Source organism: Pseudophryne corroboree, chromosome 3 (assembly GCF_028390025.1).
Source record: "Pseudophryne corroboree isolate aPseCor3 chromosome 3, aPseCor3.hap2, whole genome shotgun sequence".
Lineage (NCBI taxonomy): Eukaryota > Metazoa > Chordata > Amphibia > Anura > Myobatrachidae > Pseudophryne > Pseudophryne corroboree.
This window is the reverse complement of record NC_086446.1, coordinates 7,428,997-7,570,321: the sequence shown is the minus strand read 5'-3', so window position 1 is coordinate 7,570,321 and position 141,325 is coordinate 7,428,997. Positions and strand designations below refer to the sequence as shown.

General features: G+C 46.1%; 1 protein-coding gene across 1 annotated transcript; it reads left to right on the top strand.

Annotated features, from left to right (window-relative positions):
• The first annotated feature begins 51,911 nt into the window (after positions 1-51,911).
• On the top strand, positions 51,912-140,584 carry LOC135056935 (oocyte zinc finger protein XlCOF6-like). Its single transcript, XM_063962716.1, has 3 exons — positions 51,912-52,161; positions 58,008-59,540; positions 139,829-140,584. Exons 1-3 carry the CDS (start codon positions 51,912-51,914, stop codon positions 140,458-140,460), a joined length of 2,415 nt encoding a protein of 804 aa, XP_063818786.1. The 3' UTR covers positions 140,461-140,584.
• Positions 140,585-141,325: the final 741 nt, after the last annotated feature.

Genomic DNA, 141,325 nt, shown 5'->3' with positions numbered 1-141,325 from the left:
AGCCTACACAGCTCCTCCAGAACTGCCCCTGTATACACTGGTACCAGGTATAGAGAGGGGGGAGGGGGAGACGCTATCATTGTGCACAATAATCCCCTGAGGTTACACATATATATCAAACGCTGACAACCTCACTGGGGCCGGTCAGTGTTGGGTGCGCTGGAGTCTCTCTTCTCTGTCTCCTCTCACATTCAATAGGGCAGGCTTGTCATATATAATAGGCTGTATTGTGTGTGTATATTATACCTGTTTTTCTAATCACTATGGTAAAATAGAAGTCTTGTAATGCCAGGTTCTCTCCTAGTACATACAGCTCATTATCATGTGAGCAGTGTAGTCAGTCATCTCATGCTGATACTAATGTGGGGGAGAATGCAGAGCCCCCCTGGTTGGGGTCTATAAAAACTATGATGTCTGATATGTCATCTCAGCTCACTGCAACTGCAAACAAGACACAAGAATTGCAACAAGCAGTTACTGCTAAGCGTCCCTCCTGCCTGCTTCACAGAAACCTGCTCTACCAGCACTCCTATCAGATGATACTGATGATATACATGATGATGGGGACCCCATAAGTGGGGATCCCACCCCGATTCAGGGTATTGAACCCCTCGTATTGGATATTGGGGAGGTGTCCAAGCTCCCCCTGGGGGATGCAAATACTCAGCAGTCATTTTTCCTCCCTCAAGAGAAACCAAAAGTCACATTGCCTGATTCCACAGAATTGGATAATTTATTTAAACTAGCCTGGAAGAATCCAGATAAAAAATATCAAGTGACAAAAAGGTTTTTGAATACCTTCCCCTATGCCGCTGAGGGCAGAATGTTTTGGGAATAATCTCCAGCAGTAGACTTCTCAGTCTCTCGCCTTTCTAAATAGGCGGTGCTCCCTGCTCCGGGCTACCTTACGGTAAAGGACCCAGCAGATAGGAAAATAGAGACCACTCTACAATCTATTTACATTGCTGCAGGCGTAGCACAAAGGACGGTCATTGCAGGTTTCTGTATAACACATGCAATCCGTTCCTGGGCTAGTCAAATAAAGGAAGGTCTTTTGGGTGATAGGACCTTAGTCAATACTGTTGCTTTCCTGACTCGCATTCAGGACACGGCAAGAGTCCACTGTGACTCCCTAAAAGAGATTGGCACTATTAATGCTAGAACCATGGCTATGGCTGTGTGCGCACAGAGCCATATGGTTACGTCATTGGATTGCTGATACATGTTAGAACTGAGGGCTGAGGCTAACCTGGGGAAGCCTCAGATGTAGGGGCTGACGTGTAGGTGAACCAGGGAGGTAGTATTGGGTTCCTAGACATACCGAGCTCTAGTACCATTTGCCCGAAGGCGTGACCACGACAACGAAGTTGTAAAAAGGTAAAGTCCGTTTTATTGAACACACAGCTTAAGGCCCCTAAAATATGCAAAACGTCACAAAAGATGTGCAGTGGTAAATTACAGTACAGTTCCTAGAAGTGCAGGGGTAATTAGTGCTGTGGCTTGCAGAACAGAATATTAGAGTCCTTGCCAGAACTGGAGATGGTAAGTCCGTATGCCAAAGCTAACCGCTGAGGAGAGGTATTAACTGGTACTGCCCAGCAGATGGTATACAGAGGCTGGAGCAACACAGTTGCAAAGAAGTAGATGGTACTTGGTAATTGCAGAGTGCCGGATGGAACCGGTATGAATGAAAGCTGTGCAGAACTCACTACTGTAGATTTAGAGTCCGTTGGTGAGCATCGATGGACGCTGTGGTTCAGTGGTAGAATGGTCACTGATGCAGGCGATATAGGAATACCGCTGATAACGTTGAAATAAACTGAAGACACTGTGGAGCACCGCTAGCAGAATACCAATGACTCAGGAGCACTGTGGAAAGCTGGTAGGCCATGGTAAGTATGCTGTGGAGTGTGGAGAGCGGTGCTGTAGAAGGGAGAAGTTGAAAACGATACCAGGACACCGCTGGAATCTGGAAGCGAAGCAGGACCATTACTGGAAGCAGGAAGCTGGTGTCTGATCCTGAGACCCAGCAATTTTTGGTTTTCTAGGTTCTGGAACACTGCAGAAGTCAGGCTGCACCGCAGGATGGAAACAGGTGCGGGTCTCTTAGTGGAGGTGAATCACAGTAGCTGGAATACCTGGAGAAACAAGCAGTAGAATCCACAAGCAGGAGAGACATGTGTATAGGTTAGACAACCAAAGCACTGACGATTATCCAGCCCAGGAGCAGGATATTTATACCAGATGGGAAGCAGGCATTGGCTGGATAATTAGGCAGAGTCCAGAGTGCAGCGGATAGGTTGTGAAAGGACATGTGATGAGGAAAAACATGGCTGCGCCCATGTTTGCATTTGGAGGGAAAGTCTGTATATTGCATGTGGTAAACAGCAGTAATGGCGGCGGAGGGCAGGAGACGCCATTCTTTAAAACAGTGTAACTAAACTGTAAGGTTGTCATGACAGCGCTGCGGGATCACAGGGAAGAGACTTGAGGTGAATGTATACAGCGTGCTGCACGCAGACAGCGCAGATGGAATCCTGTTTTGGAACGCTGGGCCAGTCTCGGGAGACACTTGGAAGGTAAATAATGATGTCCAATAACCCAGATCGTGACAATACGGACTCAAAATGTAATGTGGAATCTGTTCCCTTCACAGGTGAATGGCTCTCTGGAGGTGACCTAGACACCTGGATTTCTAAAGCCACGTTTCTTCCTTCAGGTGCCCCTCCTGCTAGACGTACCTATCCAGGACCGTCTGCTCAGTCCTTTCGGTCCCGCAGATTTCGATCCAGAGCCAGAGGAGCCTCCAACGCAGCGAGAGGCTACAGAGGAATACCTAGAAAACCAGCAGTTGCTGGGTCTCAGGACCAGAACGCCAGTTCTGCTTCCGCAAAATCTTCAGCATGACTGTACCCGCCCACCCCAGGGAGATCTCGTGGTGGGAGCTCGGCTACATCACTTCAGTCACATCTGGGATGGTTCTTGCCAAGATGCTTGGGTAAGGGACTTTATCTCTCAGGGCTACAAGCTGGAGTTCGACGGTACTCCTCCCCAATGATTTTTCAAATCAGGCTTACCAGTTTTGGTAAGTAGGCATGGTACGCTACTACTGGCCATAGAGAAGTTGGTACAGTCCCAGGTCATTGTCCCAGTACCACTACTGCAATAAGGACAGGGTTACAACTCCAGTCTGTTTGTAGTACCGAAACCAGACGGGTCTGTGAGACCCATTCTGAATCTGAAATCCTTGAATCCTTACCTGAAGGTTTTCAAATTCAAGATGGAATCTTTGAGGGCGGTAATCGCAGGCCTGGAACCACAGGAATTCCTACTGTCCCTTGATATCAAGGACGCTTACCTACATATCCCAATTTGGACTCCTCATCAGGCCTATCTGTGATTTGCCCTGCTGAATGATCACTACCGATTTCTGGCATTAACCTTCGGCCTGTCTACAGCTCCGAGAGTGTTCCCGAAGGTGATGGTGGAAATGATGTTTCAGCTTAGGGTCCAGGGAGTCAATGTGATTCCATACCTGGACGATCTCCTGATAAAAGCAAGCTCCACATAGATCGCACTATCCAACTTCTGTCTAACCACGGGTGGATCCTCAATCTACAGAAGTCCCACCTGGAACCGTCTCAGCGGCTCCTGTTTCTGGGCATGCTACTGGATACTGTAGCACAGTAAGTGTTCCACCCCAAGGACAAAGCGAGAACACTCCAGGAAATGGTTTGCATGGTACTCAGACCTGCTCGAGTCTCTGTCCGTCTTTGCAAAAAATGATTGGGAAAGATGGTGGCCTCCTGCGAGGCGATACAGTATGGAAGGTTCCACGCCAGACCCTTCCAATTGGACATCCTGTACAAATGGTCCGGTTCCCATCATCAGATGCACCGGATGATTCAGCTGTCACCCCGAGCCAGGATTTCACTCCTGTGGCTACAGTCTTCCAAACTCCTGAAAGGCCGAAACTTCGGGATTCAGGATTGGATCCTCCTCACGACAGATGCGAGTCTACGAGGATGGGGAGCTATCACCCAAGGGGCGCAGTTCCAGGGCAGGAGGCCCTTCTTCCAATCAACATTCTGGAACTTCGGGCTATCCACAATGCTCTACTTCAGGGGTCTCCTCTACTAAGGGATCGGGCAATCCTGGTGCAGTTGGACAACGCCACGGCAGTGGCATACATCAATCGACAAGGAGGGACAAAAAGCAGGGCCAGAATGCGAGAAGTGTCAAGAATACTCCTCTGGGCAGAAAAACATGCAAGAGCGCTGTCCGCAATCTTCATTCCGGGAGTGGACAACTGGGAGGCAGACTTCCTAAGTCACCACGACCTCCACCCAGGGGAGTGGGGACTACACACACAGGTGTTCCAACTGATCATCGACAGGTGGGGTTGCCCACAGATCAACTTGATGGCCTAACGTCTCAACAAGAAGCTTTGCTGCTATTGCTCACGAACCAGGGACCCTCAGGCGAGCGCAGTGTATGCGCTGACTTCGCCTTGGTCATACTGGCTGGTCTACCTGTTTCCTCTGATTCCTCTGATCCCAATGGTGCTCAAGCGGATCAGACATCAAACAGTGGAAGCAATCTTGATTAGCCCCGAAGAGCATGGCTGCGGCTCTACTGGACATGTCCATACAGGACCCTTGGCCTCTACAACTAAGAAGGGATCTTCTTCAACAAGGACCGTTCGTCTACCCGAACTTATGGCAGCTTCGTTTGACGGCATGGAAGTTAAACGGAACATCCTAGGTCACAAAGGGATTTACAAAAAGGTCATTGCCACTATGGTACAAGCCAGAAAACCTGTGACGTCAAAACACTATCATCATATCTGGCGGAGATATGTCTCTTGGTGCGAGGAACGCACATATCCCTCTGCGGAATTCCACTTAGGAAGGTTCCTCTGTTTCCTGCAGGCTGGAGTGGATAAGGGCTTACTTCTGGGATCCATTAAGGTCCAGATTTCAGCTCTTTCCACCTTCTTCCAGAAGAAGTTGGCTCTCTTGCCGGAAGTTCAGACCTTCTTGCAAGGGGTGCTTCATATACAACCTCCCTTTGTGCCCCTTACGGCACCTTGGGATCTGGATGTTATGTTACGCTTTCTACAGTTTTCCTGGTTTGAACCTCTGACGATGGTAGAGGATAAATACCTCTCGTGGAAAACTGTGATGTTACTGGCCCTGGCTTCTGCTAGGCATGTCTCAGAATTGGGGGCCTTGTTGTGCAAAAGTCAGTACTTGCTCTTTTACAAGAACAGAGCAGAGCTCAGGACTCAACAGCAGTTCCTGCCGAAGGTGGTCTCCGCGTTTCACTTGAATCAACCTATTGTGATTCCATCCAGTTCTGACACAGCTTCTAGTCCGGAGGCATTGGATGCTGTACGAGCCTTGCAGATCTATGTCAAGAGGACGGCTCGGGTCAGGAAGACGGTTTCCTTGTTCGTGCTGTATGATGCATGAAAAAAGGGGTTGCCCTGCTTCAAAGCAGTCCATTGCTCATTGGATTAAGCTTACTATCCAACAGGCTTATGCATCAGCAGCCTTACCGGTTCCACAGTCTCTGAAAGCCCACTATATTAGATTGGTGAGCTCTTCCTGGGCGGCTGCCCATGGAGTCTTGGCCCTACAACTATGTCGAGCTTCTACCTGGTCGGGGACTAAAACCTTTGTGAAGTTCTACAAATTTGATATCCTGACGAAAGAGGATACCCAGTTTGGGCAGACTGTGCTGCAGTTGTTTCCACCCGTTCCTGCAGCTTTAGAACATCTTCATCGTACTAATTCTGTCCCCAATATCCCTTATGAATGCTAGAGAAAATAGGATCAGAATAAGCTTTATTGGCCAGGTGTACTCACGTACACTAGGAATTCTTTGTGGTACAATGCATCGCCAAGCAGCAACATGGAGGAAAAACGTAGCATACATTACAAACATTACACATATGAGTTCATACTGCACATATGCAACTGTACAGTAGACATATTATACATTTAAGACTAAAAACTAAGGCTGCTTGGCAGAGCAGCACCGAGGCAGCCATCCGCGGCGCCAAGTAGAACTCACACAATGCACATAATACAGAAGATTTAAGTATTACATCAAAAGATAAACCACACAGACAAAGACACAGAAAGAATAATGCATGATTGGTGTAGGCATTTTGAGTAATAACCTCCAGGGGTTGTGTATTCCACCCTCACAAGGCACCAGGTGCGGCAGCCATCTTAGGCGCACTGCGTAGGATTACCCAGGGTGGAATAGTCCACCCCTAGAAGAGAACACAAAATGGGGAGATTGCAGCGTCCTTAAGTTCAGAGTAGGGTTCCAATAAAAACATCAGGAGTATTGGAACGCACAGCTGTGCATGGTTGAAGTTACAGATATACTATGGGAAATTGACCCAACTACAGCTGAGGCAAATGTCCCACTAATCAAAGGTGTTACATTACACAGTGTTTGACTAAACAAACACCAGCCCAGTCAACCTTAATTAAATATGCAGCACTGACCAAGCTTTGAAACACAGGTATTTTAAATTACAAACAAAAGCATAAATCACAAAACTGTCTAACAAATGATTTGAACATACATTTGGAATATAGATGATTTTAATATACCTACCGGTAAATCCTTTTCTCGTAGTCCATAAGGGATATTGGGCGCCCGCCTCTGTGCGGAGACTTTCTGCAGGTTCTCTGTTATGTGTTCCTGTTCAGCTGTTGCGGTTAATGTTGCCAGACCTTGCTGGCTAAGTTATGTATTGGTGTGCTGGTGTTTAACTCTCACCACACCTGTTGTTGTTATGTTCCTTCTCTCAAGTATGTCATTCTCCTTCGGGCACTGTTACCTATAACTGAGCAGTAGGAGGAGGCATAGAGGGGAGGAGCCAGCACACCCAGTGGAAGAATTTTAAAGTGCACTTGCTCCTCTGGACCCGTCTATACCCCATCCTACTAATTCTGTCCTCAATATCCCTTATGGACTACGAGAAAAGGATTTACCGGTAGGTATATTTAAATCCTATTTTTTTCTTTCTGTCTATTGGAGGATTCAGAATTTCCATTAGGTATAGGGTGTGCGATTTAGACATGGAAGGTGTTGCGTCCACTCTAGCGCCCATTGACAGAGTCACAGGTGCAATAATATGCGAATACTACTTTCAGCCTTCCTCTTGTGCAGTAGTGTGTGCCGGATAGTGTAAGCCCTGAGATGTCCATTATCTGTGCCTTAATCACAGTAGCACAGCAGGTGGTTCTGAGTTACCCCATACCTTACTGGGGTTATATTATGGGTTGCAGCCCCCAATATTGGTTCCAGGTATTAAAATTAAATATTTCCTAAATTGCATGTGTACATATGTAATTTATGCGATTACATGTCCATGAAGGCAAACAATATGTTGGCCGCACGACACGTACTCTCCACATAAGGTATATGGAGCACAGAAGAAATGTTATAAGGAAAGCAAAACACCCATTGTCGAGTCATGTGGTAAACTGTCAGGGTACAGATTTTAAGAATATCAATATGTTGGCTGTGGAACAAATGAAAACTACTAAACGGGGAGGTGATAGATACAGTGTGCTGTGTAGACGGGAAGCATACTGGATCTTTAGGATGGATACCCTGACGCCTGGTGGATTAAATGATACTGTGGAGCTTAATGGTATATAATTATGCATATAGGGTAGCATTATGTTTTTGTAACCTAATGCGTAGCTATTAGGGATGATATATTATATAGTTAGGCTAATAGATGGTAGTGGTGTGTTCCTCGGATCTGATCTATATACATGGATGTGTGTATGGATAAAATGAACCTATATAACTTTTAGGATGGAGTGGCGGGAGAAAGTTAGGAACTGATCATTTAAAAATATTAGATATAGTATGGTGTGGTTAAGACTATATGTCTATTGACATTATACCATATATATATAGTCTATAGGTAAAAGGAGAGTGAACCAACTAAACAATTAATGATGGATTGTGACTTAGTGAATATGGATTTATCTGTGTCTCTATTTCTATTTTTATTTTATTTTTTATTTTTTTATTATTATTAGTATTTTTATTTTTATCTTCATATTATATATATTTTATATTTTTTATTTTTAATATTAATATTAGTTAAATTGTAGTGTAGCGCTCAGTCCTAGCTTTATGTTTGGTTGCCTGAATGAAAGTGATATTTTCTATAGACGTGCTTGGGTTACGTATATTCAATGGGTATTGGATATTTCCAATAGTGTATATTACCACTAAAAGCTTATGTTTCCATAAATAAAGTGTCCACATGCAAATCAATAAAGATAATGTCGATTTATTATTGTCAAAATTCCTCCAAAGGAGAGTTGAGAGTATTTCTTTGTCTTTATGTATACTGAGTGTGTGTTACAGCTTGCGGCGTCCCGCACAGCTGCTGACACTAATGATTGTTCAAGTCCGTGTTGAAAAAAATTATATAAAGGGAAGAAAATTATGAAAATATAAAAATTGGCAAAAAGCTAGAAAAAACAACAAAAACAAAAATAAACACAAGGGCCCAGTCGTGGGTTTCTTCACGGTTTGGGGTGTCTGGGGTTAATCAGGGAAAAGTCGGTCGCTCCGGACTGGTCTTTTCTCTCTAAACTCCGCTTCTCATAGCTTGTCCTGGTTCAGACACGCCTGGAAGCCGGAGGGTTCGAGAGGCTGACCTGTCTAGGGTGAAGGGGAAACTCCGTCAGTGCTCTACGGAGCGACTTCAGGAGTGACCCCTGCCGCATACGGAGACTCACCTTCTGTTTCCTTCAGTTCCCCCGTCGCACCTCGTCACCGACTTCTTCTCTTGGATTCTCTTCTGTTGCTAGGCAGCGTGGTTGGTTTCTGGGTTTCCCCGATCACGTGACCGGGACTCTGCTCTGTATTGTGCGCTTGTTGTGGTATAAGTCTGTTTCGGTTTTTAGATTGCAGTGTTAGCTCCAACGCGTTTCAGCCTCTAGGGCCTTCCTCTGGGAGAAGTGGATAACTGGAATAGTGTTTTCCAGGTTTATAAGGGCACATATTGTGACGTCATAGGTCACGTGATTAGAGTTCCTGCTTGTCATTGGTCTCCTTGTTTCTGACCAGTGTGTTAGTGTCACACTTGCCAGATGTGCTTTCTGTTGTTTTTCAATATCAATAAGGGTTGTATGGATATGGTATTTGTACAGAGAAAAATTGCATTTGTGCAGAGAAGGTTAAACATATGGGAAGTATTTTAGTCGCAGATAGTAACAGTTTGATAGTTGGTGTGTGTAATGTGAGGATCAGGTTCTGATCGTGGTGATTTGATTGTAAATACAGTTAAAGGTATAATTGATGTAGTCAATATATACCTCCTACAGCTATTAATATTGTTTTTATGTATGTGCATTCACTCTTACTATGGTCTAGAGTAGTAGTACGTGTGCAGCAGCTTATTGTTTTAATGTCCTATATCTTCTTGCTACATATAAAAGTATATTTGTTTATACATGTATATTTTTATTTGATACATAAATAATGGTCGTTGAAGCCAGAGAATATATATGTTGTAGTGGGAGGATGCAGCTTAAATAGCTGCATAAATTAGATGAGCTACACTGGTATGGAACGCATAGAATCCCGTAAACGAGAGTGCGGGAATGTAGTCAAAACGAGTCATGAACCGCAACAATTTATACGCATGCGCGAATCGAGCGGCGCAAGATATAAAAAAGCCCTGAGTATCTGTAGTATAACTATAGACACTGATGAAGCCGCTGACGAAACTTTAAGCGGAGAAACGCGTCTGTCATAACTACTGCAAGGAGTATTGGATATGCCAAGTAAGTGCCGGCCGGCCAGAGACAGCTACCTTATATGCAAAGGATTGGACATCTCACCTACTATCCATCACACGGTGGACTCCGGATAAGGCTATTTTTTGAAGCGATATCCGGGAGAGGTATTTAAGCACATGCAAAGCCGTAAATTAACACGTAGTTGACCAATCCTATGGCTCTGATGAGCGTGGACTTTGAATAATTATAAAGCTGGAAATAACATCCAATACCAGTTTATAGTATACGGGGAAACTCTGTGCAGAGACTGCTTTATAAATTGTGCAGTCAACTGCCACCTGGAAGGGAAAAAGGAGGCTTGTTAAATAGCTATACAGGCACTAAATTCCAAACATCCGCTACTATTGTAACGGGCTGCTAAAAAAGGTTACAATTGTGACAATAGGGTTGTATGAGATAGCTTAGATTAAGTGTTTAGCTGCATGCTTTTATATATAATTAGGATTGTGCAATATTCTCTGGCTGGCAAAACAAGATAGCAATATGGTATGAATGATATGAAGTATACATTTTAATTATATCTAATGAGAAATATTGTGTACCTGAATGTTTTATATGGGTTATTAAAAACATTATTTTAATGTGAATGTGCCAGCGCTGTCCTTGTATTTCTCTGACGTCCTAGTGGATGCTGGGAACTCCGTAAGGACCATGGGGAATAGACGGGCTCCGCAGGAGACTGGGCACACTAAAAGAAAGATTAGGTCCTATCTGGTGTGCACTGGCTCCTCCCTCTATGCCCCTCCTCCAGATCTCAGTTAGAATATGTGCCCGGCCAGAGCTGGATGCACCTAGTGTGCTCTCCTGAGCTTGCTAGAAAAGAAAGAATTTGTTAGGGTTTTTATTTTCAGTGAGATCTGCTGGCAACAGACTCACTGCTACGTGGGACTGAGGGGAGAAGAAGCGAACCTACCTGCTTGCAGCTAGCTTGTACTTAAGGCTACTGGACACCATTAGCTCCAGAGGGATCGAACACAGGGCCCGACCTCGATCGTCCGTTCCCGGAGCCGCGCTGCCGTCCCCCTTGCAGAGCCAGAAGACAGAAGACACGACGAAAACGGCGGCTGAAGACTCCTGTCTTCATTAAGGTAGCGCACAGCACTGCAGCTGTGCGCCATTGCTCCCACAGCACACCACACACTCCGGTCACTGGTGGGTGCAGGGCGCTGGGGGGGGGGGGGGGCGCCCTGGGCAGAAATTAGATTACCTTTTGGCAATAAAAACACACATAATACAGTCTAGCACTGTATATGTGTAAAAAAAACCGCCATTAAAGTACATAAAAGGACAGAAGCCCGCCGCTGAGGGGGTCGAGCCTTCTTCCTCAGCATACCGGCGCCATTTTCTCTTCACAGCTCAGCTGGAAGGAAGCTCCCAGGCTCTCCCCTGCAGTATCCTGGTACACAAAGGGTGAAAAGAGAGGGGGGGGGGGGCACATAAATTTAGGCGCAGAATTTGTATATACAGCAGCTACTGGGTAAACACTGAGTTGTAGTGTAATACATGGGTTATATAGCGCTGGGGTGTGTGCTGGCATACTCTCTCTCTGTCTCTCCAAAGGGCCTGGTGGGGCAACTGTCTTCAAATAGAGCATCCCCTGTGTGTGTGGTGTTGGTACGCGTGTGTCGACATGTCTGAGGTAAAAGGCTCCTCTAAGGAGGTGATAGAGCGGATATGTGTGTGGGAGGGTGTTTCCGTCGACAACGCTGACACCTGTTTGGATATGTGTAAGTGCTGAGGTAAAATTATTGCACAAAAGGTTAGGGAACAGAAAGGAAATCTACCCTGGTCTGTCCCTATGTCACAGAGACCTTCAGAGTCTCTCTATGCTCACTATCCAAAATAACAAACACTGGTATCGACACGCAGTTTAACTCCACTGTCGACTACGATAATGCAAAGTTACAGCCAAGAGGGCTAAAAAAATATTCAATATATGATTATTGGAATAAAAGATGATTTGCATATCACTGATGACTCATCTGTCCCTGACACGAGAGTACACATGTTAAGGGTAAGAATGCTGAGGTAAATTTCCCTCCTCTCATGAGGAAAAAGAGCGAGAATCTCCAGACAAGAGACGGCAGCTTCCCACAAAAGAATTCTCAGGCTGTATCCTTTCCCCACTAGGGCCAGGATGTGTTGAGAATCTTCCCCTTGGGTGTCCTGTTTGCACTAGCTATTCTCAGGGATCCTGCAGATAGTGTGCACATTCTAGTATACTACCCAGACCGGCGATTGTGTCGGCATGGGTTTATAGCGCTGTGGCAGCGTGGACAGGTACCTTATCAGCAGAGATTGAGACCCTAGTATGCATATAAATATATTAAGATGCTGTCTTAAGTGATAGATATATAATTATAAAGCATGCCCAAAGGGACATGAGTATACTGGGTCCTAGAGTCAATGCTATGTCGATTTCTGCTTGACGTGTCCTGTAGAATATACAATGGACAGATGATGCCGACTTAAGAGGCATATGGAAGGCTGAGGATTGTGTGGAGAAAGGATCTCGGGCCTGGTCTCCACAGCTATAGTGGGTAATTCTGCTAGTTTGCCCTATATTCCTGCACAACCTAGGAAAGCACGACATTATTAAATGCAGCTTTTCAAAAAAAGAAACCAGAAAGTCTGAGGTGCGTCCTTTCTTGTCAGAGCCGGGGGCAGAGGAAAGAAGCTGTACAACACAGCTAGTCTCCAGGAACAGAAGTCCTCCCCGACCTCTACAAAAATCCACTGCATGTCGCTGGGGCTCCACAGGCGGAGCTAGGCCCGGTGGAGACACGCCATCGTAAGTTCAGCCACAAGTGGGTTCACTCCCTGTTAGATCCCTGGGCAATAGAAATTTTGTCGCAGGGATACAGGCTGGACTGTGAGAAGATGCCCCCTCACCAATGGCCCGGTGGGCTTCCCCCCAAGAGAGGGAGCCAGTGTTAACTGCAATTCGCAAATTGTATCTTCAACAGGTGGTGGTCAAGGGTCCCCTCCTTCAACAAGAGGGTGTTATTATTCGACCATGTTGTAATCCCGAAACCAGGCGGTTCGGTTAGACCCATATTGAATTAAAATTCCTGAACATATACCTGAAAAGGTTCAAGTTCAAGATGGAATCGCTAAGAGCGGTCATTGCAAGCCTGAAAAGGGGGAGACTTTATCGTGAATCAGGACATAAGGGATGCATACCTTCATGTCCCCATTTATCCACCTCATCAGGCGTACCTCAGAATTGCGGTACGGGATTGTCATTACCAATTTCACCAAGGTAATGGCGGATATGATGGTGCTCCTGCGGAAGCAAGGTGTCACTATTATCACGTACTTGGACGATCTCCTCATAAAAGCGAGATCAAGAGAGCAGTTGCTGGACAGTGTATCACTTTCTCTGGAAGTGAAACGGCAACACGACTGGATTCTATATATTCCGAAGTCGCAGTTGGTTCCTACAGCTCATCTGCCTCGCCTAGGCATGATCCTAGACACAGACCAGAAAAGGGTTTATCTCCCGATAAAGAGAGCTCATGACACTGGTCAGGAATCTATTGAAAACCAAAACAGGTGTCAGTGCATCACTGCACTCGAGTCCTGGGAAGATTGGTGGCATCATACGAGGCCATCCCCTTCGGCTGGTTCCATGCAAGGACAATGGAACTTACTGGACAAGTGGTCCGGATCACATCTTCAGATGCATCGGTTAATCACCCTATCCCCCAGGGCCAGGGTGTCTCTCCTGTGGTGGCTGCGGAGTGCTCACCTTCTCGAGGGCCGCAGATTCGGCATTCAGGACTGGGTCCTGGTGACCACGGATGCAAGCCTCCGAGGGTGGGGGGCAGTTACACAGGGAAGAAAATTCCAAGGTTTGTGGTCAAGTCAACAGACTTGCCTTCACATCAATATCCTGGAACTAAGGGCCATATACAACGCCCTAAGTCAAGCGGAGTTCCTGCTTCGCGACCAACCGGTTCTGATCCAGTCAGACCGCAGGGGCTCATGTAAACCGCCAAGGGAGCACAAGGAGCAGGGTGGCGAGGGTAGAAGCCACCAGAATTCTTTGCTGGGCGGAGAAGCAAGTAAGCGCACTTTCAGCAGTGTTCATTCCGGGAGTGGACAACTGGGAAGCAGACTTCCTCAGCAGGCACGACCTCCACCTGGGAAAGTGGTGACTTCATCAGGAAGTCTTCACGCAGTTTTGCAAATTGATGGAACTGCCTCAGGTGGACTAGATGGCGTCCCACCTCAATAATAAGATTAAAAAAAAAAAGGTTTTAAGCCGGGTCAAGGGACTCTCAGGCGATAGCTGTGGTCGCACTGGTGACACCGTGGGTGTTCCAGTCGGTCTATGTATTCCCTCCTCTTCCTCTCAGACCCAAGGGCTGAGAATTGTAATAAAAGGGGGAGTGTGAACAATATTCTTTGCTCCGGATTGGCCAAGAAGGACTCGGTACCCGGAACTGCAAGAAATGCTCTCAGAGGACCTATGGCCTCTGCCTCTCAGACAGGACATGTTGCAACAGTGGCCCTGTCTGTTCCAAGACTTACCGCAGCTGCGTTTGACGGCATGGCGGTTGAACGCCGGATCCTAGCGGAAAAGGGCATTCCGGATGCAGTTATTCCTACGCTGATAAAGGCTACGAAAGACGTGACGGCAAGACTTTTTCACTGTATATGGCGAAAATAGGTTGCTTGGTGTGTGTCCGGGAAGGCCCTACAGAGGAATTCCAGCGGCGTCGATTCCTGCACTTCCTACAGTCAGGAGTGACTATGGGCCTAAAATTAGGATCCATAAAGGTCAAGATTTCGGCCCTATCCCTTTTTCTCTCAAAAAGAACTGGCTTCACTGCCTGAAGTTCAGACGTTGTTACAGGGGTGCTGCATATTCAGCCTCCATTTGTGCCACCAGTGGCACCTTGGGATCTTAACGTTGTGTTGGATTCCTAAAATCCCACTGGTTTGAGCCACTTAAGACCGTGGAACTTAAATATCTCACGTGGAAAGTGGTCATGCTTTTGGCCTTAGGTTGGGCTAGGCGTGTGTCAGAATTGGCGGCTTTGTCATGTAAAAGCCCCTATCTGATCTTCCATATGGAAAGGGCAGAATGGAGGACTCGTCCCCAATTTCTCCCTAAGGTAGTATCATCGTTTCATTTGAACCAACCTATTGTGGTGCCTGCGGCTACTAGGGACTTAGAGGATTCCAAGTTGCTGGACGTAGTCCGAGCTTTGAAAATTTATGTTTCCAGAACGGAGCGGACTATTGCTCGCTGGATCTGTAGCAAGATTCAGCAGGCTCATTCTGTGTCTGGATTGCCGCATCCGAAATCAGTAGAAGCCCATTCCACAAGGAAGGTGGGCTCTTCTTGGGCGGCTGCCCGAGGGGTCTCGGCATTACAGCTTTGCCGAGCTGCTACTTGGTCGGGTTCAAACACGTTTGCAAAATTCTACAAGTTTGATACCCTGGCTAAGGAGGACCTTGAGTTTGCTCATTCGGTGCTGCAGAGTCATCCGCACTCTCCCGCCCGTTTGGGAGCTTTGGTATAATCCCCATGGTCCTTACGGAGTTCCCAGCATCCACTAGGACGTCAGAGAAAATAAGAATTTACTCACCGGTAATTCTATTTCTCGTAGTCCGTAGTGGATGCTGGGAGCCCGTCCCAAGTGCGGACTATCTGCAATACATGTATATAGTTATTGCTTAACTAAAGGGTCATTGTTATGAGCCATCTGTTGAATGAGGCTCAGTTGTTGTTCATACTGTTAACTGGGTATAGTATCACGAGTTGTACGGTGTGATTGGTGTGGCTGGTATGAGTCTTACCCGGGATTCCAAATCCTTTCATTGTAATGTCAGCTCTTCCGGGCACAGTTTCCTTAACTGAGGTCTGGAGGAGGGCATAGAGGGAGTAGCCAGTGCACACCAGATAGGACCTAATCTTTCTTTTAGTGTGCCCAGTCTCCTGCCGAGCCCGTCTATTCCCCATGGTCCTTACGGAGTTCCCAGCATCCACTACGGACTACGAGAAATAGAATTACCGGTGAGTAAATTCTTATTTTTTTGTATGTTGTTGTTCAGGCTGTGAACCCAGCCTTTTGGACATAGCAGCAGGCGTGTTCACTACAACAATAGTGCCGGATTCTGTACATATATCTTTTTTAGGTATTGAGCCTCTTAGCACCAAGTACTCACTGTCCCCTACCCCAGATATGGGTCCCTTGGTAGCCCCAGCCTGACCCTGGTCCCGATGCTGAGGAGCGAAGCAGATAGGCCACACAGACTCTGCCCCCTGGAGCCATTTTCCCCTCCCTGTATGTCACCAGCCTCATCCTGTGCCCAGCAGTGATAGGCCCTGGTTCCCCGGTCACAGATCACATGAGCAGAGCACCGTCCGGCAAGTGATACGCCCTGGTTCCCCGGTCACAGATCACATGAGCAGAGCACCGTCCGGCTAGTGATAGGCCCTGGTTCCCCAGTCACAGATCACATGAGCAGACACCGTCCGGCAAGTGATAGGCCCTGGTTCCCCGGTCACAGATCACATGAGCAGAGCACCGTCCGGCTCAGGTTAGGAAGGCGCCATTGGATGATGTGAGGGTTACGTAATAGTGGACATGCATGCGTTTGGAAGACCACGGCATCTAACGGTGAGTATCCGTCCCGGACCACCTCTCTGACAATCTTCCTGCGTTAGGCGCTGCGTCTTCTTTTTTTAGTTGTGAGCGTCGTTGCCCGGTGACTGTAGTTGCCTGGCAATGACACATGTGCGCAATGCGTACGCTGCGCATGCGCAGTTCTGACCCGTTCGCACCGCAGCGAAGAACTGGAATATTGTTATATTGTCCTTTGTTATACTTTTAGATTTTTTTTTAAAATGACTTATATAACCGTTTACTGGAAGTCATTTACAAAGATGCAAAATTGTGAGCCCATGGAGGGGGGGCAAACACATTTAGTTATGCAGGTACGTTATTGGGTAGGTAAAGATATTTCTTCAGGGGTGATAAACTGTGTTTCTCATGGGAGGAGCTAAGTGGGCCCATCCTGGTATTGCTCCTTCAGATGAAAATTAGATGTTATTTTCCTGTTGAGGTGTTTTAAGTGAGTTTTGGTTTAGCGGGTGTACAATATACCTTCCAGCTGCCCCAATTTAGAAAGAATTGCATCTGGGCTGGGTTTGTATGGATCAAGAGTTGGACTTATTTGTCCTGGTTCTGTATGTATCAGTGTTAGGAGGTATACCCATGTATAGACCAAGCCAGTGGCTACCAAATTTCTCGAATTACGATGACCTAGAATCTCAGCTTTTTTTAAGCCCCCCCCCCAGCCTAGATGTTTCTTATTAAGATAATCAACAAACATTATTAAATTAAGTAAAATATTTTTATCTGCCATCCTTCAGTTCAGTTATGAGGTGGTCGACGCCGTTGTACTTTTGTTTGTCCATGCATTTAATGATTGGCAGCTGCCTGCACTGGTTTTGCCTAACATTGACCATAAATAATTTGATTTGGGACTGCGCCACCAACTTCCGAGAGCCAGGAACTAGCACAGTGACTGTATGTATCAAACGTCCAGAGCCAGGAACTGAAACAGTAACTGAATGCACCAACTACCCTGAGCCAGGATATAGATATTGGTCCCAGTAGAAGCCTGTTGTGGGGATTCTTCCAATCTGGACACCCTAGGACAGGCTTTTCCAACCTCGGTCCTCAAGGCACACTAAGAGTGCAGATGTTAGTGATATCCAGGCTTCAGCACAGATAATTAAATCAAAATAACTAATGTACTGATAAGGTCCCCTGTGCTCAACAATGGATATCACTATAACTTACTGATAGTGTGCCTTGGGGAGCGAGGTTAGAAATGCCTCCCTAGGATCTACTTTCTTCTGCCAAAAATTTCAAGCAGGTAACACAACAGAGTCTATTTTCTTATGGTGGGCTCATCCTGGACACCTGGATGTCATCTGACTAGAAATGGCACTTCACACTGCTGGAAGGTACATACTGTAACATTATAGTTGGGGCTTGTCCATCTCTATACAGACATAGTTCTAGAAGTCTTAGAATCAATACTAACCCAGGTTCTAAGATCTGTAGTGTTTCCCACACGTTGTGTTCTTAACCTATTTCCTTCATTAAACAATGACTATTTCTAATAAAATTCTGTCAAAAATATCTGCCAGATAAATGATTAATAGCGGATATTGTTCACTTTGGTCACCTTCCTTTAAAGTTGTTCCGTATTTGCAGCACAATGGGAGGATTCATTTAGGTGCAAGCAGCTTCCAGGGGTGTGTGAGTTACCAATGCAACCAGACGTAAGTGCTGGCAATCACCCTCAAACTCGCTCCCCCCACAGCCTCTTCTAGTGCCAGACACATTTCTCTGACGTCCTAAGTGGATGCTGAGGACTCCGTCAGGACCATGGGGATTAGCGGCTCCGCAGGAGACAGGGCACAAAAATAAAAGCTTTAGGACTAGGTGGTGTGCACTGGCTCCTCCCCCTATGACCCTCCTCCAAGCCTCAGTTAGGTTTTTGTGCCCGGCCGAGAAGGGTGCAATCTAGGTAGCTCTCCTGAGCTGCTTGGAATAAAAGTATAGACTTAGGTTTTTTTATTTTCAATGAGTCCTGCTGGCAACAGGCTCACTGCATCGAGGGACTAAGGGGAGAAGAAGCGAACTCACCTGCGTGCAGAGTGGATTGGGCTTCTTGGCTACTGGACATTAGCTCCAGAGGGACGATCACAGGCCCAGCCATGGATGGGTCCCGGAGCCGCGCCGCCGGCCCCCTTACAGATGCTGAAGACAGAAAAGGTCCAGAAATCGGCGGCAGAAGACGTCCATGTCTTCATAAAGGTAGCGCACAGCACTGCAGCTGTGCGCCATTGCTCTCAGCACACTTCACACCGCGGTCACTGAGGGTGCAGGGCGCTGGGGGGGGCGCCCTGAGATGCAATGAAAACACTATATATGACTAAAAATACATCACATATAGCTCCTGGGCTATATGGATGTATTTAACTCCTGTCATTTTACCTCAGAAAAAGCGGGAGAGAGGCCGCCGAGAAGGGGGCGGAGCCTATCTCAGCACACAAGCGCCATTTTTCCACACAGCTCCGCTGGTAGGAAGGCTCCCAGACTCTCCCCTGCACTCCTGCACTACAGAAACAGGGTAAAAAAGAGAGGGGGGGCACTTATTTGGCTAGATATAGATATATTGCAGCTATAAGGGATAGACACTTATTTATAAGGTTGTCCCTATACATATATAGCGCTTTGGTGTGTGCTGGCAAACTCTCCCTCTGTCTCCCCAAAGGGCTAGTGGGGTCCTGTCCTCTATCAGAGCATTCCCTGTGTGTGTGCTGTGTGTCGGTACGCGTGTGTCGACATGTATGAGGAGGAAAATGGTGTGGAGGCGGAGCAATTGCCTGTATTAGTGATGTCACCCCCTAGGGAGTCGACACCTGACTGGATGGTCTTATTTAAGGAATTACGTGATAGTGTCAGCACTTTACAGAAAACTGTTGACGACATGAGACAGCCGGCAAATCAGTTAGTGCCTGTCCAGGCGTCTCAGACACCGTTGGGGGCTCTAAAGCGCCCATTACCTCAGTCGGTCGACACGGACACTGACTCCAGTGTCGACGGTGAAGAAACAAACGTATTTTCCAGTAGGGCCACACGTTACATGATCACAGCAATGAAAGAGGCTTTGCATATTTCTGATACTACAAGTACCACAAAAAAGGGTATTATGTGGGGTGTGAAAAAACTACCCGTAGTTTTTCCTGAATCAGAAGAATTAAATGAAGTGTGTGATGATTCGTGGGTTTCCCCCGATAAAAAACTGCTAATATCTAAGAAATGATTGGCATTATACCCTTTCCCGCCAGAAGTTAGGGCGCGTTGGGAAACACCCCTTAGGGTGGATAAGGCACTCACACGCTTATCAAAACAAGTGGCGTTACCGTCTCCTGATACGGCCGCCCTCAAGGAACCAGCTGATAGGAAGCTGGAAAATGTCCTAAAAAGTATATACACTCATACTGGTGTTATACTGCGACCAGCGATTGCCTCAGCCTGGATGTGCAGCGCTGGGGTGGCTTGGTCGGATTCCCTGACTGAAAATATTGATACCCTTGACAGGGACAGTATTTTATTGACTATAGAGCGTTTAAAAGATGCGTTTCTATATATGCGTGATGCACAGAGGGATATTTGCACCCTGGCATCAAGAGTAAGTGCGATGTCCATTTCTGCCAGAAGATGTTTATGGACACGACAGTGGTCAGGTGATGCGGATTCCAAACGGCACATGGAAGTATTGCCGTATAAAGGGGAGGAGTTATTTGGGGTCGGTCTTTCGGACCTGGTGGCCACAGCAACAGCTGGAAAATCCACCTTTTTACCCCAACTCACCTCTCAGCAGAAAAAGACACCGTCTTTTCAGCCTCAGTCCTTTCGTCCCCATAAGGGCAAGCGGGCAAAAGGCCAGTCATATCTGCCCCGGGGTAGAGGAAAGGGAAAAAGACTGCAGCAGACAGCCTCTTCCCAGGAACAGAAGCCCTCCACCGCTTCTGCCAAGTCCTCAGCATGACGCTGGGGCCTTACAAGCGGACTCAGATGCGGTGGGGGGGTCGTCTCAAGAGTTTCTGCGCGCAGTGGGCTCACTCGCAAGTAGACCCCTGGATCCTACAGGTAGTATCCCAGGGGTACAGATTGGAATTCGAGACGTCTCCCCCTCGCAGGTTCCTGAAGTCTGCTTTACCAACGTCTCCCTCCGACAGGGAGGCAGTATTGGAAGCTATTCACAAGCTGTATTCCCAGCAGGTGATAATCAAAGTACCCCTCCTACAACAGGGAAAGGGGTATTATTCCACACTATTTGTGGTACCGAAGCCAGACGGCTTGGTGAGACCTATTCTAAATCTGAAATCTTTGAACACTTACATACAAAGGTTCAAATTCAAGATGGAGTCACTCAGAGCAGTGATAGCGAACCTGGAAGAAGGGGACTATATGGTGTCCCTGGACATCAAGGATGCTTACCTTCATGTCCCAATTTGCCCTTCTCACCAAGGGTACCTCAGGTTCATAGTACAGGACTGTCATTATCAGTTTCAGACGCTGCCGTTTGGATTGTCCACGGCACCCCGGGTCTTTACCAAGGTAATGGCCGAAATGATGATTCTTCTTCGAAGAAAAGGCGTCTTAATTATCCCTTACTTGGACGATCTCCTGATAAGGGCAAAGTCCAGGGAACAGTTGGAGGTCGGAGTAGCACTATCTCGGGTACTGCTACAACAGCACGGCTGGATTCTAAATATTCCAAAATCGCAGCTGATCCCAACGACACGTCTGCTGTTCCTAGGGATGATTCTGGACACAGTCCAGAAAAAGGTGTTTCTCCCGGAGGAGAAAGCCAGGGAGTTATCCAAGCTAGTCAGGAACCTCCTAAAACCAGGAAAAGTGTCAGTGCATCATTGCACAAGGGTCCTGGGAAAAATGGTGGCTTCTTACGAAGCGATTCCATTCAGCAGATTTCACGCAAGAACTTTTCAGTGGGATCTGCTGGACAAATGGTCCGGATCGCATCTTCAGATGCATCAGCGGATAACCCTGTCTCCGAGGACAAGGGTGTCTCTTCTGTGGTGGCTGCAGAGTGCTCATCTACTAGAGGGCCGCAGATTCGGCATTCAGGAGCAGTCACACAGGGAAGAAATTTCCAGGGAACGTGGTCAAGTCTAGAGACTTCTCTCCACATAAATATACTGGAGCTAAGGGCAATTTACAATGCTCTATGCCTAGCAAGACCTCTGCTTCAAGGTCAGCCGGTGCTGATCCAGTCGGACAACATCACGGCAGTCGCCCACGTAAACAGACAGGGCGGCACAAGAAGCAGGAGGGCAATGGCAGAAGCTGCAAAGATTCTCCACTGGGCGGAGAATCATGTGATAGCACTGTCAGAAGTGTTCATTCCGGGAGTGGACAACTGGGAAGCAGACTTCCTCAGCAGGCACGATCTTCACCCGGGAGAGTGGGGACTTCACCCAGAAGTCTTCCACATGATTGTGAACCGTTGGGAAAGACCAAAGGTGGACATGATGGCGTCCCGCCTCAACAAAAAACTGGACAGGTATTGCGCCAGGTCAAGGGACCCTCAGGCAATAGCTGTGGATGCTCTGGTAACACCGTGGGTGTACCAGTCAGTGTATGTGTTCCCTCCTCTTCCTCTCATACCCAAGGTACTGAGAATTATAAGACGGAGAGGAGTAAGAACTATACTCGTGGCTCAGCCAGGACCCTGTCTGTTCCAAGACTTACCGCGGCTGCGTTTGACGGCATGGCGGTTGAACGCCGGATCCTAAGGGAAAAAGGCATTCCGGAAGAGGTCATACCTACCCTGGTCAATGCCAGGAAGGAGGTGACCGCACAACATTATCACCGCATTTGGTGAAAATATGTGGCGTGGTGTGAGGCCAGGAAGGCCCCCACGGAGGAATTTCAACTGGGTCGATTCCTGCATTTCCTGCAAACAGGAGTGTCTATGGGCCTCAAATTGGGGTCCATTAAGGTTCAAATTTCGGCCCTGTCGATTTTCTTCCAGAAAGAATTGGCTTCAGTTCCTGAAGTCCAGACATTCGTCAAGGAAGTACTGCATATACAACCCCCTTTTGTGCCTCCAGTGGCACCGTGGGATCTCAACGTAGTTCTGGGATTCCTCAAATCACATTGGTTTGAACCGCTCAAATCTGTGGATTTGAAATATCTCACATGGAAAGTGACCATGCTGTTGGCCCTGGCCTTGGCCAGGCGAGTGTCAGAATTGGCGGCTTTGTCTCACAAAAGCCCATATCTGATTTTCCATTCGGACAGGGCAGAACTGCGGACTCGTCCTCAGTTTCTCCCTAAGGTGGTTTCAGCGTTTCACCTGAACCAACCTATTGTGGTGCCTGCGGCTACTAGGGACTTGGAGGACTCCAAGTTGCTAGACGTTGTCAGGGCCCTGAAAATATATGTTTCCAGGATGGCTGGAGTCAGGAAAACTGACTCGCTGTTTATCCTGTATGCACCCAACAAGCTGGGTGCTCCTGCTTCTAAGCAGACGATTGCGCGTTGGATTTGTAGTACAATTCAGCTTGCACATTCTGTGGCAGGCCTGCCACAGCCAAAATCTGTAAAGGCCCATTCCACAAGGAAGGTGGGCTCACCTTGGGCGGCTGCCCGAGGGGTCTCGGCTTTACAACTTTGCCGAGCTGCTACTTGGTCAGGGGCAAACACGTTTGCAAAGTTCTACAAATTTGATACCCTGGCTGAGGAGGACCTGGAGTTCTCTCATTCGGTGCTGCAGAGTCATCCGCACTCTCTCGCCCGTTTGGGAGCTTTGGTATAATCCCCATGGTCCTGACGGAGTCCCCAGCATCCACTTAGGACGTCAGAGAAAATAAGAATTTACTTACCGATAATTCTATTTCTCGTAGTCCGTAGTGGATGCTGGGCGCCCATCCCAAGTGCGGATTGTCTGCAATACTTGTACATAGTTATTGTTACAAAAATCGGGTTTTTATTGTTGAGAGCCATCTTTGCAGAGGCTCCTCTGTTATCATGCTGTTAACTGGGTTCAGATCACAGGTTGTACAGTGTGATTGGTGTGGCTGGTATGAGTCTTACCCGGGATTCAAAATCCTTCCTTATTGTGTACGCTCGTCCGGGCACAGTATCCTAACTGAGGCTTGGAGGAGGGTCATAGGGGGAGGAGCCAGTGCACACCACCTAGTCCTAAAGCTTTTATTTTTGTGCCCTGTCTCCTGCGGAGCCGCTAATCCCCATGGTCCTGACGGAGTCCCCAGCATCCACTACGGACTACGAGAAATAGAATTATCGGTAAGTAAATTCTTATTTTTTGCTTGTAGCCCTATGGGGGCTGCACACAAAAATCTGCAAGTCTGGCAGTACCACAAGTGTGGCATGCCCCTGCACTTGCTCAAGCCTAATAGGATCAGCCTCACTGGGGGAATCCAAAGCCACATATAAAGCAAACACAACTCCGGAAGCCTGCTTTGAACGGTACGCTCTAGCGACTATATGGCTGTATTCTGAATCCTACGCTATCATGTAAATGCAGTGCCCCCACTGTCATTAATATCATGGGCTCTCACACCTACTATGTACCAAGTGCAGGAGACCTGTCTGGATTTGGCATCCACAATGTATATGCACAAATAGTGAGTAATTCTGGCTACACACCCACGACATGCCTACTAAACAGTTTTCTTATGTGTGCTTGCATTGTTGCCACCTAGAAATGCCCATTTAGTGGACACAGAGAAACATTAGATGTGTCTGTCCCAGAAGTAGGCCCTATGTGGTCTATCGGAAACATCCACTGGCTAAGAACACAGGATAGGTTATCTAGCAACTAACCTGACATACATCCCACTCAGGTTTTTCCAATGGTTTAGATTACTTATCATGGTGCATATGTATATCCCCTAGATCAGTGGTTCTCAAACTTTTGGAATCGCGGTGCCCTAGAGCATCAATTTGTTTTCACCGCACCTCCAGGTGCCAAATGCCCAAATGCTTCTTATTGAGAAATTTAGAAAGAAATGTTAAATGAAGTCAGTTGTGTTTATATGTCATCCATAAGTTCAATTATGTGGTGAGAGACAAGATTTGCTTCTGTTTCATATTTTATGATTTGCAGCCTCCAGAACTAATTTTGCCTACTACATTGACCATAAATACATTTTAATTGGTCCTGGACCACCAATCCGAGGCACCCCTACAAGTGTCCCAAGGCACCCCAGGGTGCCTAGGCACACAGTTTGGGAACCACTGGCCTAGATGTTTTATTGGTTGCACTTCATGCAGTAAGCACCCCAACGCACGTCTCACTGGTTTAGCTTTTTCAATGGCAACAAAAGTGATTTTATATTTTTCAGGGGTATATAAGACCTCGTCTTGCCAATAGAAGAAAAACACACATCCACTATTCATTGGTTTAGATTAGTTATCATGGTGCATATGTATATCCCCTAGATGTTTTAATAGTTCTACTTCATGCAGTAAACACCATGATGCACGTTTCACTGATTTAGCTTTTTCAAGGCAACAAAGTGATTGTGTTTTTTTCAGGGATATTCAGTACCTCGTCTTGCCACAGAATCACATCCACTAGTCGTTGGTTATACTGTATAAATAATTATTCATTAAAAAAATCTCTTGTGGGAAAAGGTGGATAACTGAATGAAGCAATGGTATCCTGTGTATTAGAGCTTCCCATGGAATTATCCCATTTGTGATTATGCATATATATAGTTCTTAGCTAAACTTTGCTTTCTTTATTCCTATAACCTAACGAGATAAACTCTAATTGCCTGTCTTGCTACCATGCAATCCCGATCCAAAGTAAGCACTGAGGGCTAGCCTGCCATAGTTCTGTGCAAATTACTGCTCAGCTAGCTATAACAACACTCAGAATTAAACAGTTCCAGATGCTGGTGAAGGTGCCAGGTAGTGACTACTCTTGTACAACCAGTGCACAGTTCGGGGGGAACAGCCAGACATGCAGGGTGGACTAGCCCTGTGCTGGGCATCCCCCCGCATGTCTGTGAAACTGATCGTAGATGTGATAAATTTAGCACCTCTGAATTAGGTCCCTAGAGCCAGTAGAAAAACACAGGGAATACTTACTGGAAGTGTGGCCCAGAGTGCAGTCACTGAGGCAGAGTTGACTTGATGAGCTGGCACTGGTCACTGCACAGAGCACACACAAAACGCCAGTCCCCAGGTGTAATCACAATTAGGTAATCAGGGCTGTAAGATCACAGACTAGCCAGGGTGGAGTATCCTAGACAGACCACATGGAAAAGAACCTGCATGAGTTGTGACAATACCACCTCTCCAAGGAGCGGATTCTAGATGCTCTAAAAAATGTCTGAGTGAATGGATAACAGACACATCAGGGTATCCTAATGCTGCCAAGGAAGCCCAACAGAGACCCTCAGATGCTCTCTATTTCCTCCTTGCAGCCTTCCCAGTAGTAACCGTAGACTGGAGCTGGAAGGAACCAATGCGTAGGCTGCTGGTTGCAATCTTTTTGCTGGCAATGGAGATCCCCGCAAGGGACAGTGTATGGTGGAAAGGTTCTAGAGACCTGACACTGGAGACCCGGAAGGACCCGGTGTGACAGTTCAGCACATGAATGTAGACTGCAACCTACCAGACACTCCAATCTGTTTCCTAGTTCAAAAACAATCTAGAAACCAGCGCTGGCTGTAAAAATTCAAATAGTATGGACGGTTTGTTATAAATGAATAATAAACAATTTATTAATCAATAAAATAAATAGCCAGTGCCATCAAATTTAAATACTAAATTCTCAGCGATCCACTATAATGGCTCATATAAATAAGTCCTCAATTGGCTAGGACCTCCTCCAAAGGATAGCAGTCAGCATATAAGCAATGGATATTACCAGATATCAATTAGGATTGTCCCTTGATGTACTCTCATCCTTGGGGATTATCCATTTGTGGCCAGAGGGGATTCCAAATGAAAAGTGCTTAGCTGTTGATCCAAATGGTGGAGCGAATGTCCAATAGATGCCAGAGATATAGTAGATGGCAGGAGTCCAAGTTATCTGGTATGGTATTGGTTCTCAATTGTAGGTTACCGGCTCTCAGTATCACGCTCTACGCGTTTCGCTGGTTACAGGACATCCAGCTTCATCAGGAACATCATGTTTTCATGTTGTTTTACACATAGTGTGTTTCTTTTGTTTAGGTTAGTGGAATTTAGCCAGAACCCGGTGGTCAGACAGGTTCCCAGCAGACACCAGGGCGGGACAACAAATTCTTCCAGAAAAGTATACATAAGCAATCCCCAGCCACATTGTAAAAGGCTGACCCACCTCTCTGACATCAAGGACATCACTCCCAGCCAGTGGTGGCTCTAGAGGTGGGGATGCAGCACAATCCAAAATTCACATAGGGGAGCCACACCAACTGCCACCAACTGTCATTCCAACTGACTCACTGGCAGTTGGTGCAGCTCCCCTTTTTGAACTTTGGACTACGCTGCAGCCCCAACTCTGGAGCCATCACTGCTTCCAACCAATGGGCATGCTACACACATCCAAGACAAATGGGGGAGGAGGAGGAGGGGAAAACTGATTCATTCTGTGTTTGAGATTAGAGGTGAGAGGTTCTAGAGAAATCTGGGGGAAACTTGTCTGGGAAGAACTTGAGCAGCCAAAGGAGTGGGTTAAGCTGCTGTACCCAAGAATTGGACCCAGTAAATATCAGGAGACAGCATGCAAGATGATCTTAAGCAGCTGTACACAGTGCCATGAGTACTATACCCCTGGGTAAGCGTGGACATATTTACAGTAATTATCACTGATGGTTAGGACTCTGCAGGGTCTGTTAAGGGGACTGGTAATTACCTTGCATGTTATTCAATGGGTTACAATATGTCATGATTATTTACATTACTGTATTACACTATTGTGTTTTCTGTGCAATAAAGTGTCTGTTTATATATTTATTTCCTCCCTACTCATGTGTTGCTGAACCTAAGGATCCGGGCATACTTAGCGAACAATGGTTCCAATAGCCGTATCCTCACATATGGCATGAGCAGTAAAAGCACCATAATCCTCAATGTTCCCAGACAATGTTGCTTGGATCTCTTCTGGAATCATATCTGGGTGCTGAGCAGTCACTGGGCACACAAACGGTTGAGGGTGCTGGATACAAAAGACTGGACAGAAGATGGACACAGAGATGGACCCATATGGATTGGAACCTTGGATGGACAGGAACCCCCGGATGGACCCAGCTGGATAGGAAACTTGAATGGACCTGGCTGGGCAGGAACCTCGAATGACAGCGCATGGGCAGGAACGTCGGCACAGAATTCTGGTGCTTCACGGATCTTGAACAACGGAGGCATACAGCTGCTGGAAGACAAAAAACATTAGAGCACTTTGACAGGCATCCGGTGAGGGGGCATTTGAGACAATAGATGAAACCTCTTTCCCAGAGCAAGGGCAGAGCTCAGGTCCTCATTCCCGAAGACAAGGGCAGGTGGGTCCACATGCCCAAAGGCAAGGGAAGACTAGTCCTTATGCCCAAAGGCAAGGGCAGACTTTGGGTGGATTGCCAGCAAAGCAGTGCTAAGAGGGAACTGGAAAACAGCAGCTGGTCACAGGGATGGTTTCCCCTTAGAAGCTGGCAGGCAGGAGACCCTGGCTGAGGCTGACAGACAAGTGTCCTTTCCTGGGGTAGCAAGGCTTAAAGCCCGTTTCTGGTGTAGGAAACTTGTACCCTCTCCTGGATTCTTGAAGCCACCTCCTTTGGCAGGACACTTGAAGCCTCCTCCTGGGGTAGGATAATTGGAAGCCATTCCTTGGGCAGGTTACTAAGAGCCCCCTCCTGTGGCAGGATACTTGAATTCCCTTTCTGGGGCAGGACTCTTGGAGCCAGCTCCTGGGGCAGGACACTTGGAGCCCCCTCTTAGGCTGAAGCACTGAAGACCCCCTCTTAAGCTGAGGCACCGGAGACCTCTCATGGAGCTATGGCACTCGTGACACCTTAACACCATTCATGAAAACATTCAACTTTCATTTAAAATCGAGGATAAGTCTATAAACCTTTTAGACTTTACAATATACAATAAGGATGGAAAAGTTCATACAAAATATTATTCTATACCTACTATTTTAGGATGCTTTTATTGGTGCCATGCATTGGAACCATGATAGTTGGATCAATTATATTTCTGGGGAGCAACATAAAAGATTAACAATAATTTTTAGGGAGAAAAATATATCCTAAGAATTGGATTTGAACAAAGAAGAAGAAGAAAGATAAATCTAAACTACTGTAAATAGTGGTGTTCATTACGAGCTTATTGCGAGATACACATGGACCCTTACTTTATGTATGATCTATTTTTGATCCTCTCCTTCTTGCCCTGAATTGGAAGAACAGAGGAACCATATACATCACATAGAAATTATGGACCAAGAGACTGATTAGCAATAATCTGTCATTACTGTTCACGGGTGGTCATTCCGAGTTGTTCGCTCGCTAGCAGTTTTAGCAGCCGTGCAAACACTATGCCGCCTCCCACTGGGAGTGTATTTTAGCTTAGCAGAAGTGCGAACGAAAGGATCGCAGAGCGGCAGCAACTTTTTTTGTGCAGTTTTAGAGCAGCTCAATACCTACTCAGCGCTTGTGATTACTTCAGACTGTTCAGGTCCTGGTTTGACGTCACAAACACACCCTGCGTTCTTCCAGTCACGCCTGCGTTTTTCCTGGTATGCCTGCGTTTTTCCTGGTATGCCTGCATGTTTTCGAACACTTCCTGAAAACGGTCAGTTGTCACCCAGAAACGCCCAATTCATGTCAATCACTGTGCGGCCAGCAGTGTGACTGAAAAGCTTCGCTAGACCTTACTACTTCGTTCGTTGTAATAATACTTTGCGTGTGCTCATTGCGCCGCATACGCATGCGCAGAAGTGGCGATTTTTGCCTCATCGCTGCACAGCAAACGACTGCAGCTAGCAATCAACTCGGAATGACCACCATGGTCCATATAACATTGTACATTATAAGGTTGAGTGTAATGTATGAATCTGGGACATAAAATTAGAATTGACATACAGACTGTTAACAGTATGAAAGAAAATGGACTCTTATTGGAATTTTGAAATATCACCCTGGCAAATATACATATGCAAAACCCCTCTTAAATACATTTTCAATATTGGCTTACATGTATCTAGAGGGTTAAACACAAAATAAGCTGTAAATATTATAATATATATGGAGATGGAAACACGTGTTTAGTGATAAGTAGACTTATATATAAGGAATTACAATTAGTCGAATAGATAACAATCACATACAAACAATTAGGGATCACTCTACACAAACCTATGATAACACCACAACACTTTAAACATTTACTCATATCACAAATTCCATTATTTATACTATATCAGTCACAATCATTCACTGTAAACAGAAAAGTGTACAGATGGCGCTTCAATTCAAAGGTGCTGCAGTCCACCAGCCGGGATGGTCACCAATTTCCCACAAAAGTTCCATTTCAGTTCTACAGTTTTGCTGAGGTGCGCTCCCTGGGTCACCACGGGTAATGTTCTTTATCCGTAAAAAAGAAGGGTTTACTTCTACAAACGACTTATTCAGCAGTGCTTCCTCATTCCAAATTTTAACTGATATCCCCAAAAAAGAAAGAGAAAACTGTATATATTGAAGTACCGTAGGGCTCCAATGGGTTCACAAAAATAAGTGGATCATATATCTGGTATGGTGTAGAGCACAACACTAGAATCCACCTTAATATAGCAGACCTACGTACCAGAAATAGTGGGGTGTCAATACTGCCCACCCAAATGCGCGTGTTCTCTCTGGCTTCTGCAGGTACCTCCAATCAGGTGACTGCTTGGAGGTACCTGCAGAAGCCAGAGGGAACACGCTGATTGTTGCTACATACCCCGGGGAGCAATATTGCAAGCGGTTTTGGGTGGGCCACTGTGACACCCTACAAACTCTGGTACGTGGGTCCACTAATCTGTGGTGGATTTCAGTTTTTATATTCATGTGAATTTGCACTTTGTTATGAAGACGCCCAGTGTTTTATGTTGCACTTAAAAAATAAATCAATTTTGCACTTTACAACAAGCAGTACTTCACTATATATTGCTATTTTCTCCTATTTCCGGACACACTGCATCCGAACGGAGAGGTGAAGGATTGGGAGAAAAAAATTACTATTGAAGCCTGCAGGAACAAAGGGAGTGATATTACAAGCGCATTGGAGTGGGCAGTATTGACACCCCACTATTTATGCTACGTACGTCTGCTATATTAAGGTGGATTCTAGTGTTGTGCTCTACACCATACCAGATATATGATCCACTTCTTTTTGTGAACCCATTGGAGCCCTACGGTACTTCACTATATACAGTTTTCTCTTTCTTTTTTGGGGATATCGTTTAAAATTTGGAATGAGGAAGCATTGCTGAATAAGTCATTTGTAGAAGTAAACCCTTCTTTTTTTCGGATAAAGAACATTACCCGTAGTGACCCAGGGAGTGCACCTCAGCAAAACTGTAGAATTATTCACTGTATTTATATTTATTACACGGACACATTGTTGTTTCACTATGTTTATTCTGTTTTTTTCACACACGATTTTGATTTCTTGATGTGTTTTTCATATAATGCTGTGGTTATTTTCAACAATAAATGTTAATATATACTAATAAAATATATATATGTTCTATAATTAAGGGATATAAATCCTTAGTTGCATTTGTATATTATGCCTGTCAGAAAGAAATGAGGTCATTAATTAGATCGAGTGTAAGAGAACCAATCACATCTTCCCTATTGGTTCGGCTAGATCATGTGACCAGAAAACGGAATCCATACCAGGAGACAGAAATGTAACATTTTATCTATCACTAGCAAATGGTGCTCAGGCTCCAGGATTGGCCCAGACAGACCACATGATCGGACACATTCCAAGTAAACTTTTATTAAAGGGAGCCTTGCCGTGATTGGATGAGAAAATCACGTGATCCGGAATCCGTCCCGGGATTGGCATGGCGATATTGTTAAATCTTGCTCACTGGAGACATTCTGGTTTGCCCTGAAAAAACTATCCGTGAAACGCGCGTCGGTGGTTCACACTGTACCAATGTGGTTAATAACTTGTGCATGCTAATTATGTGTGTTACTGTCTAAATGTGACTCTGATTGGAATGTACTCCAGATGTAGAGTGATACGTATAGGGGTCAGATTATATGTATCTGAGGCAGAATTAACTACTTAGCTACACAGGCAATCAAACAGCGTAATAGCAGCAGTATAATATTATACAGAGATACAGTGCTTGATGTATCTTTGTACACTACTATATACGTGTTTGTGATGCATTGAAAGTAACATATTAAATAATAAATTACTACTAGTGTATAAAGCAATTGCTCCCTTTCACTGAATAGGAGAACGTCAATGGTAATATTCAGTATTTAGCTGCATGCAGCCGTTTGTGAAGCACTGAAAGTAATATAGCAAATAATAAACTTCTTCTACAGTGTATAAAGCAATTGTTCCCTCTCATTGAAGAGGAGAACGTCACTGATAATATTTAACATTTAGCCACATGCAGCTGTCTGTGATGTATTGAAAGTAATAAAGTAAATAATAATCTACTGCTACAGTGTATAAAGCAACCGTCCCCTTTCACTGAATAGGAGAACGTTACTGATACCATCCAGCATTTAGCTAGATGCAGCCGTTTAGGATACATTGTGAGCAGTTTTGTATCAATTTGAGGAGGGTGGCAGAATACTGCAACTCATTAACATTTCAGTTAATTTGCTAACCCTCAGACTCTACACGGTGTACACACATTTGTCATATTTCAGCTACTACAACAGTGATGTACTGCATAACATTAACATATCAATAACAGTTTAATAAATTCTGCTGACAGCGCTGACAACGAGGATTGAGAGCGTTTGCCAGTAACAAAATCAATATAAATTTGCTAGATGCGTAAGGTGATACTTGAGGGTGAGTTTGTGAGATCATCCTATCTGCTGTAATACACTAGAGCAGTATATACTGCCAGCAGCAGACTCTTGGAATTATTTCACTATTTATGAACTTTTCATGACACAATATGTGGCTGTGTGTGAAAGGGGAACACTAGCCAGCAGCTGGAAAACCACCACAATATCAATGAAATTGTAATGCTCAATACACATTTGGAATTTTTCTAGCATTATTATACCCTAGATTACATGTGAGAGTTTGGTTTGAATTAAACTGACACAATAAGAGAATAACTGCAAGACAAACATCAATTAAGTCTTTATTGACAGTAATAAACACATTGACAGTACACACCGTGTCATTAGAGGTCATACCACCCAATAATCAATTACAAGAACGGTGCACGACACATTGAGTACAGTGTGTGTTTTTAACAATATATGTCACACTTTGTCTTGTCATTTGGTGTTGGTTTTAATATTTCACAGTTATAGGCCTTTTAATAATACTAGATTAAAAGTTATATTTTATGTAACCATTGATTGTTTTTGTGGGCCACCTTAGACCAATTCTTTCCCTTCTTTTGTGAACAAGACTTAATTAGCACCTCAGTCAGTTTGATTTAACCATGTGTGCTGAGCCATGGATATACCTAAAACCTGGACTGTTGGGGTGCCTTGAGGACCACGTTTGATAACCTCTGTCATTTGCTTTTTTAAATTAGAGCCTACTTGCCTGTTGCAAGATACATTTGTGCGTTTTCCAGACTTAGACCTTTGAGAAATCAGAGAGATCATTGCATTCAATGCGAATCGCGCATTTTAACCCCCCCCCCCCCCCCCTCTCCCAGCGGAGAACCATGAATCTCGGAATTTTGCAGAAATTGGGGTGGGGCTTGACTGCATCAGAGCCTGACCCAACTGAGTGCCCAGCAGAGTCTCCTCCCCAGGCCTCTGGAAGTAGGCAGGTATGCAACAAATAAACCTACCAGCCCAATCTGAGAAAGCAGCGACCATTCTAGTGATGCCTACAAAATGCGCACGACTCTAGTGACGGATACACAATGCAGGAATAATTATTTTAACTAATATACAATGCAGGGACCATCCTAGTGCTCCATATACAATCCATGGACCATCCAAGTAACCAATATACCAGTGGTTCTCAAATTCGGTCCTCAGGATCCCACACAGTGCATGTTTTGCAGGTAACCCAGCAGGTGCACAGGTCTATTAATTACTCACTGGCACATTGTAAAAGGTCCACAGGTGGAGCTAATTATTTAACTTGCGATTCTGTGAGGAGACCTGCAAAACATGCACCGTGTGGGGTCCTGAGGACTGAGTTTGAGAACCTGTGCAATATACAATACAGGGACCATACTAGTGACCCCCAAAGACAATCCAGGGTCCGTCCTAGTGAACCATATACAATCCAGGGACCATCCAAGGAACCAATATACAATACAGGGACCATAATAGTGACCCCCAAAGACAATCCAGGGTCCATCCTAGTGATCCATATACAATCCAGGGACCATCCTAGTAACCAATATACAATACAGGTAACATCCTAGTGACCCATATACAATCCAGTGACCATCCAAGTAACCAATATACAATACAGGGACCATTCTAGTGACCCATATACAATCCAGGGACCATCCAAGTAACCAATATACAATCCAGGGACCATCCAAGTGACCCATGTATAATACAGGGACCATCCGAGTAACCAATATACAATACAGAGACCATCCTAGTAACCCATATACAATACAGGGACCATCCTAGTGACCCATGTACAAAACAGGAACCATCCTTGTGACCTATGTAGAATACAGGTACCATCCTAATGACCCATATACAATACAGAGACCATCCTAGTGACTCATATACAAGGACCATCCTAGTAACCCATATACAATACAGGGACCATCCTAGTGACCCAAAGACAATCCAGGGTCCATCCTAGTGACCCATATACAATCCAGGGACCATCCTAGTAACCCATATACAATACAGAGACCATCCTAGTGACCAATGTACAATACAGGTACCATCCTAATGACCCAAATACAATACATGGACCATCCTAGTGACCCATAAAAAAAATACAGGGACCCATATACAATACATGGACCATCCTAATGACCCTTATACAATATTTTATCAGGGACCCATTTATATTTTTTAATATATAATTTATAATTTTATCAGGGACCCATTTACAATACAGGGACCCATATACAATACAGGCACCATTCTAGTTACCCATATTCAATACAGGGACCCTCCTAGTGACCCATATACAATACAGGGACCATCCTATTGACCCATATACAATACCAGGGACCATCCTAGTTATCCATATCCAATACAGGGACCATCCTAGTGACCTATACATACCCTCCGACTGTACCTTTTTAGCAGGTACAGTACCTTTTTTTTGGTCTTTCATTGAAAGTATAGGAAAAGGGGCGTGACAACTCCCCCATTTACCTGTGGCCACGCCCCTTTTTAAATTTGTACTGATTTTTGTGTGTAAAATGTTGGAGGGTATGCCTATTTACAATATCAGGGACCATCCTAGTGACCCATATACAATACAGAGACCATCCTAGTGACCCATATACAATACAGGGACCATCCTAGTGATCCATATACAATACCAGGAACCATCTTAGTAACCCATATACAATACAGCTACAATTCTAGTGACCCATGGGGGTCATTCCGAGATGATCACTCGCTAGCTAGTTTTAGCAGCCGTGCAAACGCTATGCCGCCGCCCACTGGGGAGTGTATTTTAGCTTAGCAGAAGTGCGAACGCATGTGCAGCCGAGCTCTGCAAAAACAGTTTGTGCAGTTTCAGAGTAGCTCTGAACCTACTCGGCGCTTGTGATCACTTCAGCCTATTCCTGTCCCAGCGAACGCCCAGCCACGCCTGCGTTTTTTCAGACATGCCTGCGTTTTTGCAAACACTCCCTGAAACTGGTCAATTGACACCCAGTAACGCCCCATTCCTGTCAATCTTCTTGTGGCCGTAGAAGGAAAACTTCGCTAGAACCTGAGCACAACCACAAAGAGCTTTGTACCCGTACGTTGCCCGTGCGCATTGCGGGGCATACGCATGCGCAGACATGCAGTTTTTTCACCTGACCGCTGTGCTGCGAAAATCGGCAGCGAGCGATCAACTCGGAATGACCCCCCATATACAATACCAGGGGCAATCCCAGTGACCCATATACAATGCAGGGACCATACCAGTGACCCATATACAGAGGTTTTTTTTTGTTTTTGCTATTAATCTTATAGTCCCTCCCTGTGGGATTTATGATTATAGCGCAGTATTTAGTCTATGATAGGCGTACTATACACAGTAGTTACCTGCGGCCACTGCGTATCTCCAGCTCCAGGAAAACTGTTCCATATTTCATTTAAAAGTGGAAATATTTGTATCACATCAGATGTCAGGACTACATGTATTATACCTATACACTGGCAACTTGTCATTTACTGTTGATTAAATATGTTAATTTAATTCTGCAGCGTCCCCAGCGCCAGTGTTACATTAATGTTGGTTATAGTTACTCTGATATAAAACTGGCCCACTACTAGGGATTAATGTGACCAAAATCCACCCTACTTCCGGTATCTGCGTTCCATCACCTAACAGCCTGTGCGTTCCAGACTACTTCCGGAATCTGCGTTCCATCACCTTACAGTCAGTACGTTCCACCCTATTTCCGGTAAATGTGTTTAATCGCCTTACAGCCTGTGCGTTCCAACCTACTTCCGGTATCTGCGGTCCATCACCTTACAACCTGTGCGTTCCACCCTACTTCCGGTATCTGCGTTCCATCACCTTACAGCCTCTGCGTTCCACCCTACTTCCGGTATCTGAGTTCAAGCGATTCCTACCCACCCTCCCGTCAGTGCGTTTCACCCACAGGAAAAACTTTAATATCCGGTGCTACAACTTCCGAGTGTAGAGAGTCCAGTCTTGCACCAAGAGGTACTGTACTGTACAGGAGGAGCAGCCTGTGGTGTCCTGTTATTATTATTATTATTATTATTATTATCCAGGAGGAACAGCCTGTGGTGTCCTGTTATTATTAATTATTATCCAGGGAGAGCAGCCTGTGGTGTCCTGTTATTATTATACAGGAGGAGCAGCCTCTGGTGTTCTGTAATTATTATACAGGAGGAGCAGCCTGTGGTGTCCTGTTGTTGTTATTATTATTACCCAGAGGGAGCAGCCTCTGGTGTCCTGTTATTATTATACAGGAGGAGCAGCCTCTGGTGTCCTGTTATTATTATACAGGAGGAGCAGCCTGTGGTGTCCTGTTATTGTTATTATTATTATTATTATTATTATTATACCGGGGGAGCAGCCTGTGGTGTTCAATTATTATTATTATTGTTAAACAGGAGGAGCAGCCTGTATTATCCTGATATTATTAAACAGGAGGAGCGTCCTGTGATGTCCAGTTGTTGTTGTTATTAATATTATTATACAGGAGGAGCAGCCTGTGGTGTCCTGTTATTATACAGGAGGAGCAGCTTGTGGTATCCCGTTATTATTATACAGGAAGAGCAGCCTGTGGTGTCCTGTTATTGTACAGGAGGAGCAGCCTGTGGTGTCCTGTTGTTATTATTATACAGGAGGAGCAGCATGTGGTGCCCTGTTATTATTATACAGGAGGAGCAGCCTATGGTGTCCTGTTGTTGTTGTTATTATTTATTGTACAGGGGGAGCAGCCTGTGGTGTGTTGTTGTTTACAATTATTATTATTATACAGGAGGAGCAGCTCGTGGTGTCCTGTTGTTGTTCTATAGGAAGAGCAGCCTGTGGTGTCCTGTTGTTGTTGTTATTATTGTTATTATTATTATTATTATTATTATACAGGGGGAGCTGGCTGTGGTGTCCTGTTGTTATTGTACAGGGGGAGTAGCCTGTGGTGTCCTGTTATTATTATACTGGAGGAGCAGCCTGTGGTGTACTGTTGTTGTTGTTGTTTATTATTATTATACAGGGGGAGCTGCCTGTGGTGTCCTGTTATTGTTGTTATTATTATTATACTGGAGGAGCAGCCTGTGGTGTCATGTTGTTATTATTATTATTATTATTATTATTGTTGCAGTGATATGTGATTTCATCATTTGTGCAGAGTCACATATTACCAGAGACTGATGGAATTCTGTATTGTTTGTCCCTTGTTTCCTCCATTCTGGTGCCCTGTCCCTGTATTATTACCCTCTTCTTTTTTCTTTTACTATTGGTGTAACATTATGCAGTTCAGCGTTATGTGACGGCCTCTAAGGAGCCTTATTACTTGTGTTCTCTGTGATTTGTCTTATATTTATTCCTAGACACTACATCTGTGAGGAACCTTTGTCTTTATTATACATATTCTGTATTCTCACTGATTAACTGAGGATGGATACGGACAGGAGTCAGAAGACTGAGATGATAATAAATATCACCCTGGAGATCATCTACCTGCTGACTGGAGAGGTGAGGGGATCTGGGAGCGTCACAATGACGTCACTTATATCTATAGTAATAATACAGGGACATGACTGGGGAGGTGAGGAGATCTGGGAGCGTCACAGTAACATCACATATCTATAGTAATAATATGTGGACATGACTGGGGAAATGAGGGGATCTGGGAGGGTCACAGTGACATCACTTATCTATAGTAATAATACAGGGACATGACTGGGGAGGTGAGGGAATCTGGGAGTGTCACAGTGACATCACTTCTATCAATAGTAATAATACAGGGACATGACTGGGTCGATCAGGGAATCTGGGAGCATCACAGTGACGTTACTTATATCTATAGTAATAATACAGGGACATGACTGGGGAAGAAAGGGGAAATGGGAGTATCACAGTGACGTTACTTATATCTATAGTAATAATACAGGGACATGACTGGGGAGGTGAGGGGATCTGAGAGCGTTACAGTGATGTCACATAGCTATAGTAATAATATAGGGTCAAGACTGGGGAGGTGAGGTGATCTGGGAGTGTCACAGTGAAATCACTTATATCTATAGTAATAATACAGGGACATGACTGGGAAGGTGAGGGGATATGGGAGCGTCACAGTGACATCACTTATATCTATAGAAATAATACAGGTGCATGACTGGGGAGGTGAGGGGATCTGGGAGCGTCACAGTGATGTCACATAGTTATAGTAATAATACAGGGACATGACTGGGGAGGTGAGGGGATCTGGGGGTGTCACAGTGACATCACATATCTATAGTAATAATACAGGGACATGACTGGGGAGGTGAGGGGATCTGGGAGAGTTACAGTGACATCACATATCTATAGTAATAATACAGGGACATGATGGGGAGGTGAGGGGATCTGGGAGCATCACAGTGACATCACTTATATCTGTAGTAATAATACAGGGACATGACTGGGGACATGAGGGGATTTGGGAGTGTCACAATGACATCACTTATTTCTCTAGTAAAAATACAGGAACATGACTGGGGAGGTGAGGGGATCTGGGAGCGTCACTGTGACATCACTTATATCTATAGTAATAATACAGGGACATGACTGGGGAGGTGAGGGGATCTGGGAGTGTCACAGTGACATCACTTATATCTATAGTAATAATACAGGGACATGACTGGGAAGGTGAGGGGATTTGGGAGTGTCATAGTGACATCACTTATATCTCTAGTAATAATACAGGGACATGACTGGGGAGGTGAGGGGATCAGGGAACGTCACTGTGACATCACTTTTATCTATAGTAATAATACAGGGACATGACTAGGGAGGTGAGGGGCTCTGGGAGCGTCACAGTGACATCACTTATATCTATAGTAATAATACAGGGACATGACTGGGGAGGTGATGGGGTCTGAGAGTGTCAAAGTGACATCACTTTTATCTATAGTAATAATACAGGGACATGACTGGGGAGGTGAGGTTATCTGGTTAGGTGAGGTGGTCTGGGAGTATCACAGTGACATTACTTATATCTATAGTAATAATACAGAGACATGACTGGGGAGGTGAGGGCATCTGGGAGCGTCACAGTGACATCACATATCTATAGTAATACAGTGACATGATTGGGGAGGTGAGAGGGTCTGGGAGTGTCACAGTGACACCACTTATATCTATAGTACACTTTTATCTTTAGTAATACAGTGACATGACTAGGGAGGTGAGAGGATCTGGGAGTGTCACAGTGACATCAGTTATATCTATAGTAATAATACAGGGACATGACTGGGGAGGTGAGGGGATCTTGGAGCGTCACAGTGATGTCACATATCTATAATAATAATAATAATAATAATACAGGGGCATGACAGAGTAGGTGTGGGGATCTGGGCGTGTTACAGTGACATCACATATCTATAGTAATAATACAGAGGCATGATGGGAAGGTGAGGGGATCTGCGAGCGTCACAGTGACATCACTTGTATCTATAGTAATAATACAGGGACGTGACTGGGGAGGTGAAGAGATATGGAAGTTTATACAATGATATTTGATATGTCCCCCTATACCCAGGGTTACACGGTAGTGAGGAAGACATCCGGTAAGTTCGAGACACCCAGCAGCTGTCCCCGTGTGTCAGGAAGACTGAGCAGAACCCAGAGCCCCATCACGGTGCCTCCACCTCACTCACTGATACATGAGAGACACAATAACCAGAAGATCCTAGAACTCACCAACAAGATCATTCAGCTGCTGACTGGAGAGGTGACTGCTGGGAATGGGACATTATACAGTAACACCGGGGAACGTGTCTGGGTGATGACTGGAGAGGTGACTGCTGGGAATGGGACATTATACAGTAACACCAGGGGATGTGTCTGGGTGATGACTGGAGAGGTGACTGCTGGGAATGGGGCATTATACAGTAACACCAGGGGATGTGCCTGGGTGATGACTGGAGAGGTGACTGCTGGGAATTGGGCATTATACAGTAACACCAGGTGATGTGTCTGGGTGATGATTGGAGAGGTGACTGCTGGGAATGGGACATTATACAGTAACACCAGGGGATGTGTCTGGGTGATGACTGGAGAGGTGACTGCTGGGAATGGGGCATTATACAGTAACACCAGGGGATGTGTCTGGGTGATGACTGGAGAGGTGACTGCTCGGAATGGGGCATTATACAGTAACACCAGGGGATGTGTCTGGGTGATGACTGTATCACTGTGTGTGTCAGGTTCCTATTAGGTGTCAGGATGTCACTGTCTATGTCTCCATGCAGGAGCGGGAGTATATAGAGGAACACAGGGGTCTGTACAAGGACATGATGATGGAGAATCACCGGCCCCTCACATCACTGGGTAAGAGGAGACTGTCATGTATTGTACAAGGGAGAGCAGGTATGGGGGCCCCTATATACACACATAATCTGATAATCACATATATACAATGTACTCAGTCACTTTGTGTCTCCTACAGATGGACCCGGTAACAGAGATACCCCAGAGAGATGTCCCCGTCCTCTGTATTCCCAGGATTGTACAGAGGAGAATCACAGGATCCCACAGGAGGATCAGGTAGGTGGGATTTAGGGTCTCGCCAATATACCAAAGTGACTGTAACTATGTGATCTGTAGAGGAGCTGTGTGTGTCTTATACACTGATATTATACTGTTTACTATCAAATAATGAAATAAGCCTTATTATAAAGTGTTCATTATTGTTGGTATTTAGGGTGAAGATAGGAGTAATGTGACTGATATGAAGGTAGAAGATATAGAGGGAGAAGATGAGACATATGTGACTGATATGAAAGCAGAAGATATAGAGGGAGAAGAAGAGATGTATGTGACTGATATGAAGGCAGAAGATATAGAGGGAGAAGAAGAGACGTATGTGACTGATATAAAGGCAGAAGATATAGAGGGAGAAAAAGAGACGTATGTGACTGATATGAAAGCAGAAGATATAGAGGGAGAAGAAGAGATGTATGTGACTGATATGAAGGCAGAAGATATAGAGGGAGAAGAAGAGACGTGTGTGACTGATATGAAGGCAGAAGATACAGAGGGAGAAGAAGAGACGTATGTGACTGATATGAAGACAGAAGATATAGAGGGAGAAGAAGAGACGAATGTGACTGATATAAAGGCAGAAGATATAGAGGGAGAAGAAGAGACGTATGTGACTGATATAAAGGCAGAAGATATAGAGGGAGAAGAAGAGACGTATGTGACTGATATGAAGTCAGAAGATATAGAGGGAGAAGAAGAGACGTATGTGACTGATATGAAGGCAGAAGATATAGAGGGAGAAGAAGAGACGTGTGTGACTGATATGAAGGCAGAAGATATAGAGGAAGAAGAAGAGACGTATGTGAAGGGTGATTTGCAGTGTAAGGAGGAGGAAATCCCTACAGATATCAACACAGGTGAGCAATAAACACTTTATTTTATTTATTTACAGTTCCTTATATAGCGCATCAAATTCTGTTGCTCTTTACAATTGGAAACAGTGATAAAATAAAACCAAACGAGTGAAAACAGTGAGATAACAAGAATAGGTAATAACAGAAATTCATAGAGGTAGGACGGCCCTGCTTTCAAGCTTACAATCTATAGGGAAGTAGGCATTGATAGACAAGGATAGGTGTTGACTATTGCAAAAAGGTCCACCAGATTGCAAAAGTCCTTGGTGGGCTGTATGATATGGTTACACAGCAATGTTGGCCTGGTGTCGGGAGGATGGGAAAGTGAAGAAAGTAAAAACATGTGAGGTTATGTGTGGACTCTACAGTGGGGATGTAATTGGAAAGTAAAGTATATGAAGCTATGTGGGCATTTCCAGAATTCGATAAACTCACCTTCAGGAATTGCTTAAAGTTTTGGAGACTAGAGGCGAGTCTTATTGTGCGTGGGAGGGCATTCCACTTTTTTATTACAGAATAGAGTCCCATATTCTCCTTCCTCAGTCACTACAGCAATATCTCATTCTACACCCTTTTCTGTCAGTACAAACTAATGAGAGATATGTATCTGACCATTGGAGGAGTCCAGAGCCATCAGCCCCTATTATACTCCTGCTCTCCCATTCACATCATGTCACTGTATGTTACCAGCCCAGAGATCTGACCAGTCTCCTCACGACACTCTCTGGTGTATCATATACATCAGGGGACATCAGCCCCTATTATACTCCTGCTCTCCCCCTCACATCATGTAATTTTGTGTTACCAGTCCAGAGATCTGACCAGTCTCCTACCCATACACTCTGGTGTATCTCATACATCAGTAGCCATCAGCCCCTATTATACTCCTGCTCTCCCCCTCACATCATGTCACTGTATGTTACCAGCCCAGAGATCTGACCAGTCTCCTCACGACACTCTCTGGTGTATCATATACATCAGGGGACATCAGCCCCTATTATACTCCTGCTCTCCCCCTCACATCATGTAATTTTGTGTTACCAGTCCAGAGATCTGACCAGTCTCCTACCCATACACTCTGGTGTATCTCATACATCAGGAGCCATCAGCCCCTATTATACTCCTGCTCCCCCTCACGTCATATCACTGTGTGTTACCAGCCCAGAGATCTGACCAGTCTCCTCCCCACACTCTCTGGTGTATCTCATACATCAGGAGTCATCAGCCCCTATTATACTCCTGCTCTCTCCCTCACATCATGTCACTGTGTGTTACCAGCCCAGAGATCTGACCAGTCTTCTTCCCACACTCTATGGTGTATGTTATACATCAGGAGCCATCAGCCCCTATTATACTCCTGCTCTCCCCCTCACATCATGTCACTGTGTGTTACCAGCCCAGAGATCTGACTTGTCTCCTCCCCACACTCTCTGGTGTATCTCATACATCAGGGGACATCAGCCCCTATTATACTCCTGCTTTCTCCCTCACATCATGTCACTGTGTGTTACCAGCCCAGAGATCTGACCAGTCTCTTCCCCCATACTCTCTGGTGTATCTCATACATCAGGAGCCATCAGCCTGTATTATAATCCTGCTCTCCCCTCACATCATGTCACTGTGTTACTAGCTCCGAGAACTGACCAGTCTCCTCCCCACACTCTCTAGTGTATCTCATACATCAGTAGCCATCAGTCCCTATTATAGTCCTGCTCTCCCCCTCACATCATGTCACTGTGTTACCAGCACAGAGATCTGACTTGTCTCCTCCCCACACTCTCTGGTGTATCTCATACATCAGGGGACCTCAGCCCCTATTATACTCCTGCTCTCCCCCTCACATCATGTCACTGTGTGTTACCAGCCCAGAGATCTGACCAGTCTCCTGCCTACACACTCTGGTGTATCTCATACATCAGGAGCCATCAGCCCCTATTATACTCCTGCTCTCCACCTCACATCATGTCACTGTGTGTTACCAGCCCAGAAATCTGACCAGTCTCCTCCCCACACACTCTGGTGTATCTCATGCATCAGGAGCCATCAGCCCCTATTATACTCCTGCTCTCCCCCTCACATCATGTCACTGTGTGTTACCAGCCAAGAGATCTGACCAGTCTCCTTCCCACACTCTGGTGTATCTCATACATCAGGAGCCATCAGCCCCTATTATACTCCTGCTCTCCCCCTCACATCATGTCACTGTGTGTTACCAGCCCAGAGATCTGAACAGTCTCCTCCCCACACTCTCTGGTGTATCATATACATCAGGGGACATCAGCCCCTATTATACTCCTGCTCTCCCCCTCACATCATGTAATTTTGTGTTACCAGTCCAGAGATCTGACCAGTCTCCTACCCATACACTCTGGTGTATCTCATACATCAGGAGCCATCAGCCCCTATTATACTCCTGCTCCCCCTCACGTCATATCACTGTGTGTTACCAGCCCAGAGATCTGACCAGTCTCCTCCCCACACTCTCTGGTGTATCTCATACATCAGGAGTCATCAGCCCCTATTATACTCCTGCTCTCTCCCTCACATCATGTCACTGTGTGTTACCAGCCCAGAGATCTGACCAGTCTTCTTCCCACACTCTATGGTGTATGTTATACATCAGGAGCCATCAGCCCCTATTACACTCCTGCTCTCCCCCTCACATCATGTCACTGTGTGTTACCAGCCCAGAGATCTGACTTGTCTCCTCCCCACACTCTCTGGTGTATCTCATACATCAGGGGACATCAGCCCCTATTATACTCCTGCTTTCTCCCTCACATCATGTCACTGTGTGTTACCAGCCCAGAGATCTGACCAGTCTCTTCCCCCATACTCTCTGGTGTATCTCATACATCAGGAGCCATCAGCCTGTATTATAATCCTGCTCTCCCCTCACATCATGTCACTGTGTTACTAGCTCCGAGAACTGACCAGTCTCCTCCCCACACTCTCTAGTGTATCTCATACATCAGTAGCCATCAGTCCCTATTATAGTCCTGCTCTCCCCCTCACATCATGTCACTGTGTGTTACCAGCACAGAGATCTGACTTGTCTCCTCCCCACACTCTCTGGTGTATCTCATACATCAGGGGACCTCAGCCCCTATTATACTCCTGCTCTCCCCCTCACATCATGTCACTGTGTGTTACCAGCCCAGAGATCTGACCAGTCTCCTGCCTACACACTCTGGTGTATCTCATACATCAGGAGCCATCAGCCCCTATTATACTCCTGCTCTCCACCTCACATCATGTCACTGTGTGTTACCAGCCCAGAGATCTGACCAGTCTCCTCCCCACACTCTCTGGTGTATCATATACATCAGGGGACATCAGCCCGTATTATACTCCTGCTCTCCCCCTCACATCACGTAATTTTGTGTTACCAGTCCAGAGATCTGACCAGTCTCCTACCCACACACTCTGGTGTATCTCATACATCAGGAACCATCAGCCCCTATTATACTCCTGCTCTCCCCCTTACATCATGCCACTGTGTGTTACCAGCCCAGAGATCTGACCAGTCTCCTTCCCACACACTCTGGTGTATCTCATACATCAGGAGCCATCAGCCCCTATTATACTCCTGCTCTCCCCCTCACATCATGTCACTGTGTGTTACCAGCCCAGAGATCTGACCAGTCTCTTCCCCCATATTCTCTGGTGTATCTCATACATCAGGAGCCATCAGCCTGTATTATACTCCTGCTCTCCCCTCACATCATGTCACTGTGTTTCTAGCTCAGAGAACTGACCAGTCTCCTCCCCACACTCTCTGGTGTATTTCATACATCAGTAGCCATCAGTCCCTATTATACTCCTGCTCTCCCCCTCACATCATGTCACTGTGTGTTACCAGCCCAGAGATCTGAACAGTCTCCTCCCCACACTCTCTGGTGTATCATATACATCAGGGGACATCAGCCCGTATTATACTCCTGCTCTCCCCCTCACATCACGTAATTTTGTGTTACCAGTCCAGAGATCTGACCAGTCTCCTACCCACACACTCTGGTGTATCTCATACATCAGGAACCATCAGCCCCTATTATACTCCTGCTCTCCCCCTTACATCATGCCACTGTGCGTTACCAGCCCAGAGATCTGACCAGTCTCCTTCCCACACACTCTGGTGTATCTCATACATCAGGAGCCATCAGCCCCTATTATACTCCTGCTCTCCCCCTCACATCATGTCACTGTGTGTTACCAGCCCAGAGATCTGACCAGTCTCTTCCCCCATATTCTCTGGTGTATCTCATACATCAGGAGCCATCAGCCTGTATTATACTCCTGCTCTCCCCTCACATCATGTCACTGTGTTACTAGCTCAGAGAACTGACCAGTCTCCTCCCCACACTCTCTGGTGTATTTCATACATCAGTAGCCATCAGTCCCTATTATACTCCTGCTCTCCTCCTCACATCATGTCACTGTGTGTTATCAGCCCAGAGATCTGACCAGTCTTCTTCCCACACTCTATGGTGTATGTTATACATCAGGAGCCATCAGCACCTATTATACTCCTGCTCTCCCCCTCACATCATGTAATTTTGTGTTACCAGCCCAGAGATCTGACCAGTCTCCTCCCCACACTCTCTGGTGTATCTCATACATCAGGAGCCATCAGCCCCTATTATACTCCTGCTCTCACCCTCACATCATGTCACTGTATGTTACTAGCCCAGAGATCTGACCAGTCTCCTCACGACACTCTCTGGTGTATCATATACATCAGGGGACATCAGCCCCTATTATACTCCTGCTCTCCCCCTCACATCATGTAATTTTGTGTTACCAGTCATGAGATTTGACCAGTCTCCTCCCCACACACTCTGGTGTATCTCATACATCAGGAGCCATCAGCCCCTATTATACTCCTGCTCCCCCTCATGTCATATCACTGTGTGTTACCAGCCCAGAGATCTGACCAGTCTCCTCCCCACACTCTCTGGTGTATCTCATACATCAGGAGCCATCAGCCCCTATTATACTCCTGCTCTCCCCCTCACATCATGTCACTGTGTGGTTACCAGCCCAGAGATCTGACCAGTCTCCTCCCCACACTCTCTGGTGTATCATATACATCAGGGGACATCAGCCCCTATTATACTCGTGCTCTCCCCCACACATCATGTAATTTTGTGTTACCAGTCCAGAGATCTGACCAGTCTCCTCCCCACACACTCTGGTGTATCTCATACATCAGGAGCCTTCAGCCCCTATTATACTCCTGCTCTCCCCTTCACATCATGTCACTGTGTGTTACCAGCCCAGAGATCTGACCAGTCTCCTCCCCACACTCTCTGGTGTATCTCATACATCAGTAGCCATCAGCCCCTATTATACTCCTGCTCCCCCTCACGTCATATCACTGTGTGTTACCAGCCCAGAGATCTGACCAGTCTCCTCCCCACACTCTCTGGTGTATCTCATACATCAGGAGCCATCAGCCCCTATTATACTCCTGCTCTCCCCCTCACATCATGTCACTGTGTGTTACCAGCCCAGAGATCTGACCAGTCTCCTCCCCACACTCTCTGGTGTATCTCATACATCAGGAGCCATCATACTCTATTATACTCCTGTTCTCCCCTCTCATCATGTCACTGTATGTTACCATCCCAGAGATCTGACCAGTCTCCTCACGACACTCTCTGGTGTATCATATACATCAGGAGCCATCAGCCCCTATTATACTCCTGTTCTCCCCTCACATCATGTCACTGTATGTTACCAGCCCAGAGATCTGACCAGTCTCCTCCCCACACTCTCTGGTGTATCATATACATCAGGGGATATCAGCCCCCTATTATACTCCTGCTCTTCCTCTCACATCATGTCACTGTGTGTTACCAGCCCAGAGATCTGACCAGTCTCCTCCCCACACTCTCTGGTGTATCTCATACATCAGGAGCCATCAGCCCCTATTATACTCCTGCTCTCCCCCTCACATCATGTCACTGTGTGTTACCAGCCCAGAGATCTGACCAGTCTCCTCCCCGCACTCTCTGGTGTATCTCATACATCAGGAGCCATCATCCACTATTATACTCCTGCTCTCCCCCTCACATCATGTCACTGTGTGTTGTCAGCCCAGAGATCTGACCAGTCTACACCCCACACTTTCTCATACATCAGAAGACATCTGTTACTATTCTTCTCCTTCTCCTGTTATAGCAGTGAGCAGCACAGTTTGTGTAATTGCAAGCATTACTGAATCACAGAGGTGAGGTTGTGGGTTCAAGTCCCTTACTGCATGGAGTTTGTATTTTCTCCCTGTTCTTTTATGGGTTTCCTCCCACAATCCAAAAATTATACCAGCTGAGCAACTAGTGTATATGTGTTTGCGTATGTGGTAAGGAATATAGGCCCTCATTCCGAGTTGATCGCTCGCAAGGCGATTTTAGCAGAGTTACACACGCTAAGCCGCCGCCTACTGGGAGTGTATCTTAGCATCTTAAAATTGCGACCGATGTATTCGCAATATTGCGATTACTAACTACTTAGCAGTTTCAGAGTAGCTTCAGACTTACTCTGCCTGTGCGATCAGTTCAGTGCTTGTCGTTCCTGTTTTGACGTCACAAACACACCCAGCGTTCGCCCAGACACTCCCCCGTTTCCCCGGCCACTCCTGCGTTTTTTCCGGAAACGGTAGCGTTTTTTCCCGCACGCCCATAAAACGGCCTGTTTCCGCCCAGTAACACCCATTTCCTGTCAATCACATTACGATCGCCGGAGCGAAGAAAAAGCCGTGAGTAAAAATACTATCTTGATTGTAAAATTACTTGGCGCAGTCGCAGTGCGAATATTGCGCATGCATACTAAGCGGAATTTCACTGCGATGCGATGAAAAATACCGAGCGATCAACTCGGAATGAGGGCCATAGACTGTTAGCCGCTGGGACTGAGGTAAGTGAGCGGATATTCTCTGTAAAGTGCTGAGGAATATGTATGTACTATATATGGATAACTGGTAGCGAATGATCATACATACCCCTGATCTGATCAGCTCCGGCTGCCAGGTTTGTATGCTGTCCCTCATGTGGGTGTGACTGACCTCCCCCTGACCTTAGCTGCTGCCCTGATCTTGTGCTTCTCACGCTGTGCACCAGAAATGCGTCATTCCCAGCACTGCTAACAGTACATTACGCGTATACTGCCCACTGTGTGCGAGCCTGGAGGCAGCAGTATTTCGTCACCTGATGTGAGGATACGGGGCTCACAGATCATTTCCAGTATTAGATGGAAAGGTGAAATGTTTATGTTTAAGGACAAGTTGCACCACAGCATGGCACTCAGTAACAGGAGCAGAGAGTCCAGTAATGGTCCGTGGCTCGGGACAGTCTGCCGTTGATCCAACGTACGTTTCAGCAGGGGTGATGTATAGAGGCAGTGACCAGGATAAGGGGCCGGTGACAGGTCTAAATAATCCCAAAGTTATTTGTCCCACACGGCCTCTTGGCAGAGCATCAACGCTTATCCACTATCAGAGACAATCACTGACTGCAAAGCTCTCCGGTAGCCATTCTTACCCCCTCTCACCCCTAATAGCGTAATCACTCAGGAGTGTCTGATGCTCCCCTTCCACCCATGACTTAAAATAATAGTCCCAGTAAAGAATAATACATTTTGACATGAATAACTTGATTGCATTTTCATAAACTGAATCTGATAGATATATTGTGTATTGTATATTTGCTTAGTTCTTATAATGTAGTAAGGGGAATGGGTCACCTCAATCTGCTCCCACCTGCTCTGCCCTGCTCCCTTCTGTCCAGTCCCTCCCCCAGCTGTGACTCCTGACTTCATCTTTGCTCTCCTCTCCGTCCCCTCAAAATACAAGACAAAAGTGTAGGAAACAGATACTTATCACCCACCCAAAAGCTCAGACAGATCACAGAGCAGATGTGTGGTTACGTTCTACAAAGATGGGCGACACAAAGATATTACAGAGACACTGGCAGGTACTTTGTGCAGATGAAGATTTAGACAAAGGTGTGGGAGATACAATCTCCAGCTGGAGAAGATCAAGAAATCACTTTTTCAATGGACAACTAGTATATGGACAATTGACAGTTGTGAGCTATTCGTTCATTATTTCTCCGGCTGGGTCCACAGGTTATCCACAGGATAACAATGGGCTATAATGGAGCGACAGCGGATTGGCACCAAAGATCACAAGCTTTCAGTCCTCCCAGGATGCAATGGGATCCCCGCCCACTGGCTCAGGCAAATCAGTTTTTTGTTTGGTGCGGCAGGAGCCGGACCATGGTCACAGGGCTGCTGTGTTCTGCCAGCCCTAAGCTTTATTATTATATTTTTAATAGTCTAACTATGTTTTTGAGTGATCTTTCCTAACAGCGTCTTAAACGCATATTGGAAAGAGTCGCTCCAACAACGCTTACCCACGGTACGAGTACTGTGTCGACGGGCGTCTGTGTCTGATATACTAGCAGGTCCACCAGACGTTACCAGGCTGTGGCCGGAGCACGGGGAGAAGGTAAGGCACCGGTTCCACTTAGAAGGGGAATACGGACACAGCCGCACTGGTTTGGGAGGAGACTACCAAACAGTAGCTGATGCACCGCCACCACGGATGCTCCAGAGCTAGGCTTTAGGGATCATAAAGTGCCAGGAATGGTATGAGGCTGGGATCCCTAGGGTTGATGTCAGCATGGGCAGTCAGACGCTCTCCTGTTCGCCCCTCCCCCCAGTTCATGACCAGTTTCCGTCGGTCTCCTGCCATGAACTGTTGCCTCACTTCCGTCTCAGACGCTACCACGAGGTGTCTCGGTCGCAGCATAGGCAGCTGCGTCTGTGTACACTAAACTCTACCGCGAGGAGACCCAGTCGCAGGACAGGCGTCTGCAGAGGCGGATTGGCCATAGGGTTTACAGGGAAGATTCCCGGCGGGCCGACGCACCTGTGGGGCCTGTTTTGTTTGAGGACATGTGGTCCTTTTTATAGACATAATGAATAAGATGCAAAATAATCACTTAGCCTGTGATTGCAGATGATCTAGTGTATGCTCTGTCTGCCTGCTTGGCTGACATATAAGATTGAGTGACTAGTGATTGGGATACGGTTGGTGTAATAAGCAAGAAAATATATCTTTCTAAAGAATGATATAGTTTCCTAAATTCTGAAGGTGTGTCATATAATGTGCTCATTATATTTAATTTTATTTCTTTTTAACTTCCCCCTTGATGCTGGACATGCCCACTATCTGGAAAGTCTTGGGGGGAGGGTGCTGCTGCCATGGCCCATGGCTAGACCTTATACCTCTGGTGCTGCCCATGCAGGGCCACTAGTACAAATTTTTCCAGGGCCGCTTTTTGTTCCCAATCCGCCCCTGGGCGTCTGTATGACCGGTGCGCTTGTATGCACAGTGCGTCTGTGTTCACTTAATGTTCCCGGAGCGACAGTGTACACTAGTATCGTCTGGATCCACTCGGCGTTTGCTAACATATTGATCGATCTTGGAAGTGAGGTGAGTCTCCCTGTATCCCACTCTACTGAGTACAGGTTATACAGCACTACAATTCTTTCTACTTTTGTCAGTATGAATAGTTAAATTTAAGTGCCTATTGCATATGAGTCTGTACATTACTGTGGTTTTCTTCGCATTGCGTCTGAATACGTTCGGATCTGTTGTGCTCAAATGACTAATATATAACATGTGACTGACTGCTAGTGTGATTGCTGACTTTATATATGTTTGTCAGTGGTTTCTTTTGAACCTCAATGCTGGTGCATGGGATGGGGTCAGATTGATATCACTTTAATAAAGTAAAGTGATTACAGTCACTTACTGTGTAGTACACTGTGAAAAGCTGACAATTTATCATGTCTAAGAGCGGCAAAAGTGACGAGGTTACACTGACAGTAACACCAACACTTATAACATGTTTGTCCTGCAAAACGGGATTATCCTCTCAGGATCTGGCACATGATGTGCAAATTGTTTTGATTTTCAGCAGATTGCAAGGTAGATCCCTGTTCAACTGCAGGTAGATCCACCTTGGGCGATGTTTGCACAGACCGTGTCCAGTATAGCTGAACTGGTAATTCCTACAGCTTCAATACCAGCAGTAGGATACACTATTAACCCATACATGCAGCTCCCTTATTACGGTATATCCACTACAGCTCAGGATACACAGCAAGCTGATAAACCGGGTGTAAATAAATCATCAAATTCACAGGCTACACAGGATGATACATCAGATGATGATAGCTCTATGTACTCTGCTTCATCATGTCAAGAACAGGTGGAAGGTATCAGCTCAGTGGATATAGCTGAATTAATTGGAGCAATGAAGGCTATTCTGTCCTTAGAGGATTCAGCAGAGCCAGTGTTAAAAACTAAGGCACCTATGTTTAAACGTCCCAAAACAGTTAGGGTCGAGTTTCCAGGATCAGATCAGCTGACGAAAATCATGGAAGAAGCTTGGGCTGCACCCAATAAAAATATAGAATTCCCAGAAAATGGGATTCCAATTACCCTTTTCCAACTGGGAACTGTTTAAAAAGGGAAGTGCCTCCTAAGGTAGATACGCATGTCATTCGATTAGTGCGAAAATTTATATTGCCTTTGCAGTCAACGTCATTGAATGATGTCACAGAAAGGAGAGTGGATGGGTTTTTTAAAACCATATTTTCACTGTCGGGGGTAGTCATAAGGCCAGCTATGGCTTCAGCTTGGATGGCAAAAGCAGTAGCTGAATGGGCTGAGGTACTGGAAGACGGGCTTTCAGCACCTACCCATATAGCTCACATGAAACAGGCTGCAGTATTCTTAGAAGAAGCGGCAATAGATATGGGTACTATTGCTTCTAAAGTATCAGCCTTAACAGAAGCTGCTCGCAGAGCAGTTTGGCTGCGCACGTGGAAAGCTGATTCAGAATTGAAAAAGGTTCTGGAATCTTTGCCTTTTGTGGGGAATATTCTGTTTGGTAAGGAATTGACAGATATTCTGGAATCAGAGGCAGAATCCAAGAAGGTCAGGTTTCCTGCCACATATAACCCAGACCTAAGGGTCCGGTTTTTTGGCCATTTCGCAAGGAAAAGCAAAAGGAAAAAGTGATCGTAAGCAGCCCCAATACAATAAGTTTGGTAAGGCAAAGAAGCATTAGGCCACCAGAGGGCCAGCTTCCAACCCAGAAGATAAGCCATCAGCCTGATGGTGCGGGCCTCCGCCTGGGGGACCCCAGGGTAGGGGGCCGACTTCTTCCTTTTGCACAGATATGGCAGCAGTCTACAACAGATGCCTGGGTGCAAGAAGTGGTATCTCTGGGTTATGTTTTCCCTTTCAAGAAGCAGCCTCCTCAAAAGTTCTTCTGCACCAGCCCGTCTCGGATAGAGGCGAAGGCCAGAGCCCTGCAAGAAGGAGTTCAGAAATTGCTTCAGTCAGGATTAATTATTCCAGTACCCCCTGCACAATGGGGACAGGGTTTTTACTCCATCCTGTTTTTGGTTCAGAAACCAAATGGGTCGTTTCGGACGATTCTCAATCTCAAAATGTTAAACAAATAAATTTTGGTTCCACATGGAGACATTACGCTCCATAGTTTTAGCCATGGAACCAGGGGATTACATGGTATCCCTAGATATACAGGATGCTTACCTGCATGTTCCTATAGCACTGTCTCATCAGTGTTACCTTAGGTTCGCCATCCTCCATCAACATTTTCAGTTCCAGGCCTTACCCTTTGGGTTAGCCACAGCTTCCAGAATATTTACCAAGATTATGGTGGTTATGGCAGCTTATCTCCGAAAGCAGGGGATAAGGATTTTTCCATACCTCGACGATATTTTCATCCTGACACTGTCCCAGGAATTGTGCTTGGGCCATCTCCAGCAGACAATAACTTGTCTACAGAGCCACGGATGGCTCATACATTGGGCAAAGTCATCTCTGATTCCATCACAACAGATGATTCACTTGGGGGCTTTATTGGATTCAAGTTTACAGAAAATATTTTTCCCTCGGAACAAAATATCCAAGGTGCAGTTAAGGACTCAGGAGTTGTTACACAGTCAAACATTATCAATTCAACATTCGACATGGTGGAGTAGGCATATTTCCCCTCAAGACCTCTGCAGCATCTGATTCTGTCCAAATGGAATGGAGTACATCAGACGATAAAGTAACATACCATAGTACTTTCAGAAAAAGTAAGACATCCAATCTAGACAAGGGGAGACCCTTTTGGATATCCGATTGGGAGATCCTGACAACAGATGCCAGTATTCAGGGCTGGGGAGCAGTGTCCGGAAAATTATGGTTCCAAGGACAGTGAACCACAGAAGAAAGTTGCCTGCTAATAAACCTGTTGGAGCATCGGGCCATATACATGTCACTGATTCAGGCAAAAGACACTGCAAGGAAAACCAGTCCAGATCCGCTCAGACAATGCGACGGCAGTAGCGTACCTCAACCATCGGGGAGGGACTCGCAGCAAAAAAGCAATGAAGGAGGTAAGTCACATACTAAAATGGGCAGAACTCCATCTTCCAGCATTGTCCGCAGTGTTCATTCCGGGAGTCCTAAACTGGGAAGCGGATTTTCTCAGTCGACACGCCATTCAAGCAAGCGAATATGCTCTACACCCGGAAGTCTTTCAGACTCTGGTAGACAAGTGGGGTTTGCCAGAGATAGATCTCATGACGTCCCATCTGAACAACAAAGTGCCAGCATACGGGTCAAGAACAAAGGATCCCGGAGCGATCTTTGTGGACGCTCTATCAATGAAATGGGATTTTCATCTGGCATATCTGTTTCCTCCGATCATATTGCTACCCAAGGTGGTGTGGAAAATAAAGCAAGAAAAGGGTGCCGTGATTCTAATAGCTCCGGCTTGGCCCAGAAGGCATTGGTACATAGATCTGCAAAGTATGTCAATGGATGCTCCAATTCTGCTCCCTCAACGTCCAGATCTACTGATGCAGGGTCCTTGTTATCACAGGCAGCTGGATCGACTGTCGTTGATGGCGTGGTTCTTGAAACCTCTATCCTGAAGTCAAGAGGATTCTCACAACAGGTAATTTAAACAATGCTCAGAGCAAGGAAACCCTCCTCAGCTCGCATTTATCACCAAATATGGCAGACCTATATTTATTGGTGCAGTAAAGGAAATATAGACCCAAAATCTTTCCAAGTTTCCAGGGTCTTAGATTTCCTTCAAGCAGGAATGGATAAGGGTTTGAAGGTGGCTTCCTTGAGAGTGCAAGTATTAGCATTGACTGTATGGTTCCAAAAGAAAATTGCCAATTTACAGGATGTGCGTACTGTTTTCCAGAGAATGCTGCGCATTCAACCGGCTTTTGTTCCTCCGGCAGTGCCTTGGGACTTAAGTCTAGTTCTCATAGCCCTTCAAGTTGCTCTGTTTGAACCACTTAATAACGTGGATCTGAAATTGTTGACTGCTAAAGTTCTCTTTCTACTGACTATGACATCAGCTAGAAGAGTGTCAGATTTAGGAGCGCTGTCATGCCGTTCTCCTTTTCTGATTTTTTTTATCCAGATAAATCAGTTCTCAGAACTAGGTCTGGGTATCTTCCTAAGGTGGTGTCTAAATTCCACCTTAATGAAGAAATTATAGTCCCGGTTTTCAGGTATCGGGACTGTCTGCGGGAGAAGCGTTGCTGGACGTAGTTCGGGCGTTAAGGGTCTACGTGGATCGTACCAGTGCCATCAGAAAGACAGATTCTCTCTCCATTCTTTACGGATTTCACAAGAGAGGATGGCCTGCTACTAAACAGACGCTAGCAAGATGGCTTCGAATGACGATTTCAGAAGCGTATTCTCAAGCTGATCTCCCTGTTCCGGCTAATGTCTTGCTCACTCTACTCGTAAGGTAGGTCCTTCATGGGCAGCACAACATGGTGCTTCAGCAGAACAGATATGTAAGGCAGCCACATGGTCTTCCATTAACACTTTCATTAGACATTATGCCTTGTATACTTTTGCCTCTCATGACGCTAAATTCGGGCGCAAGGTTCTCCTGTCCAATCAGGAGTGTACCCACCACTAAATTGCTTTGGGCTAAATTGCTTTGAGAAATCCCATTGTTATCCTGTGGATAATCTGTGGACCCAGCCGAAGAAATATACGTTATGGTTGATAACGGTATTTCTCCTATGTCCACAGGTTCCACAGGGATCCCACCCTGATGCAACTGATTTGGGGATCTTTATACTCGCTAAACTCTTCCCTCTTGCATGGAAGGGTGTGCATGTGTGTTCTTCTCGCCTGAATAGGGCTCTACATGATGCTCCTGCCTAAATGCTTTGGAATACAACTGATTTGCCTGAGACAGTGGGCGGGGATATATGGACGAGCCAGTTGCATCCTGGGAGGACTGGAAGCTTGTGATCGTTTGATGCCAATCCGCTGTAGCTCCATCATATCCCATTGTTATCCTGTGGAACCTGTGGATATAGGAGAAATACCGTTATCAACGATAAGTTCTTACCATAACGTATATTTCTTCATCAATTTAGCAGGCAAAGGGTCTAGAGGTGATTCCAAGTGTTGAATTTGCATTTTTAAGCTGTTGCTGTGAACCCACAACATGCAGTCAAATGAGCTCTCATACAAGCTGCAGAAACAAAATCAGACAGATCGCAGGGACCTTCAGAGTGGCCAAATCATCAAATTTATATTGACCTAACCGTATAGTATCCCATCTTCCACCTATTGTATCACACCATTCTCCCCAAAATCTCCCTTTTTTTCAAACACACCAAACACATTTTCACTCAGTAAATTGGGATGTATTCCTCCCTTTCTAGAAATAATTCAGCAATCCTATATCCTGAAACCCCCCAAAAACCCTAAAAAAACTTTTTTGACCTTTTGTGTGTCGACCATGCCCACGTCAACCTAATGACCATGTCGACCTTCCATATATGTTGACCTAGAAGTGTCAACTTTCGGTCAGTGTCGACCTACTTACTGTTGACCTTCAGTGGTCAAACTAGTGACTGTCGACCTAAAGACCGGATACCAGTTTAATTAGTTATTTTTAGATTTATATATTATATTTTAAGGCAGTAGTTCCCAAACTTGGTGCCGTGAGGCACTTCCAGAGGTGCTTCAGGTTGGTGGTCCAGCACTAGGGTGCCATGATTCAAGAAAGTTTGGGAACCACTGTTATAAGGCAATTCTTTCCTCTGCCACTGTAAATTGTGCGGCAGTATCAGCAAAGATGGTGTTGATGAGCTTCTGATTCAGTGTGGGGCTGAAGGGATCTGCCCACACAGAGAAGAAAAAGGGTGGACAGACAGTCCACGTGGAGACTGCTGTTAGAGCCCAGGGTGCCTGGAAGCCAGTGGGGGCTATGAGGCCACATTCTTATCCGCAAGAGGCAGGGAGAACCAGAATACTCTGAAACTGTATTTGAGTAGTTGTGGTTGCCAGGCCAAAGCCTGTGGAGATACCTGCAAGAAGCATGCAAGACTTTGAGACTTTGCACACAGACTAGCTGACCCACGCTCTAGCTGGACACAATTCGGCTGTCTAGTCACTGGCCAACTAGCTGGCATCTGTTGCCCCGCCTACAACAGTGTTTTGTCCTCTTCCCAACCACTACAAACCAATTACAGAAAACAAATCAATGACACACATGTGGCGCACCTGTGGGTTTGTGTGCTGTAATAGAAATCCAGAGGGAATGTGACCCTGACTGCAGCCTGTTCATTTGCCAGAAAAAGGGAGTACCAGCTTCCATTCCCAGTACATGTCACCACACCTTGCATTACATTTCTATCTTCTGCAGTGGAAGTACTATATCTAGGCAGATATCTTTGTGATCCATTGGCGTATAATTTCTAGTGAAGATGGCAGAATATTGCAATGTAAGAGACTCTGAATGAGGCTTGATAGTAGGTACATTCTGCAGTCACTTAGATGGGAGCAGGCTCTTTCAGGAAGACAATGCATCACCCTACAGGTCTGGAGCCACCATATTATGGCTGGAGGAGCATTCCATTTCTCAGACATCAGAAATTGGACCCCTCATTTGCCATATCTGAACCCAGTAGCACTCCACTGGGGAATATTATAAATTGTACCTTATTATGGAGAGACATTCAATTTTCTGTACACTTATTCCCAACAGATGAATGTAACAGAAGGAATATCTCGGTAGAAAATCTAATTTCATCTTCAGGTTGTAAAATAGAAGCTGATGACATCACACAAGATTCTCCTGGAGAAACCCCTACTGCCCTACTTGTACCTCCTGTACCTCACAATGTGCTTGTGTCATGTGGTCCCTCTAATCAAAGGGAATGTTCTGATAACACTGATATTGGGTCATCTTCTACAGCTCTGACAGTAGATAAAATATTTCCCTGTTCTATAGATGACAGATGTTTTACACAGACCGCACAGCTTATAACCAATCATCCAGCTAAGGGAGGTGAGAAACCATTTCCATGTTCTGAGTGTGGGAAATGTTTTACCGATAAATCAAATCTTGTTACACATCAGAGAAGTCACACAGGTGACAAGCCATTTCCATGTTCTGAGTGTGGGAAAAGTTTTACATACAAGTCACATCTTGTTGCACATCAGAGAAGTCAAACAGGCGAGAAGCCATTTCCATGTTCTGAGTGTGGGAAATGTTTTAAACACAAGTCAGTTCTTGTTAAACATCAGAGAAGTCACACAGGTGAGAAGCCGTTTCCATGTTCACAGTGTGGGAAATGTTTTGCTGATAAATCAAATCTTGTTAAACATCAGAGAAGTCACACAGGTGACAAGCCATTTCCATGTTCTGAGTGTGGGAAAAGTTTTACATACAAGTCACATCTTGTTGCACATCAGAGAAGTCAAACAGGCGAGAAGCCATTTCCATGTTCTGAGTGTGGGAAATGTTTTAAACACAAGTCAGTTCTTGTTAAACATCAGAGAAGTCAAACAGGCGAGAAGCCATTTCCATGTTCTGAGTGTGGGAAATGTTTTAAACACAAGTCAGTTCTTGTTAAACATCAGAGAAGTCACACAGGTGAGAAGCCATTTCCATGTTCACAGTGTGGGAAATGTTTTGCTGATAAATCAAATCTTGTTAAACATCAGAGAAGTCACACAGGTAACAAGCCATTTCCATGTTCTGAGTGTGGGAAATGTTTTACCTGGAAATCACGTCTATTTCTACATGAGAGAATACATACAGGTGAGAAGCCATTTCCATGTTCTGAGTGTGGGAAAAGTTTTACATACAAGTCACGTCTTGTTACACATCAGAGAAGTCACACAGGTGAGAGGCCATTTCCATGTTCTGAGTGTGGGAAATGTTTTACATGGAAATCACTTCTATTTCTACATGAGAGAATACATACAGGTGAGAAGCCATTTCCATGTTCTGAGTGTGGGAAAAGTTTTACATACAAGTCACGTCTTGTTACACATCAGAGAAGTCACACAGGTGAGAGGCCATTTCCATGTTCTGAGTGTGGGAAATGTTTTACACATAAATCAAATCTTGTTCTACATGAGAGAATACATACAGGTGAGAAGCCATTTCCATGCTCACAGTGTGGGAAATGTTTTACTGATAAATCAAATCTTGTTAAACATCAGAGAAGTCACACAGGTGAAAAGCCATTTCCATGTTCTGAGTGTGGGAAACGTTTTACACACAAGTCACGTCTTGTTAAACATCAGCAAAGACACACAGGTGAGAAGCCATTCTCATGTTCTGAGTGTGGAAAATGTTTTAGAGATAAATCATCTGTTGTTAGACATCAGAAACTTCACACACATGAGAATGTGTAACATGACAGTAATCGAATCTTGATAAAACTATACTTTATTAACACTAGTTAAAATTTGTATATATGCAGATGGAAAGTTATTTATCTTACAAATAAATCTAATTTCTCACATATTTTTTGTTAAAGGGCTGAGCTGGAATGGTTTGTGTTATTTCTCTAGCATCCGTATGGGCTATTGGGGACAGAATTAGTGTGATGGGGTATAGATGGGTCCAAAGGAGCAAGTGCACTTTAAAATTCTTCACTGGGTGTGCTGGCTCCTCCCCTCTATGCCCCCTCCTACAGCTCAGTTTAGATAAAGTTCCCTCAGGAGAGGATGCACACTCTAAAGCTCCAGAGTTTTTCTTCATTTTATTTCTAAGTTTTATTTATTTCGGTATGCTGTTTGGGCAACAGCATACCTGCGCCATGGGAGTTATGGGGGAGACGGTCACCGGCCTCTTGAGGTGCAGAGCTGCTTCCCCGCTGTTGGACCGCCGTCCTGAGGGGCTGTTTGTTCAGCGGGGCATGGATCCTTGGCTGTCGCAGCCGCAGCATGCCGCACACCCCTAACACTGCGTGAAGGTGATCATCAGTGGTGAGTACCAACCAGGGGCCCCGCTAGGGGGGTCCCCCGGTCTAATGTGTAGCTGAAGCGCGGGTGAGGCGTACGGGTCCCTCCTGGGGGGGACCCATTATAGTTCCTGCGTGAAACTGGCTAACTAGAGTGAACCAAGCATTTATGTGAGGTTGTACATGTTAAAGGAGACATGGCCAGTATAAATATACAGCAGTAGCTCCGGCGCCATGTCGGGGGGCGGAGCTACATGAGAGCAGGCTCAGCGGCATTTTGGCATCTTCCTCTGCATGAGCAGCAGCTGCAGCAGCCTACACAGCTCCTCCAGAACTGCCCCTGTATACACTGGTACCGGGTATAGGGAGGGGGGGGAGCCACTATTATTGTGCACAATAATCCCCTGGGGATTTTATCAGTAATCTCACTGTGTTTACACATCTATATCAAACGCTGACAACCTCACTGGGGCCGGTCAGCGTTGGGTGCGCTGGAGTCTCTCTTCTCTGTCTCCTCTCAATTTCAATAGGGCAGGCTTGTCATATATAATATCAGGCTGTATTGTGTGTGTATATTATATCTGTTTTTCTAATCACTATGGTAAAACAGAAGTCCTGTAATGCCAGGTTCTCTCCTAGTACATACAGCTCATTATCATGTGAGCAGTGTAGTCAGTCATCTCATGCTGATACTAATGTGGGGGAGAATACAGAGCCCCCCTGGTTGGGGTCTATAAAAACTATGATGTCTGATATGTCATCTCAGCTCACTGCAAATGCAAACAAGACACAAGAACTGCAACAAGCAGTTACTGCTAAGCTTACCTCCTGCCTGCTTCACAGAAACCTGCTCTACCAGCACTCCTATCAGATGATACTGATGATATACATGATGCTGGGGATGATGGGGACCCCATACGTGGGGATCCCACCCCGATTCAGGGTATTGAACCCCTCATATTGGATATTGGGGAGGTGTCCAAGCTCCCCCTGGGGGATGCAAATACTCAGCAGTCATTTTTCCTCCCTCAAGAGAAACCAAAAGTCACATTCCCTGATTCCACAGAATTGGATAATTTATTAAAACTAGCCTGGAAGAATCCAGATAAAAAATATCAAGTGACAAAAAGGTTTTTGAATATCTTCCCCTTTGCCGCTGAGGGCAGAATGTTTTGGGAATAATCTCCAGCAGTAGACGTCTAAGTCTCTCGCCTTTCTAAAAAGGCGGTGCTCCCTGCTCCGGGCTACCTTACGGTAAAGGACCCAGCAGATAGGAAAATAGAGACCACTCTAAAATCTATTTACATTGCTGCAGGCGTAGCACAAAGGATGGTCATTGCAGGTTGCTGGATAACACATGCAATCCATTCCCGGGCTAGTCAAATAAAGGAAGGTCTGTTGGGTGATAGGACCTTAGTCGATACTGTTGCTTTCCTGACTCGCATTCAGGACACGGCAAGAGTCCACTGTGACTCCCTAAAAGAGATTCACACTATTAATGCTAGAACCATGGCTATGGCTGTGTGCGCACAGAGCCATATGGTTACGTCATTGGATTGCTGATACGTGTTACAACTGAGGGCTGAGGCTAACCTGGGGAAGCCTCAGATGTAGGGGCTGACGTGTAGGTGAACCAGGGAGGTAGTATTGGGTTCCTAGACATACCGGAGCTCTAGTACCTTTTGCCCGAAGGCGTGACCACGACAACGAAGTTGTAAAAAGGTAAAGTCAGTTTTATTGAACACACAGCTTAAGGCCCCTCAGATATGCAAAACGTCACAAAAGATGTGCAGTGGTAAATTACAGTACAGTTCCTAGAAGCGCAGGGGTAATTAGTGCTGTGGCTTGCAGAACAGAATATTAGAGTCCTTGCCAGAACTGGAGATGGTAAGTCCGTATGCCAAAGCTAACCGCTGAGGAGAGGTATTAACTGGTACTGCCCAGCAGATGGTATACAGAGGCTGGAGCAACACAGTTGCAAAGAAGTAGATGGTACTTGGTAATTGCAGAGTGCCGGATGGAACCGGTATGAATGAAAGCTGTGCAGAACTCACCACTGTAGATTTAGAGCCCGTTGGTGAGCATCGATGGACGCTGTGGTTCAATGGTAGAATGGTCACTGATGCAGGCGATATAGGAATACCGCTGATGACGTTGAAATAAACTGAAGACACTGTGGAGCACCGCTAGCAGAATACCAACGACTCAGGAGCACTGTGGACAGCTGGTAGGCCATGGTAAGTATGCTGTGGAGTATAGAGAGCGGTGCTGTAGAAGGGAGAAGTTGAAAACGATACCAGGACACCGCTGGAATCTGGAAGCGAAGCAGGACCAATACTGGAAGCAGGAAGCTGGTGTCTGATCCTGAGACCCAGCAATTGTTGGTTTTCTAGGTTCTGGAACACTGCAGAAGTCAGGCTGCACCGCAGGATGGAAACAGGTGCGGGTCTCTTAGTGGAGGTGAATCACAGTAGCTGGAATACCTGGAGAAACAAGCAGTAGAATCCACAAGCAGGAGAGACATGTGTATAGGTTAGACAACCAAAGCACTGATGATTATCCAGCCCAGGAGCAGGATATTTATACCAGCTGGTAAGCAGGCATTGGCTGGATAATTAGGCAGAGTCCAGAGTGCAGCGGATAGGTTGTGAAAGGACATGTGATGAGGAAAAACATGGCTGCGCCCATGTTTGCATTTGGAGGGAAAGTCTGTATATTGCATGTGGTAAACAGCAGTAATGGCGGCGGAGGGCAGGAGACGCCATTCTTTAAAACAGTGTAACTAAACTGTAAGGTTGCCATGACAGCGCTGCGGGATCACAGGGAAGAGACTTGAGGTGAATGTATACAGCGCGCTGCACGCAGACAGCGCAGATGGAATCCTGTTTTGGAACGCTGGGCCAGTCTCGGGAGACACTTGGAAGGTAAATAATGATGTCCAATAACCCGGATCGTGACAATACGGACTCAAAATGTAATGTGGAATCTGTTCCCTTCACAGGTGAATGGCTCTCTGGAGGTGACCTAGACACCTGGATTTCTAAAGCCACGTTTCTTCCTTCAGGTGCCCCTCCTGCTAGACGTACCTATCCAGGACCGTCTGCTCAGTCCTTTCGGTCCCGCAGATTTCGATCCAGAGCCAGAGGAGCCTCCAACGCAGCGAGAGGCTACAGAGGAATACCTAGAAAACCAGCAGTTGCTGGGTCTCAGGACCAGACCGCCAGTTCTGCTTCCGCAAAATCTTCAGCATGACTGTACCCGCCCACCCCAGGGAGATCTCGTGGTGGGAGCTCGGCTACATCACTTCAGTCACATCTGGGATGGTTCTTGCCAAGATGCTTGGGTAAGGGACTTTATCTCTCAGGGCTACAAGCTGGAGTTCGACGGTACTCCTCCCCAATGATTTTTCAAATCAGGCTTACCAGTTTTGGTAAGTAGGCATGGTACGCTACTACTGGCCATAGAGAAGTTGGTACAGTCCCAGGTCATTGTCCCAGTACCACTACTGCAATAAGGACAGGGTTACTACTCCATTCTGTTTGTAGTACCGAAACCAGACGGGTCTGTGAGACCCATTCTGAATCTGAAATCCTTGAATCCTTACCTGAAGGTTTTCAAATTCAAGATGGAATCTTTGAGGGCGGTGATCGCAGGCCTGGAACCACAGGAATTCCTACTGTCCCTTGATATCAAGGACGCTTACCTACATATCCCAATTTGGACTCCTCATCAGGCCTATCTGTGATTTGCCCTGCTGAATGATCACTACCAATTTCTGGCATTAACCTTCGGCCTGTCTACAGCTCCGAGAGTGTTCCCGAAGGTGATGGTGGAAATGATGTTTCAGCTTAGGGTCCAGGGAGTCAATGTGATTCCATACCTGGACAATCTCCTGATAAAAGCAAGCTCCACATAGATCGCACTATCCAACTTCTGTCTCACCACGGGTGGATCCTCAATCTACAGAAGTCCCACCTGGAACCGTCTCAGCGGCTCCTGTTTCTGGGCATGCTACTGGATACTGTAGCACAGTAAGTGTTCCTCCCCAAGGACAAAGCGAGAACACTCCAGGAAATGGTTTGCATGGTACTCAGACCTGCTCGAGTCTCTGTCCGTCTTTGCAAAAAATTATTGGGAAAGATGGTGGCCTCCTACGAGGCGATACAGTATGGAAGGTTCCACGCCAGACCCTTCCAATTGGACATCCTGAACAAATGGTCCGGTTCCCATCTTCAGATGCACCGGATGATTCAGCTGTCACCCCGAGCCAGGATTTCACTCCTGTGGCTACAGTCTTCCAAACTCCTGGAAGGCCGAAACTTCGGGATTCAGGATTGGATCCTCCTCACGACAGATGCGAGTCTACGAGGATGGGGAGCTATCACCCAAGGGGCGCAGTTCCAGGGCAGGAGGCCCTTCTTCCAATCAACATTCTGGAACTTCGGGCTATCCACAATGCTCTACTTCAGGGGTCTCCTCTACTAAGGGATCGGGCAATCCAGGTGCAGTTGGACAACGCCACGGCAGTGGCATACATCAATCGACAAGGAAGGACAAAAAGCAGGGCCAGAATGCGAGAAGTGTCAAGAATACTCCTCTGGGCAGAAAAACATGCAAGAGCGCTGTCCGCAATCTTCATTCCGGGAGTGGACAACTGGGAGGCAGACTTCCTAAGTCACCACGACCTCCACCCAGGGGAGTGGGGACTACACACACAGGTGTTCCAACTGATCATCGACAGGTGGGGTTGCCCACAGATCAACTTGATGGCCTAACGTCTCAACAAGAAGCTTTGCTGCTATTGCTCACGAACCAGGGACCCTCAGGCGAGCGCAGTGTATGCGCTGACTTCGCCTTGGTCATACCGGCTGGTCTACCTGTTTCCTCTGATTCCTCTGATCCCAATGGTGCTCAAGCGGATCAGACATCAAAGAGTGGAAGCAATCTTGATTGGCCCCGAAGAGCATGGTTGCGGCTCTACTGGACATGTCCATACAGGACCCTTGGCCTCTACCGCTAAGAAGGGATCTTCTTCAACAAGGACCGTTCGTCTACCCGAACTTATGGCAGCTTCGTTTGACGGCATGGAAGTTAAACGGAACATCCTAGGTCACAAAGGGATTTACAAAAAGGTCATTGCCACTATGGTACAAGCCAGAAAACCTGTGACGTCAAAACACTATCATCATATCTGGCGGAGATATGTCTCTTGGTGCGAGGAACGCACATATCCCTCTGCGGAATTCCACTTAGGAAGGTTCCACTGTTTCCTGCAGGCTGGAGCGGATAAGGGCTTACTTCTGGGATCCATTAAGGTCCAGATTTCAGCTCTTTCCACCTTCTTCCAGAAGAAGTTGGCTCTCTTGCCGGAAGTTCAGACCTTCTTGCAAGGGGTGCTTTATATACAACCTCCCTTTGTGCCCCCTACGGCACCTTGGGATCTGGATGTTATGTTACTCTTTCTACAGTTTTCCTGGTTTGAACCTCTGACGATGGTAGAGGATAAATACCTCTCGTGGAAAACTGTGATGTTACTGGCCCTGGCTTCTGCTAGGCATGTCTCAGAATTGGGGGCCTTGTTGTGCAAAAGTCAGTACTTGCTCTTTTACAAGAACAGAACAGAGCTCAGGACTCAACAGCAGTTCCTGCCGAAGGTGGTCTCCGCGTTTCACTTGAATCAACCTATTGTGATTCCATCCAGTTCTGACACAGCTTCTAGTCCGGAGGCATTGGATGCTGTACAAGCCTTGCAGATCTATGTCAAGAGGACGGCTCGGGTCAGGAAGACGGTTTCCTTGTTTGTGCTGTATGATGCACGAAAAAAGGGGTTGCCCTGCTTCAAAGCAGTCCATTGCTCGTTGGATTAAGCTTACTATCCAACAGGCTTATGCATCAGCAGCCTTACCGGTTCCACAGTCTCTGAAAGCCCACTATATTAGATTGGTGAGCTCTTCCTGGGCGGCTGCCCGTGGAGTCTCGGCCCTACAACTATGCCGAGCTTCTACCTGGTCGGGGACTAAAACCTTTGTGAAGTTCTACAAATTTGATATCCTGACGAAAGAGGATCCCCAGTTTGGGCAGACGGTGCTGCAGTTGTTTCCACCCGTTCCCGCAGCTTTGGAACATCTTCATCGTACTAATTCTGTCCCCAATATCCCTTATGAATGCTAGAGAAAATAGGATCAGAATCAGCTTTATTGGCCAGGTGTACTCACGTACACTAGGAATTCTTTGTGGTACAATGCATCGCCAAGCAGCAACATGGAGGAAAAACGTAGCATACATTACAAACATTACACATATGAGTTCATACTGCACATATGCAACTGTACAGTAGACATATTATACATTTAAGACTAAAAACTAAGGCTGCTTGGCAGAGCAGCACCGAGGCAGCCATCCGCGGCGCCAAGTAGAACTCACACAATGCACATAATACAGAAGATTTAAGTATTACATCAAAAGATAAACCACACAGACAAAGACACAGAAAGAATAATGCATGATTGGTGTAGGCATTTTGAGTAATAACCTCCCAGGGGTTGTGTATTCCACCCTCACAAGGCACCAGGTGCGGCAGCCATCTTAGGCGTACTGCGTAGGATTACCCAGGGTGGAATAGTCCACCCCTAGAAGAGAACACAAAATGGGGAGATTGCAGAGTCCTTAAGTTCAGAGTAGGGTTCCAATAAAAACATCAGGTCCACGCATTTTTCATCCCATCCACAAGCACACCAGATAAGGCAGCCATGTTGGGCGCACTACAAGGTTACACAGTGGGAGATGAGCCATACAGGTGCCAAATGCATGTATGGGAGAACTGACACGTGTGTAAGGAGTATGCTATACCCTGCATGGAAAGATCCAAATAAAGCACACCCCGCCCACGGAGGAACCATCCGAGGCAGCCATGTGGGGCGCACTGCATAGGTTACTGCTGGCAGGGTGTGCAACCAATGGAGGTAGACATTGCGGGAATAGCACATAGTGGGGTGGAAGTACAGTGTAAGAAGATAGAGAAGAGAGAGACACATTTGCAGGAAAACTGTACTAACATTATTTTGGGAAAAAGATAAATGTCCTGGTCTCATGAGAGCAGTGCGGGTGGGTGTGAGAATGTGGGGTGCACACCAATGTCCAATGGAACTGACCCAGCAAAGTCTGGTCCTGACGCGCACGTCCCTCAGTTCCCTGCTCAGCTTGAGGGGTAGTCCCTGGGGCAGTCATGATGTTCTTGGACACAGAAGTAGTAGGCATTGGTCCTGGTGTTCTCATGGCAGAGGTGAGGAGAGGCCACATAATGTTCCAGATTTCTTTCTTGATGCTGTTCAATGTTTGTTCAAATGTTTTTTTAACTGTTCATTTTCAAAACGCTTAGAGAAGGAACGCTTGGAGTATTGGAACGTACAGCTGTGCATGGTTGAAGTTACAGATATACTATGGGAAATTGAACCAACTACAGCTGAGGCAAATGTCCCACTAATCAAAGGTGTTACATTACACAGTGTTTGACTAAACAAACACCAGCCCAGTCAGCCTTAATTAAATATGCGGCACTGACCAAGCTTTGAAACTCAGGTATTTTAAATTACAAACAAAAGCATAAATCACAAAACTGTCTAACAAATGATTTGAACATACATTTGGAATATAGATGATTTTAATATACCTACCGGTAAATCCTTTTCTCGTAGTCCATAAGGGATATTGGGCGCCCGCCTCTGTGCAGTGACTTTCTGCAGGTTCTCTGTTATGTGTTCCTGTTCAGCTGTTGCGGTTAATGTTGCCAGACCTTGCTGGCTAAGTTATGTATTGGTGTGCTGGTGTTTAACTCTCACCACACCTGTTGTTATGTTCCTTCTCTCAAGTATGTCATTCTCCTTCGGGCACTGTTACCTATAACTGAGCTGTAGGAGGAGGCATAGAGGGGAGGAGCCATCACATCCAGTGGAAGAATTTTAAAGTGCACTTGCTCCTCTGGACCCGTCTATACCCCATCCTACTAATTCTGTTCTCAATATCCCTTATGGACTACGAGAAAAGGATTTACTGGTAGGTATATTTAAATCCTATTTTTTTCTTTCTGTCTATTGGAGGATTCTGAATTTCTATTAGGTATAGGGTGTGCGATTTAGACATGGAAGGTGTTGCGTCCACTCTAGCGCCCATTGACAGAGTCACAGGTGCAATAATATGCGAATACTACTTTCAGCCTTCCTCTTGTGCAGTAGCATGTGCCGGATAGTGTAAGCCCTGAGATGTCCATTATCTGTGCCTTAATCACAGTAGCACAGCAGGTGGTTCTGAGTTACCCCATACCTTACTGGGGTTATATTATGGGTTGCAGCCCCCAATATTGGTTCCAGGTATTAAAATTAAATATTTCCTAAATTGCATGTGTACATATGTAATTTATGCGATTACATGTCCATGAAGGCAAACAATATGTTGGCCGCACGACACGTACTCTCCACATAAGGTATATGGAGCACAGAAGAAATGTTATAAGGAAAGCAAAACACCCATTGTCGAGTCATGTGGTAAACTGTCAGGGTACAGATTTTAAGAATATCAATATGTTGGCTGTGGAACAAATGAAAACTAGACGGGGAGGTGATAGATACAGTGTGCTGTGTAGACGGGAAGCATACTGGATCTTTAGGATGGATACTCTGACGTCTGGTGGATTAAATGATACTGTGGAGCTTAATGGTATATAATTATGCATATAGGGTAGCATTATGTTTTTGTAACCTAATGCGTAGCTATTAGGGATGATATATTATATAGCTAGGCTAATAGATGGTAGTGGTGTGTTCCTCGGATCTGATCTATATACATGGATGTGTGTATGGATAAAATGAACCTATATAACTTTTAGGATGGAGTGGCGGGAGAAAGTTAGGAACTGATCATTTAAAAATATTAGATATAGTATGGTGTGGTTAAGACTATATGTCTATTGACATTATACCATATATATATATATATATATATATATATATATAGGTAAAAGGAGAGTGAACCAACTAAACAATTAATGATGGATTGTGACTTAGTGAATATGGATTTATCTGTGTCTCTATTTTTATTTTATTTTTTTATTATTATTAGTATTATTATTTTTATTTTTAACCTCATATTATATATATTTTATATTTTTTATTTTTAATATTAATATTGTTTTTATGTATGTGCATTCACTCTTACTATGGTCTAGAGTAGTAGTACGTGTGCAGCAGCTTATTGTTTTAATGTCCTATATCTTCTTGCTACATATAAAAGTATACTTGTTTATACATGTATATTTTTATTTGATACATAAATAATGGTCGTTGAAGCCAGAGAATATATATGTTGTAGTGGGAGGATGCAGCTTAAATAGATGCATAAATTATATGAGCTACACTGGTATGGAACGCATAGAATCCCGTAAACGAGAGTGCGGGAATGTAGTCAAAACGAGTCATGAACCGCTACAATGTATACGCATGTGCGAATCGAGCGGCGCAAGATATAAAAAAGCCCTGAGTATCTGCAGTATAACTATAGACACTGATGAAGCCGCTGACAAAACTTTAAGCGGAGAAACGCGTCTGTCATAACTACTGCAAGGAGTATTGGATATACCAAGTAAGTGCCGGCCGGCCAGAGACAGCTACCTTATATGCAAAGGATTGGACATCTCACCTACTATCCATCACACGGTGGACTCCGGATAAGGCTATTTGTTGAAGCGGTAGCCGGGAGAGGTATTTAAGCACATGCAAAGCCGTAAATTATCACGTAGTTGACCAATCCTATGGCTCTGATGAGCGAAGACTTTGAATAATTATAAAGCTGGAAATAACATCCAATACCAGTTTATAGTATACGGGGAAACTCTGTGCAGAGACTGCTTTATAAATTGTGCAGTCAACTGAAAGGAAAGCAAAAAAGGAGGCTTGTTAAATAGCTATACAGGCACTAAATTCCAAACATCAGCTACTATTGTAACGGGTTGCTAAAAAAGGTTACAATTGTGACAATAGGGTTGTATGAGATTGCTTAGGTTAAGAAGTTTAGCTGCATGCTTTTCTTTATAATTAGGATTGTGCAATATTCTCTGGCTGGCAAAACAAGATAGCAATATGGTATGAATGATACGAAGTATATATTTTAATTATATCTAATGAGAAATATTGTGTACCTGAATGTTTTATATGGGTTATTAAAAACATTATTTTAATGTGAATGTGCCAGCGCTGTCCTTGTATTTCTCTGACGTCCTAGTGGATGCTGGGAACTCCGTAAGGACCATGGGGAATAGACGGGCTACGCAGGAGACTGGGCACACTAAAAGAAAGATTAGGTCCTATCTGGTGTGCACTGGCTTCTCCCTCTATGCCCCTCCTCCAGACCTCAGTTAGAATCTGTGCCCGACCAGAGCTGGATGCACCTAGTGGGCTCTCCTGAGCTTCCTTGGAAGAAAGTATTTGTTAGGTTTTTTATTTTCAGTGAGATCTGCTGGCAACAGACTCACTGCTACGAGGGACTGAGGGGAGAGAAGCAAACCTACCTGCTTGCAGCTAGCTTGTACTTCTAAGGCTACTGGACACCATTAGCTCCAGAGGGATCGAACACAGGGCCCGACCTCGATCGTCCGTTCCCGGAGCCGCGCTGCCGTCCCCCTTGCAGAGCCAGAAGACAGAAGACACGACGAAAACGGCGGCTGAAGACTCCGGTCTTCATTAAGGTAGCGCACAGCACTGCAGCTGTGTGCCATTGCTCCCACAGCACACCACACACTCTGGTCACTGGTGGGTGCAGGGCGCTGGGGGGGGGCGCCCTGGGCAGCAATTAGATTACCTTTTGGCAATAAAAACACACATAATACAGTCTAGCACTGTATATGTGTAAAAAAACCACCATTAAAGTACATAAAAGGACAGAAGCCCGCCGCTGAGGGGGTCGGGCCTTCTTCCTCAGCATACCGGTGCCATTTTCTCTTCACAGCTCAGCTTGAAGGAAGCTCCCCAGGCTCTCCCCTGCAGTATCCAGGTACACAAAGGGTGAAAAGAGAGGGGGGGCACATAAACTTAAGTGCAGAATTTGTATATACAGCAGCTACTGGGTAAACACTGAGTTGTAGTGTAATCCCTGGGTTATATAGCGCTGGGGTGTGTGCTGGCATACTCTCTCTCTGTCTCTCCAAAGGGCCTGGTGGGGGAACTGTCTTCAAATAGAGCATCCCCTGTGTGTGTGGTGTTGGTACGCGTGTTTCGACATGTCTGAGGTAAAAGGCTCCTCTAAGGAGGTGATAGAGCGGATATGTGTGTGGGAGGGTGTTTCCGTCGACAACGCCGACACCTGTTTGGATATGTGTAAGTGCTGAGGTAAAATTATTGCACAAAAGGTTAGGGAACAGAAAGGAAATCTACCCTGGTCTGTCCCTATGTCACAGAGACCTTCAGAGTCTCTCTATGCTCACTATCCAAAATAACAAACACTGGTATTGACACGGAGTTTAGCTCCACTGTCGACTACGATAATGCAAAGTTACAGCCAAGAGGGCTAAAAATATTCAATATATGATTATTGGAATAAAAGATGATTTGCATATCACTGATGACTCATCTGTCCCTGACACGAGAGTACACATGTTAAGGGGAGGAATGCTGAGGTAAATTTCCCTCCTCTCATGAGGAAAAAGAGCAGGAATCTCCAGACAAGAGAACGGCAGCTTCCCACAAAAGAATTCTCAGGCTGTATCCTTTCCCCACTAGGACCAGGATGTGTTGAGAATCTTCCCCTTGGGTGTCCTGTTTGCACTAGCTATTCTCAGGGATCCTGCAGATAGTGTGCACATTCTAGTATACTACCCAGACCGGCGATTGGGTCGGCATGGGTTTATAGCGCTGTGGCAGCGTGGACAGGTACCTTATCAGCAGAGATTGAGACCCTAGTATGCATATAAATATATTAAGATGCTGTCTTAAGTGATAGATATATAATTATAAAGCATGCCCAAAGGGACATGAGTATACTGGGTCCTAGAGTCAAAGCTATGTCGATTTCTGCTTGACATGTCCTGTAGAATATACAGTGGACAGATGATGCCGACTTAAGAGGCATATGGAAGACTGAGGATTGTGTGGAGAAAGGTTCTCGGGTCTGGTCTCCACAGCTATAGTGGGTAATTCTGCTAGTTTGCCCTATATTCCTGCACAACCTAGGAAAGCACGACATTATTAAATGCAGCTTTTCGAAAAAAGAAACAAGAAAGTCTGAGGTGCGTCCTTTCTTGTCAGAGCCGGGGGCAGAGGAAAGAAGCTGTACAACACAGCTAGTCTCCAGGAACAGAAGTCCTCCCCGGCCTCTACAAAAATCCACCGCATGTCGCTGGGGCTCCACAGGCGGAGCTAGGCCCGGTGGGGACACGCCTTCGTAAGTTCAGCCACAAGTGGGTTCACTCCCTGTTAGATCCCTGGCAATAGAAATTGTGTCGCAGGGATACAGGCTGGACTGTGAGAAGATGCCCCCTCACCGATGGCCCGGTGGGCTTCCCCCCAAGAGAGGGAGCCAGTGTTAACTGCAATTCGCAAATTGTATCTTCAACAGGTGGTGGTCAAGGGTCCCCTCCTTCAACAAGAGGGTGTTATTATTCGACCATGTTGTAATCCCGAAACCAGACGGTTCGGTTAGACCCATATTGAATTAAAATTCCTAAACATATACCTGAAAAGGTTCAAGTTCAAGATGGAATCGCTAAGAGCGGTCATTGCAAGCCTGAAAAGGGGGAGACTTTATCGTGAATCAGGACATAAGGGATGCATACCTTCATGTCCCCATTTATCCACCTCATCAGGCGTACCTCAGAATTGCGGTACGGGATTGTCATTACAAATTTCACCAAGGTAATGGCGGATATGATGGTGCTCCTGCGGAAGCAAGGTGTCACTATTAATACATACTTGGATGATCTCATAAAAGCGAGATCAAGAGAGCAGTTGCTGGACAGTGTATCACTTTCTCTGGAAGTGAAACGGCAACACGACTGGATTCTATATATTCCGAAGTCGCAGTTGGTTCCTACAGCTCATCTGCCTCACCTAGGCATGATCCTAGACACAGACCAGAAAAGGGTTTATCTCCCGATAAAGAGAGCTCAGGAGCTCATGACACTGGTCAGGAATCTATTGAAAACCAAAACAGGTGTCAGTGCATCACTGCACTCGAGTCTTGGGAAGATTGGTGGCATCATACGAGGCCATCCCCTTCGGCTGGTTCCATGCAAGGACAATGGAACTTACTGGACAAGTGCTCACCTTCTCGAGGGCCGCAGATTCGGCATTCAGGACTGGGTCCTGGTGACCACGGATGCAAGCCTCCGAGGGTGGGGGGCAGTTACACAGGGAAGAAAATTCCAAGGTTTGTGGTCAAGTCAACAGACTTGCCTTCACATCAATATCCTGGAACTAAGGGCCATATACAACGCCCTAAGTCAAGCGGAGTTCCTGCTTCGCGACCAACCGGTTCTGATCCAGTCAGACCGCAGGGGCTCATGTAAACTGCCAAGGGAGCACAAGGAGCAGGGTTGCGAGGGTAGAAGCCACCAGAATTCTTTGCTGGGCGGAGAATCAAGTAAGCGCACTTTCAGCAGTGTTCATACCGGGAGTGGACAACTGGGAAGCAGACTTCCTCAGCAGGCACGACCTCCACCCGGAAAAGTGGTGACTTCATCAGGAAGTCTTCACGCAGTTTTGCAAATTGATGGAACTGCCTCAGGTGGACTAGATGGCGTCCCACCTCAATAATAAGATTTAAAAAAAAAAGGTTTTAAGCCGGGTCAAGGGACTCTCAGGCGATAGCTGTGGTCGCACTGGTGACACCGTTGGTGTTCCAGTCGGTCTATGTATTCCCTCCTCTTCCTCTCAGACCCAAGGGCTGAGAATTGTAATAAAAGGGGGAGTGTGAACAATATTCTTTGCTCCGGATTGGCCAAGAAGGACTCGGTACCCGGAACTGCAAGAAATGCTCTCAGAGGACCTATGGCCTCTGCCTCTCAGACAGGACATGTTGCAACAGGGGCCCTGTCTGTTCCAAGACTTACCGCGGCTGCTTTTGACGGCATGGCGGTTGAACGCTGGATCCTAGCGGAAAAGGGCATTCCGGATGCAGTTATTCCTACGCTGATAAAGGCTACGAAAGACGTGACAGCAAGACTTTTTCACTGTATATGGCCAAAATAGGTTGCTTGGTGTGTGTCCGGGAAGGCCCTACAGAGGAATTCCAGCGGGGTCGATTCCTGCACTTCCTACAGTCAGGAGTGACTATGGGCCTAAAATTAGGATCCATAAAGGTCAAGATTTTGGCCCTATCCCTTTTTCTCTCAAAAAGAACTGGCTTCACTGCCTGAAGTTCAGACGTTGTTACGGGGGTGCTGCATATTCAGCCTCCTTTTGTGCCACCAGTGGCACCTTGGGATCTTAACGTTGTGTTGGATTCCTAAAACCCCACTGGTTTGAGCCACTTAAGACCGTGGAACTTAAATATCTCACGTGGAAAGTGGTCATGCTTTTGGCCTTAGGTTGGGCTAGGCGTGTGTCAGAATTGGCGGCTTTGTCATGTAAAAGCCCCTATCTGATCTTCCATATGGTAAGGGCAGAATTGAGGACTCGTCTCCAATTTCTCCCTAAGGTGGTATCATCGTTTCATTTGAACCAACCTATTGTGGTGCCTGCGGCTACTAGGGACTTAGAGGATTCCAAGTTGCTGGACGTAGTCCGAGCTTTGAAAATTTATGTTTCCAGAACTGAGCGGACTATTGCTCGCTGGATCTGTAGCAAGATTCAGCAGGCTCATTCTGTGGCTGGATTGCCGCATCCGAAATCAGTAGAAGCCCATTCCACAAGGAAGGTGAGCTCTTCTTGGGCGTCTGCCCGAGTGGTCTCGGCATTACAGCTTTGCCGAGCTGCTCCTTGGTTGGGTTCAAACACGTTTACAAAATTCTACAAGTTTGATACCCTGGCTGAGGAGGACCTTGAGTTTGCTCATTCGGTGCTGCAGAGTCATCCGCACTCTCCCGCCTGTTTGGGAGCTTTGGTATAATCCCCTTACGGGGTACCCAGCATCCACTAGGACGTCAGAGAAAATAAGAATTTACTCACCAGTAATTCTATTTCTCGTAGTCCGTAGTGGATGCTGGGCGCCCGTCCCAACTGCGGACTATCTGCAATACATGTATATAGTTATTGCTTAACTAAAGGGTTATTGTTGTGAGCCATCTGTTGAATGAGGCTCAGTTGTTGTTCATACTGTTAACTGGGTATGGTTATCACAAGTTGTACGGTGTTATTGGTGTGGCTGGTATGAGTCTTACCCTGGATTCCAAATCCTTTCCTTGTAATGTCAGCTCTTCCGGGCACAGTTTCCTTAACTGAGGTCTGGAGGAGGGGCATAGAGGGAGGAGCCAGTGCACACCAGATAGTACCTAATCTTTCTTTTAGTGTGCCCAGCCCGTCTATTCCCCATGGTCCTTACGGAGTTCCCAGCATCCACTACGGACTACGAGAAATAGAATTACCGGTGAGTAAATTCTTATTTTTTTGTATGTTGTTGTTCAGGCTGTGAACCCAGCCTTTTGGACATAGCAGCAGGCGTGTTCACTACAACAATAGTGCCGGATTCTGTACATATATCTTTTTTAGGTATTGAGCCTCTTAGCACCAAGTACTCACTGTCCCCTACCCCAGATATGGGTCCCTTGGTAGCCCCAGCCTGACCCTGGTCCCGATGCTGAGGAGCAAAGCGGATAGGCCACCCCTCCCTGTATGTCACCAGCCTCATCCTGTGCCCAGCAGTGATAGGCCCTGGTTCCCCGGTCACAGATCACATGAGCAGAGCACCGTCCGGCTAGTGATAAGCCCTGGTTCCCCGGTCACAGATCACATGAGCAGAGCACCGTCCGGCTAGTGATAGGCCCTGGTTCCCCGGTCACAGATCACATGAGCAGAGCACCGTCCGGCTAGTGATAGGCCCTGGTTCCCCGGTCACAGATCATATGAGCAGAGCACCGTCCGGCTAGTGATAGGCCCTGGTTCCCCGGTCACAGATCACATGAGCAGAGCACCGTCCGGCTAGTGATAGGCCCTGGTTCCCCGGTCACAGATCATATGAGCAGAGCACCGTTCGGCTAGTGATAGGCCCTGGTTCCCCGGTCACAGATCATATGAGCAGAGCACCGTCCGGCACAGGTTAGGAAGGCGCCATTGGATGATGTGAGGGTTACGTAATAGTGGGGTGGGGAGCACCATGGCTACAGGCAGGACAGCAGGAGGCCGTTACTACTTACCTCAGTGCTCCTCTGTCACCCAGCTGAAGAAACACCCGACTCCCCGTCTGTGCACCACTTCCAGTCCATGTGTTCCACCCTGAAATGTACTGTAACAGCTTCTTGGTGATGAATAATTAGATGGAATAAACACATTAATGTGTCAGCCAGCACATATACTACAGTGGGAGTAGCCTGTGGTGTCTTTTTATTATACAGGGGGAATCATCTGTGTAATAGCTTTCATGGCAAAGACATTATCATCTGAGATTATCTTTGCCATGAAAGGATGTACCTGGTCCATAGCAATGTTTAGGTAGATGGATGATGAATGGCTGGACGCAGGGTTTCCCAGCAGAATATTGCCCAAATGGTCTTACTCAATTTCAGATTAATTTGGACCGAGCGCTTGTGTGTGCTAATGTATAGTGTGCTAAGAGAATTTATAATTAAATAAAACTAAAAATAAATAAAAATATTTATTTTTATTTATTTTTAGTTTTATTTAATTATAAATTCTCTTAGCACACTATACATTAGCACACACAAGCGCTCGGTCCAAATTAATCTCTACATACGTTAAACAACAACCTGAGCAGCTTCATTTCACAAGCGCAGCAAACTATATTTATTCATTCTACTTACTCAATTTCAGCTTGTTTTCTTCCCACAACGCATCCTTGCTCAGTCTCTTCTCTAGGTAAATGATGCACCAACCGTCCACATGATACAACATAAAACATGATGCATCAGACCAGATGTCCTTGGTCCAGTTCCAATGCTCATATGACCATTATAGGTGCTGTCAGTGGTGGACATGGGCTATCAAAGGCACTGTAACTGGCCTGTGGTTACCTAGCCCCATACGCATCAGGGATTGATGCATTCTGTATTGTGACAAATTAATCCCATCACTGTAAAATGTTCAGTGATTTGTGCTACAGTAGCCATTCTGTTTGTCCATGCCAGATAGGATCTCCTTTGCACCTCTCACATCGATGACTCTTGGCTGCCCTACACCTCATTTGCTGTTTTCCCTCTCTTCAGAGCTCTGCCGGTAGGAACTCACCATGGCTGACCTTGAGCACCTCCCATGACTTGCCAGGTGAGGTGATCGCAATCTAGGAGTAGGTCTGAAGCTACTCAGAAACTGCAAGGAAATTGCTTTCGTTAGTGTAAGGATTATGTCTCTGAACCACCTCGATGTGATGACCTCTTTGGTACCAGTGAGAGCAAAACTTAACACCATACAGAAAACACACAGTTGAGGGTTAAGAATCACTCTGTTTATTGTAAAAATTACAGCGTACTATATAGATAAGAAACATGGGTGTATACAATATGTGCAAGCATATGATTGGATAAATAGAAGTAGCATACGACATTACATGCAGGATATCATACAGCGGGAGCATAAACAGCACGAGGACATCACGAGCTCTATGTCCATATAGGGGCTTCTGTACACGGACAGGGGTACGTGTCGAAACTAAGGCATAGTTTCAGTGTGGGATGTGAAAATAGCTTTGCAAGGTCATAACCACAAATGAAAACACAGAGACATTCTTGTCTCTGTAGCAATACAGCAAGAGAACATAGACCCTTTAACCCTTCAACCCCCTCTTAGAATCACAAATTTATATTATGTGATTCTTACAATGGGATTTCTTTAATCGATAAGTGGCTAAGTATTGGGTGTAGGCCTTAGGGGAATCATCACGTAAAGTGGTGATGTCTTCGTACATAAGTGCGTTGTCGATACCTTTGGAAGTGAGCTTTCTGCAACAGGGTATTACGCAGTATACAACAACACAGATGAGAATCAAGGCAATTAGTATGAAGATTCCTAACTGGACGAGGGCTTGTTTCCAATTTTCAAACCAACCAAAGTATTGGCTCCAGGGGTTGTCAATACCAGAATTTCTTTTAAGTTCAATGGATAAGTTTTCCAGTTTGTTTATGGCCAAGGTGACTTTGCCATTAGGGCCAGTATTGTCAGGTATGTAGGTACAACATCCTTCTACCTTCCCAATATAGACACAGGTGCCCCCTTTCTCTGCTAGTAGCATATCAAGGGCCATGCGGTTTTGGAATGTCATTTGGGAAGTGGCTTCCAATTGTTCAGCTATGCCTTTAAGAGCATCCTTTGTGTCATTTACAAATCTCTGCTGATTATAATAAATGTAATTAATCCAAGCAACATTTTTATTCACAGTAATTATGGGTATTAACGATTCAAACCCAGCTGCCACTTGGTCCCTGGCTTTAAACTCATTTGGTACACCCCTAGGTACCCCAATAGTATCTATATATACATGTGGATCAAAACTGCCCCCTGGGCTTTCCCTCTTTCTTCTCCTGGGGGTTACAACGGGAGAGGGAGGCTGCTCCTCTCCTGGGATGATATGGAGGGGCATGATCACCTTAGCCAGGGCACATTCTCCTTGCCAAGTAGTATCTAATTTTGTTCTTAATTTCATATCCCCACAGATATAGTAGATGTCACCTAAGGATTTGGTTTGATTCACCAGGACAGTAATCCTTTTAGATGTACAGTAACCTGGGGGGAAGGTTTTCAAGTCCCTGGCGCTGAAAGTGTTAGAGACATAACAGGTGTAATTCCCTGGATATATGGTTATGGTATTACCTGGATTGGGGTCTTTTGATAGGATAGGATATTCCTTTTTCCACATTTTACATTGACTGTCATTGGTTTTGGTGCCGTTGTAAAGGCTGAAAAAACAACTTTCCTGCTCTAGGGGTATATTAAGGGGCACTGTGCCTAGGTGAGGCCTAGATCTGCCACAAACATAGCAGTTACTTTTATTATGTTTATTGGCGCTATATTTCATCCATTCTAACCAGAAATTGATGTCAGAGAAACCAGTTTCAATAGCTAGGATGTCTTCAAAGGTGGGATTGTTAATGGCTATCATATCCTTGAAGGTAGCTATATGAGGCCTTAGGGGTTTACCTTGGGGGATAGCCTTAGACTGATACGCTGGATTGTTAAACATGTCCCATAAATGAAAGCTTTGCCTTTCGCTATAGTACCCTGTTCCCCACCATATTCCAACTACATAGGTACCATTATCTGCTCTGCTGGGGCGTTCTATGTTTAATCTGAACCTATATGCACTTGGGCCCTCGTCCATCTTAAAGATAGACATTCTAGAGAGTAGAGGTATTCCACCAGGTTGGCTCCATCTATTTAAGGCATCTGATGGTCTGTACCCCCAGTCAATTCCTGTGTTCCACCCCACAGATCCCCAGGAATCACAGTTGTATCCCCACCATGAATCAGTAACACAAATATAAACTGTCTCAGATATTCCTGATTTTCTTTTTTTGTGTATAGAGTGTTTTGCTTCAGCAAGCTTGGAGAACATAAAGTAATCTAAGACATAGGTGGCTACGTGTGTGTTGGAGGAGTTATACCATAAGGTGGTCACCCCTTCCTTTTGTGAGATGTCAACCTCAGTTCTACAGGGAAGTGTTAGGACTGTGATGAGGGTTAGGATAACACATGCCCAGCGGGGTCCGTGGTTCACAATCATCTTCTCCATGTGTGAGGTCATCTTGGTTGGAGGTCAGGGCTATCTGCCCCCGTTAGTACCTCTCCTCGTTGGAGGTCAGGGCTGTCTGCCCCCGTTAGTACCTCTCCTGGACTTGCTTCGCGGTTTGGGCTGGGTATCTTCTTTACTCGGGATGCATGGATCCAGGTGGGCCCCTCCTCAGTAAGGACAGCTGTTCTGGTCACTGCTACAACTTCTGTCTCTGGACCATAGGCAAAATCTCCTGGACCTTTGTTCCTGGGGAGCACTTTCACAATTACCTTATCTCCGACCTGGAAAGGATGTGCTGGTTCCTGTGGGTTAGAAGGATTTTTACAAGCAACCTTATGTTCAATCTCATCTAGTTTTGTTATGAGGGACCTGACGTATTCTTCCCTTATGAGCTCTAAGTCTCCTTCCTGTACTAGTATGATAGGGAGGGCTTGCTTGAGGTATACATGGTTTCCCCTCTTTGCAGATTAATCCTGTTTTAGGATTCTTCTGCATTATTGGAAACAACCAATCAGCTAAATCTTTGGGGGAGGCAGAAACTTGGAGTTCAGTAAATAGATACTGATCATCTATCATGGGTGGGGTCATGACGGCCATGGCTTGGTATGTGGAGTCATTTGGTCTAGCACAAGAGCCGTCAACAAAAATGTGGCCATAACCCGGAATGGGCACTGGTGACATGTCCAGTCTTGGGGAGGTTTCTGACTCTATTGAAGCAGAACAGTCATGGTCGTCGGGTATGTCGTCATGGGGGCCTTTTAATCCTAGAAGTGCATTGAGTATGGGTGCTGGGCCTGAGGATGTGGTGGCATACTTAATGGTGAGCGAAGGGTTACCTAGTAACAGGACCTCATACCCACTGAGACGTTGAGCTGACATATGCTGTGTATGTAAACCTTTAAGTATGGCTAGGACATCATGTGTTGTGTGAAGCACAGTAGTATGTCCCAAAGTGAGTATAGTTGCCATCTCAGCCACCATTGCACAGGCCGCCAATGCTCTAAGACAGGCAGGCATGCCTTGGACCGACACAGGCATTACCTTGGAAAAGAATGCCACAGGGCGCAGTTTGCCTCCATGTGATTGAGTTAGTACCCCCGCCATGGTTTTACAGTTGTCCCTTGCATATAAATGAAACGGCAGTACATAGTTTGGGAGGCCCAGTGCCGGACTTTTTACCAACATACATTTTAGACTTTCATATGCAGTTAACATTTCTTGTGACCATTGAATCTGTTTAGGTTTGTCATTGAGAGTGGCTTGTCTCAAGATATTGTCATAGTAGGAACAATCAGATATCCACTGTCTGCAATAATTAATCATGCCCAGAAAGGATAGCATTTCCTTTTGAGTAGTTGGGGTGACCAGGCCCAATACAGACTGAATGCGTTGTGGACTGATTTTCCTTTCTCCCTCTGTGAGTACAAAACCCAAATAATCGACATGCTTTTTACACCATTGCATTTTTGTTTTAGACACCTTGTGTCCACATTCACAGAGCCAGTTTAACAGTGATATACCATCCTGTCGGCAGGCCTCCTCCGTTTGACTACAGAGAAGCAGATCATCTGCATACTGTAGCAGGACAGAACCATAGGGGGGGTGCCAGGGAGCCAATGTGGCTTGGAGTACAATGCTATACACAACAGGTGAATCAATATACCCCTGTGGTAACCGGCACCATGTTAACTGCTTGCCCTCAAAAGAAAAAGCAAAAAGTAATTGTGTCTGATGGTCAACTGGTATGCTGAAAAAGGCATTTTTTAAATCAATTACTGAGAAAAACACAGCGTTCGCAGGGATGGCTGAGAGGAGAGAGTTTGTGTCTGGGACTATGGGAGCAATGGGGACAACTAGCTGATTAATTGCCCTTAGGTCCTGTACAAACCTAGTTGAACCATCTATTTAACAACAGGGTTGACAGGAGTGCAGTAAGGAGAAACTACAGGTCTGAGTATGCCTTGCTGCAGGAATTGCTCTACAATGGGTTTAAGGCCATCTATTTTCTCTTTGGACAGTGGATATTGTTTCTGATACACGGGCTGCACATCAGGTTTTCAGCGTGGCCCTGTATGGGGTGCAAGATATCAGTCCTGTGTCGAAGGGACCTTCTGCCCACACAAGGGGGTCTATTGTATCTAGTTCAGTGGTCTCAGTGAGCACGGGGAAGTGTGGTGAGGTTATGTCCATACCCCTCCCAGTAGGGGTGATGGTTATCTGTAGTTCAGTAAGGAGGTCTCTTCCCAGCAAGTTAACTGGACAGTCAGGTATGACAGTGAATGAGTGAGTCCCTATGTAATGTCCCCGTGGTGTGTCAATAGGGATAGGTACAGTGGAGTAAGCTTTTGTGGATATCCCATTGATTCTCATTGAAGGAGCGGACTTTCTCAGGGGCCCATGGTACTGGTCCCTGCACAGAACACTGGTGGTGGCCCCGCTGTCAATCAGGAATGGGACACTTGTTCCATTGACACCTAGATTGATCATTGGGGGTTCCTTCCAGTGTTCTGTGAGCTGCATGAAAGTCGGGACACCCTCCTCCGGGCCCCGTCAGCGGGGCTGTCCCTACCAGTCAATCTGGAACCTTGGGGGGTCCCTGGGAACGTTGCTAAGGGGGGGCAGATTCAGTTGATGGCTGCCTAAATTTGTTAAGGGGGTAGGGGCAGTCCCTAGCCCAGTGTCCATCCTTGCCACAATTAAAGCAGGATGTATGTCGCTTGTTTGGGGGTACAGGGGGACCTCTATTCTGTGGGATGTCCCGCTGGGGGTGGGAGTTCCTAGGCTGCCTCCGGGGGTTTTGGTAACTGTGGGTTGGTACATTAGGAGTAGTTTTTTTAATGTCAAAACAGCCTGCTGCTTCCTTCTCATATAAGTGTTTAGCAAATTCCTCAATGTTGTCTGAGGTCCAACTGGAAACACTTTGTTTTACTGTCAAGGTCACAGAAGGCAGCAGGTTGTTTATAAATGTGGAAATAAGTAAGCTGTCAGTATTTACTAGGGTGAGACCTGCTTCCTCTGACCAGCATTTTTTTTTAAATCTCTTCCAGAATTCAGTCACATTCTCACTAGGTTTCTGTTTGCAAGCTACTGCTACTGGGAGGGACGAGCGGGTTTTAAACACTGCGTCCAGATGTTCACTCAGTTCATCCCACTAAATTGTCTAGCCAGGGGTTAACAAAGTAGTAATTTGTAGGGGAGACACGAGCAACATATTCCTTGCAGGTCTCTCCCGGGAGGGGAGGGGGGTATTCAGTCTCTTTACTCTGATATGATCCCATATTACCAATAAGTAACTAACGTGTCTAAACTGAATTAATAACAATCTTTATCATAAAAAAAAACATAGATTGTTCCAAACACAGTGTCATATAGTGTGTGTACACTTACCACCCACGCAATATATGTCTGTGAAGTTAACAAACAACAGGGAAGGGGAACAATAGTCTATGTATGCATTCAGCTGATCTGATCATAGATCATTGGTAACATGTGGGAGTGCATATTTCCTACACAAATTACCGGGAACAGAAAACAACAACAGTACAACAATATTTGTCACAAATCAACTTTTAAATGTACTTAAAATCACTGTAAACAACAATGTCCTCTGACACTCAGCGTCCGTACACTTACCACCCGTTCACTGAGTGTCCTTAATAGAAAAATTACAATATGAGTACTTATAAGACAGACATACAAATATTTAGGTGATCAAATCGAGGAGGCGTTGTTATTTGGACCCCTGGTCCATCTATGGTATCCCGGATACCTGTTTATGACGCCTTAAATACGTGGACCCCTGGTCCTTCTATGGTATCCCTGATACCTGTTTATGACGCCTTAAAAAAAATCCTTTACATAAAACTACGTAACATTAAGTCCCGGACTTAAATATTACCTTGTCACGTGTTCCTGGAACACGGAGTGAGTTCAGATCCAGTAGATGGTCGCAATCCCTTAGCGGACAAGACAGACAACAAAATTCTCTATCTTACCGATCAGGGGACGATCGGCTGGATTCCGGACTGAGCCCCCAGACTGTAAGGATTATGTCTCTGAACCACCTCGATGTGATGACCTCTTTGGTACCAGTGAGAGCAAAACTTAACACCATACAGAAAACACACAGTTGAGGGTTAAGAATCAATCTGTTTATTGTAAAAATTACAGCGTACTATATAGATAAGAAACATGGGTGTATACAATATGTGCAAGCATATGATTGGATAAATAGAAGTAGCATACGACATTACATGCAGGATATCATACAGCGGGAGCATAAACAGCACGAGGACATCACGAGCTCTATGTCCATATAGGGACTTCCGTACACGGACAGGGGTACGTGTCGAAACTAAGGCATAGTTTCAGTGTGGGATGTGAAAATAGCTTTGCAAGGTCATAACCACAAATGAAAACACAGAGACATTCTTGTCTCTGTAGCAATACAGCAAGAGAAGAACATAGACCCTTTAACCCTTCAGTTAGCAACTCTGCTATGCTAAAATACACTCCCAGAGGGCGGTGGCTTTGCATATGCATTTCTGCTAAAAGTAGCTAGCGAGCGAACAACTCGGAATGAGGGCCAGTGTTAGGAGGTATACCCATGTATAGACCAAGCCAGTGGCTACCAAATTTCTCGAATCACGATGACCTAGAATCTCAGCTTTTTTTCAAGATGTTTCTTATTAAGATAATCAACAAACATGATTAAATTAAGTAAAATATTTTTATCTGCCATCCTTCAGGTCAGTTATGAGGTGGTCGACACGTTTGTACTTTTGTTTGTCCATGTATTTAATGATTGGCAGCTGCCTGCACTGGTTTTGCCTAACATTGACCATAAATAATTTGATTTGGGACTGCACCACCAACTTCTGAGAGCCAGGAACTAGCACAGTGTCTGTATGTATCAAACACCCAGAGCCAGGAACTGAAACAGTAACTGTACGCACCAACTACCCTGAGCCAGGATATAGATATTGGTCCCAGTAGAAGCCTGTTGTGGGGATTCTTCCAATCTGGACACCCTAGGACAGGCTTTCCAACCTCGGTCCTCAAGGCACACTAAGAGTGCAGATGTTAGTGATATCCAGGCTTCAGCACAGATAAATCAAAATAACTAATGTACTGATAAAGTCCCCTGTGCTCAACAATGGATATCACTATAACTTACTGATAGTGTGCCTTGGGGAGCGAGGTTAGAAATGCCTCCCTAGGATCTACTTTCTTCTGCCAAAAATTTCAAGCAGGTAACACAACAGAGTCTATTTTCTTATGGTGGGCTCATCCCGGACACCTGGATGTCATCTGACTAGAAATGGCACTTCACACTGCTGGAAGGTACATACTGTAACATTATAGTTGGGGCTTGTCCATCTCTATACAGACATTGTTCTAGAAGTCTTAGAATCAACACTAACCCAGGTTCTAAGTTCTGTAGTGTTTCCCACAAGTTGTGTTCTTAACCTATTTCCTTCATTAAACAATGACTATTTCTAATAAAATTCTGTTAAAAATATCTGCCAGATAAATGATTAATAGCTGATATTGTTCACTTTGGTCACCTTCCTTTAAAGTTGTTCCGTATTTGCAACACAATGGGAGGATTCATTTAGGTGCAAGCAGCTCACAGGGGTGTGTGAGTTACCAATGCAACCAGAAGTAAGTGCTGGCAATCACCCTCAAACTCGCTCCCCCCACAGCCTCTTCTAGTGCCAGACACATTTTTGCTTGTAGCCCTATGGGGGTCTGGCAGTACTGCAAGTGTGGCATGCCCCTGCACTTGCTCAAGCCTAATAGGATCAGCCTCACTGGGGGAATCCAAAGCCACACATAAACCAAACACAACTCCGGAAGCCTGCTTTGACCGGCATGCTCTAGCGACTATATGGCTGTATTCTGAATCCTACGCTATCATGTAAATGCAGTGCCCCCACTGTCATTACTATCATGGGCTCTCACACCTACTATGTACCAAGTGCAGGAGACCTGTCTGGATTTGGCATCCACAATGTATATGCACAAATAGTGAGTAATTGTGGCTACACACCCACGACATGCCTACTAAACAGTTTTCTTATGTGTGCTTGCATTGTTGCCACCTAGAAATGCCCATTTCTCTGACGTCCTAGTGGATGCTGGGGACTCGGTAAGGACCATGGGGAATAGACGGGCTCCGCAGGAGACTGGGCACTCTAAAGAAAGATTTAGGACTATCTGGTGTGCACTGGCTCCTCCCCCTATGACCCTCCTCCAAGCCTCAGTTAGATTTCTGTGCCCAGCCGAGCTGGATGCACACTAGGGGCTCTCCTGAGCTCCTAGAAAGAAAGTGTTTGTTAGGTTTTTTATTTTACAGTGAGACCTGCTGGCAACAGGCTCACTGCACCGAGGGACTAAGGGGAAAAGAAGCGAACCTACCTAAGTGGTGGTAGCTTGGGCTTCTTAGGCTACTGGACACCATTAGCTCCAGAGGGATCGCACACAGGACCCGACCTCGTCGTCCGTTCCCGTAGCCGCGCCGCCGTCCCCCTTACAGAGCCAGAAGCAAGAAGGTCCGGAAAATCGTCGGCTGAAGACTTCTGTCTTCTCCAAGGTAGCGCACAGCACTGCAGCTGTGCGCCATTGCTCCTCATGCACACCACACACTGCGGTCACTGATGGGTGCAGGGCGCTGGGGGGGGCGCCCTGAGCAGCAATATTAACACCTTGGCTGGCAAACTAACACCATATATAGCCCCAGGGGCTATATAGGTGTATATTAACCCCTGCCAGATATATTAAAATAGCGGGAGAAAGCCCGCCAAAAAAGGGGCGGAGCCATCTCCCTCAGCACACTAGCGACATTTTCCCTCACAGCTCCGCTGGAAGGATCGCTCCCTGGCTCTCCCCTGCAGTCCTGCACTACAGAAAAGGGTAAAAAAGAGAGGGGGGCGGGGGCACAAATTAGGCGCAGTATAAGATTTATATGCAGCTATAAGAGGAAAATACTTCTATAGGTGATATCCCTGTGGTATATAGTGCTCTGGTGTGTGCTGGCATACTCTCCCTCTGTCTCCCCAAAGGGCTTTGTGGGGTCTTGTCATCTGTCAGAGCATTCCCTGTGTGTCTGCTGTGTGTCGGTACTGCTGTGTCGACATGTAAGATGAGGAAAATGATGTGTAGGCGGAGCAAATGCCTGTGAATGTGATGTCACCCCCTGCGGGGTCGACACCTGTGTGGATGGACTTATGGAAGGAATTACGTGACAGTGTCAACTCCTTACACAAAAGGTTTGACGACATAGGACAGCCGGCTACTCAGCTTGTGCCTGTTACAGCGTCTCAAATGTCATCAGGGGCTTTAAAACGCCTGCTACTTCAGGTGACAGACACAGATGTCGACACGGATACCGACTCCAGTGTCGACGACGATGAGACTAGTGTACCCTCCAATAGGTCCACCCGTTACATGATTGAGGCAATTAAAAATGTATTACACATTTCTGATAATACCCCAGGTACCACAAAAAAGGGTATTATGTTTGGTGAGAAAAAGCTACCTGTAGTTTTTCCCGCATCTGAGGAATTAAATGAGGTGTGTGAGGAAGCGTGGACTTCCCCCGATAAGAAATTGATAATTTCTAAACGGTTATTGGCAGCGTACCCTTTCCCGCCAGAGGATAGGTCACGTTGGGAAACGCCCCCTAGGGTAGATAAGGCGCTGACACGCTTATCAAAAAAGGTGGCACTACCGTCTCTGGATATGGCCGCCCAAAAGGAACCTGCTGATAGAAAGCAGGAAAATACCCTTAAAGCTATCTACACACACACGGGCATTATATTGCGACCAGCGATTGCATCAGCTTGGATGTGCAGTGCTGCTACTGCGTGGTCAGATTCCCTGTCGGATAATATTGATACCATGGATAGGGACAATATTTTGCTGACGATAGAGCATATAAAAGACGCCGTCTTATACATGCGTGATGCACAGAGGGATATTTGCCGGCTGGCATCAAAAATAAGCGCTATGCCCATTGCCGCCAGAAGGGGGTTACGGACTCAGCAATGGTCTGGCGATGCCGACTCGAAACGGCACATGGAAGTTTTGCCCTATAAAGGGGTGGAACTGTTCGGGGATGGTCTTTCAGACCTCGTTTCCACAGCTACTGCTCGGAAATCGACTTTTTTGCCACAGGCTACCCCACAGCAAAAGAAAGCACCTTATTATCAGGTACAGTCCTTTCGGCCCCAGAAAAGCAAGAGGGCTAGAGGCTCATCCTTTCTGCCGAGAGGCAAAGGTAGAGGGAAAAAGCTGCAGCACACAGCTAGTTCCCAAGAGCAGAAGTCCTCCCCTGCGTCCGGTAAGTCCACAGCATGACGCTGGGGCTGCTCAGGCGGACCCGGGTACGGTGGGGGCCCGTCTCAGAAATTTCAGCGCTCAGTGGGCTCGCTCACAGGTGGATCCTTGGTACAGGACTGTCACTATCAGTTCCAGACGCTGCCGTTTGGGTTATCCACGGCACCTAGGGTCTTTACCAAGGTAATGGCCAAAATTATGATACTCCTTCGCAAGAAGGGAGTTTTAATTATCCCGTACTTGGACGATCTCCTGATAAAGGCGAGGTCCAAGGAACAGTTGGTAGTGGGGGTAGCACTTTCTCGGGAAGTGCTACAACAGCACGGCTGGATTCTCAATATTCCAAAGTCACAGCTGGACCCGACAACACGTCTTCTGTTCCTGGGAATGATTCTGGACACAGACCAGAAAAGAGTGTTTCTTCCAGTGGAAAAAGCAGAGGAGTCGTCATCTCTAGTCAGAGACCTCCTAAAACCGGGATTGGTGTCGGTACATCAATGCACACGAGTCCTGGGAAAAATGGTAGCTTCGTACGAAGCAATTCCATCGGAAGGTTCCACGCAAGGACTTTCCAGTGGGACCTGTTGGACAAATGGTCCGGGTCCCATCTCCAGATGCAACAGCGGATAACCCTGTCGGCAAGGACCAGGGTGTCGCTGCTGTGGTGGCTGCAGAGGGCTCATCTACTAGAGGGCCGCAGATTCGGAATACAGGACTGGGTCCTGGTGTCCACGGATGCCAGCCTTCGGGGCTGGGGTGCTGTCACACAGGGAAGAAATTTCCAAGGACTGTGGTCAAATCAGGAGATTTCACTTCACATAAACATTCTGGAGCTAAGGGCCATTTACAATGCCCTAAGCCAAGCAAGGCCCCTGCTTCAGAACCAGCCGGTACTGATCCAATCAGACAACATCACGGCGGTCGCCCATGTAAACAGACAGGGCGGCACAAGAAGCAGGAGGGCAATGGCAGAAGCCACAAGGATTCTCCGATGGGCGGAAAATCATGTGTTAGCACTGACAGCAGTGTTCATTCCGGGAGTGGACAGCTGGGTGTCAGGTCCAGGTGTTTTTGTGAATCCGTTAACCCGGGACCAACCACAGGTGTAGGTGCTGGGCTATGAAGAAAGCAGGGAGGACGAAGAAAGTTCCGCTTCATATATTTATTCAAAATAACAATTCAGTAAAGAGTTAACTGACAAGTTGTTAATCATCATATTATACTGAAGTATTGCAGGAATAATATGCAAGAGAAAACTCAAAAATAAATAAAAGAAATGTTCATGGAAACATATGCAAAACAAGCTGATGAATAAATGTTGGATTGTCCAAATATAAACAAGCTTTGATGCTGAACTGCAGAATGTGATTAACTGGATAATGCAGACATGAAGAGATAACTGTAAGGATTTGCAATGGAGTTTTGAGAGTTAACTGAGAGACTGTGAAGAATTATCCTTGTTATGATAACATAGCAAATATAAACAAGCTTTGATGCTGAACTGCAGAATGTGATTAACTGGATAATGCAGACATGAAGAGATAACTGTAAGGATTTGCAATGGAATTTTGAGGGTTAACTGAGAGACTGTGATGAATTATCCTTGTAATGACAACATAGCAAATAAAAAGTACTGAATTGGGTTACTTGCGGGTTCCGGAGATCACTGTGAAACTGTAGTAGAAGACAAGGTGATGAATGGGTTAAATGCAGAGTTGAACAAACGAACAGCTGAGAGAAACAGGATCCTCCAGACTTTGAATGATAGGCAGACTGACAAGGTAACCTCATGCAGGACACTGGGAATCCAACTATTTCCAATAGGAGTGCAATTAACTGACAGCACAGCGGAGAGCCGGTGGATCTTTCAGCAGTGAAGGCTGCAGACGGACCTCTGGGAACGGAGGCGATATCTGGACCACGGGAATCACACAGGAATGCACGGAGAGAGTTCAGAGCTAGAGCACAGCGTTGATACAACAAAGCACTGGCCCAGAGTAACATAATCCCAGCCTACTTAAAGGCAGCACAAGCACGGGATTGGCTTACACCTGCCCACAGGTGTTTTCACAAGTGCTCTGTATTAGCTATTTGGTCTCCAACATGGCCACCTCCTATACAGCAGACACACTGCAGTGCCTTAGGCCATTTGGTCCCCGCACTCACAGTTCCCAGCCTCTGCATTACCTGTGCCATTGATCACGCCGCGTCCCCACACGGGCACACAGCACCGCGAGCAACCGCACTGACAACGGATGAACCCCAGAACCCGCAAAGGTGAGAAACCGGTTCGTGACAGTACCCCCTCTTCTACGGGTGATCTCCGAACACCTTTGAACCTTGTCAGGATTTTTGGAGAAGTATTTCTGTACCAGTCTTGGAGCATGAACATCTTCAGAGAAAACCCAGGATCTCTCCTCCGGACCGTAACCCTTCCAGTCGACCAGAAACTGTAAACGTCCATATCGGGAACGTGAGTCCACAATCTCTTTAACTTCAAATTCCTCATTCTGCAAAGAGTGAACTTTAGGAGATTTGGACTGGGTAGTACGGAACTTATTGAGAATCAAAGGCTTCAGTAAAGATGTATGAAAGGCGTTAGGAATTCTCAAAGACGGTGGCAACTTGACTTTGTATGACACAGGGTTGAGAACCTTTACAATGGGAAATGGACCAATAAACTTGGAAGCAAATTTCTTAGAAGGAACTTTGAACTTGAGATTGCGCGTAGAAATCCAAACTTGGTCTCCCACTTTGTAATTCGGTACAGCTTTACGTTTTCTATCTGCAAAAGATTTATAACGAGCGGAAGCTTTGACCAAGGACTTACGTACACAACTCCAGATGCTAGATAGACGTTGAAGCTCTTGATCTGCTGCTGGAACCTCTAGGGCTGGCAAAGGATGAAACTCTGGTGGAGAACTTCTTGGACTCTTATGTTGGGCACATTTATGACATGCTGCTATAAACTCTTGGACATCGGCTTTGAGACGTGGCCACCAATAAGACTGTTGAATAAATTTGAGAGTCTTTAGAACCCCAGGATGACCCATGAAGGAAGAGGAGTGAGCCCAGGTAAGCAGCCGTTTTCGAAGACTTGTGGCGACAAAGGTCTTGCCAGGCGGAGGAACTGGAGAGGTTCGAGTCATTAAAAAGGACGTAGGATTCACAATGGCTTGATTCGTGGTAGCATCATTTAATTCAGAAGAAGCAAAGGGCCGGGAAAGGGCATCTGCCTTTTTGTTCTGAGACCCTGGACGATAGGTGAGTTTGAAATCAAATCGTGAGAAGAAAAGCGCCCATCGAGCTTGTCGTGGATTCAAACACTGAGCTGACTGCAGATACAGAAGATTCTTATGATCAGTATAAACTGTAATGCGATGTTGAGCTCCTTCTAGAAGGTATCTCCACTCCTCAAATGCCAACTTGATGGCAAGTAACTCTTGCTCACCGATTGCATAATTACGTTCTGCCGGGAGGAACTTACGGGAGAAATATCCGCAGGGATGGACCTTTTTATCTTCAAAGACTTGTGACAACACAGCTCCTACTGCTTCTGTAGATGCATCCACCTCTAGTAGAAAGGGACGATTCAAATCAGGCTGTCGAAGAATGGGGGCTGACACAAAGGCTTGCTTTAAATCAGAGAAGGCTTTGATTGCTTCAGAAGACCAGTTCGTAGGATTTGCTCCCTTGCGAGTTAGGGCTGTGATAGGAGCAGCTAACGTAGAATAATTCTTAATGAATCTCCTATAGAAATTAGCAAAGCCAAGAAATCGCTGAATCCCCTTGAGAGTTGTAGGAGTGGACCAATCCCGGATATCTCGCGTCTCTGGGATGGATAGCGGATGAATTTGTCCCCTAGGAGGGGTCTTGCCCGGAACCAGGACGACTGGGCAGTCCCATTCACGATGAGGAGGTAGAGAGTCTGCTGCTTGCTTACTGGTAACATCCGCAAGGGATTGATACACCGGAGGTAGATCGGAAAGGCTAATTGACCGAAGAGGTACAATTGCAGCTACACAGTCCTTGGTACAAGATTTACCCCATGAAAGGACTTTCATGGTTTGCCAATTAAGTTGAGGATTATGTTTCTGCAGCCAAGGTAAACCAAGTATCACATCTTGAGAGGCTTTGGGAATCACGTAGAAGGAAAGGTATTCGGAATGGAGCTCACCAACTTTCATCTTGAGACATACGGTTCGATGAGTAATTATACCATCTGGAATTCGACTTCCATCCACTGCTGTAACAGCAACTGCTGCTTCCAGGGGCATGGTTTGAACTTTAGACCGTATGACAAAGGCTGAGGAGATGAAGTTCTTGGCTGCCCTGGAATCTAGGAGGGCTGAAACTTTCACTGTAGAACTTGGAACTTCTAATTGAATAGACAAGGTTGGCTCTTTCCCAGAACGTGATTCTAAAGTAACTCCTAGCTTAACCTCTCTTGAATAAGCTAGGAGGCGAGAGTTTCCCGGTCGGAGTTTGCAGAATTTAACTAAATGTTCGGAGGACCCACAGTACATGCAGAGGTTACCCTGTCGACGACGAAGTCGTTCCTCCTCTGTGAGGCGAGAGCGCCCAATCTGCATAGGTTCTTCAGTCATTACTAGAGACTGTGTTGAAGAATCTTGTCGAGGTCTAGGATGATCACGTGGACTGGATCGCTCTGCCCTGGATTTCTCTAAACATCGCTCCCTGTAGCGTAGGTCAAGTTTGTTACAGAGAGAAATCAATTCATCCAGTTTAATTGGCACATCCCGGATAGTTAAATCATCCTTGATTCTTTCTGAAAGTCCATTCCAAAACGCGGCGATCAGGGCCTCCTCATTCCAGTTTAACTCTGAAGACAACGTGCGAAACTGAATAATATATTGACTGACAGGACGTAAACCTTGACGTAGACGGAGAATCTCCAAGGATGCTGAGGTGGTCCTGCCTGGTTCGTCAAAGATTCTCCGGAAGGAAGATACGAACACTTTGTAATTAGAGAGGATAGGATCACCTCTCTCCCATAATGGTGATGCCCACTCCAGAGCCTGACCGGAGAGGAGGGCAATAATATATGCAACCTTAGAACGAGCTGATGGGAAACTGGCAGACATCAGTTCAAACTGGATCTCGCATTGATTCAGGAATCCTCTGCAAAGTTTTGGAGTTCCGTCAAACTTACTCGGAGAGGGTAACTGCAAGCGGGACGTAGGCAGCGTCACAGGAGAAGCTGTAGTGGTAACTGGGACATCCGGGGTTGGAATCTGGACTTGGGACGTTTTAATAGCCGTATGGAGAGTCTCTAAACGGTCTGCCATAGTTTGCATAAACTGCACTATTTGTGTCTGTATAGACTCCTGGTTTTCCAGACGGGAAAGGATATCTGACGTAGCACCACCTCCTGCGAATTGGACACTTGACGGATCCATGTGGCCAGTGCTTACTGTCAGGTCCGGGTGTTTTTGTGAATCCGTTAACCCGGGACCAACCACAGGTGTAGGTGCTGGGCTATGAAGAAAGCAGGGAGGACGAAGAAAGTTCAGCTTCATATATTTATTCAAAATAACAATTCAGTAAAGAGTTAACTGACAAGTTGTTAATCATCATATTATACTGAAGTATTGCAGGAATAATATGCAAGAGAAAACTCAAAAATAAATAAAAGAAATGTTCATGGAAACATATGCAAAACAAGCTGATGAATAAATGTTGGATTGTCCAAATATAAACAAGCTTTGATGCTGAACTGCAGAATGTGATTAACTGGATAATGCAGACATGAAGAGATAACTGTAAGGATTTGCAATGGAATTTTGAGGGTTAACTGAGAGACTGTGATGAATTATCCTTGTAATGACAACATAGCAAATAAAAAGTACTGAATTGGGTTACTTGCGGGTTCCGGAGATCACTGTGAAACTGTAGTAGAAGACAAGGTGATGAATGGGTTAAATGCAGAGTTGAACAAACGAACAGCTGAGAGAAACAGGATCCTCCAGACTGAATGATAGGCAGACTGACAAGGTAACCTCATGCAGGACACTGGGAATCCAACTATTTCCAATAGGAGTGCAATTAACTGACAGCACAGCGGAGAGCCGGTGGATCTTTCAGCAGTGAAGGCTGCAGACGGACCTCTGGGAACGGAGGCGATATCTGGACCACGGGAATCACACAGGAATGCACGGAGAGAGCTCAGAGCTAGAGCACAGCGTTGATACAACAAAGCACTGGCCCAGAGTAACATAATCCCAGCCTACTTAAAGGCAGCACAAGCACGGGATTGGCTTACACCTGCCCACAGGTGTTTTCACAAGTGCTCTGTATTAGCTATTTGGTCTCCAACATGGCCACCTCCTATACAGCAGACACACTGCAGTGCCTTAGGCCATTTGGTCCCCGCACTCACAGTTCCCAGCCTCTGCATTACCTGTGCCATTGATCACGCCGTGTCCCCACACGGGCACACAGCACCGCGAGCAACCGCACTGACAACGGATGAACCCCAGAACCCGCAAAGGTGAGAAACCGGTTCGTGACACTGGGAAGCAGACTTCCTCAGCAGGCACGACCTCCACCCGTGAGAATGGGGACTTCATCCAGAAGTCTTCCAAATGCTGGTAAACCGTTGGGAAAGACCACAGGTGGACATGATGGCGTCCCGCCTCAACAAAAAGCTAAAAAGATATTGCGCCAGGTCAAGGGACCCTCAGGCGATCGCTGTGGACGCTCTAGTAACACCGTGGGTGTACCAGTCGGTTTATGTGTTTCCTCCTCTGCCTCTCATTCCCAAGGTACTGAGAATTATACGAAGGCGAGTAGTGAAAACTATACGTGGTTCCGGATTGGCCAAGAAGAGCTTGGTACCCGGAACTTCAAGAGATGCTTTCAGAGGACCCTTGGCCTCTGCCGCTCAGACAAGACCTGCTGCAGCAGGGGCCCTCTCTGTTCCAAGACTTACCGCGGCTACGTTTGACGGCATGGCGGTTGAACGCCGGATCCTGAAGGAAAAGGACATTCCGAAGGAAGTCATCCCTACCCTGATCAAAGCCAGGAAGGATGTCACCGCAAAACATTATCACCGCATATGGCGGAAATATGTTGCTTGGTGTGAGGCCAGGAAGGCCCCAATGGAGGAATTTCAACTGGGTCGATTCCTGCATTTCCTGCAAGCAGGGGTGACGTTGGGCCTCAAATTGGGGTCCATTAAGGTCCAGATTTCGGCCCTGTCGATTTTCTTCCAGAAAGAACTGGCTTCACTGCCTGAAGTTCAGACTTTTGTCAAAGGAGTTCTGCATATTCAGCCTCCTTTTGTGCCCCCAGTGGCACCTTGGGATCTCAATGTGGTTATGGAGTTCCTGAAATCACATTGGTTTGAACCACTTAAGACTGTGGATTTGAAATATCTCACATGGAAAGTGGTCATGCTGTTGGCCCTGGCTTCGGCCAGGCGTGTGTCAGAATTGGCGGCTTTGTCCAGTAAAATCCCTTATCTGATTTTCCATATGGATAGGACAGAGTTGAGGACTCGTCCTCAGTTTCTCCCGAAGGTGGTATCAGCTTTTCACTTGAACCAACCTATTGTGGTGCCTGCGGCTACTAGGGACTTGGAGGATTCCAAGTTACTGGACGTAGTCAGGGCCCTGAAAATTTATGTTTCCAGGACGGCTGGAGTCAGGAAAACTGACTCGCTGTTTATCCTGTATGCACCTAACATGCTGGGTGCTCCTGCTTCTAAGCAGACTATCGCGCGCTGGATTTGTAGCACTATTCAGCTGGCGCATTCTGCGTTGGGACTACCGCAGCCTAAATCTGTAAAAGCCCATTCCACAAGGAAGGTGGGCTCATCTTGGGCGGCTGCCCGAGGGGTCTCGGCTTTACAACTTTGCCGAGCTGCTACTTGGTCAGGGGCAAACACGTTTGCAAAAATCTATAAATTTGATACCCTGGCTGAGGAGGACCTGGAGTTCTCTCATTCGGTGCTGCAGAGTCATCCGCACTCTCCCGCCTGTTTGGGAGCTTTGGTATAATCCCCATGGTCCTTACGGAGTCCCCAGCACCCACTAGGACATTAGAGAAAATAAGAATTTACTGACCGGTAATTCTATTTCTCGTAGTCCGTAGTGGATGCTGGGCGCCCATCCCAAGTGCGGATTGTCTGCAATACTTGTAAATAGTTATTGTTACACAAATCGGGTTGTTATTGCGAGCCATCTGTTCAGAGGCTCCATTGTTATCATACTGTTAACCGGGGTTCCTATCACGAGTTATATGGTGTGATTGGTGTGGCTTGTATGAGTCTTACCCGGGATTCAAAATCCTTCCTTATTGTGTCAGCTCTTCCAGGCACAGTGTCCTAACTGAGGCTTGGAGGAGGGTCATAGGGGGAGAAGCCAGTGCACACCAGATAGTCCTAAATCTTTCTTTAGATGTGCCCAGTCTCTTGCGGAGCCGTCTATTTCCCATGGTCCTTACGGAGTCCCCAGCATCCACTACGGACTACGAGAAATAGAATTACCGGTGAGTAAATTCTTATTTTAGTGGACACAGAGAAACATTAGATGTGTCTGTCCCAGAAGTAGGCCCTATGTAGTCTATCGGAAACATCCACTATTCGTTGGTTATACTGTATAAATAAATATTCATTAAAAAATATCTTATTTTGTGGGAAAAGGTGGATAAGTGAATGAAGCAATGGTATCCTGTGTATTAGAGCTTCCCATGGAATTATCCCAATTGTGATTATGCATATAAATAGTTCTTAGTTAAACTTTGCTTTTCTTTATTTCTATAACCTACAGAGCTAAACTCTAATTCATTGCCTGTCTTGTAACCAGAGTTGGGAGCCAACATTCTCCTTGCTACCCTGCAATCCCGATCCAAAGTAAGCACTGAGGACTAGCCAGCCATAGTTCTGAGCAAATTACTGTTCAGCCGGCTATAACAACACTCAGAATTAAACAGTTCCAGATGCTGGTGAAGGTGCCAGGTAGTGACTACTCTTGTACAACTAGTGCACAGTTCAGGGGGGAACAGCCAGACATGCAGGGCGGACTAGCCCTGTGCTGGGCGTCCCTTCGCATGTCTGTGAAACTGATCGTAGATGTGATACATTTATCACATCTGCCATCAGGTCTGAATTAGGCCCCTAGAGCCAGAATAAATCAGAGGGAATACTTGCTGGAAACGTGGTCCAGAGTGCAGTCACTGAGGCAGAGTTGAATTGATGAGCTGGCACTGGTCACTGCACAGAGCACACACAAAACGCCAGTCCCCAGGTGTAATCACAATTAGGTAATCAGGGCTGTAAGATCACAGACTAGCCAGGGTGGAGTATCCTAGACAGACCTCAGGCAGAATGACACCACAGACAGGGAAAAGAACGTGTATGAGTTGTGACAATGTCCCCTCTGCAAGGAGCGGGTTCTAGATGCTCTAACAAATGTCTAAGTGAATGGATAAGGGAGACATCAGGGTATCCTAATGCTGCCAAGGAAGCCCAACAGAGACCTTCAGATGCACTCTATTTCCTCCTTGCAGCCTTCCCAGTAGTAACCGTAGACTGGAGCTGGAAGGAACCAATGCGTAGGCTGCTGGTTGCAATCTTTTTGCTGGCAATGGAGATCCCCACAAGGGACAGTGTATGGTGGAAAGGTTCTAGAGACCTGACACTGGAGACCCGGAAGGACCCGGTGTGACAGTTCAGCACATGAATGTAGACTGCAACCTACCAGACACTCCAATCTGTTTCCTAGTTCAAAAACAATATAGAAACCAGCGCTGGCTGTAAAAATTCAAATAGTATGGACGGTTTGTTATAAATGAATAATAAACCATTTATTAATCAATACACATTCAAAAAAAATATTAAAAAGGGGTATACACAATAAAAAAAACTTAGTAAAATAGCCAGTGCCATCAAATTTAAATACTAAATTCTCAGCGATCCACTATAATGGCTCATATAAATAAGTCCTCAATTGGCTGGGACCTCCTCCAAAGGATAGCAGTCAGCATATAAGCAATGGATATTACCAGATATCAATTAGGATTGTCCCTTGATGTACTCTCATCCTTGGGGATTATCCATTTGTGGCCAGAGGGGATTCCAAATGAAAAGTGCTTAGCTGTTGATCCAAATGGTGGAGCGAATGTCCAATAGATGCCAGAGATACAGTAGATGGCAGGAGTCCAAGTTATCTGGTGTGGTATCGGTTCTCAATTGTAGGTTACCGGCTCTCAGTATCACGCTCTACGCGTTTCGCTGGTTACAGGACATCCAGCTTCATCAGGAGCATCATGTTTTCATGTTGTTTTACCCATAGTGTGTTTCTTTTGTTTAGGTTAGTGGAATTTAGCCAGAGCCCGGTGGTCAGACAGGTTCCCAGCAGACACCAGGGCGGGACAACGAATTCTTCCAGAAAAGTATACATAAGCAATCCCCAGCCACATTGTAAAAGGCTGACCCACCTCTCTGACATCAAGGACATCACTCTCAGCCAGTGGTGGCTCTAGAGGTGGGGATGCAGCACAGTCCAAAATTCACATAGGGGAGCCACACCAACTGCCACCAACTGTCATTCCAACTGACTCACTGGCAGTTGGTGCGGCTCCCTTATTTGGACTACGCTGCAGCCCCACCTCTGGAGCCACCACTGCTCCCAACCAATGGGCATGCTACACATATCCAAGACAAATGGGGGAGGAGGAGAACGGGAAAACTGATTCATTCTGTGTGTGAGATTGGAGGTGAGAGGTTCTAGAGAAATCTGGGGAAAACCTGTCTGGGAAGAACTTGAGCAGCCAATGGAGGGGGTAAAGCTGCTTTACCCAGGAATTGGACCCAGTAAATATCAGGAGACAGCAGGCAAGATGATCTAAAGCAGCTGTACACAGTGCCATCAGTACTATACCCCTGGGTGAGCGTGGACATATTTACAGTAATTATCACTGATGGTTGGGACTCTGCAGGGGCTGTTAAGGGGACTGGTAATTACCTGGCATGTTATTCAATGGGTTACAATATGTAATGATTATTTACATTACTGTATTAAACTATTGTGTTTTCTGTGCAAGAAAGTGTCTGTTTATATATTTATTTCCTCCCTACTCGTATGTTGCTGAACCTAAGGATCCGGGCATACTGAGCGAACAATGGTTCCAATAGCTGTATACTCACATATGGCATGAGCAGTAAAAGCCCCATAATCCTCAATGTCCCCAGGCAAGTTTGCTTGGATCTCTTCTGGAATCATATCTGGGTGCTGAGCAGTCACTGGGCACTCAAACGGTTGAGGGTGCTGGACACTCAAAAGATTGGACAGAAGATGGACACAGAGATGGACCCATATGGATTGGAACCTTGGATGGACAGGAACCCCCGGATGGACCCAGCTGGATAGGAAACTTGAATGGACCTGGCTGGGCAGGAACCTCTAATGACAGCGCATGGGCAGGAACGTCGGCACAGAATTCTGGCGCTTCACGGATCTTGAACAACGGAGGCATACAGCTGCTAGACAAAAAACATTAGAGCACTTTGACAGGCATCCGGTGAGGGGGCATTTGAGACAATAGATGAAACCTCTTTCCCAGAGGCAAGGGCAGAGCTCAGGTCCTCATTCCCCGAAGACAAGGGCAGGTGGGTCCACATGCCCAAAGGCAAGGGAAGACTAGTCATTATGCCCAAAGGCAAGGGCAGACCTTGGGTGGGTTGCCAGCAAAGCAGTGCTAAGAGGGAACTGTAAAACAGCAGCTGGTCACAGGGATGGTTTCCCCTTAGAAGCTAGCAGGCAGGAGACCCTTGTTGAGGTTGACAGACAATTGTCCTTTCCTGGGGTAGCAACACTTAAAGCCTGTTAATGGGGTAGGAAACTTGTACCCTCTCCTGGATTCTTGAAGCCACCTCCTTTGACAGGACACTTGAAGCCTCCTGGGGTAAGATAATTGGAAGCCATTCCTTGGGCAGGTTACTAAGAGTCCCCTCCTGTGGCAGGATACTTGAATTCCCTTTCTGGGGCAGGACTCTTGGAGCCAGCTCCTGGGGCAGGACACTTGGAGCCCCCTCTTAGTCTGAAGCACTGAAGACCCCCTCTTAAGCTGAGGCACGGGAGACCTCTCATGGAGCTATAACACCATTCATGAAAACATTCAACTTTCATTTAAAATTAGAGGATAAGTCTATTAACCTTTTAGACTTTACAATATACAATAAGGATGGAAAAGTTCATACAAAGAATTATTCTAAACCCACTATTTTAGGATGCTTTTATTGGTGCCATGCATTGGAACCATGATAGTTGGATCAATTATATTTCTGGGGAGCAACATAAAAGATTAACAATAATTATTAGGGAATATATCCTAAGAATTGGATTTGAACAAAGAAGAAGAAGAAAGATAAATCTAAACTATTGTAAATAGTGGTGTTCATTACGAGTTTATTGCGAGATACACATGGACCCTTACTTTATGTATGATCTATTTTTCATCCTCTCCTTCTTGCCATGAATTGGAAGAACAGAGGAACCATATACGTCACATAGAAATTATGGACCAAGAGACTGATTAGCAATAATCTGTCATTACTGTTCATGGGTGGTCATTCCGAGTTGTTCGCTCGCTAGCAGTTTTTAGCAGCCGTGCAAACGCTATGCCGCCTCCCACTGGGAGTGTATTTTAGCTTAGCAGAAGTGCGAACGAAAGGATTGCAGAGCGGCGGCAACTTTTTTTGTGCAGTTTTAGAGTAGCTCAATACCTACTCAGCGCTTGTGATTACTTCAGACTGTTCAGTTCCTGTTTTGACGTCACAAACACGCCTTGCGTTCGCTTAGCCACGCCTGTTTTTTGTCCTGGTACGCCTGCATTTTTTCGAACACTTCCTGAAAACGGTCAGTTGACACCCAGAAACGCCCACTTCATGTCAATCACTGCGCGGCCAGCAGTGCGACTGAAAAGCTTCGCTAGACCTTACTACTTTGTTCATTGGAATAGTACTTTGCGTGTGCGCATTGCGCTGCATGCGCAGAAGTGCTGTTTTTTTTGCCTCATCGCTGCACAGCGAACGAATGCAGCTAGCAATCAACTCGGAATGACCACCATGGTCCATATAACATTGTACATTATAAGGTTGAGTGTAATGTATGAATCTGGGACAAAAAATTAGAATTGATATAGCCATTTTTGAAGTGCAAATGTCCTTGACTATAAGCAATATCAGATATGAGAGATATGTGTGGAGACATTTTGATAATGAATACTTACCATGTGGCCGGGATCCTGAGAACCTGTAAAAGAGAAAAAGATACATCATACCTGATTGATGGGGACAGGGGCGGAACTGTGGGAGGCAGTGGAGTCGGCTGCCGCCGGGCTCCTGGCCGCAAGGGGGCGCATCTCCTCCACTGTCTCCCGCAGCCTGAGGACTGCGCTGCTATTGCAGACGGAGGAGCTGTGTCAGTGACACGGAAGCTGCCTCCTGTAGAGAGAGATGGCACTGGCTGCAGCTAGGGGGAGCTCCAGAGCACAGCTCCTCCCGGGCCCTTAGTAAGCCAGCCGAGGGAAGCTCAGAACTCTCTGCTCCTCCATGCTCTGGATGATAGCCAAAGGTAGGCACTGTGTGGGGGGTGGGGGAGAGGTGTATTTGGGGGGAAGTATTGTGTTTTGTGTGTGCTTGTTTTTAAGTGAGGTGTGTGTGTTTTTAAGGAAAGTTGTACATTCAAGTAAAAGAGGCATGTGTATGTGTGACTGATGTGTGTGTGTGTGTGTGTGTGAGAGGCATGTATGTGTATGTAAGTGAGAGGCATGTGTGTGAGAGGCATGTTTGTGTATGTAAGTGGGAGGCATGTGTATGTAAGTGAGAGGCATGTGTGTGTGTGTGTGTGTGTGTGTGTGTGAGGCATGTGTGTGTGTGTGTGTGTGAGAGGCATGTGTATGTAAGTGGGAGGCATGTGTATGTAAATGAGAGGCATGTGTGTGTGTGTGAGAGAGGCATGTGTATGTAAGGGGCCCTACACACTCGGCGATGCGCCGCCGAGGTGCCCGACGGCCCGATACGGCCGACGAGTGACCCGGCGGCGGGGGGGCAGTGACGGGGGGAGTGAAGTTTCTTCACTCCCCCTGTCACCCGGCTCCGTAGACTTGCAGGCAAATATGGACGATCTCGTCCATATTGGCCGGCATGCACAGCCGTCATGGCCCCAGCGATGAACGAGCGCGGGGCCGCACATCGTTCATCGCTGGGGACTCCACACTGCACGATATGAACGATATCTCGTTCATTAATGAACAAGATCGTTCATATCGTGCAGTGAAATCACTATGTGTGTAGGGCCTATAAGTGAGTGGCATGTGTATGTAAGTGAGAGGCATGTGTATGTGAGAGGCACGTGTGTGAGAGGTGTGTGTAAGTGAGAGGCACGTGTGTGAAAGGTGTGTGTAAGTGAGAGGCATGTGTATGTAAGTGAGATGTGTGTGTGTGTGTTTAAGTGAATGAGGCGTTTGTGTTTTTTTTAATATATATCTAGTGTTCACGCTAGGTGTCTGCCCCTTTTTTAGACAGCTGAATCCCGCCCTGCCAGTTTTTGTGCGCCCTGCCGCCCCGCTGTTTGCTGCCTGCCGGACCCCGCCACGTCGCCGGATCCAGCCGTGCGCCGCTGGACCCGGTACGTACATGAGAGTCCCCCTAGGCTAAATTAACCTTGTAAGTATTTTGCAGCTGTAAACATTAATCTCAGTGCTCTCTACCTGGTGCAATGTATCTCAGTGCTCTCTACCTGGTGCAATGTATCTCAGTGCTCTCTACCTGGTGCAATGTATCTCAGTGCTCTCTACCTGGTGCAGTGTGCCTCAGTGCTCTCTACCTGGTGTAATGTATCTCAGTGCTCTCTACCTGGTGCAGTGTGCCTCAGTGCTCTCTACCTGGTGCAGTGTGCCTCAGTGCTCCCTACCTGGTGCAGTGTGCCTCAGTGCTCCCTACCTGGTGCAGTGTGCCTCAGTGCTCTCTACCTGGTGCAGTGTGCCTGAGTGCTCTCTACCTGGTGCAGTGTGCCTCAGTGCTTCCTACCTGGTGCAGTGTGCCTCAGTGCTCCCTACCTGGTGCAGTGTGCCTGAGTGCTCTCTACCTGGTGCAGTGTGCCTCAGTGCTCTCTACCTGGTGCAGTGTGCCTCAGTGCTCTCTACCTGATGCAATGTATCTCAGTGCTCTCTACCTGGTGCAGTGTGCCTCAGTGCTCTCTACCTGGTGCAATGTATCTCAGTGCTCTCTACCTGGTGCAGTGTGCCTCAGTGCTCTCTACCTGGTGCAGTGTGCCTCAGTACTCCCTACCTGGTGCAGTGTGCCTCAGTGCTCCCTACCTGGTGCAGTGTGCCTGAGTGCTCCCTCACTGGTGCAGTGTGCCTCAGTGCTCTCTACCTGGTGCAGTGTGCCTGAGTGCTCTCTACCTGGTGCAGTGTGCCTCAGTGCTCTCTACCTGGTGCAATGTATCTCAGTGCTCTCTACCTGGTGCAGTGTGCCTCAGTGCTCCCTACCTGGTGCAGTGTGCCTCAGTGCTCCCTACCTGGTGCAGTGTGCCTCAGTGCTCCCTACCTGGTGCAGTGTGCCTCAGTGCTCCCTACCTGGTGCAGTGTGCCTCAGTGCTCCCTACCTGGTGCAGTGTGCCTGAGTGCTCCCTACCTGGTGCAGTGTGCCTCAGTGCTCTCTACCTGGTGCAGTGTGCCTGAGTGCTCTCTACCTGGTGCAGTGTGCCTCAGTGCTCCCTACCTGGTGCAGTGTGCTTCAGTGCTCCCTACCTGGTGCAGTGTGCCTGAGTGCTCTCTACCTGGTGCAGTGTGCCTCAGTGCTCTCTACCTGGTGTAGAGTGCCTCAGTGCTCTCTACCTGGTGCAGTGTGCCTCAGTGCTTTCTACCTGGTGCAGTGTGCCTCAGTGCTCTCTACCTGGTGCAGTGTGCCTCAGTGCTCTCTACCTGGTGCAGTGTGCCTGAGTGCTCTCTACCTGGTGCAGTGTGCCTCAGTGCTCTCTACCTGGTGCAGTGTGCCTCAGTTTTCTCTACCTGGTGCAGTGTGCCTCAGTGCTCCCTACCTGACGCAATATGTATAACGTGCTCTACCTGGCGCAGTGTGTATAGGAGGTTCTAACTGGTGCAATGTGTATTAGGGGCACTACTGTGTGGTGTAAATTGACACTATTATGTGGCCACGCCCCTTCCCCACGAAACAACGCCCCTAGATTTTTGCTGCGCACCTTCGGTTCGCACTGTCCATGTTTTGGCCATAGGAATAGGAGCACCAAGGATTATAGTATGTACCTAAGTTTGCCCATCTAACTTAAAAATGTACCCTCCCGAATGAAAAATGTGCCCTCCCCGTGATCAGCACCCTGCCCTAAAAAAAAATACTACAGTGAACACTAATTATATTGGCACACCGCTGCGCCAAAGCATCTCCATGGAGACCTGGCGGGTGAGGGAGCACTGTAGGTGTACTATAATGGTATGCTGGTGTCTGTTTTATTGTAATGACTGACTTGGAGTGCGTCCACTTTCTATGTGTATGTATATTACTATTGGGAAAGGTACCTGAGCACCCTTCTACTGTTCACCCTGGGTGCCGGATAGCTACATATGGTATGTGTGTGTATGTGTAGGGGGGCACCAAAATGTATCATGCCTCCGGGCGACTGGGACGAACTTACGCCACTGGATGGGAAGGATGGTCGAATTATGATTAATGGACCATTACTAGATTATAGAATATAATAATGGCCTGGCTATTCTATATCCCACTATATATGGTAAACAAGACATACAGGCTGTTAACAATATGAAAGAAAAGGGACTCTTACTGGAATTTTGAAATATCACCCTGACAAATATACATATGCAAAACCCCTCTTAAATAAATTTTCAATATTGGCTTACATGTATCTAGAGGGTTAAACACAAAATAAGCTGTAAATATTATAATATATATGGAGATGGAAACACATGTTTAGTGATAAGTAGACTTATATATAAGGAATTACAATTAGTCGAATAGATAACAATCACATACAAACAATTAGGGATCACTCTACACAAACCTATGATAACACCACAACACTTATTAACCGGTCACGGTTCACGTCATATTTAAGCACTAGCACATTATAACAACCAGTTACAGGTCTGCTATAGAAATGTAACAATGATCGTAATTGCACAATTCTTTCACGTCACACGTTATGTGATTATAGTAACTCATTTAAACATTTACACATATAACAATTTCCAATATTTATACTATATCAGTCACAATCATTCACTGTATTTATATTTATTACATGGACACATTATTGTTTCACTATGTTTATTTTATGTTTTTTTCACACACACGATTTTGATTTTTTTGATGCGTTTTTCACATAATGCTGTGGTTATTTTCAACAATAAATGTTAATATATACTGATAAAATATATATATGTTCTATAATTAAGGGATATAAATCCTTAGTTGCATTTGTATATTATGCCTGTCGAGTGTAAGAGAACCTATCACATCTTCCCTATTGGTCCGGCTAGATCATGTGACCAGAAAACGGAATCCATACCAGGAGACAGAAATTTAACATTTTATCTATCCCTAGCAAATGGTTCTCAGGCTCCAGGATTGGCCCAGACAGACCACATGATCGGACACATTCCAACTAAACTTTTATTAATGGGAGCCTTGCCGTGATTGGATGAGAAAATCAAGTGATCAGGAATCCATCCCGGGACTGGCGTGGCGATATTGTTAAATCTTGGTCACTGGAGACATTCTGGTGTGCCCTGAAAAAACTATCTGTGAAACGCGCGTCGGTGGTTCACACTGTACCAATGTGGTTAATAACTTGTGCATGCTAATTATGTGTGTTACTGTCTAAATGTGACTCTGATTGGAATGCACTCCAGATGTAGAGTAATACGTATAGGGGTCAGATTATATATATCCGAGGCAGAATTAACTACTTAGCTACACAGGCAAACAGCCTAATAGCAGCAGTATAATATTATACAGAGATACAGTGCTTGATGTATCTTTGTACACTACTATATAAGTGTTTGTGATGCATTGAAAGTAACATATTAAATAATAAATTACTACTAGTGTATAAAGCAATTGCTCCCTTTCACTGAATAGGAGAACGTCAATGGTAATATTCAGTATTTAGCTGCATGCAGCCGTTTGTGAAGCACTGAAAGTAATATAGCAAATAATAAACTTCTTCTACAGTGTACAAAGCAATTGTTCCCTCTCATTGAAGAGGAGAACGTCACTGATAATATTTAACATTTAGCCACATGCAGCTGCCTGTGATGTATTGAAAGTAATAAAGTAAATAATAATCTACTGCAACCGTCCCCTTTCACTGAATAGGAGAACGTTACTGATACCATCCAGCATTTAGCTAGATGCAGCCGTTTAGGATACATTGTGAGCAGTTTTGTATCAATTTGAGGAGGGTGGCAGAATACTGCAACTCATTAACATTTCAGTTAATTTGCTAACCCTCAGACTCTACACGGTGTACATACATTTGTCATATTTCAGCTACTACAACAGTGATGTACTGCATAACATTAACATATCACTAACAGTTTAATAAATTCTGCTGACAGCGCTGACAACGAGGATTGAGAGCGTTTGCCAGTAACAAAATCAATATAAATTTGCTAGATGCGTAAGGTGATACTCACTTGAGGGTGAGTTAGTGAGATCATCCTATCTGCTGTAATACACTAGAGCAGTATATACTGCCAGCAGCAGACTCTTGGAATTATTTCACTATTTATGAACTTTTCATGACACAATATGTGGCTGTGTGTGACAGGGGAACACTAGCCAGCAGCTGGAAAACCACCACAATATCAATGAAATTGTAATGCTCAATACACATTTGGAATTTTTCTAGAATTATTATACCCTAGATTACATGTGAGAGTTTGGTTAGAATTAAACTGACACAATAAGAGAATAACTGCAAGACAAACATCAAGTAAGTCTTTATTGACAGTAATAAACAAATTGACAGTACACACCGTGTCATTAGAGGTCATACCACCCAATAATCAATTACAAGAACGGTGCACGACACATTGAGTACAATGTGTGTTTTTAACAATATATGTCACACTTTGTCTTGTCATTTGGTGTTGATTTTAATATTTCACAGTTATAGGCCTTTTAATAATACTAGATTAAAAGTTATATTTTATGTAACCATTGATTGTTTTTGTGGGCCACCTTAGACCAATTCTTTCCCTTCTTTTGTGAACAAGACTTAATTAGCACCTCAGTCAGTTTGATTTAACCATGTGCGCTGAGCCATGGATATACCTAAAACCTGGACTGTTGGGGTGCCTTGAGGAGCACATTTGATAACCTCTGTCCTTTGCTTCTTTAAATTAGAGCCTACTTGCCTGTTGCAAGATACATTTGTGCGTTTTCCAGACTTAGACCTTTGAGAAATCAGAGAGATCATTACATTCAATGCGAATCGCGCATTTTAACCCCCCCCCCCCCCTCCTCTCCCAGCGGAGAACCATGAATCTCAGAATTTTGCAGAAATTGGGGTGGGGCTTGACTGCATCAGAGCCCTACCCCGCCCAACTGAGTGCCCAGCAGAGTCTCCTCCCCAGGCCTCTGGAAGTAGGCAGGTATGCAACAAATAAACTTACCAGCCCAATCTGAGAAAGCAGCGACCATTCTAGTGATGCCTACAAAATGCGCACGACTCTAGTGACGGATACACAATGCAGGAATAATTATTTTAACTAATATACAATGCAGGGACCATCCTAGTGCTCCATATACAATCCATGGACCATCCAAGTAACCAATATACCAGTGGTTCTCAAACTCGGTCCTCAGGATCCCACACAGTGCATGTTTTGCAGGTAACCCAGCAGGTGCACAGGTTTATTAATTACTCAATGGCACATTGTAAAAGGTCCACAGGTGGAGCTAATTATTTAACTTGCGATTCTGTGAGGAGACCTGCAAAACATGCACCGTGTGGGGTCCTGACAGTGGTGCAAGTAGAAAAAATGTCTTACGGGTACTGTGTGCGCGCGCCAAAGGCGCGCGTGCAAAAAAATGGGTGTGACCAAATGCCATATGGGGCGTGGCCAATGAAAATGGGGGCGTGATACACATATGGGGGAGGGGCAGATACACGTTTGACCCCAATAGTGCCAGATACACATTGCCCCACAGTGCCAGATACACAATGACTAACAGTGCCAGATACAAAAATGCCCCCAGAGTGCCAGATATACATTGCCTCACAGTGTCAGATACACGTTGCCCCACAGTGCCAGATATACATTGCCCCACAGTGCCAGATATACATTACCCCACAGTGCCAGATACACATTGACTAACAGTGCCAGATACAAAAATGCCACCAGAATGCCAGATATACATTGCCCCACTGTGTCAGATATACATTGCCCCCCGTGCCAGATACAGAAATGCCCCTACAGTGCCAGATATGCCCCCAGTGCCAGATATCCCCCAGTGCCAGGTATATATGCCCCCCAGTGCCAGATATCCCCCAGTGCCAGATAGAAATGCCCCTCAGTGCCAGATATCCCCCAGTGCCAGGTATACATGCCCCCCTGTGCCAGATATCCCCCAGTGCCAGATAGAAATGCCCCTCAGTGCCAGATATCCCCCAGTGCCAGGTATATATTCCCCCCTGTGCCAGATATCCCCCAGTGCCAGGTATACATGCCCCCCTGTGCCAGATATCCCCCAGTGCCAGATAGAAATGCCCCTCAGTGCCAGATATCCCCCAGTGCCAGGTATATATTCCCCCTGTGCCAGATATCCCCCAGTGCCAGGTATACATGCCCCCCTGTGCCAGATATCCCCTAGTGCCAGATAGAAATGCCCCTCAGTGCCAGATATCCCCCAGTGCCAGGTATATATTCCCCCCTGTGCCAGATATCCCCCAGTGCCAGGTATATATTCCCCCCTGTGCCAGATATCCCCCAGTGCCAGGTATACATGCCCCCCTGTGCCAGATATCCCCCAGTGCCAGATAGAAATGCCCCTCAGTGCCAGATATCCCCCAGTGCCAGGTATACATGCCCCCCTGTGCCAGATATCCCCCAGTGCCAGGTATATATGCCCACCAGTGCCAGATATCCCCCAGTGCCAGATAGGAATGCTCCCCCCCAGTGCCAGATATCCCCCAGTGCCAGGTATAACATGCCCCCCCCCCTTCCCTGCTCACCGCTGCCGCTTCCGTCCAGTGTGAGGGAAGGAGAGCGCAGCCTGTGCCTCTCCTTCCCCTCAGTCTCCGGCGGGTGTCTCACAGTTTAATTCAGCTCCGATCCGTGAGCCAATCAGAGCTCGCACTGCGCGCTCTGATTGGCACACGGATCGGCGCTGAATTAAACTATGACACCCGCCGGAGACTGAGGGGAAAGAGAGGCACAGGCTGCGCTCTCCTTCCCTCACATCATAGGCGGTGCGAGGAGCGGCGGCCCGTCGGTGTGGGTACGGCGTACCCACGGCTAAATTCTTACGGGTACGCCGTACCCACCCGTACCCGCCCACTTGCACCACTGGGTCCTGAGGACCGAGTTTGAGAACCTGTGCAATATACAATACAGGGACCATACTAGTGACCCCCAAAGACAATCCAGGGTCCATCCTAGTGATCCATATAAAATCCAGGGACCATCCTAGTAACCAATATACAATACAGGTACCATCCTAGGGACCCATATACAATCCAGGGACCATCCAAGTAACCAATATACAATACAGGGACCATCCTAGTGACCCATATACAATCCAGGGACCATCCAAGTAACCAATATACAATCCAGGGACCATCCAAGTGACCCATGTATAATACAGGTACCATCCGAGTAACCAATATACAATACAGAGACCATCCTAGTAACCCATATACAATACAGGGACCATCCTAGTGACCCATATACAAAACAGGAACCATCCTTGTGACCCATGTACAATACAGGTACCATCCTAATGACCCATATACAATACAGAGACCATCCTAGTGACTCATATACAAGGACCATCCTAGTAACCCATATACAATACAGCGACCATCCTAGTGACCGAAAGACAATCCAGGGTCCATCCTAGTGACCCATATACAATCCAGGGACCATCCTAGTAACCCATATACAATACAGAGACCATCCTAGTGACCAATGTACAATACAGGTACCATCCTAATGACACAAATACAATACATGGACCATCTTAGTGACCCATAAAAAAAAATACAGGGACCCATATACAATACATGGACCATCCTACTGACCCTTATACAATATTTTATCAGGGACCCATTTATAATTTTTAATATATAATTTATAATTTTATCAGGGACCCATTTACAATACAGGGACCCATATACAACACAGGCACCATTCTAGTTACCCATATTCAATACAGGGACCCTCCTAGTGACCCATATACAATACAGGGACCATCCTATTGACCCATATACAATACCAGGGACCATCCTAGTTATCCATATCCAATACAGGGACCATCCTAGTGACCTATACATACCCTCCGACTGTACCTTTTTAGCAGGTGCAGTACCTTTTTTTTGGTCTGTACCGATTTTTGGCTCTCCAAACTTCCATTGAAAGTATAGGAAAAGGGGCGTGACAACTCCCCATTTACCTGTGGCCACGCCCCCTTTTTAAATTTGTACTGATTTTTGTGTGTAAAATGTTGGAGGGTATGCCTATTTACAATATCAGGGACCATCCTAGTGACCCATATACAATACAGAGACCATCCTAGTGACCCATATACAATACAGTGACCATCCTAGTGTCCCATATACAATACAGGGACCATCCTAGTGACCCATATACAATACCAGGAACCATCTTAGTAACCCATATACAATACAGCTACAATTCTAGTGACCCATGGGGGTCATTCCGGGATGATCACTCGCTAGCTAGCTTTAGCAGCCGTGCAAACGCTATGCCGCCGCCCACTGGGGAGTGTATTTTAGCTTAGCAGAAGTGCGAACACTTGTGCAGCCGAGCTCTGCAAAAACAGTTTGTGCAGTAGCTCTGAACCTACTCAGCGCTTGTGATCACTTCAGCCTATTCCTGTCCCAGCGAGCGCCCAGCCACGCCTGCGTTTTTTCAGACATGCCTGCGTTTTTGCAAACACTCCCTGAAACTGGTCAATTGACACCCAGTAACGCCCCATTCCTGTCAATCTTCTTGTGGCCGTAGAAGGAAAACTTCGCTAGAACCTGAGCACAACCACAAAGAGCTTTGTACCCGTACGTTGCCCGTGCGCATTGCGGGGCATACGCATGCGCAGACATGCAGCTTTTTCACCTGACCGCTGCGCTGCGAAAATCGGCAGCGAGCGATCAACTCGGAATGACCCCCCATATACAATACCAGGGGCAATCCCAGTGACCCATATACAATGCAGGGAACATAACAGTGACCCATATACAGAGGTTTTTTGTTGTTGTTGCTATTAATCTTATAGTCCCTCCCTGTGGGATTTATGATTATAGCGCAGTATTTAGTCTATGATAGGCGTACTATACACAGTAGTTACCTGCGGCCACTGCGTATCTCCAGCTCCGGGAAAACTGTTCCATATTTCATTTAAAAGTGGGAATATTTGTATCACATCAGATGTCAGGACTACATGTATTATACCTATACACTGGCAACTTGTCATTTACTGTTGATTAAATATGTTAATTTAATTCTGCAGCGTCCCCAGCGCCAGTGTTACATTAATGTTGGTTATAGTCACTCTGATATAAAACTGGCCCACTACTAGGGATTAATGTGACCAAAATCCACCCTACTACCGGAATCTGCGTTCCATCACCTAACAGCCTGTGCGTTCCAGACTACTTCCGGAATCTGCGTTCCATCACCTTACAGTCAGTACGTTCCACCCTACTTCCGGTAAATGTGTTTAATCGCCTTACAGCCTGTGCGTTCCAACCTACTTCTAGTATCTGCGGTCCATCACCTTACAACCTGTGCGTTCCACCCTACTTCCGGTATCTGCATTCCAAAACCTTACAGCCTCTGCGTTCCACCCTACTTCCGGTATCTGAGTTCAAGCGATTCCTACCCACCCTCCCGTCAGTGCGTTTCACCCACAGGAAAAACTTTAATATCCGGTGCTACAACTTCCGAATGTAGAGAGTCCAGTCTTGCACCAAGAGGTACTGTACTGTACAGCAGGAGCAGCCTGTGGTGTCCTGTTATTATTATTATTATTATTATTATCCAGGAGGAACAGCCTGTGGTGTCCTGTTATTATTAATTATTACCCAGAGGGAGCAGCCTGTGGTGTCCTGTTATTATTATACAGGAGGAGCAGCCTCTGGTGTCCTGTTATTATTATACAGGAGGAGCAGCCTATGGTGTCCTGTTGTTGTTATTATTATTATTATACCGGGGGAGCAGCCTGTGGTGTTCAATTATTATTATTATTGCTAAACAGGAGGAGCAGCCTGTATTATCCTGATATTATTAAACAGGAGGAGCGTCCTGTGGTGTCCAGTTGTTGTTGTTATTAATATTATTATACAGGAGGAGCAGCCTGTGGTGTCCTGTTATTATACAGGAGGAGCAGCTTGTGGTATCCCGTTATTATTATACAGGAAGAGCAGCCTGTGGTGTCCTGTTATTGTACAGGAGGAGCAGCCTGTGGTGTCCTGTTGTTATTATTATACAGGAGGAGCAGCATGTGGTGCCCTGTTATTATTATACAGGAGGAGCAGCCTGTGGTGTCCTGTTGTTATTATTATTATTATTGTACAGGGGGAGCAGCCTGTGGTGTGTTGTTGTTTACTATTATTATTATTATTATTATTATACAGGAGGAGCAGCTCGTGGTGTCCTGTTGTTGTTCTACAGGAAGAGCAGCCTGTGGTGTCCTGTTGTTGTTGTTGTTATTGTTATTATTATTATTATACAGGGAGAGCTGGCTGTGGTGTCCTGTTGTTATTGTACAGGGGGAGTAGCCTGTGGTGTCCGGTTATTATTATACTGGAGGAGCAGCCTGTGGTGTCGTTGTTGATGATGATGATGATTATTATTATTATTATTCAGGGGGAGCTGCCTGTGGTGTCCTTTTATTGTTATTATTATTATACTGGAGGAGCAGCCTGTGTTGTCATGTTGTTGTTGTTATTGTTATTATTATTATTATTATTATTATTATTATTATACAGAGGGAGCAGCCTGTGGTGTCCTGTTATTATTATACTGGAGGAGCAGCCTGCGGTGTCCTGTTTTTATTATTATTATTATTGTTGCGGTGATATGTGATTTCATCATTTGTGCAGAGTCACATATTACCCGAGACTGATGGAATTCTGTATTGTTTGCCCCTTGTTTCCTCCATTCTGGTGCCCTGTCCCTGTATTATTACCCTCTTCTTTTTTCTTTTACTATTGGTGTAACATTATGCAGTTCAGCGTTATGTGACGGCCTCTAAGGAGCCTTATGGGGCTCATTCTTACATATCTATTACTTGTGTTCTCTGTGATTTGTCTTATATTTATTCCTAGACACTACATCTGTGAGGAACCTTTGTCTTTATTATACATATTCTGTATTCTCACTGATTAACTGAGGATGGATACAGACAGGAGTAAGAAGACTGAGATGATAATAAATATCACCCTGGAGATCATCTACCTGCTGACTGGAGAGGTGAGGGGATCTGGGAGCGTCACAATGACGTCACTTATATCTATAGTAATAATACAGGGACATGACTGGGGAGGTGAGGAGATCTGGGAGCGTCACAGTAACATCACATATCTATAGTAATAATATGTGGACATGACTGGGGAAATGAGGGGATCTGGGATGGTCACAGTGACATCACTTATCTATAGTAATAATACAGGGACATGACTGGGGAGGTGAGTGAATCTGTGAGTGTCACAGTGACATCACTTCTATCAATAGTAATAATACAGGGACATGACTGGGTCGGTCAGGGGATCTGGGAGCATCACAGTGACGTTACTTATATCTATAGTAATAATACAGGGACATGACTGGGGAAGTAAGGGGAAATGGGAGTATCACAGTGACATCAGTTACTTATATCTATAGTAATAATACAGGGACATGACTGGGGAGGTGAGGGGATCTGAGAGCGTTACAGTAATGTCACATAGCTATAGTAATAATATAGGGTCAAGACTGGGGAGGTGAGGTGATCTGGGAGTGTCACAGTGAAATCACTTATATCTATAGTAATAATACAGGGACATGACTGGGAAGGTGAGGGGATATGGGAGCGTCACAGTGACATCACTTATATCTATAGAAATAATACAGGTGCATGACTGGGGAGGTGAGGGGATCTGGGAGTGTCACAGTGATGTCACATAGTTATAGTAATAATACAGAGACATGACTGGGGAGGTGAGGGGATCTGGGGGTGTCACAGTGACATCACTTATATCTATAGAAATAATACAGGTGCATGACTGGGGAGGTGAGGGGATCTGGGAGAGTTACAGTGACATCACATATCTATAGTAATAATACAGGGACATGATGGGGAAGTGAGGGGATCTGGGAGCATCACAGTGACATCACTTATATCTGTAGTAATAATACAGGGACATGACTGGGGACATGAGGGGATTTGGGAGTGTCACAATGACATCACTTATTTCTCTAGTAAAAATACAGGAACATGACTGGGGAGGTGAGGGGATCTGGGAGCGTCACTGTGACATCACTTTTATCTATAGTAATAATACAGGGACATGACTGGGGAGGTGAGGGGCTCTGGGAGCGTCACAGTGACATCACTTATATCTATTAGAGGATACGCTGGGAATCTTCACCAAAAGTGGACAAGGCGCTGACACGCTTGTCCAAAAAGGTGGCACTGCCTTCTCAGGATACGCCTTCCCTCAAGGAACCTGCTGATCGGAGGCAGGAAATTACCTTGAAGCACATTTACACTCACTCCGATACTATTGCTAGACCGGCTATGGCGTCGGCCTGGGTTTGTAGTGCGGTGGTGGCATGGGCAGATTTCTTATCTGCGGAGATTGACACCTTAGATAGGGATGCCATTCAAATGACCATAGAGCATATCAGAGATGCTGCCTTGTATATGAGAGATGCACAGAGAGACATTTGTTTATTAAGCTCCAGAATAAATGCTGTGTCTATTTCTGCTAGGCGACTCCTGTGGACCTGGCAGTGGACGGGAGATGCCGATTCTAAGCGGCACATGGAGTCCTTGCCGTACAAGGAGGGGAAGTTGTTTGGAGACGGCCTCTCGGACCTTGTCTCTACGGCTACGGCTGGTAAGTCGAATTTCTTACCTTATGTCCCCCCCGCAGCATACTAAGAAGGCACCTCATTATCAAATGCAGTCCTTTCATTCCAATAAAAACAAGAAGTTACCAAGAGCAGAAGTCCTCCCCTGCGTCTGCAAAATCCACGGCATGACGCTGGGGCTTCCCGGGGGGAGGCAGATCTGGTGGGGGCTCGTCTTCGGTTTTTCAGCCACGTCTGGGTTCAATCGCAGGTGGATCCCTGGGCAGTAGAGATTGTTGCTCAGGGATACAGGCTAGAATTTGAAGACTTGCCTCCTCGCCGGTTTTTCAAATCGGCTCTGCCAACTTCCCCGTCAGAGAGGGAGTCAGTGTTGACAGCAATACAAAAATTGTATGTTCAACAGGTGATTGTTACAGTTCCTCATCTCCAGCAGGGAGAGGGATATTATTCAACCCTGGTTGTGGTCCCGAAACCGGACGGTTCGGTCAGGCCCATTTTAAACCTGAAATCTCTGAAATTGTACTTGAAAAGGTTCAAGTTCAAAATGGAATCACTCCGGGCGGTCATCGCCAGCCTGGAGGGGTGGGGATTGGATGGTGTTCCTGGATATAAAGGATGCATACCTTCATGTTCCAATATTCCCCCCCCATCAGGCGTTCCTGAGATTTGCAGTGCGGGACTGTCACTACCAATTTCAGACGTTGCCGTTTGGGCTTTCCACGGCCCCGAGGGTTTTCACCAAGTTAATGGCGGAAATGATGGTGCTCCTGCGCAGGCAGGGGGTCACAATTATCCCATACTTGGACGATCTCCTCATAAAGGCGAGATCTCGGGAGAAGTTGCTGGACAGCGTGTCTCTGTCCATGAAGACGTTGCAGCTACACGACTGGATTCTCAATATACCGAAGTCCCAGCTAGTTCCTACAACGCGTCTGACCTTTCTGGGCCTGATCCTAGACACAGACCAGAAAAAAGTTTTTCTTCCGATCGAAAAGGTTCAGGAACTCATGACCATGGTCAGGAACCTATTGAAACCAAAGAAGGTTTCAGTGCATCAGTGCACGCGGGTCCTGGGGAAGATGGTGGCTTCATACGAGGCCATCCCTTTCGGCAGATTCCACGTGAGGACTTTTCAATGGGATCTCTTGGACAAGTGGTCCGGGTCCCATTTACAAATGCATCAAAGGATCACCCTGTCTCCCAGGACCAGGGTATCTCTCCTGTGGTGGCTGAACAGTGCTTACCTTCTAGAGGGTCGCAGGTTTGGCATTCAGGACTGGGTCCTCGTGACCACGGACCCAAGCCTCTGAGGCTGGGGAGCAGTGGCACTGGGAAGAAATTTCCATGGTCTCTGATCAAGCCTGGAGACTTGTCTCCGTCTCCACATCAACGTCCTGGAGTTGAGGGCCATATACAACGCCCTGCGTCAAGCGGAGAACGGTTCTGATTCAGTCAGACAATGTCACGGCAGTGGCTCATATAAACCGCCAAGGCTGAACAAGGAGCAGAGTGGCCATGGCAGAAGCGACCAGGATTCTACGCTGGGCGGAAGGCCATGTAAACGCGCTGTCAGAGGTGTTCATCCCGGGGTTGGACAACTGGGAGGCGGACTTCCTCAGCAGGCACGTCCTGCATCCGGGGGAGTGGGGACTTCATCAAGAAGTCTTTGCACAGATCGGTGGGGCCTGCCTAAAATAGACATGATGGCGTCCCATCTCATCAAAAAGCTAAAGCGGTATTGCGCCAGGTCAAGGGACCCTCTGGCGGTAGCGGTAGATGCTCTGGTGATACCTTGGGTGTTCAGATAGGTCTATGTGTTTCCTCCTCTTCCTCTCATACCCAAGGTATTGAGAATTGTAAGAATAAGCAGGGTCAGAACAATCCTCATTGTTCCAGATTGACCACAGAGGACTTGGTATCCGAAACTGCAAGAGTTGCTCACAGAAGATCCTCTTCCTCTAAGGCAGGACCTGCTGCAGCAGGGGCCCTGTCTGTTCCAAGACTTACCGCGGCTGCGTTTGACGGCATGACGGTTGAACGCCGGATCCTAGCGGAAAAAGGAATTCTGGAGGAAGTCATTCCTACCCTGATGAAGGCTAGGAAAGACGTGACATTGAAACATTATCACCGTATATGGCGGAAATATGTTTCTTGGTGTGAGGCCAGAGCTGCTCCTACGGAGGAGTTCCATTTGGGCCGTCTACTACAATTCCTTCAACAGGAGTGACCTTAGGCCTAAAATTAGGGTCCATAAAGGTGCAGATTTCGGCCTTATCCATTTTCTTTCAAAGAGAATTGGCCTCTCTTCCTAAGGTACAGACTTTTGTGAAGGGGGTGCCGCATATTCAGCCTCCCTTTGTGCCTCCGGTGGCACCTTGGGATCTTAACGTGGTGTTACGTTTCCTCAAGTCACTTTGGTTTGAACCACTTAAAACGATGGAGTTGAAATACCTCACGTGGAAAGTGGTCATGTTGTTGGCGTTCGCTTCGGCAAGACGTGTTTCAGAATTGGCGGCTTTATCGCATAAAAGCCCATACTTGGTTTTTCACGTGGATAGGGCAGAGTTGAGGACTCGTCCTCACTTTCTGCCAAAAGTGGTCTCATCTTTTCATGTGAACCAACCTATTGTCGTGCCTGTGGCTACAAGGGACTTGGAGGATTCCGAGTCCCTGGATGTAGTCAGGGCTTTGAAGATTTATGTGTCCAGAACGGCTCGGATCAGGAAGACTGAAGCTTTGTTTGTTCTGTATGCGGCCAACAAGGTTGGCGCCCCTGCTTCAAAGCAGACTATTGCTCGCTGGATCTGTAACACGATTCAGCAGGCGCATTCTACGGCAGGATTGCCGTTACCGAAATCGGTTAAGGCCCACTCCACTAGGAAAGTGGGCTCTTCTTGGGCGGCTGCCCGAGGGGTCTCGGCATTACAGTTGTGCCGAGCAGCTACTTGGTCGGGGACAAACACCTTTGCAAAGTTCTATAAGTTTGATACCCTGGCTGAGGAGGACCTCCTGTTTGCTCAATCGGTGCTGCAGAGTCATCCGCACTCTCCCGCTCGTTTGGGAGCTTTGGTATAATCCCCAAGGTCCTTACGGAGTTCCAGCATCCTTAAGGACATTAGAGAAAATAAGATTTTACTTACTGGTAAATCTATTTCTCGTAGTCCGTAGAGGATGCTGGGCGCCCGTCCCAAGTGCGGACTTCTTCTGCATGACTTGTATATAGTTATTGCTTACATAAGAGTTATGTTATAGTTTTCGGTGATACCGTGGCTATGTTTTTGTTCATACTGTTAACTGGGTAAGTTTATCTTAAGTTATACAGTGTGATTGGTGTGGCTGGTATGAACCTCGCCCTTAGATTTACAAAAATCCTTCCTCGTACTGTCCATCTCCTCTGGGCACAGTTTCCCTAACTGAGGTCTGGAGGAGGGGCATAGAGGGAGGAGCCAGTGCACACCCAGAATCCAAAGCTTTCTTAAAGGGCCCTATCTCCTGCGGAGCCCGTCTATTCCCCATGGTCCTTACGGAGTCCCAGCATCCTCTACGGACTACGAGAAATAGATTTACCGGTAAGTAAAATCTTATTATATCTATAGTAATACAGGGACATGATTGGGGAGTTGAGGGTATCTGGAAGCATCACAGTGACATCACTTACTGTATATCTATAGTAATACAGGGACATGACTGGGGAATTGAGGGGTCTGGGTGTATCGCTGTAATGTCACATATCTATAATAATAATACAGGGACATGACTGGGGAGGTAAGGGGATCTGTGAGCATCACAGTGACGTCACAAAGCTAGGGACATGATTGGGGAGGTGAGGGTTTCTGGGAGTATCACAGTGACGTTACTTATATCTATAGTAATAATACAGGGACAAGACTGGGGAGGTGATGGGATCTGGGAGTGTCACAGTGACATCACTTATATCTATAGTAATAATACAGGGACATGACTGGGAAGGTGAGGGGATTTGGGAGTGTCATAGTGACATCACTTATATCTCTAGTAAATAATACAGGGACATGACTGGGGAGGTGAGGGGATCAGTGAACGTCACTGTGACATCACTTTTATCTATAGTAATAATACAGGGACATGACTAGGGAGGTGAGGGGCTCTGGGAGCGTCACAGTGACATCACTTATATCTATAGTAATAATACAGGGACATGACTGGGGAGGTGATGGGGTCTGAGAGTGTCACAGTGACATCACTTTTATCTATAGTAATAATACAGGGACATGACTGGGGAGGTGATGTTATCTGGTTAGGTGAGGTGGTCTGGGAGTATCACAGTGACATTACTTATATCTATAGTAATAATACAGAGACATGACTGGGGAGGTGAGGGCATCTGGGAGCGTCACAGTGACATCACATATCTATAGTAATACAGTGACATGATTGGGGAGGTGAGGGGTTCTGGGAGTGTCACAGTGACACCACTTATATCTATAGTACACTTTTATCTTTAGTAATACAGTGACATGACTAGGGAGGTGAGAGGATCTGGGAGTGTCACAGTGACATCAGTTATATCTATAGTAATAATAAAGGGACATGACTGGGGAGGTGAGGGGATCTTGGAGCGTCACAGTGATGTCACATATCTATAATAATAATAATAGTACAGGGGCATGACAGAGTAGGTGTGGGGATCTGGGCGTGTTACAGTGACATCACATATCTATAGTAATAATACAGAGGCATGATGGGAAGGTGAGGGGATCTGCGAGCGTCACAGTGACATCACTTGTATCTATAGTAATAATACAGGGACGTGACTGGGGAGGTGAGGAGATATGGAAGTTTATACAATGATATTTGATGTGTCCCCCTATACCCAGGGTTACACGGTAGTGAGGAAGACATCCGGTAAGTTCGAGACACCCAGCAGCTGTCCCCGTGTGTCAGGAAGACTGAGCAGAACCCAGAGCCCCATCACGGTGCCTCCACCTCACTCACTGATACATGAGAGACACAATAACCAGAAGATCCTAGAACTCACCAACAAGATCATTCAGCTGCTGACTGGAGAGGTGACTGCTGGGAATGGGACATTATACAGTAACACCGGGGAACGTGTCTGGGTGATGACTGGAGAGGTGACTGCTGGGAATGGGACATTATACAGTAAGACCAGGGGATGTGTCTGGGTGATGACTGGAGAGGTGACTGCTGGGAATGAGACATTATACAGTAACACCAGGGGACGTGTCTGGGTGATGACTGGAGAGGTGACTGCTGGGAATGGGACATTATACAGTAACACCGGCGGATGTGTCTGGGTGATGACTGGAGAGGTTGCTGCTGGGAATGGGGCATTATACAGTAACAGCAGGGGTTGTGTCTGGGTGATGACTGGAGAGGTGGCTGCTGGGAATGGGACATTATACAGTAACACCAGGGGATGTGTCTGGGTGATGACTGGAGAGGTGACTGCTGGGAATGGGACATTATACAGTAACACCAGGGGATGTGTCTGGGTGATGACTGTATCACTGTGTGTGTCAGATTCCTATAAGGTGTCAGGATGTCACTGTCTATGTCTCCATGCAGGAGCGGGAGTATATAGAGGAACACAGGGGTCTGTACAAGGACATGATGATGGAGAATCACCGGCCCCTCACATCACTGGGTAAGAGGAGACTGTCATGTATTGTACAAGGGAGAGCAGGTATGGGGGGCCCTATATACACACATCATCTGATAATCACATATATACAATGTACTCAGTCACTTTGTGTCTCCTACAGATGGACCCAGTAACAGAGATACCCCAGAGAGATGTCCCCGTCCTCTGTATTCCCAGGACTGTACAGAGGAGAATCACAGGACCCCACAGGAGGATCAGGTAGGTGGGATTTAGGGTCTAGACAATATACCAAAGTGACTGACGCTATGTGATCTGTAGAGGAGCTGTGTGTGTCTTATACACTATTATACTATTTACTATCAAATAATGAAATAAGCCTTATTATAAAGTGTTCATTATTGTTGGTATTTAGGGTGAAGATAGGAGTAATGTGACTGATATGAAGGCAGAAGATATAGAGGGAGAAGAGGAGACGTATGTGACTGATATGAAGGCAGAAGATACAGAGGGAGAAGAAGAGACGTATGTGACTAATATGAAGGCAGAAGATACAGAGGGAGAAGAAGAGACGTATGTGACTGATATGAAGGCAGAAGATATAGAGGGAGAAGAAGAGACGTATGTGACTGATATGAAGGCAGAAGATATAGAGGGAGAAGAAGAGACGTATGTGACTGATATGAAGGCAGAAGATATAGAGGTAGAAGAAGAGACATATGTGACTGATATGAAGGCAGAAGATATAGAGGGAGAAGAAGAGACGTATGTGACTGATATGAAGGCAGAAGATATAGAGGGAGAAGAAGAGACGTATGTGACTGATATGAAGGCAGAAGATATAGAGGGAGAAGAAGAGACGTATGTGACTGATATAAAGGCAGAAGATATAGAGGGAGAAGAAGAGACGTATGTGACTGATATGAAGGCAGAAGATATAGAGGGAGAAGAAGAGACGTATGTGACTGATATGAAGGCAGAAGATATAGAGGGAGAAGAAGAGACGTATGTGACTGATATAAAGGCAGAAGATATAGAGGGAGAAGAAGAGACGTATGTGACTGATATGAAGGCAGAAGATATAGAGGGAGAAGAAGAGACGTATGTGACTGATATGAAGGCAGAAGATATAGACGGAGAAGAAGAGACGTATGTGACTGATATGAAGGCAGAAGATATAGAGGGAGAAGAAGAGACGTATGTGACTGATATGAAGGCAGAAGATATAGAGGGAGAAGAAGAGACGTGTGTGACTGATATGAAGGCAGAAGATACAGAGGGAGAAGAAGAGACGTATGTGACTGATATAAAGGCAGAAGATATAGAGGGAGAAGAAGAGACGTATGTGAAGGGTGATCTGCAGTGTAAGGAGGAGGAAATCCCTACAGATATCAGCACAGGTGAGCAATAAACACTTTATTTTATTTATTTACAGTTCCTTATATAGCGCATCAAATTCTGTTGCTCTTTACAATTGGAAACAGTGATAAAATAAAACCAAACGAGTGAAAACAGTGAGATAACAAGAATAGGTAATAACAGAAATTCATAGAGGTAGGACGGCCCTGCTTTCAAGCTTACAATCTATAGGGAAGTAGGCATTGATAGACAAGGATAGGTGTTGACTATTGCAAAAAGGTCCACCAGATTGCAAAAGTCCTTGGTGGGCTGTATGATATGGTTACACAGCAATGTTGGCCTGGTGTCGGGAGGATGGGAAAGTGAAGAAAGTAAAAACATGTGAGGTTATGTGTGGACTCTACAGTGGGGATGTAATTGGAAAGTAAAGTATATGAAGCTATGTGGGCATTTCCAGAATTCGATAAACTCACCTTCAGGAATTGCTTAAAGTTTTGGAGACTAGAGGCGAGTCTTATTGTGCGTGGGAGGGGATTCCACTATTTTATTACAGAATAGAGTCCCATATTCTCCTTCCTTAGTCACTACAGCAATATCTCATTCTACACCCTTTTCTGTCAGTACAAACTAATGAGAGATATGTATCTGACCATTGGAGGAGTCCAGAGCCATCAGCCCCTATTATACTCCTGCTCTCCCATTCGCATCATGTCACAGTATGTTACCAGCCCAGAGATCTGACCAGTCTCCTCACGACACTCTCTGGTGTATCATATACATCAGGGGACATCAGCCCCTATTATACTCCTGCTCTCCCCCTCACATCATGTAATTTTGTGTTACCAGTCCAGAGATCTGACCAGTCTCCTACCTATACACTCTGGTGTATCTCATACATCAGGAGCCATCAGCCCCTATTATACTCCTGCTCCCCCTCACGTCATATCACTGTGTGTTACCAGCCCAGAGATCTGACCAGTCTCCTCCCCACACTCTCTGGTGTATCTCATACATCAGGAGTCATCAGCCCCTATTATACTCCTGCTCTCTCCCTCACATCATGTCACTGTGTGTTACCAGCCCAAAGATCTGACCAGTCTTCTTCCCACACTCTATGGTGTATGTTATACATCAGGAGCCATCAGCCCCTATTATACTCCTGCTCTCCCCCTCACATCATGTCACTGTGTGTTACCAGCCCAGAGATCTGACCAGTCTCCTGCCTACACACTCTGGTGTATCTCATACATCAGTAGCCATGAGTCCCTATTATAGTCCTGCTCTCCCCCTCACATCATGTCACTGTGTGTTACCAGCACAGAGATCTGACTTGTCTCCTCCCCACACTCTCTGGTGTATCTCATACATCAGGGGACCTCAGCCCCTATTATACTCCTGCTCTCCCCCTCACATCATGTCACTGTGTGTTACCAGCCCAGAGATCTGACCAGTCTCCTGCCTACACACTCTGGTGTATCTCATACATCAGGAGCCATCAGCCCCTATTATACTCCTGCTCTCCACCTCACATCATGTCACTGTGTGTTACCAGCCAAGAGATCTGACCAGTCTCCTCCCCACACACTTTGGTGTATCTCATGCATCAGGAGCCATCAGCCCCTATTATACTCCTGCTCTCCCCCTCACATCATGTCACTGTGTGTTACCAGCCAAGAGATCTGACCAGTCTCCTTCCCACACACTCTGGTGTATCTCATACATCAGGAGCCATCAGCCCCTATTATACTCCTGCTCTCCCCCTCACATCATGTCACTGTGTGTTACCAGCCCAGAGATCTGAACAGTCTCCTCACCACACACTCTGGTGTATCTCATACATCAGGAGCCATCAGCCCCTATTATACTCCTGCTCTCCACCTCACATCATGTCACTGTGTGTTACCAGCCCAGAGATCTGACCAGTCTCCTCCCAAAACACTCTGGTGTATCTCATGCATCAGGAGCCATCAGCCCCTATTATACTCCTGCTCTCCGCCTCACAACATGTCACTGTGTGTTACCAGCCAAGAGATCTGACCAGTCTCCTTCCCACACACTCTGGTGTATCTCATACATCAGGTGCCATCAGCCCCTATTATTCTCCTGCTCTACCCCTCACATCATGTCACTGTGTGTTACCAGCCCAGAGATCTGACCAGTCTCTTCCCCCATATTCTCTGGTTTATCTCATACATCAGGAGCCTTCAGCCTGTATTATACTCCTGCTCTCCCCTCACATCATGTCACTGTGTTACTAGCTCAGAGAACTGACCAGTCTCCTCCCCACACTCTCTGGTGTATTTCATACATCAGTAGCCATCAGCTCCTATTATACTCCTGCTCTCCTCCTCACATCATGTCACTGTGTGTTATCAGCCCAGAGATCTGACCAGTCTTCTTCCCACACTCTATGGTGTATGTTATACATCAGGAGCCATCAGCACCTATTATACTCCTGCTCTCCCCCTCACATCATGTCACTGTGTGTTACCAGCCCAGAAATCTGACTTTTCTCCTCCCCACACTCTCTGGTGTATCTCATACATCAGGAGCCATCAGACCCTATAATACTCCTTCTCTCCCCCTCACATCATGTCACTGTGTGTTACCAGCCCAGAGATCTGACCAGTCTCCTCCCCACACACTCTGGTGTATCTCATACATCAGTAGCCATCAGCCCCTATTATACTCCTGCTCCCCCTTACGTCATATCACTGTGTGTTATCAGCCCAGAGATCTGACCAGTCTCCTCCCCACACCCTTTGGGAAATCTCATACATCAGGAGCCATCAGCCCCTATTATACTCCTGCTCTCCCCCTCACATCATGTAATTTTGTGTTACCAGCCCAGAGATCTGACCAGTCTCCTCACGACACTCTCTGGTGTATCTCATACATCAGGAGCCATCAGCCCCTATTATACTCCTGCTCTCACCCTCACATCATGTCACTGTGTGTTACCAGCCCAGAGATCTGACCAGTCTCCTCACGACACTCTCTGGTGTATCATATACATCAGGGGACATCAGCCCCTATTATACTCCTGCTCTCCCCCTCACATCATGTAATTTTGTGTTACCAGTCATGAGATTTGACCAGTCTCCTCCCCACACACTCTGGTGTATCTCATACATCAGGAGCCATCAGTCCCTATTATACTCCTGCTCTCCCCCTTACATCATGTCACTGTGTGGTTACCAGCCCAGAGATCTGACCAGTCTCCTCCCCACACTCTCTGGTGTATCATATACATCAGGGGACATCAGCCCCTATTATACTCGTGCTCTCCCCCTCACATCATGTAATTTTGTGTTACCAGTCCATAGATCTGACCAGTCTCCTCCCCACACTCTCTGGTGTATCTCATACATCAGAGCCATCAGCCCCTATTATACTCCTGCTCTCCACCCCTCACATCATGTCACTGTGTGTTACCAGCCCAGAGATCTGACCAGTCTCCTCACGACACTCTCTGGTGTATCATATACATCAGGGGACATCAGCCCCTATTATACTCCTGCTCTCCCCCTTACATCATGTAATTTTGTGTTACCAGTCCAGAGATCTGACCAGTCTCCTACCCATACACTCTGGTGTATCTCATACATCAGTAGCCATCAGCCCCTATTGTACTCCTGCTCTCCCCCTCACATCATGTCACTGTGTGTTACCAGCCCAGAGATCTGACCAGTCTCCTCCCCACACTCTCTGGTGTATCTCATACATCAGGAGCCATCAGCCCCTATTATACTCCTGCTCTCCCCCTCACGTCATGTCACTGTATGTTACCAGCCAAGAGATCTGACCAGTCTCCTCTCCACACTCTCTGGTGTATCTCATACATCAGGAGCCATCATCCCCTATTATACTCCTGTTCTCCCCTCACATCATGTCACTGTATGTTACCATCCCAGAGATCTGACCAGTCTCCTCACGACACTCTCTGGTGTATCATATACATCAGGGGACATCAGCCCCTATTATACTCCTGCTCTCCCCCTCACATCATGTAATTTTGTGTTACCAGTCCAGAGATCTGACCAGTCTCCTACCTATACACTCTGGTGTATCTCATACATCAGGAGCCATCAGCCCCTATTATACTCCTGCTCCCCCTCACGTCATATCACTGTGTGTTACCAGCCCAGAGATCTGACCAGTCTCCTCCCCACACTCTCTGGTGTATCTCATACATCAGGAGTCATCAGCCCCTATTATACTCCTGCTCTCTCCCTCACATCATGTCACTGTGTGTTACCAGCCCAAAGATCTGACCAGTCTTCTTCCCACACTCTATGGTGTATGTTATACATCAGGAGCCATCAGCCCCTATTATACTCCTGCTCTCCCCCTCACATCATGTCACCGTGTGTTACCAGCCCAGAGATCTGACCAGTCTCCTGCCTACACACTCTGGTGTATCTCATACATCAGTAGCCATCAGTCCCTATTATAGTCCTGCTCTCCCCCTCACATCATGTCACTGTGTGTTACCAGCACAGAGATCTGACTTGTCTCCTCCCCACACTCTCTGGTGTATCTCATACATCAGGGGACCTCAGCCCCTATTATACTCCTGCTCTCCCCCTCACATCATGTCACTGTGTGTTACCAGCCCAGAGATCTGACCAGTCTCCTGCCTACACACTCTGGTGTATCTCATGCATCAGGAGCCATCAGCCCCTATTATACTCCTGCTCTCCCCCTCACATCATGTCACTGTGTGTTACCAGCCCAGAGATCTGACCAGTCTCCTCCCCACACACTCTGGTGTATCTCATGCATCAGGAGCCATCAGCCCCTATTATACTCCTGCTCTCCCCCTCACATCATGTCACTGTGTGTTACCAGCCAAGAGATCTGACCAGTCTCCTTCCCACACACTCTGGTGTATCTCATACATCAGGAGCCATCAGCCCCTATTATACTCCTGCTCTCCCCCTCACATCATGTCACTGTGTGTTACCAGCCCAGAGATCTGAACAGTCTCCTCACCACACACTCTGGTGTATCTCATACATCAGGAGCCATCAGCCCCTATTATACTCCTGCTCTCCACCTCACATCATGTCACTGTGTGTTACCAGCCCAGAGATCTGACCAGTCTCCTCCCAACACACTCTGGTGTATCTCATGCATCAGGAGCCATCAGCCCCTATTATACTCCTGCTCTCCGCCTCACAACATGTCACTGTGTGTTACCAGCCAAGAGATCTGACCAGTCTCCTTCCCACACACTCTGGTGTATCTCATACATCAGGAGCCATCAGCCCCTATTATACTCCTGCTCTACCCCTCACATCATGTCACTGTGTGTTACCAGCCCAGAGATCTGACCAGTCTCTTCCCCCATATTCTCTGGTGTATCTCATACATCAGGAGCCTTCAGCCTGTATTATGCTAATGCTCTCCCCTCACATCATGTCACTGTGTTACTAGCTCAGAGAACTGACCAGTCTCCTCCCCACACTCTCTGGTGTATTTCATACATCAGTAGCCATCAGCTCCTATTATACTCCTGCTCTCCTCCTCACATCATGTCACTGTGTGTTATCAGCCCAGAGATCTGACCAGTCTTCTTCCCACACTCTATGGTGTATGTTATACATCAGGAGCCATCAGCACCTATTATACTCCTGCTCTCCCCCTCACATCATGTCACTGTGTGTTACCAGCCCAGAAATCTGACTTGTCTCCTCCCCACACTCTCTGGTGTATCTCATACATCAGGAGCCATCAGACCCTATAATACTCCTTCTCTCCCCCTCACATCATGTCACTGTGTGTTACCAGCCCAGAGATCTGACCAGTCTCCTCCCCACACCCTTTGGTAAATCTCATACATCAGGAACCATCAGCCCCTATTATACTCCTGCTCTCCCCCTCACATCATGTAATTTTGTGTTACCAGCCCAGAGATCTGACCAGTCTCCTCACGACACTCTCTGGTGTATCTCATACATCAGGAGCCATCAGCCCCTATTATACTCCTGCTCTCACCCTCACATCATGTCACTGTGTGTTACCAGCCCAGAGATCTGACCAGTCTCCTCACGACACTCTCTGGCGTATCATATACATCAGGGGACATCAGCCCCTATTATACTCCTGCTCTCCCCCTCACATCATGTAATTTTGTGTTACCAGTCATGAGATTTGACCAGTCTCCTCCCCACACTCTCTGGTGTATCTCATACATCAGGAGCCATCTGCCCCTATTATACTCCTGCTCTCCCCCTTACATCATGTCACTGTGTGGTTACCAGCCCAGAGACCTGACCAGTCTCCTCCCCACACTCTCTGGTGTATCATATACATCAGGGGACATCAGCCCCTATTATACTCGTGCTCTCCCCCTCACATCATGTAATTTTGTGTTACCAGTCCATAGATCTGACCAGTCTCCTCCCCAAACTCTCTGGTGTATCTCATACATCAGAGCCATCAGCCCCTATTATACTCCTGCTCTCCACCCCTCACATCATGTCACTGTGTGTTACCAGCCCAGAGATCTGACCAGTCTCCTCACGACACTCTCTGGTGTATCATATACATCAGGGGACATCAGCCCCTATTATACTCCTGCTCTCCCCCTTACATCATGTAATTTTGTGTTACCAGTCCAGAGATCTGACCAGTTTCCTACCCATACACTCTGGTGTATCTCATACATCAGTAGCCATCAGCCCCTATTGTACTCCTGCTCTCCCCCTCACATCATGCCACTGTGTGTTACCAGCCCAGAGATCTGACCAGTCTCCTTCCCACACTCTCTGGTGTATCTCATACATCAGGAGCCATCAGCCCCTATTATACTCCTGCTCTCCCCCTCACGTCATGTCACTGTATGTTACCAGCCAAGAGATCTGACCAGTCTCCTCTCCACACTCTCTGGTGTATCTCATACATCAGGAGCCATCATCCCCTATTATACTCCTGTTCTCCCCTCACATCATGTCACTGTATGTTACCATCCCAGAGATCTGACCAGTCTCCTCACGACACTCTCTGGTGTATCATATACATCAGGAGCCATCATCTCCTATTATACTCCTGTTCTCCCCTCACATCATGTCACTGTATGTTACCAGCCCAGAGATCTGACCAGTCTCCTCCCCACACTCTCTGGTGTATCATATACATCAGGGGATATCAGCCCCTATTATACTCCTGCTCTTCCTCTCACATCATGTCACTGTGTGTTACCAGCCCAGAGATCTGACCAGTCTCCTCCCCACACTCTGTGGTGTATCTCATTCATCAGGAGCCATCATCCACTATTATACTCCTGCTCTCCCCCTCACATCATGTCACTGTGTGTTACCAGCCCAGAGATCTGGCCAGTTTCCTCCCAACACTCTGTAGTGTATCTCATACATCAGGAACCATCAACTCCTATTATACTCCTGCTCTCCCCCTCACATCATGTCACTGTGTGTTGTCAGCCCAGAAATCTGACCAGTCTCCACCCCACACTTTCTCATACATCAGAAGACATCTGTTACTATTCTTCTCCTTCTCCTGTTATAGCAGTGAGCAGAACAGTTGGTGTAATGGCAAGCATTACTGAATCACAGAGGTGAGGTTGTGGGTTCAAGTCCCTTACTGCATGGAGTTTGTATTTTCTCCCTGTTCTTTTATGGGTTTCCTCCCACAATCCAATAATTATACCAGCTGAGCAACTAGTGTATATGTGTTTGCCTATGTGGTAAGGAATATAGACTGTTAGCCCCTGGGACTGAGGTAAGTGAGCGGATATTCTCTGTAAAGTGCTGTGGAATATGTATGTGCTATATATGGATAACTGGTAGCGAATGATCATGCATACCCCTGATCGGATCAGCTCCGGCTGCCAGGTTTGTATGATGTCCCTCATGTGGGTGTGACTGACCTCCCCCTGACCTTAGCTGCTGCCCTGATCTTGTGCTTCTCACGCTGTGCACCAGAAATGCGTAATTCCCAGCTCTGCTAACAGTACATTACGCGTATACTGCCCACTGTGTGCGAGCCTGGATGCAGCAGTATTCCGTCACCTGATGTGAGGATATGGGGCTCACAGATCACTTCCAGTATTAGATGGAAAGGTGAAATGTTTATGTTTAAGGACAAGTTGCACCACAGCATGGCACCCTTGGACTCGGCAACAGGAGCAGAGAGTCCAGTAATGTCCCGTGGCTCGGGACAGTCTGCCGTTGATCCAACGTACGTTTCAGCAGGGGTGATGTATAGAGGCAGTGACCAGGATAAGGGGCCGGTGACGGGTCTAAATAATCCCAAAGTTATTTGTCCCACACGGCCTCTTGGCAGAGCATCAACGCTTATCCACTATCAGAGACAATCACTGACTGCAAAGCTCTCCGGTAGCCATTCTTACCCCCTCTCACCCCCAATAGCGTAATCACTCAGGAGTGTCTGATGCTCCCCTTCCACTCATGACTTAAAATAATAGTCCTAGTAAAGAATAATACATTTTGACATGAATAACTTGATTGCATTTTCATAAACTGAATCTGATAGATATATTGTGTATTGTATATTTGCTTAGTTCTTATAATGTAGTAAGGGGAATGGGTCACCTCAATCTGCTCCCACCTGCTCTGCCCTGCTCCCTTCTGTCCAGTCCCTCCCCCAGCTGTGACTCCTGACTTCATCTTTGCTCTCCTCTCCGTCCCCTCAAAATACAAGACAAAAGTGTAGGATACAGATACTTATCACCCACCCAAAAGCTCAGACAGATGACAGAGCTGATTTGTGGTTACGTTCTACAAAGATGGGCGACACAAAGATATTACAGAGACACGGGCAGGTACTTTGTGCAGATGAAGATTTAGACAAAGGTGTGGGCGATACAATCTCCAGCTGGAGAAGATCAAGAAATCACTTTTTCAATGGACAACTAGTATATGGACAATTGACAGTTGTGAGCTATTCGTTCATTATTTCTCCGGCTGGGTCCACAGGTTATCCTCAGGATAACAATGGGATATGATGGAGCGATAGCGGATTGGCACCAAAGATCACAAGCTTTCAGTCCTCCCAGGATGCAATGAGCTCGTCCATATAACCCCACCCACTGGCTCAGGCAAATCAGTTTTTTGTTTGGTGCGGCAGGAGCCGGACCATGGTCACAGGGCTGCTGTGTTCTGCCAGCCCTAAGCTTTATTATTATATTTTTAATAGTCTAACTATGTTTTTGAGTGATCTTTCCTAACAGCGTCTTAAACGCATATTGGAAAGAGTCGCTCCAACAACGCTTACCCACGGTACAAGTACTGTGTCGACGGGCGTCTGTGTCTGATATACTAGCAGGTCCACCAGACGTTACCAGGCTGTGGCCGGAGCACGGGGAGAAGGTAAGGCACCGGTTCCACTTAGAAGGGGAATACGGACACAGCCGCACTGGTTTGGGAGGAGACTACCAAACAGTAGCTGATGCACCGCCACCACGGATGCTCCAGAGCTAGGCTTTAGGGATCATAAAGTGCCAGTAATGGTATGAGGCTGGGATCCCTAGGGTTGATGTCAGCATGGACAGTCAGACGCTCTCCTGTTCGCCCCTCCCCCCAGTTCATGACCAGTTTCCGTCGGTCTCCTGCCATGAACTGTTGCCTCACTTCCGTCTCAGACGCTACCACGAGGTGTCTCGGTCGCAGCATAGGCCGCTGCGTCTGTGTACACTAAACTCTACCGCGAGGAGACCCAGTCGCAGGACAGGCGTCTGTATGACCGGTGCGCTTGTATGCACAGTGCGTCTGTGTTCACTTAAAGTTCCCGGAGCGACAGTGTACACTAGTATCGTCTGGATCCACTCGGCGTTTGCTAACATATTGATCGATCTTGGAAGTGAGGTGAGTCTCCCTGTATCCCACTCTACTGAGTACGTGTTATACAGCACTACAATTCTTTCTACTTTTGTCAGTATAAATAGTTAAATTTAAGTGCCTATTGCATATGAGTCTGTACATTACTGTGGTTTTCTTCGCATTGCGTCTGAATACGTTTGGATCTGTTGTGCTCAAATGACTAATATATAACATGTGACTGACTGCTAGTGTGTGCTGACTTTATATATGTTTGTCAGTGGTTTCTTCTGAACCTCAATGCTGGTGCATGGGATGGGGTCAGATTGATATCACTTTAATAAGGTAAAGTGATTACAGTCACTAAGTGTGTAGTACACTGTGAAAAGCTGATAATTTATCATGTCTAAGAGCGGCAAAAGTGACGAGGTTACACTGACAGTAACACCAACACTTATAACATGTTTGTCCTGCAAAACGGGATTATCCTCTCAGGATCTGGCACATGATGTGCAAATTGTTTTGATTTTCAGCAGATTGCAAGGCAGATCCCTGTTCAACTGCAGGTAGATCCACCTTGGGCGATGTTTGCACAGACCGTGTCCAGTATAGCTGAACTGGTAATTCCTACAGCTTCAATACCAGCAGTAGGATACACTATTAACCCATACATGCAGCTCCCTTATTACGGTATATCCACTACAGCTCAGGATACACAGCAAGCTGATAAACCGGGTGTAAATAAATCATAAAATTCACAGGCTACACAGGATGATACATCAGATGATGATAGCTCTATGTACTCTGCTTCATCATATCAAGAACAGGTGGAAGGTATCAGCTCAGTGGATATAGCTGAATTAATTGGAGCAATGAAGGCTATTCTGTCCTTAGAGGATTCAGCAGAGCCAGTGTTAAAAACTAAGGCACCTATGTTTAAACGTCCCAAAACAGTTAGGGTCGAGTTTCCAGGATCAGATCAGCTGACGAAACTCATGGAAGAAGCTTGGGCTGCACCCAATAAAAATATAGAATTCCCAGAAAATGGGATTCCAATTACCCTTTTCCAACTGGGAACTGTTTAAAAAGGGAAGTGCCTCCTAAGGTAGATACGCATGTCATTCGATTAGTGCGAAAATTTATATTGCCTTTGCAGTCAACGTCATTGAATGATGTCACAGAAAGGAGAGTGGATGGGTTTTTTAAAACCATATTTTCACTGTCGGGGGTAGTCATAAGGCCAGCTATGGCTTCAGCTTGGATGGCAAAAGCAGTAGCTGAATGGGCTGAGGTACTGGAAGACGGGCTTTCAGCACCTACCCATATAGCTCACATGAAACAGGCTGCAGTATTCTTAGAAGAAGCGGCAATAGATATGGGTACTATTGCTTCTAAAGTATCAGCCTTAAAAGAAGCTGCTCGCAGAGCAGTTTGGCTGCGTACGTGGAAAGCTGATTCAGAATTGAAAAAGGTTCTGGAATCTTTGCCTTTTGTGGGGAATATTCTGTTTGGTAAGGAATTGACAGATATTCTGGAATCAGAGGCAGAATCCAAGAAGGTCAGGTTTCCTGCCACATATAACCCAGACCTAAGGGTCCGGTTTTTCGGCCATTTCGCAAGGAAAAGCAAAAGGAAAAAGTGATCGTAAGCAGCCCCAATACAATAAGTTTGGTAAGGCAAAGAAGCATTAGGCCACCAGAGGGCCAGCTTCCAACCCAGAAGATAAGCCATCAGCCTGATGGTGCGGGCCTCCGCCTGGGGGACCCCAGGGTAGGGGGCCGACTTCTTCCTTTTGCACAGATATGGCAGCAGTCTACAACAGATGCCTGGGTGCAAGAAGTGGTATCTCTGGGTTATGTTTTCCCTTTCAAGAAGCAGCCTCCTCAAAAGTTCTTCTGCACCAGCCCGTCACGGATAGAGGCGAAGGCCAGAGCCCTGCAAGAAGGAGTTCAGAAATTGCTTCAGTCAGGATTAATTATTCCAGTACCCCCTGCACAATGGGGACAGGGTTTTTACTCCATCCTGTTTTTGGTTCAGAATGGGTCGTTTCGGACGATTCTCAATCTCAAAATGTTAAACAAATACATTTTGGTACCACGGTTCCACATGGAGACATTACGCTCCATAGTTTTAGCTATGGAACCAGGGGATTACATGGTATCCCTAGATATACAGGATGCTTACCTGCATGTTCCTATAGCACTGTCTCATCAGTGTTACCTCAGGTTCGCCATCCTCCATCAACATTTTCAGTTCCAGGCCTTACCCTTTGGGTTAGCCACAGCTTCCAGAATATTTACCAAGATTATGGTGGTTATGGCAGCTTATCTCCGAAAGCAGGGGATAAGAATTTTTCCATACCTCGACGATATTTTCATCCTGACACTGTCCCAGGAATTGTGCTTGGGCCATCTCCAGCAGACAATAACTTGTCTACAGAGCCACGGATGGCTCATACATTGGGCAAAGTCATCTCTGATTCCATCACAACAGATGATTAACTTGGGGGCTTTATTGGATTCAAGTCTGCAGAAAATATTTTTCCCTCGGAACAAAATATCCAAGGTGCAGTTAAGGACTCAGGAGTTGTTACACAGTCAAATATTATCAATTCAACATTCGACATGGTGGAGTAGGCACAGTTCCCCTCAAGACCTCTGCAGCATCTGATTCTGTCCAAATGGAATGGAGTACATCAGACGATAAAGTAACATACCATAGTACTTTCAGAAAAAGTAAGACATCCAATCTAGACAAGGGGAGACCCTTTTGGATATCCGATTGGGAGATCCTGACAACAGATGCCAGTATTCAGGGCTGGGGAGCAGTGTCCGGAAAATTATGGTTCCAAGGACAGTGAACCACAGAAGAAAGTTGCCTGCTAATAAACCTGTTGGAGCATCGGGCCATATACATGGCACTGATTCAGGCAAAAGACACTTTGCAAGGAAAACCAGTCCAGATCCGCTCAGACAATGCAACGGCAGTAGCGTACCTCAACCATCGGGGAGGGACTCGCAGCAAAAAAGCAATGAAGGAGGTAAGTCACATACTAAAATATGCAGAACTCCATCTTCCAGCATTGTCTGCAGTGTTCATTCCGGGAGTCCTAAACTGAGAAGCGGATTTTCTCAGTCGACACGCCATTCAAGCAAGCGAATATGCTCTACACCCGGAAGTCTTTCAGACTCTGGTAGACAAGTGGGGTTTGTCAGAGATAGATCTCATGGCGTCCCATCTGAACAACAAAGTGCCAGCATACGGGTCAAGAACAAAGGATCCCGGAGCGATCTTTCTGGACGCTCTATCAATGAAATGGGATTTTCACCTGGCATATCTGTTTCCTCCGATCATCTTGCTACCCAAGGTGGTGTGGAAAATAAAGCAAGAAAAGGGTGCCGTGATTCTAATAGCTCCGGCTTGGCCCAGAAGGCATTGGTACACAGATCTGCAAAGTATGTCAATGGATGCTCCAATTCTGCTCCCTCAACGTCCAGATCTACTGATGCAGTGTCCTTGTTATCACAGGCAGCTGGATCGACTGTCGTTGACGGCGTGGTTCTTGAAACCTCTATCCTGAAGTCAAGAGGATTCTCACAACAGGTAATTTAAACAATGCTCAAAGCAAGGAAACCCTCCTCAGCTCGCATTTATCACCGAATATGGCAGACCTATATTCATTGGTGCAGTAAAGGAAATATAGACCCAAAATCTTTCCAAGTTTTCAGGGTCTTAGATTTCCTTCAAGCAGGAATGGATAAGGGTTTGAAGGTGGCTTCCTTGAGAGTGCAAGTATCAGCATTGACTGTATGGTTCCAAAAGAAAATTGCCAAATTACAGGATGTGCGTACTGTTTTCCAGGGAATGCTGCGCATTCAACCGGCTTTTGTTCCTCCGGCAGTGCCTTGGGTCTTAAGTCTAGTTCTCAAAGCCCTTCAAGTTGCTCTGTTTGAACCACTTAATAAAGTGGATCTGAAATTGTTGACTGCTAAAGTTCTCTTTCTACTGACTATGACATCAGCTAGAAGAGTGTCAGATTTAGGAGCGCTGTCATGCCGTTCTCCTTTTCTGATTTTTTTATCCAGATAAAGCAGTTCTCAGAACTAGGTCTGGGTATCTTCCTAAGGTGATGTCTAAATTCCACCTTAATGAAGAAATTATAGTCCCGGTTTTCAGGTATCGGGACTGTCTGCGGGAGAAGTGTCGCTAGACGTAGTTCGGGCATTAAGGAACTATGTGGATCGTACCAGTGCCATCAGAAAGACAGATTCTCTCCATTCTTTACGGATTTCACAAGAGAGGATGGCCTGCTACTAAACAGACGCTAGCAAGATGGCTTCGAATGACGATTTCAGAAGCGTATTCTCAAGCTGATCTCCCTGTTCCGGCTAATGTCTTGCTCACTCTTCTCGTAAGGTAGGTCCTTCATGGGCAGCACAACATGGTGCTTCAGCAGAACAGATATGTTAAGCAGCCACATGGTCTTCCATTAACACTTTCATTAGACATTATGCCTTGTATACTTTTGCCTCTCATGACGCTAAATTCGGGCGCAAGGTTCTCCTGTCCAATCAGGAGTATACCCACCACTAAATTGCTTTGGGCTAAATTGCTTTGAGAAATCCCATTGTTATCCTGTGGATAATCTGTGGACCCAGCCGAAGAAATATACGTTATGGTAAGAACTTACCGTTGATAACGGTATTTCTCCTATGTCCACAGGTTCCACAGGGATCCCACCCTGATGCAACTGATTTGGGGATCTTTATACTCGCTAAACTCTTCCCTCTTGCATGGAAGGGTGTGCAATGTGTGTTCTTCTCGCCTGAATAGGGCTCTACATGATGCTCCTGCCTAAATGCTTTGGAATACAACTGATTTGCCTGAGACAGTGGGCGGGGATATATGGACGAGTCCATTGCATCCTGGGAGGACTGAAAGCTTATGATCGTTTGGTGCCAATCCGCTGTAGCTCCATCATATCCCATTGTTATCCTGTTGAACCTGTGGACATAGGAGAAATACCGTTATCAACGATAAGTTCTTACCATAACTTATATTTCTTCATCAATTTAGCAGGCAAAGGGTCTAGAGGTGATTCCAAGTGTTGAATTTGCATTTTTAACCTGTTGCTGTGAACCCACAACATGCAGTCAAATGAGCTCTCATACAGGCTGCAGAAACAAAATCAGACAGATCGCAGGGACCTTCAGTGGCCAAATCAACAAATTTATATTGACCTATCCGTATAGTATCCCATCTTCCACCTATTGTATCACACCATTCTCCCCAAAATCTCCCTTTTTTTCAAACACACCAAACACATTTTCACTCAGTAAATTGGGATGTATTCCTCCCTTTCTAGAAATAACTCAGCAATCTTATATCCTGAAACCACCCAAAAACCCTAAAAAAACTTTGTTGACCTTTTGTGTGTCAACCATGCCCACGTCAACCTAATGACCATGTCGACCTTCCATATATGTTGACCTAGACATGTGTCAGCTTTCGGTCAGTGTCGACCTACTTACTGTTGACCTTCAGTCGTCAAACTAGTGACTGACGACCTAAAGACCGGATACCAGTTTAATTAGTTATTTTTATATTTATTTATTATATTTTAAGGCAGTAGTTCCCAAACTTGGTGCCGTGAGGCACTTCCAGAGGTGCTTCAGGTTGGTGGTCCAGCACTAGGGTGCGATGATTCAACAAAGTTTGGGAAACACTGTTATAAGGCAATTCTTTCCTCTGCCACTGTAAATTGTGCGGCAGTATCAGCAAAGATGGTGTTGATGAGCTTCTGATTCAGTGTGGGGCTGAAGGGATCTGCCCACACAGAAGATAAAGGGTGGACAGACAGTCCAGGTGGGGACTGCTGTTAGAGCCCAGGGTGCCTGGAGGCCAGTGGGGGCTATGAAGCCACATTCTTATCCGCAAGAGGCAGGGAGAACTAGAATACTCTGAAACTGTATTTGAGTAGTTGTGGTTGCCAGGCCAAAGCCTGTGGAGATACCTGCAAGAAGCATGCAAGACTTTGAGACTTTGCACACAGACTAGCTGACCCACGCTCTAGCTGGACACAATTTGGCTGTCTAGTCACTGGCCAACTAGCTGGCATCTGTTGCCCCGCCTACAACAGTGTTTTGTCCTCTTCCCAACCACTACAAACCAATTACAGAAAACAAATCAATGACACACATGTGGCGCACCTGTGGGTTTGTGTGCTGTAATAGAAATCCAGAGGGAATGTGACCCTGACTGCAGCCTGTTCATTTGCCAGAAAAAGGAAGTACCAGCTTCCATTCCCAGTACATGTCACCACACCTTGCATTACATTTCTATCTTCTGCAGTGGAAGTACTATATCTAGGCAGATATCTTTGTGATCCATTGGCGTATAATTTCTAGTGAAGATGGCAGAATATCGCAGTGTAAGTGACTCTGAATGAGGCTTGATAGTAGGTACATTCTGCAGTCACTTAGATGGGAGCAGGCTCTTTCAGGAAGACAATGCATCACCCTACAGGTCTGGAGCCATCATATTATGGCTGGAGGAGCATTCCTCTGAGTCTGACATCAGAAATTGGACCCCTCATTTGCCATATCTGAACCCAGTAGCACTCCACTGGGGAATATTATAAATTGTACCTTATTATGGAGAGACATTCAATTTTCTGTACACTTATTCCCAACAGATGAATGTAACAGAAGGAATATCTCGGAAGAAAATCTAATTTCATCTTCAGGTTGTAAAATAGAAGATGATGACATCACACAAGATTCTCCTGGAGAAACCCCTACTGCCCTACTCGTACCTCCTGTACCTCACAATGTGCTTGTGTCATGTGGTCCCTCTAATCAGAGGGAATGTTCTGATAACACTGATATTGGGTCATCTTCTACAGCTCTGACAGTAGATAAAATATTTCCCTGTTCTATAGATGACAGATGTTTTACACAGACCGCACAGCTTATAACCAATCATCCAGCTAAGGGAGGTGAGAAACCATTTCCATGTTCTGAGTGTGGGAAATGTTTTACCGATAAATCAAATCTTGTTACACATCAGAGAAGTCACACAGTTGACAAGCCATTTCCATGTTCTGAGTGTGGGAAATGTTTTACACACAACTCACGTCTTGTAGCACATCAGAGAAGTCACACAGGTGAGAGGCCATTTCCATGTTCTGAGTGTGGGAAATGTTTTACACACAAGTCACATCTTGTTGCACATCAGAGAAGTCACACAGGTGAGAAGCCATTTCCATGTTCTGAGTGTGGGAAATGTTTTACACACAAGTCAGATCTTGTTGCACATCAGAGAAGTCACACAGGTGAGAGGCCATTTCCATGTTCTGAGTGTGGGAAATGTTTTACACACAGCTCAAGTCTTGTTAAACATCAGAGACGTCACACAGGTGAGAAACCATTTCCATGTTCTGAGTGTGGGAAATGTTTTACTGATAAATCAGATCTTGTTACACATCAGAGAAGTCACACAGGTGACGAGCCATTTCCATGTTCTGAGTGTGGGAAATGTTTTACATACAACTCACGTCTTGTTAAACATCAGAGAAGTCACACAGGTGAGAAACCATTTCCATGTTCTGAGTGTGGGAAATGTTTTACCGATAAATCATATCTTGTTACACATCAGAGAAGTCACACAGGTGATAAACCATTTCCATGTTCTGAGTGTGGGAAAAGTTTTACCGATAAATCACATCTTGTTACACATCAGAGAAGTCACACAGATGACAAGCCATTTCCATGTTCTGAGTGTGGGAAAAGTTTTACACAGAAGTCACATCTTGTTGCACATCAGAGAAGTCACACAGGTGAGAAACCATTTCCATGTTCTGAGTGTGGGAAATGTTTTAGAGATAAATCATCTGTTGTTAGACATCAGAAACTTCACACACATGAGAATGTGTAACATGACAGTAATCGAATCTTGATAAAACTATACTTTATTAACACTATATAAAATTTGTATATATGCAGATGGAAAGTTATTTATCTTACAAATAAATCTAATTTCTCACATATTTTTTGTTAAAGGGCTGAGCTGGAATGATTTGTGTTATTTCTCTAGCATCCGTAAGGGATATTAGGGACAGAATTAGTGCGATGGGGTATAGATGGGTCCAAAGGAGCAAGTGCACTTTAAAATTCTTCACTGGGTGTGCTGGCTCCTCCCCTCTATGCCCCCTCCTACAGCTCAGTTTAGATAAAGTTCCCTCAGGAGAGGATGCACACTCTAAAGCTCCAGAGTTTTTCTTCATTTTATGTCTAAGTTTTATTTATTTCGGTATGCTGTTTGGGCAACAGCATACCTGTGCTGTGGGAGTTATGGGGGAGACGGTCACCGGCCTCTTGAGGTGCAGAGCCACTTTCCCGCTGCAGGGCCGCCGTCCTGAGGGGCTGTTTGTTCAGCGAGGCATGGATCCTTGGCTGTCGCAGCCGCAGCATGCCGCAGCATGCCGCAAACCCTTAACACTGCGTGAAGGTGATCATCAGTGGTGAGTACCAACCAGGGGCCCCGCTAGGGGGCTCCCGCGGTCTAATGTGTGGCTGAAGCGCGGGTCAGGCGTTCGAGTCCCTCCTGGGGGCGGACCCATTATAGTTCCTGCGTGAGACTGGCTAACTAGAGTGAACCAAGCATTTATGTGAGGTTGTACATGTTAAAGGAGACATGGCCAGTATAAATATACAGCAGTAGCTCCGGCGCCATGTTGGGGGGCGGAGCTACATGAGAGCAGGCTCAGCGGCATTTTGGCGTCTTCCTCTGCATGAGCAGC

What these genes read in the sequence shown, in the direction of transcription:
- LOC135056935 (XM_063962716.1), top strand. Translation starts at nt 51,912, where the DNA reads ATGTTTGCACAGACCGTGTCCAGTATAGCTGAACTGGTAATTCCTACA. An exon ending in ATGTCAAGAACAGGTGGAAG is followed by an intron (nt 52,162 to 58,007) that starts GTATCAGCTCAG and finishes TATTCCCAACAG; the next exon opens with ATGAATGTAACAGAAGGAAT. An exon ending in ACGTTTTACACACAAGTCAC is followed by an intron (nt 59,541 to 139,828) that starts GTCTTGTTAAAC and finishes CACACAAGTCAG; the next exon opens with ATCTTGTTGCACATCAGAGA.